The following is a 116384-nucleotide window of genomic DNA, read 5'->3' on the forward strand; positions in this document are numbered from 1 at the left end:
GGTTTGTCAAGTCTGGAAAAACCACCCCCATGATGTCGTAAGAGAGAGATATAAATGAAGTTTGATTGCACAGTTGAATGAAGAAATCTGCTGTACTGATTTCTTTTTTTCAAGTTGTCACTTACAAGGTTTTCAAGTTTATTGAACTGCAAGACTAAACTGTTGAATAGACCCTTTAAAGGCGTGTGCATGATGCTCTTCATGTGTAACGAATCATGTATTTTCATCCTGCCTCTTGTTTTAATGTGTTTGTGCTCATATCTGGAAAAGAGTTCAAGTAAATCAAACAAAACTGAAAATAATCGAAGCCCAGTCCAAAAAACTAGTAACAACATGTGATACAAAGATAGAAATGTGTTGTTTTCTGGAGCGTCTTCTACTCACAGTCTCATCTTGACCAGGATCGCCTCGTGAGTTGTATGATTTTCCATTCTTCTATCGCCATCTAGTGGAGTGAAATTGTAAGTACATGCCCGGCCATGAGGAAGCTGTTAGAACTACAGGAAGGAATTCTTATTAATTATGGTTGTATATATATATATATATATATATATATATATATATATATATATATATATTCCAAGCAAATAATGCAAATACACATTTTTTTCAGAGCATTGTTAACATTTGAGGTGAAATATTTTATGCTTTATATGTTATAGGCTATGCATGAATATAGGTTATCATAGAATAATTCATTGTTTGGAAATTATATTCCAAACTAAGAAGACCGCCACGTTATCAGATCAAGGTTATGTTTATGATTCTCATAAAATTAGGAAACTCCAGGACCCCAAACAGTTCTTTAAACTTCATCAAAACCACTTCATGATTTTCACATTTACATCTTTTTATTGTAAAGGTGGTTTCTTACAAAATAGTCACATGATACAGAGGCAAAGAAATGAAAACAGAAAAGAGTGAAGACGAGAGAAACATCTACAGAAAATCTACAGAGAACTTTGGCGACGATGTTCTTATCGAAACAGAAACAAACTGCGACATGATCAGCTAAGTAATAATAATAAAAAATAAAAAAAGAGATTTTACCCATCACTGTCATCGTGGCAACACAAGAGAAAAAAAGCGCAATAAAAAAAAAAAACCAATACATGGAAGTAACGTGTGTTTTAACCAAGGCCCCCCAGAAACAGTGTGTATGCTGAGCGGTCCTGCAGACTGAAGTGCTGCAGGCTCCATCTGTCGGTGTTTCTCAGGAACCAGCAGACACAGATACAGTCACTGATCTGTTTTAAGACAACATCTACGGCTGACAGCGCATCATGTCCAACCAAAGTGATCATTTGTACACATGCTAAAGTAAGATCGTCCGACAGACTGAGAGCTATCGCAGGTTTAATGCTACATCAGCTGAAACAACAGATAAACAGCAGTACAGTATATAAAGACTAGTTTTAACAGTATAAAACATCTCCATTTAAATGTATCTGTTTATTAGGGAAAGTGTTTTTTAGTAATTACATAGTAGTGTTGGTTAGATAGTAGGTATACAGTACATCCATAAGACTTTAGAGACATGAGCATCTATGTCTTGCAAAAAAAAAAAAAAAAAAGAAAAGAAAAGAAAAAGAAAATCTTCCAACTTCAGTTTGGTTTAGTTTCAATGAAGTTTTTTCTCAATGAAGTGACAGTTCACTCCGACTTCAAGTATTTAAAACCAGGGGTAAAAGTTTGACTTCCTGCGGATATATTACACTTTTCCAACAAGGATTGTTTTTATTCAAATTTTCTGATGTCAGCTTGTGGACTAGCAAGTCCTGTTAGAGGCAAACTGTATTTAAGGTGGAAAAAAAATACTATTAAGAATCATGTGATCCTGTGATTTTCAGCATGTTTAAATGTTATCAGCTCTAATATGTCTGAGAGGATTGAACGCTGCTCTGATTTGTGAATGGAGCTGCTGGTGTGGTGCTGTCAGGGTGAGTGGTGATGATACTTTAAATACATTTCGCCAATAATACTTTTTCACCGCGGGACTTCTACTTGTAATCGAGGTCATTTTATATTGCAGCATTGCTACTTTTACTTATATAAAGGATATTAATGAACATTATGTCCTTTTCATTGCCTCTTTTCTTCTCCCTGTAGCTTGTCACTGTCACCATTGTCCTGTTTTATTTTTTCTCCCAGCGTAATGTTTAATGTCACGTGTGCCTGCTCGCTTGTTACTGGTGTTTTAACGATACTCATCCATTTCAGTCTTCACCACGAACAACAGCGAGGAAAAGGGGAAACGTGTTCCTCGAGTCTGACCTTCACCTTAACAGTGTTTCTCCCCGGCGCTCGGTGCCGGTTTAAGGATGTGTTTTCCGCAGATGACACTTAAGATTGCAACACGATTTCCTGCGGTCCTGCTAACATGCACAATGGTACGTATCTTTTGCTGTTTTCAGGCAGGTATGTTGTAAATCCCCCCCTGCACAGAGGTGGGTGTATGTGAACACACACCGGTAACACCTCTGGGACAGCTGAAACATCTGCACAGTTTTCATTTACAGATTATTCAGCTACTCTCACACAGCAGGCTGCCATTTCTGCATGAATGTGAAAGAACCGCTGAAACGAATACGCCGATCCTGTTTTATCACGGCGAAAACGGCTTTTCAAGGTACGGCACTGACATGTTATCATTAACGGTGTTTTGGAGAAAGCATCTTACAGGTTTCTGCAAGTATTCATCTCAGAAAACAGGAGCAGATTCTGACGAGAATTCCCAGAAAAGTTTCAATGGGAAAAATACAAATTCCTGTAAAGATTTTTTTTTTTTTTTTTTTTTGCAGGACACAGATATGACTCTCTAATACTTCCATTGTGGTCTAAAGTAAAAGTCAGCCCTGTTCACTACATGTCTACAATGGCTTCACTAAACAGCGCATCATCTTCTTCTCTTTCTTTCCCTCCCTTCTTCTCCTCTTCCCCCCCTACTTACCCAGACTCTTGCTTTTTCCTCCTTATCAAACCCATCATCTCACCCTCGCCTCACCTCCCTGCACACAAAAAAAAATCAACCCCCCCCCCAGATCATCTTTATCAAATAATCCCATATTTTCATATCTCAGCTCCCCTCCCCTCCCTCCTCTGTAGCTCAGTAGTGCCCCCTAGCAAGAATGAACGTTACAGGCACGGATCTCCTTCCGGTCCTTACAGCTGGCAGCCAGAGCGCCCATTGCTCTTTTCTTCACCGTCATGAAACGCTCCTGGATCCCCCCTCCGCACGGTTTGGTACAGTCCGTCCAGCTGCTCCACGGCTGCATCCTGCAACCTGCTGGAAGAGACGAAGAGACGGCAGCATCTCAGCGGTGGCCTCATACAGCTGATGTGCTAATAATGACAATCTCACAGATTATAACCACCAACCTGGTTGTTCCTCCAGCGCTGCGTCTCTACCTTGTTTACCCCGCCTCCTCCTCTTCCCACCACCTCCACCTCCACCTCCCCCTCCCCCTCTCTCCTCCTTCGTTTTCGTCCGGCACTTCCTGATCTTGCATTTCTTCCTCTGGATGGTCTCGGGACAAGTGCTGCCTCCGAACTGCGGCTCCAGCTTGACCATGCGGGTTCGGATGGTGTGTCCTTTACCGCAGGACTTGTTGCACTCTGACCACTCCGACCACTCAGAGACCATGCAGTCGACAGCTGGGTGGAGGGAGAAGGAAGGAAGGAAGGAAGGAAGGAAGGAAGGAAGGAAGGAAGGAAGGAGCAGTAAAGAAAAAAAAAAAACAGTTAAAAACCAGAGAGAAATGGCAGATTTTTTCTGCTGGCCAATAAACTTGATGTGTATCACTGATTTCAGTTTGTGTGTTTCAGTAGTTATTTAAGTCCACACTGACTTTTCTTTAGCCCTTCGCTCTAAGTGGTTTTCCATTTTACTGAAAGCACAGATGAACTGAGATCGACTCTTTGAGGGTGAACGGAGCAGGTGAATGCTGATGTTCACTCATCTCACCTACAGAGCAATGTAATCTTTTTATTATATCCTCTGCAAAAATGTGCAGCGGAAGTTCAAGTGGCGTTCAAGTGTGAGAAAACAGAACATTGTACGGTTTTATATATATTTTTGAAACTAACCTCTTCAGTTATTTAAATGTCATTAAATTATAATTCTCAACAGTCATCAAAGGTCAGTGACCTTTCAATCCTCTGCTCCTCTCACACCCCTCGATTTGCTACCCAGCCACTAAATCAAAAAAACAATATATTCAATACATCAACTGTTGAATCAAAATGAAAACACAAATCATATCTCAGGAAAAAAAGCACTTATCAGATCATGTAGAGTGACCTGCAGTCAGATGACTGGACAGGTTGTAAATTAAAATTAAAATTCATGTGAAAGCACCAGAAATGCTCTCTTCTGTCATTAGACATGTACAGTGTATGGTAGACACTAGAAAAAAATAATAATACAAATAATAATAATAAATATTAATAAAAATAAAAATAAAAACAATAACAATAACAATAAAATAATAATAATAAAATAATAATGATAATGATAATGATAATAATAATAAAATAATAATGATAATAATAATAATAATAATAATAATAATAATAATAATAATAATGGAATTGAAAGGAAGAAGAGCCTTTACAGATTCAAACTGATATTTCTTAATCATAATTAAGACTGTTTTGCCATAGTACTGTTTAGATACTGTGGTAAAATAAAATCATTGCACAGAAGAAGAAGACTGATCATCTGAAATGTTACCGAAGAAGTTATGATTGATACCCAAAACTATTACCATCAGATCCAGGCAGTAAAAACAGAATTTGCCTTTAACAGACAGACAGTAAAGTTTTGTACTGGAGTCACTTACGGCACTCGGGCAGCATGCACTTCTCCGTCTGCTCCAGCTCCTCGCTGCACTCTGCAGGATCAGACTTCAGCATCCTCTGACGTGTTCGCACTCCACGCCCACACGTCACACTGCACTCGCTCCAGTCCGACCACGGGGACAGCATGCACGGGATGGTATCTGCAGACACACACACACACACACACACACACAAGCACGAGTTTACAAATATGTGAACAACAGATCATATAAATACCCAATAAATAAATAAATAATTGTCAACTCACGGCATTCGGGCATCATGCATTTCTCCACTTCAGCCACCTCAGTTTTACACATTGATCCGTCTATAGGAGGCATCTTCACCATGCGCTCACGTCTCCTCATGCCCATCCCACAGGTGATGCTGCAGGGGTCCCACTCCCCCCACTCAGTCACCACACAGCTGCTGGGCGCTGTGGGAGAGTCAGTGTGTCAGTTAATGCAAAAGGATCCGCTTTGACCGTCAACGTCGAGCTCGTTGTCAGATTTTTGGAGACTGATCCACAACATCATCGTCTGTCATTTTCCTTTTTACATCACAGAGTTTCTGATATCAAAAGACTCTTTTTTTTTTAACATATGAACTCTCAAACAGAACAGAGCAAATATCACAGATCAGATTTCGCAGCAATCATTTCACTGAAAACCACAAATGTCAGCGTCACAGTGGCAATAGAGGAAAGGTCAGGGGGGTCACCAAGGTCAACAGGAGTCGTCATCGATCCATCACAACAACAACAACAACTGGTGAGACATTTCTGTTTGGACCAAAGAGGCGACTGACTGACTGACTGACTGACTGACTGACTGACTGACTGACTGACTGACTACCTACTATCGCCTATATCACCGATATCGGGCTCTAGTGGAAATATGGCCAGGTGAGAACACAGGAAAATATAGTTTGAATTCTATTCTGAATAATATATAAATTCTTATTAATATATATTTACAAACTTTGACATAGTAAAGTTTGTAAATTTTCACACTTAGTTGTAAATCTTCTAAAAGCTTCTGGACCAAAAGGCTCCAGATGAAGTGAAGCTTCAATAATGTAGTTAAGAATAAATAAATAAAAATAAAATACGCCTGTAGAGGGAAACACAACTCACATGGAACTAGAAGTCATTAGACAGTTTGTTGATCCATTACACTCTATTTAACAAAATGTGTGCGTCTTTGATTGGTTGACCTTTTTCATTTTAATTTCTTAACAACAACAACAACAAACAAACAAAAAAAACCCCCCACAGGTTCACAGCTGTCCAGCGATAACAAGGACTCACAGCATTCATCGTTGACGACGCACTTCTCGGTCTCCTCGGTGTGGAGCTGGCAGAGCGAGCCGTCCTCGGGATACTGTTTGACGTATCGCTCTCTGGACCTCATGCCCATCCCACAGGACGCACTGCAGGCCGACCAACTGATCCACTCCGACATCATGCACGTCGAAGGTTCTGTCCACCAGGAGAGGGGGGAATAAAAATAGAACAACATCTACTTAGCAACAGTTAAAATTAGAAGAACATCTTGACATTTTCATATTTCATTTTTTTCCCATTTCATTTATTATTAGGAAAACGTCTGTGGTTTGTTTTTTCATAATTTGCAGGTGCAGAGGCTTTGTTGCCATTCCTCATTACAACCAACACAAAAAAAGTAGGTCCACTGCTGGAGGAGAGCATTTATTTCAATGAGTAATACCAACAAGCTAGCTTTGGTCAAATAATAATAATTCCGGCTGCCGCTGCAAAAAAAAAGTTCTGTATCAGGTTCCCTGTGAAATAAGTCAACACACCAAGACTCTACGTGACCCGGTGCTCTCGAACTCACAGAGTTAAGTGTCTAAAACTTGAACTTTCACTTCAGCCAAAGTCAGTATTGACAGACATCACATCAAGGATCATGGATTCATACATAGATTGATTTGTTTTCTTTGTTTTTTTTACTATTTCAAATGGGTAAAATCTTATTTCGTCGTTTTCCGCGTCTCTTTTACGTCTCTCTGATGTTTGATGTGAACATGAACTGAAGCTCCTGACCTGTATCTGTATGTTTTTTAATGCTGCTGTGGCTGATCGCATGAATAAGCAGGTTCCTGATGAAGTGTTGGAGGAAACCCATGTGAGGAAATGGAGGAAAATGTTCAAACTCCTAATCAGGCTGAACGGCTACAGCCTAGAAAGAACAGTACAAGCTTTTGAGGACACGTGCCCCCCCCAACCCCCAACCACGATCGAACCAGAGAACTTTAAATCTTCAGTCTGTTGCTCTCCCAGCTGAGCTGTTTCGGCTTCAGAGTCGAGCAGCGATACTTGTCGGGAAATATGTGAACCCCCAGTCCTCCGGTTACAAGACACTCTCCCCTCAAACTAAACTAGGATTCTCTCAAACGGCTGCTTGGATTTCAGTCTGTTCAGTCATCTCAAAGTGGAAGGTGCCATTTTCAAAAAGCTTTTCCTCGGAGAGAAAAGCTGCTTCCACTCTGTTTTAATAAGTCAAGTTGCCTGAGGGACGGTCCTATTCACAGCTGGGGCCTGAGGGAGTGAAAGTCAATATGAATGATCCCAGCCTGTATCAGCTGAAAACGGCAGCGTCTCTGGCTTAACAAGGTCCACTCTGGTGTGTTTTATCACTATTAACCAGCATGGCAGTTCAAGATCCCGCTATTCTTCACTTACAGCGCGTCTCTGCACGAATCTGACTTCCCTTCACTGTCGTCTCCCTGAAACACGTCTTCTGACAGCGGTCCTGGTGCGGATAGTTTATTAAAAGTGATAAAATAGTCTGTCAGGAAGAGACGATTATATGAGAACAGACTTTGTAAATATGATTTTCTAAAAAATGATGAATGAACTTTAAGCAACTTAGCATGGACTTTTCTTTGACTCACATCAGCTGACTCTCGTACGTTCCAGCGACCTGAGAACGGCACTGCTTACTGGCCGTGGCCTAATAAAGCAGAGCTAAGTGAATCATTAATAAAAGATACAGGTATCTCTGGATCGGTTGAGGTCCACAGAGAGCCAAAGTGTTTCCAGGGAATATTAATCACCCTTGGCTTCAGCCCCGGTCCAGCCTCAGCATGAACCTCGCAATTATCAATCTCCCACCGCACACTAACGGAGCGCTAAATGAAAACAAAGGAGAGGTGCTTAGGAACAAAAAGCTATCTGTGTTGCTGTCTGATAATCGATAAGAGGAGCGCCGAATGGTGCCTGTGTGTGTGTGTGTGTGTGTGTGTGTGTGTGTGTGTGTGTGTGTGTGTGTGTGTGTGTGTGTGCGTGAAGCTCCTTTGGCCTTGCACAGCCTGAGCTTCACTTGTCTGATGACTGGTAGACGTCCTGGGAGCGAGGGGAGGAAGCGTGAGGAGGGAGAAGACAGACGCCGACTGTGCTGCCTCTCAGCATTTGTTCCAAACTGACAACTTCACTGGGAATTGGACAAAAGCAAACCTCAGGGGGGGGGTGTGTATGTGTGTGTGTGTGTGTGTGTGTGTGTGTGTGTGTGTGTGTTTGTGTGTGCTTATGTATGTGTTTGTTGCAGTAAAAGAGCAACAAATTGACAACTCTGATAGAAATGAGAGACAGAAGTTTCCCCTTTGCCAAATAAACAGAGAGAAACAGGAAGAAGTCAGTGCCAATTTCCCTAAAAGACATCTGTCATCAGCTTTGATGCTTGGATTACCATGAACCGCGAACATGTTTGTGTCTTTGCATCTACACGTCTCTGAGTCCCAATTAGGATCCTTTACACACACAATCCTCCTGTTGTTCCTATTATCTTTAACACAACAATGAGAGCCTGGTGCGTTGATTACTTTAGTCAAAGATAAACACAGTCAAATCCCGGTGTAAGAATCCTGGATGCAGGAGGCCGCTCAGCATTAACGGCTAATCCACATAATCTTTTATGTTTCACTGAAGTAATTAGGGTATCCAATCACCAATGTTTACTCTGCGTAATTAGGGATTAACTGTGTTTTCTGACATACTCTGTTGATGTAACCATATCAACTTCAGATATGTGTGGGCGTCACCGTCTTTTACAGCCGGCGGCTGTTTTCACAATCAGATGCCGGTTTGCACAGTCTAATCACAGAGTTGCCACCTGTTTCCTTCCGTTTCACCTGTTCCTTTACACACACAGCGGCCTAATCCTTCACAACAATAACCCCATTTGTCATCGAATAGCTGCACAATTAAATTTCGGGTTAAAATAACACCAGTAGGCTGTGAAATATAAATGAGGTAGCAGCTTTGTGTTTTCACCAAAGATTCCATCGGTTTAAGCCAAAATGAACCACCCACAGACACTGAGTCTAAATTAGCATGAGATAAACACCTAAGATATAATCTGCTTATTATTTTGAGGGTTCACTGATCGCCCACCCCCTGTTGATAGGACACAAACGCCTCAAACTTGAAAACTCTGAAAGGATTTTGTGTAATGAGAAAGGTAAAATCCTTTGAGGAACATTGGCTAATGTCAACATTCATGTCAACGTTCATTCCCAACATATGCGCTTTAACAATGTTAGCATGGTTAGCATGGTTAGCATGTTCACCCTCTCAAGTTTAGCATGGCGTTGAACTGCGGTGACTAACGGGGATTTCAGACAGAACGCGATCTGTCCCGTGCCCGTGTTTCCAAAATGCTTTGCAGTATTTTGGAAACATCTCTGCTGTTGTCGACAGCAGCCGGGAGGCACTTCGGTAGCTGCTGGATTAACACTTAACATTTACTTCTAACAAATGACATGCTCCAGGTTTTCGTGAGTGTTGATGCTCTTTAGTGAGATAAGGCTTCCCTCTTTGGCCCCGTTCAAACGAATTAAAGACCTGTTACTTTAAATGTGATGAGGGGAAGAGCGAATTATCTGCATTTGCACTTTGGTGATGCGACTGGAAGTGCTTCCACACGACCAAATAAATGTTATTTATTGAAGGGAAACTGGCTGAGAATGCTTGTTCTTTTCCAAATGCTCCATTATTCATCCAGGTTATATGTGATACTATAAATGAACCTCTTCTCAGTACAATCACAGATAACCACTGAAGGAATACATTAATCACTGTCTGAACCTTTATTTATCCAGTAAGTGCAGGGATTGGAAAGTTGTGATCTTATAGATTCCAACCTAATAACAGTATATTAGTGTGTGTGTGTGTGTGTGTGTGTGTGTGTGTGTGTGTGTGTGTTTACCTTCCATACTGCATCCTGGGCCCATGCAGGGCTGGAAATCCTGAGTGTGGGGACACGGCACACTGAGGTCCAGCTGGGCCTTCAGCATCCTCTGCCTCATCCTGCGGCCTTTTTCACATGTAGCGCTGCTGCACGCCGACCAGGGAGACCAGCCCGAGTAGATACATGTCTCCGGTGTGTCGTCTGAGAGAGGAAAAACAGAGGGGTGGTATGTGGGTGAAGGACTGTTAGCGGTTGCATTTGCTTTTACAAAACTTACTTTTCTATTTAATTTCGCTAAAGCAGCGGAACTAATTTGTCAAACGGAGCAGGAGGGGTGAGGGATGGGGGACTAGGCTAACGTTGATTATCCAACATCGTACCCAAAGGTTATTACCGCAGGTAGAGTACCACATGTAGCCACAGAGTGACATCTGAGGGGGAGAGGTAGGAGCGGAGGGACAGAGTCGGAGGGAATGAGAAGAGTGTGATTTGTGAATGTCTTGTCCAATTATCAGTGGAAGCACAACTACAAGAAGTAGCAGGGGTACAGGCTTCAATTAATAATGCTCTCTCGGGAGTTCAGAGAGGCAGAGAAAATGAGAAGAGGGGAGGGGAGAGCAGAGGAGAGAAAGAATATACAATCAGGCCTCAGGGAGGAACCTGAGCGGGTCCAATTCTCTGGGATAACATGAAATGACAGAGGAGGAGAATGAGGGAGGAAAAGAACCTGGAGAAGCAGAGACGGAGGTAAGAGGAGCGATGGGTTGATGTGTAAATGGAAGCAGTGGCGCTCGGGGTGTGTGAGCTCACACAGCGAGGAGGGAGAAGGAGAGGACAAGAGGAGTTAAGGGAGGAAGGAAAGAAGCAAATGTTCATGACTGACTGAGGTAGACATTTATTAGGCGGCAGGAGATCCTTGTTAAGAATTCTGCTGCATGGGCAGAAAATCCTGCAACCTATCCAAGGCCATTTACAGTAAAAAAAAAAGAGGCAAGAAGCACCCATGTACAACACTGTCTGTCCGTTTAGCCTGTCCAACTCAGGCCACAGCGCTGATCCCTGCAAGGGCTGCGTTACACCAGACAATAACCAGTTTGTGCGACATGTGACATCAAAAAGTATTTATACCTGATCCGATCGTCCACACACAGTGAAAAGCTGGGCGTCGTTCAAGCATGAGGACAAACATTTGACACAACAGTCAGAGTCTTACATTCAGTAAATCACATTAAAAGTGAATGTTTGTGTCAAGCTGGAGCCAAGAGGCAGGTAGCTTAGCTTAGCTTAGCATAAAGACTGGAAACGGGGAAGTGATGAGCCTGGTTCTGTCCAAAGGTTAAAAAAAACAGCTACCAAACACGCTGGTTAGTGCAGTGGCTGGTTGTAGTGAGTTCCTGGAGTCACCACAGGAAGTCACTGCACTCAGCCAAGAAATAATTACAGCATTTTAATTAGTGGGAATTAGAGGTATTGAACGTCGATGCCCAGGCTTGTTCTTTCAGTCTTCACGCAAAGCTACTCGCCTGCTGGTTCTAGTTACACATGAGATTGGTGTTGATATTATCTTCTCACTCAGCAATAAAGAGAATAAAAACACCTTCCAAAAAAGTCAAACTACTTCTTTAACTAAGTGCTTTGAATTTCCTGAACATATCCATGAAATCATGCCTTAGTTTCCAGATGTGGATATTGTGGGGAAATGAATGAAATACAATTGACAGCGAGAACATTTTCCAGAGAGGGTTACAAACAACTTCAATCTTTAACATTTCTGCCAGAAAAAAAAACCAGAGAAAATTGAGATAGAAAGAGAAAACTAGTGGCCACGAACAGATTTCATGTGCAGTACTTGTTGTCCAGAGTGACAGGCCCGGAGATGCATCACAGAATATAAAGTACGTTTGATAAGGACGGGACTTGCTCCAGACGCAGTTGTGTTGCTCTGCAGCAGCGGGGCGCCCACCTTCTCTCAGCAGGCTGATGACAAGGCCTTGCCAGATGCGTATTCTGACTATCTGACCTCTCATCTGAGACTCAACTTAAACCAGCTGTTTCTTTAATGAGTTTAGTGTGTGTCCTTGAGCATCATTGGGCGCTGAATCTCTCCAGTCCACGAGCGACATGACTTGACAGTTTAAGTGAATGTTTAGCAAACACAGTGAACTGAGGAGCAAGTTCACAGAACATGAAGGAATGCAATATCAGGTAATGACAGGGGTTGAATAATTAGTTAAACACTGCAAAGAGCCCTGTAAGTTAATCTGTTGTATCGTGGTTGGACTCTTTCCCTGAAGGACTGTAATCAGGAAAGGATGACGTGGTTGTGTGTGTGTGTGTGTGTGTGTGTGTGTGTGTGAACTGTACCTTCCTCTTTCTCTTCTTGTCCAATATCGGCTACAATGTCATCTATGGTGTCTGGGACCACATTACATTGCTCTCCCTGCGCACACACAAAAGAAAACTGTTGTTACACACTAACATTCACTAACACACACACACACAAAAAAGTGTCCAAAGGCTTCTTACAAGACGAAGCAATCTTTGAGGGCGAGACTTCATTTTTGACCTTGAAAATTGTTGTTTGTCCTAAAAAAAAACAACCCAAACTAAAAATCAAAAAATGTTGTCAAGGTCCAGTTACTAGCTTTTTCTGGATCTTTCAACCAAATCACACAGTCTTCATTAGCAGATCTACAAATCCTTTACAACCCTTTTGAACCGAGCACCTAGCGCAGTGGCTGTTTTTTAAATTAGCAGCAGTGGATAAGGACAGGCTGTAAATGCATTTACATTGCATTATTATTTACACTCTTACATGGTAAATATTTTACCTTCCTAGCGATGCGTTCCACCACCAACCTGGCCACAGGGGTAAGTGCCCCTCCCTCTGGGTCGTAGAATGGGCTCTGGGGGTGGTCCAAACTGGTCAGTGGTCGGATCTTCTCCTGAGGGATGGTAGGCTTGTTGGGTGACTGAAAGAGGGTGAAATAATTGGGTAAGTGAGCAAAAATGTGACCACAGCAATAGAAATGATGATGTGTAACCTGTAACCTGACCTCCGTGAAGCCTTTTAGCATCTTTCAGCTTGTTGTTTTGGTTTCGTGGCCCCCGACTTCACTGTTTTGGTTCAGTTTCACTGTTTGCTAACACAGTTGTCTGACAGTTTTATGTCACTGCTGTGTTTACAACTAGTTGCATTGCCCCCAGGTAGCCAGAAAAGTCAATTAAAGCAGCTTTAAGTGTCTTACACATAAAAGAGCTGATGCCTCTGGAACATTTTTATCCCAGAGTAACCTTTCTGGAAATCAATAATATTTCTGAGCAAAGTGGGACATCAGGTGGACATGAATTTAACACCCAGCAGAAGGCACCCCTGCTGTACTGAACATCAAATCAGAATTTTATTTTATTTTTTGCACTACAAGGGCCTTTAGGTTTTCACAGTCGTTTCCCCGGGTGGATGTCTCTAAGTTGTGAACGTGAATATAAAGGTGAATTAGTTCTGACGGCACTTTAACAATCAGGGGAAATGTTTCTGAGCAAATAAGACGCTACAGGTGAAGATCGGTTCATGATTGGAAGGGGAATTATTCCCACCCTCCCACTTTGGTTGGTGTCCTCGAGGAAAACATCTGCTCTTGAATATCGGAGAGGACACAGATAGGCCTGCAAAGGATCAGATATGACCACTGGCGTTTAGTTGTGCCAGGCTTGCTAACGAAACAGAGACAGTATGCTTTCATTAGAGCAGCAGTTATTCTTCAGTCTAATGCTTTAATAATGCCATACTAAAACCAACAACCTCATCATGCTCATAATTTCTGTGTCTTATGATGCAAAATGATTCCGATTTAAAAAGCGTCCTATCGGCGCCAATGAATCGTCCAAACAGACTAATTGGTCGACCTCTAATACTGGGTATCAAATACGCCTGAGGGAAGAGAGTTTGAGTCCTCCACTGAGGAATCGTTAGAATAATCAAAGTTAAACAGCCAAAATTCAGGGCATGGGAATTATTGGTGGGACGCAGAATACTAATCCAATCTAGCAGCATATAGTGCATGCATGTCTGTGAAACAGGCTTCTAAAACAAGAACAACATAATTTCTCTTGAGACAAGGGCCAGTAGAGCAGCAGCAATTCAAAGCAGAATTAAAAAAAAAAAAAAATTACATTTCTACAATAGCTGCAGCAGTTTTATTCTCCTTTCTGACCGACACCGGTTGGGGAGGTTGGTACCTGTCATGGCCCTGAAAGAGGCATCTAAAGTGGCTGTTTCTCTCATCAGCCATCCGGTCCAGAGCCGCTTCTCTGTTTGATCTCAATATGCATTATTTATATCCGTTTAAACTCCCCTTTAATTAGATATTCATGACACTGTTTCTAGGTGTGTGTGATATCATGAGTTTCTACATATTGATAGAGCTTTAAAGAAAAAAGACAAAAACTCTAGAGAGTAAGCCAGAAAAATGTGACAAAAATGAATCATTCTCTTTCTTCTCTCAGGTTGAATCAACTTTGCTGTTAAAAGTTTTAAAGAAACTTTTGATTTAACACATGCAGCAGTTCTGAATAAGACAAAAGGAAGACATCTATTAAGGGAGTGTGAATATGAAGTTATATGCTCATCTACACTGCCGTATTCTCTTTGTAGTTTGGAGGTTTGCTTAAAGTTTTCTTCTCTGACTGTGATTGAAAATATCTTGTGTGAATCCAAACAGAAGACATCCTTAACTTTTTGGGGACAATTAGAAATTACAACTTTGTCTGCAATCAAAAAGAAACTATATGTTTTTTTTATACAGTAAAAATGTGTCAGGAAGATGTGTAATGTCATGTCTCTGCCTGTAGGTGGCAGTCATTTAATGTCTGCTGTACAGTACAATGAACACATGATCTGGTGGTGAACTTTAAAAAACTAAATGTTGTATTTTCAGGGGGACACTTTCCAGAGTAAGAGGAGTGGATACACATCATGAGCTTAGAGACAGTAGTTTAAATATCTCCCAGGACCAAGGCAACAGCAATGTGAAGGCAGTGCAGAGTTACACTGTGTTATATCCCACATTTTATACACAATTCACACACAGCACAATACACATGAAACAACATTTAGATAGGGAAAAGAAATACCACTGTCTAATCTGTGTTTCTTTTTTAAAATGCTCACTAACTGCCTTAATTATTGATCACAACATTTGATCATTTAGAATACACATTCAAAATCAAGTCAATCTGGAAGCGAGTGCAAGTGTAGGTCAGAGAGCTAAGGAGACCAAATAAAGAGACTGTTTGACATGAGGATAAAAACAGGCCAAGAACAGTCACTTCCACATCTAAGAAGTAACAGAAGCTGAAAGAGATGTGGTATTATATAAGTGAGGTTTTTGAAAGATATTTACCACCTCCCCTCAGCCGGATAAGCCCCTTGTTTATTCATGAGCTTGTAACCTATAAATAAATTGCTGTAGTCTCAAAACAGTGGGTGAATATGGATGAGCACCTTTAATTCCAAGGATGTAGAAAAAACCAAAGAAGTCGAACACAGTCGCAGTCAGGTGGAAGTCGAGTGTGCTGCGATGTGGGAGTTTAATATAAATTCGACTTCCTGCCAACAGCTAGTGAGCTATACAACTTAATATTATGATAACATGTGATCTACTTTAACTGTCAGCTGCCACTAAAGCAAAATATTAATCTTTAACAATTAAGCTCTATCACTGCAACTTTAAACAAGTGTCTTATACACAGTATAGTACAGTATCCATTGATACAACACATTTAATACTTAGCAGTGAATGTTTGTAGCTTGTTAGCTAAATATCTTAAGCTATCTTAAGCTGGTTAGCGAATTATTCTTCTCTACAAACTCATAACTTCAAATAACATTAGCTAGAGTAGACACATTAGGTACATTACTGTATCTAACTGATCTACTTTGTTGTTAGGAAACAACAACTTAACAACAATGGCTTTAAACCTAGCTAGCAAAGGCGAATTACAACTACTACAGTGGTTAACTAGGCTAACATTTTGCAAGCTAACATTTTGAGTGTCATCGTTCATTCGTCACTTCACTGACAGACACAAAATCCCCGAATACAACGAGCTAATCTTTAACAGCACATTAGCAAACTAGAGTTTAATGTTAGCATTATATATTTTCCAAATATCTTTCTTTATGTCAGCCCTGGTAATACCTGAACATTTCACTCTTTGTGTGGCTTTCTTGGATTTACACAGAAGATACTGGTACCCTTTTATTCTGAGCATTAAGGAGTTAAATGAAGCGTATAAGTAGTAGTCTGTTTGCTTTTACACCTTTTTGACACCTATTTTTGGGGCTTTTCTTACAGCCTCCATCATTTCTCCATGATCCCGCATGATGGCAGCAACTTTAGCAACCTGATGCAACTGCATTGCCATGACTAGATGTCACATGTCACACCTCCTCGGTTACAAATTAGGTGAAATAGGATACACTACCTCGTATGTGACACCACCATCAGTGCCTGCGTCCCAGGGAATGAGGTCTGTCACCAGCCTCTGCACCCAGCCACACTCCTTGGTACAGAGGTCCTCTCCTGACAGCCCCACGTTCCAATCTGGACTGGGCCCGAGCATGGTGAGGAAGGACATCAGGTGACGGGTTCGGTCCACAGAAAACTCTGCTGATGGAGCTGCTCGCCTGGCAACAGTGACGGGGAAATATAATGAAAAAAGAGCAAAAGACAAGAAGCCTGAATATTATTTTAATGAGTGAGCCCTAATTGTGTTTTTGACATAATCATCTCAGGAGAAACATGTTACAGTTCACCTCCAATGTCACGACCTCTGACCCGAGTCACACTCTGCTAATTGCAGGATAATTGAAGCTCCGAAATATCCAATTAGAGGCAGAAAATAGCTCATAATGAGATTTTGCATGTCTAAAACCCAATGAATATAATAATGTATTGTGAATATAATAAGAGGCTAATTTGAAATTTCTTTTCAGAAAACTGTCTTTGGGATCTTAATTATAATGTCTTAACCAAACCATACCGTAAATGCAAAAATAAATCTGTTAGAACAACTTGACAACTTTGCATGCAAAATTGAACAAAATGAGCAAGTATTTCATACTCACACTGTGAGTGTGTGACTGTGTGGGTGCGCACGTATGTGTGTGAATGTTCTCATTAGTAAAAATAATAGTGGCACAATATATTGCAAATGACAGACAACGCTAGGAGGGGTAATTAAACAGATGTTTGGTGAAAGATACAGTACATTAGTGTGTGTGACTGTGTGTGTGTGTGTGTGTGTGTGTGTGTGTGTCCATGCTCTGCTGAGGGCTAGAATAGTGATAAGTTTCTAATTGCTCTTGAACTAATTCCAAAGAGTGCACACGATGCCAGAGTGTGCGACTATTCAGAGAAGTATTCCTGGCTTTAAAGAGGTGTATAAATGAAGGAATCCTGAACCGATTAAGAATAAATTTATTAAAATTCATACAATACTATCAGAATTTTTAATTATAATTTGCAATTCATTTATTGGGCCAGAAATTAAACTTTTTCAAACTTTTCCTGCTAATTTAGAATTTCATACTGCGCATAATGAGGATGTAGATGTAGTGATTAATGTAGAAGTCGCATTTTGATAGATATCTCTAACAAAGTAATAAAATATTTGTCTGTTATTGTTTCGGTCGATCATCTTTAATATCCTACATTATGTAAATGTAGTGTTTTTCTTATATTACAGTTCACAGTATTTTATATTTTTGTTTATTTCACGACACACAGATTATGTTATGCTTTATAAATAAATCTAGAATAATCTTGGCTTGAAGGAAAGCTCAGGCAGCTTCTCAACAACAACAAAAAAGGCATATTGTTTTGTGGGCCTCCAAAATATCAACAAGACAGAAAATCAGCCTTGTTTTTTAGCTTGGCCACCAGATCAAAACTCTTCATAAACCCAAGGTGATGCAGTTGCCTAAACTTATTTTCTTAACTCAATGCTGCTAAAAAACATGACGAAAACAACACAGACATGGTGAATATCTCACGTGTGATTTAAAGTCAAATTGAAATTTGAATTTGCCTCTTTATTTGTGGTCAAAAATATAAAGTAATAAGATTTTGCAGCTACTTTGCATCTTTTTGTTGCATCTTTTTGCAAAAAAAGATCAAATTTGTGGAAATACACTTAAACTCCTGGTCTCTGGGTCTGTTTCCGATGGCAGCATTTGACTGACATCTGAAAACTGGCGTTGCTAGGAGACGCGCTGTCATCGTCTGTGGTGCACTAAGAGATACGAGGGGGCTTTCCATTGTACTAATTATGCGTCCTTCCTTCCTCGCTCCTCCATCCTCCGGCCTGTGACTCGGAAACTGATCTAAGTCCGCCATCATCAAGGATGTGCCAATCCCTCAAATGTGTTCTCGGAGGAGGGGCGGGGAGCCATGTCTACCGAACTGGCATTTGACGATGTGTACAGTACACGATGCTGGGCTCCACATCGTTAAGACTGTCAGCCGCTGGTGATATTATCTCGGAGGAGAGAAAGAGAGAAGAGAGGGGAGGAACCACAGGTGTATCCTATATGGAAGATTTTTTACCAGGTGGCAACATCCCTTTGATCGCAATCTGTGATTGGTCAGCTCACTTCTTTTCTTAGTCTTCAATCGAAGTGCACAAGCCCATACAAGACACAGATTTACAGTCCCATATAGATGGACTGTAGTGGTTATTATTATTACTCCTGAGCCTGAAAAGGATATCAGACTTATTGTACCTGTGGTCTTTCACAAACTAATTAAACTATAGATTTTATTTGGAATATTTACAGCTGTTTTTTTATTGCTCCCTAAAGTCCATTCTGTTTTGTCTATTTGTGTTATTTCTATCAGTCACATTATATGACAACCTGACTCAGCTTATACAGTATTTGTGTTAATATTGAAGCTGTCAGTCCCTTTACAACACACTGGGGGCTGTGGCTCAAAGGCAGAGCCGGTTGTTCACTAATCTGAAGTTCAGTGGTGCGATTCCTGGATCCTCCTGTCTGCATGTCAAAGTGTCCTTGGGCAAGATGTATCATCTGTGAGTGAGTGTGTGCATGTGGTAGAAAAAGTGTTGTATGAACGTGTGAGTGAATGGGTGAATGTAGCTTGTGGTATAAAGCGCTTTGAGTGGATGATAAGACTAGAAAAGCGCTAGTGCATTGACCTTTCATACTGTTATGTTTGTATTCGACTTGGAGAGTGCAAGCTAGTTAGCCAAGCTTGCTAATGTTAGCAATGACTCCCACTGCTAGGCGTTACTTTTGTTTCACCTGCAGCTCCTGCCCAAATGATAAGACGAAGGAGGTCTAGCAAGTGTTAGCTGTCTCCATGTCAAGGGCCAAGATGTGGTGATGGTAAATGACCAAAATTCACATAAGCACCATGAATGGAATCATGACATGGAACGACATGGTAGGTGGGTAAATGGGAATAAGGAACAGCTTTTTGGTAATTACAGTTGCAACTAAATAAATACAAACAAACACCAAGAATATATAAATACTAAAAAAATGTATTTTAATTTCAATTTGACTGCTTCTGTTTCACATTTTATTCCATTTTAATTTTCAATCATGTCTCTCACAGATGTGCCTGTTCCCTTTAGTAAAACTGACACTGAGTGATACTTACAGGTTGAGCGGCTGCCACGCTGGCCACTGAGCCTTAGTTTTAATGACAGTCAGTACCTCATCTCCCTGTGGAGAGAGAGAGAGAGAGAGAGAGAGAGAAAGAGAGAGAGCGATGTAAAAAGTAATTTGTCACTAAATGGATGACTATAAAGAGAAAAGAAAAAAAACATTGTCAGAGAAAAGACCGAAACTGACAAATTGACATGACCGAGGGTGAGTACTCTCATCCAGGGACAGCAAAGTGTATTCCACTTTTCAAAGGCTTAAGAACCTGGACAAAGTGTCTCTTATCAGGACAAATAGGCTCTGTGCTGTTTTATAATAGCCGTCTCTCATTCTGGTGAGGAGCCTCATTCTGCACGCCACACAGCACCCACCACTCTCTATAGTCTCTCTGTAGCATTACAGACACTTTATGGACTCACCAACGCATTTATCTATCATAATGCATCGGATGTAATTATTCCAGCCAAAAGCAGGAAGACAAATGATGGATTTAGTTTGGTGCAGCAGCTGATTAGAACTGAATAGGAAAGTCCAAATTTGCCCTTTCTAGTTTAATAAGAGCCTTTATTGTGTTTTCTCCACTTCTTCTTTTTGTCTCTTTCTCTTTTAAACACACACACACACACACACACACACACGCACGCACACACACACACACACACACAACCACAAACAACAGCCTCAGTTTGGGAAATGCCAGGAAAAAAATCCTTTTTTTCTGGTTGACTGAAGATTCCAGAGTCGCCTTGAAAGCCTGCTCTCTTCCCTGGGGCGGTGTGGAGAAAACAAGTGTGTGTGTGTGTGTGTGTGTTGGCGGGTGGTTGGCTGAGTGTCTGCGTGTGTATTTGTGTGTTAGTGTACGTGTGTGTGTGTGTGTGTGTGTGTGTGTGTGGATGAAAACAAGTTTACAAGTCAATGTCCATCTTCTCTTCAGACCAGCCTGGGGTTCTGTGGCCTCTCTGGCCTCAGACCTCACTCCATCCTCTCATATACACACACACACACACACACACACACACACACACACACACACACACACACACGGACAAAAAGGTGGACACACACAGACAGATTTGTATTTGAATGTAGACAGCCAGAGGGACAGAAACACACAAGCTGGCATGGATAATTTATATTGTTTCTTGATTAAAACGCTGAGAAAGAAACTGAAACAGCAGAAACTGCGACAAAAGTAACTACCAGTCAAAAATATGACAAAGAGCTACAAAGTGAAACGCAAAGAAATGTGATTTGCATCTTGCACTGCCTGTACTTAATGTATTCATGAACTACAAGTGAGACAAAAGTTGTATTGTCTTCATGGGCTCTAACTCACCCACACAGATCAATACTCTCTCACGCACACAGATCATCCAGCGGTCGAGCTGATCGGAGATCAGATAACTGCCACAGCAGTGCCTTGTATTGGATTGTATGTGTAGAAATTGCCGGAGCTGTTGTTTCCTGTTGCTTTAATGAGACATAGAAAAACGGCTCACTTCATTGTGTTTCTACTGAAACTTCAGCTGCTGTTATCACAAGTACGGAGGAGACAGAACACGGATGTGTAAAGAAAAACAGACAGTGAGAGGGTGTTTCCACAGACTGCTTACTGATATAGCTACACCGTGGGAGGTGTAAGGATTACGTACTTGTCTTGGAGATAATGATACATGCACGCCTTTTCAACATCTGGCTAGCGTGCAGCTCGAATATCCTCCCTAGGCGGTCAAGAGCGATCAGATTTCAAACCATCTCAAATGCTGCCGGATGCACGGAGGCATCTGCCCACGACACACGAAGTGACTACGTGTAAACGGGGTCGTGCCAGAGGGGGCATCAGATCAGAAAACGCACATATGGTGCAGTCTGAAAAGTTATAACAAACAACTTTTACAGATGTTAAAAGCCATGCCAAATGAACTTTATATTTAGTTCCCACTCCAGCACAAGCTTCGTCAAGAAACCCTGGGCAAGACATCTCCACACCTGAGGAAAAATAGTTAAACATCAAGATTTGAAAAGTTAATTATCAACACCAGGAGTGTTCAATATTGATTTACTCCAATAAACTAAAGAGCTGTCCACACCAAGAACAGTAACTGTAAATATATCGTTTTAAAAATCGTTTTAACTCCAAAACTATAACAGCGGTGAACGATATTGTCCTGCTGTCCGACAAGGTGAAGCATGTTCAACGTGGCAGACGACATTAGGGAGTGTCATCACTGAGGTTAAAAACAAACAAACAGTATTTATAAAGACGCTAACGAGAAGAAGGACATCGTGCTTGGCACTGCACTGTTTACAGAATGCTATTGTTCACCAGCGTGGATGTTCGCATCGTTACCGTTACGGTTGTCGTTATGGTTATTGTTCTTTGTGTGGACGGCACTTTAATCCAGTACAATCACAGTATAATGAAAGAAGTCTGTTATACATTAGTACAACAGGATCCATCAACACAACACAGTAAACTGCAAATCAGCCAGAATTGAGTCATTTTGCTATGCAGATTAAAATACTCAAGTATAGGCCACTTAATTTTGCCATTGTGATGCACTGCATCTTCAAATCGCAGTTAGACGCCACTAAACACTTTACCCACAATTGCTCATGTTTTTCCAACCTTGATAGCTCAAATGCACGAAAGCCAATTGTTACACTTTTCCAGATAAACATGTTGAAAGGACAAAAATGTTCGAGGTAATTGTCTCGATCATTCTTTCACTCCATTTGCCATCTGCCGCCACCAGCAAATCTCAATGCTTTGGTTCAATCTAGACTAAAAGAAGAGCATCTTATTCCTGTGAAACAGCCCTGCACATTTTATGGCGGCTCTCAGCCGGTATCAGATAATGCACAATGCTTCGTGGAGGCCGGTAGGAGATGCAAATCTTCCTGTAATGGGTTTGTTTGTTTATGGTAATTATTGTAATGGCACAAAATAACTGTGATTTACCAATGTTTAAAGGCACATTACATTTTCAGGAATGATTTCAAGGAGAAGAGAAAGAGCAGGAGAGAGGGAGAGGGAGGTGGAGGGATAGAAGGTGGTCAGGTAAGAACAAAAACAAGACTGTGTATGAGAATGTGCAGGGGGCGCTTTGTGTTTGTCAGTATCATGATGGCGCTACTTGGCCAAAACACTTACTTATAAACTTCAATACTTAATAGAGATTAATCTGAAAATGCAAAAGCACAACATGCTGTCAACGTAAAAAGAAATGGGTTCTTGTCACAGGAACACAAGCGCTGACAGTGAAAGTCCATTTCTGATTTATTGTTGTTTGCACAACAGACTGTTTCTGTCAGTCAAACTGGCCCATCAGGAGCACAGGGAGAAAACCTGGTGGGCCGGTTACACATTCATTGAGAGCGTGTTTCAGGACTGGGCTCACATTTTATCATCAACCGTCACCGATGCAACCCGAACAGCCACAGACAAACAGAGCATATTAGTAATAAAGACCTGCCTCTAACACAAGCCCGTCTCAAATAAAGGCATGTTATCATCTGCAGCTGAGGTGAATAAAGGCCACAGTCACTTTGGAGGAAATACAATAGTTGAAAACTGTTGTGCATCCACTGTAAACAGCTACTGATGACGCAATGGAAACTCTTGGCCCCAAATAATAATAACGGCCAATTAGAAAAGTACGACCAATAACGATATCACTCACTCACTCACTCATGGACATTTGTATAGCGCTGGCTCAAGGCCAGTCCAGCCAAAACGGAACAGGAAAGAGGAGAAGAGGAAGAAGAGAAAGAAGCGATAATACGTGAGACAGGGAAAGTGATATTTGAAATAGACAGAGGGTAGAAAGAAAAAGATGAAAAAGTTAAAATAAAGACAGAGGAAGAGACCACACAATGAGAAAGGGACTGGGGTAGATTGGTAACCGGGGGAGACACAACTGAGAGGCACAGAGGGGAAAAATGACAACAAAGCACTTAATGGAAGGAGAGAGTAACAATCTGTGAAAGGAGAGAGGTTAAAAAAGGAGCAGAGAGAAAGAGCATGGGTTAGAAGAGATGTGGGCACACACACACACACACACACGCACACGCACGCACACACACACACACACACACACTCGATGATAACGCTTCCTTCACTCTCTCCCTCCTTTTCCTTCCTTTCTGTAAGTCCTTCCAATCTTTTATTGCTGCCTTTTACTCTTTTCTTTTTTTCATTTTCTTTCTTTGAGCCTTTCAACTGCACGTAAACCAATATCCAACCTGAACCTGAATTCTAATTATTATAATTAAGGGATGACTATGTGATTAATTGATTGAACAATTCTGCTTTCAATTTATGAAGAAAAATACTGATAAAAAAATAATGATGGCTCCAGCTTTTCAAATTTGAGAATTTGCATTTTTATTTTCAGTTTTATAACACTATAAATAACAGTCTGTAAACGGGTGGTGTAATTATTTGTGGGAGAACATCGGGGTTAATTGAATTCCCAGAGTCTTGTCATCACAGAGATGTTGCCAGGGGCAGAAGTGCTGGCCCAACGAATAAAATGCTGTTTGCCAAATGTGAAGGAGTCACCACAATCATTAGAAGTCATTATGGGGGCACTGTGGATATGTGCACTGAATTTCATGACAATCCATCCAATAGCTGTTGAGCTATTTCAGTCTGGGCCAAAGAAGTGGAACAACTAACAGATCCACAAACAGACACTGTCATACATATAGAAGCACAATGTTAGCATGACTGAAAATCTGTAAATTCATCATTAATGAGAATTATTAAAGGTGCCATATTGTAAACAATGAGATTTCCATGTCTTTTCTGATCATAAAGCAGGTCTAGGTTCTATATCAATACTGTGAAAGTATCAAAGCCTCAGTCCACAGAGAAACACACACAGCCTGTATTCAGAAACTGAGCCTTAAAACCAGCCGTCAGGACTTCTGTAACTTTGTGATGTCACAACAAAGCAGCCACGAACCTTGTCCAAGGGCCTTACTGTTTCACTGATGTGGTGCTCCACACAACTGTCACGTGATGTCATGATGATGTCATTGATCAGTTCAGGTGCAGTTCTGTAACCTGAGTGCACCAGTGGGGAAAATAAAGTGTTAAACGGTTTGTGGTAAATGCTAGATGGTAGATATTCTGACAGTCCAGGTCCATTTTGGTCATATCAGTTAAGATTCTGGTCTTAAAGTCAGATTCCCATCATCCACTCTTGGTACTTGTTTTCCCAGAGTGCCTTGTCCTTCTGTCCTCCTCCTCGCTAACAAGAAGTGATGCTCTGTGTAGGAGGGAACTCTACACCAATCCTCTTATGTTTTAAGTGGTAGTTGGAGTTAAAATTGAGATATTGTTAATAACTGCTGTTGAAATCTCGTGAAAAAAGCTTTTATAATTGACCTTGTAAAACTTGCAATAGCTGATAATTGGGCAACTTGAGCAGCAGAATTAAGCTGTGAAAGTTTATATGGCGAACTTGTTAGCAAACAATTGCCAGCTTACATATCCAGTAGATACGGAGCAGCATTAGCATTCATTTGCAGACATGTTTGTGATGAATCTAACACATCTTGTGGTCAAGACATTGTTATGAGAGCAGTGAGAGTGAAGCGAAAGACTTAATTTGCGAGCTGGAAAAACAAAACATTAAGTTGAAAGACGTTATAAAGCACAGAAGGGAACAGCAGAAGTCATAATTCTCCATGGTTTCATCACTACAAGCGTCCTCTTTCACGTAACCAAATACTGATTATAGCAGATTTAAACTACTAGCTCCAAGGTCAAGAATAAGAAGATGCAAAGTACTGTATGCTTTTGTAGCATTAGCTATGCAATATAACATTTTTACGTTCTTCAGATACAAGCATGGTCAACCTGCCAATTCATGGTGCATGATGGAAACTCACCAAACTCCCGTCTTGCTTTTCGTGTGACATTTTCAGAATTTGGAGGTCACTTTTCTAAACAGCTGGACAGAAACATACTTGTGTGAACAGGACAGCGGCAGACACACTCAGCCTGTGCCACTCCTTCCCAAATCCCCTCAACGGTCTCGGTTCTGCCCACTTATCACTCGCTCACTTTGGAATGAAGTTTTGCCTGGAGGGACTCTGCGCGTGGCGGCGTGAGGCTCTGTATTGTCTTTCCAGACTCAGTCTAATAAAGGAAAATGAGCCTGGGGACTTTGGGAAAAGGTGTCTAATAAAAAATCAACACTGCACTAATGCAATTACAATTGCATTGGGGCCGTGGAACAGATGGATGACTGGGCCAATACAGTGTAACTCAGTCGGATAAAATTCACAACTTGGGTCAAACCGTGGGAACACACACACACATACACACACACATCCACTGACACATGTAAGTATTGACTTAGAAACATGCCACACAGATGAACACATACCCTCTGATCCGAAGGTGACACATAAAATAAACATCAATTTCCCTCGTCCAGCAAGATGTCTTCGATCATTTGCCAAGTACTGTATGACACACGTGCACAACAACCTCAGCTCAGCAGGTTATTTATCAACCACCTGTGACATGGATATGAAGCCAAACCACGCTACTATCATCTGTCCACTTACATTGTAATTTACTTGTCCCTCAAGCCAGCTGCTGTTATTAAGTTGTACAAAATAACAACCTGTGTTTCCTTATTGCAAAACCATCAGATCTGATATAAACAAAGCACATATCTTCTTTCCCTGAAAGGTTGCTAGTTTCAAATCAAAATGTAATATTCAATAAAGCAAATCTTCCTGAAAACTTTGGTTTGGTTTCAGTATTTCTTTATAACATTAAGTATCCATGGGTCAGGACTGGCAGGACGTGAAGGCCGAGGAGACGAGGAGGCCAAATCACTCCTCTGGGACAGTGTGCCACTAGAAGGGTGGCAGTCCAAGACCTCAATACACTCCAAAGGGAAGCCATCTGTGCAGGGACTGTCAGCACCAAACAGCTACACCCAACTGCAGCAGCATCAAAGATCATCAAGTGGGCTTCTTGCCACCACTGAAGGCCGACCAAAGACGCAGCTCAAGTTCCCAGAAACCATTGCATAGCCAACACTCAGGCTAGGCATGGTCCTGATGTCCAAAACAGCAAGGCAAGCGGTCTGGCTAGAATTGAATATCCTGCAGGAAGACCAAATGGACGACCTGTTGGCTGAATGCCGGAGCTGAGGATGGCGTACGCAGTTAGTGCCCATCCAGGAAGGAGGTTACAGAGGGTTCGCCGGCCAGTTGCTATGCAGGGCCTTCAAGCTCTTTGGCATTACATCACTGCACAGGAAGAAACCCATCTGCATAATCGCTGATGTGGCTGTGGGTGACCCATGGACAACACAATACTTGGCCAGCAAGCGGAAAAATGAAAAAAAGGCCAACTACCCCAAGCTCCCATTTTTTCCCTCTCCATTGTCATAACGTCTGTTTGGTTTTGGACTGCCCGCCTTTATTTCCAGAACTGATTCTGCTGTCCTCCCATCTCAGATGATCCTGATGTCACCCAGTCTTTTCCTCTCCAAGCCACAAATCATGTTTTACCTTTGGCAGGAAATGTGTTGATGTAGGACCCCCTCATTCCAAGTTAGAAGCTCATTGAAAAAGTTTAGTTTAAAAAATATGTTGTGAGTGTATGTTTTGTTTATGTGGTGACACACACAGGTGGTGGCGTAGCTCAGTGTTTTATGACAGTAGTGCAGCCACAATACTGTACATGTCCCATTTTTTATGCACCTTGCTACTGTATGTGTGCGTCAGTACCAAAATGATATTTTTTTTGTGTATGTGTGGGTGCATCTTTATATGTGTGCATTTTTTCCAAGACATTATAACCCGAGGGACTAGTTAATCCATCACACCAGTCTCAAGTGTAATATGTGACACGTTCACCTGAGGAAAGCATGGATCACTCTGTTTGAGCTAATCTTGGCAAACGTCTCTGTTTGTTACGTTGAACCAAACGGCGCCATGAGCTCGTATACAGTGAGTACATCGGGCAACAGAACTATGTGGTGCAGTCGTGCATATGCGTGACTATTTGTGTTTACATGAGAGAAATGTGAGCAAAAGCCTATTTTATCCTATTTCATACCCTCTTCATACCTCTTGCTGGCATAAATGGTTGGTTTGTTTATCTGTTTACCAAATCATTTAACTTTGAGGTATTTTGGGCAAATGGATGACTCCACTGAATGAGCAAAGAAGCCAATTTAATGAGTAATTTCATCAAAAAAAAAAGAAAAAAAAAGAGGAAAACATAAAAAAAATGTTATGACAGATGAAAAAACAGAAGAAAAATACTTTCAAGCTGAGATAAGAAATTACATGGTGTCATTACAATGAAAATAAATCAACCGGCATGAAAGCTCTTTTGAAAACCAAGGTTTTTCGCCATAGAAGAAATGTGGAAGCTTCGGCAGCAAGCCTTTTGAGTTTGCGTTTGAAGTGGATCTGGAAATGTAGATGATGTTTTACAGGCTTGCTATCCAGCAGACTGCAGCCACTCATCCCAGACACCTCAAAGGCTTTTGGACCAGGCGCTCGGGTTTAGAGCTGAAACATCATTATCACTGAGATCTTCCTGCGGATGTGAGAGAAGAGAAGAGAAGAGAAGAGAAGAGAAGACGGGATAATTTCACCTCATTAACCTGTGTAATTTAATGCCTCGTCTTATGTTATGAGGGTTTTGTACCATTAGGGGGCTTCTTGTCCCCTCCTGCGTTTCTGCTCTGTGCAATTCAGGTCCTGTTGTGATTCTCATTTCCTTTCATGTCTTTGCAATCGCTCAGGTCAAGTAAACCATAACTGCCTCTGTTATTTAGACATTTGGGAAAAGAAAGGTTTTGACTTCTTTTTTTTCCCGAGGTTATGAATGTAGCCTTTTCTACAGATAATTGATCAAACTGCAGTCTTGAATCTTTCCTTAGCTGTAATTTAGGAAGAAGGCAAAGGTCATTATGTGCTCAACTGAGACCTGGTTCTTTGCCTCTGGCAGCTGAGGTGATGATTTTGAAATTGCCTCTGGCAGTTTCATTTCGTATTATATTGTACTAGATAGGCTGACCTGAGAAAACCTCTGTGTGAAAAAATAAAACCCATAGAAACAGAGCTAATGGCTTTTATGTTAAAATGGCTCTTTAAGGGCGGAAGATAAAACACTAGGCTGAGTTTGGCATGGCTCCGGCGACGGTAATGTTGGTCAGTCGGCTGGTCCAGGCTTTAATATCTCAGAAGCTACTGGATAGATTGCCAGGAACTTCTGCACAGAGAGTCATGGTTCCCAGAGGATGAATTCTACGGGCTTTGGTGATCCTCTGACTTTTCATGTAGCAACACCATCAACTGAATGTATTTACATTATATCGTGTACAGACCGTCACGGTGTCCAGAGGATGTCACTGATTTTTCATCTAGCGCCACCTTCAGATCAAGATTTCACTTTGTCCAGATCTTTGGTTTATGACCAAATCCCTGCAAAACTGGCATTTCCATTCATCTCAGCTGCACTCTGTAGTTTGTGGCCTTGAAAACATATTTTACAGTTTTTATATGCCATGGGAATCCTACAGTACATAAACATGTATTCTGCCAAAGTTTGATTCGTTATGCTTATTTAACCTGAGAGATTTCTGTGTTTGTGTTTTTGCTCCTCTCACTGGTTCGAAAAAAAGCTCAGCTGGGTAAAAAAATAATGTGACATACTTCCATGCACCAGAGTTAGGCAAGATTTAAATCACAATTTGATGACAGTTGAAGGGTTGTTGTTAATGTTGCCAGGCCACTGTCAATGAAATCTGGTCCAAACACACCCACACAGTCCTGAGTGTTTGACTGGTAAACTCTCTTTTCTTAGCTCGTACTTCGATTATTGCTTATTAACTTTGTGATATTTATCACTATAGAGAAATACCTTTCAGAGACTTTACGATCGCAGCAGGAACCGGGCGTCAGTGTGACGTCAGAAAGACGTTGGACACTTAACGATTCAGATGTTAAACTTTGGTTGGAAATGACAACTGGATTTATCAAATATGAACGTCAAATGTCAAATTAATGTTGGTTATTAGACGTTGTTTTGACATTGAATTTTGGTGTCACAACATACATTCAACCAAATATCAGTGTCTGGCGACGCTGGCGGCCAGCTGCGTCCCTGCAGGGATAAATTAGGAAAATGAGAAATACTTTTCTGATCGCTGTAAACTGTCTCAGTGCGACTGGGATAATGCAGATCACCTTGTGTGATAATGTGAAATAACACTGCGAGTTATAGCGGGGGTTCTCCCCTCATCAGCAGCTGAGGGAAATAATCAGTTGCCTAAATGAGGCAAAGAGGATTCTGCCCTTAGAAAACTTACTTGAACGAGTCCCACAAAAAACTGAAATTTACAGTATGCAAAGTTAACTGTCACACCTCCAATGAAGAACAGCACACAGGGCCTAGCAGTCCATCTTCAGGGACATACTCGAGAGACTTACATCTAAGAGAAACTGAGAAGCCCAGACTGTTGTCAAGGAAAAACAATGTACCTGTGATTATTATTGTTTGGCTGTGTTCTCTCTGAAGGGCTCCTGCTTTTTATAGACCTCTTCATGTGTCTTTGTATTGTCTGTTGCCTCCCTGCTTTATGTCACATTTCCTTTTGTTGATAAAAATCAGTGTTGATCACAAAAAAAAAGAAAAAAAGAACAATGCATCGTTGCATTGGGAATCATCCAACGCTCTCTCCAATGCAGTGAGTGAAAAAGTCCTAAATGATGTGACTCTGCTTTATGCTTTACTGTCGACACTCACCAGTATGTTCCTGTCTCTGTTTGTGCCCTTTAGAAATGAATTTGTACATATGCGGTAAACCAAGTGCTTGCATCAAGGACTCAATTAATTCATCAAAGCAATGAAGTCTAATAACTTGAACAGGTGAACAAGGCAGCATCGTACAAATACAACATGAAGTAGGGATGCTGTCATATATGTTCCCTGTCAAAAGCAACACTTAAATTAACTGTTCACTTCGGACTTTAATGGTAATGACTGGTTGGATGTGAAGACAATCAGAGCTGCAGACTTCCTTCGTAACCACCACTGAGTCTGCGAGATCAGGCGACTGGAAATCCTGTACTGCAGTGACCCCCAATCGAAGCAGTCTGCTGGGCTTTATCTTATATATCAAATCAGGGATGGATTTACAACCAGGACACTGGGTCACTGCTGCTGACCCACTGCTGGGATAGAAAAGTAGTAACAAAGGGGGTCATGACTATGACTTACAAGCAATTTTAGAGAGTCTATTATTTAAAGCATGGTTCACGGTAATGGACTAACATTTAGAAATACATTGTGGAAGGAGGAAGAAAGGCAAGTTAAGTTCACAAAGTTAAGAAAAAAAGAAAGAAAAACAAAAAAGAGAGAGAGAGGCCGTGCAGGCTGGTGAGGGAGAAAGAAGTAGGGTCAGGGGGGGAGTGAGAAAAGTAGAGTTTTGTGAAGAGAAGAGCAGAGAAAAGGGAGGAGAGGGAGGTCAGGATGGGAGTGAAAGTCCAGTAATTGCTTTGACCTTGAGCTGAGCCGAGGTGTAACTCAGTCAAAGCGAGTGATGAATTCCCTGCCCCCGGCCCTGTCGCAGGAATAAAGTCACCGCTCGCAGGGATTTTTGTTTATGACCATTTGGGAAAAAAAAAACATGGAGGCTGGACAGAAGATTGGCGAAAGGAGAGTGCGGGACAGGCAGGTTTCACAGCCTCCCAGGGAAACTGTTAAATGGAAAAGGTGGACTGGAGGGGATCCTTAAAGGCCGCGGGAACAAAAGAGAGAGACTGCAGCAGAAATATTTGTAGCACAGCTGAGGCGGATGGATTCTGGTCTGTGTGACCTGTCAGCCGGATGATATTTATGACCGCAGATAGACCGAACAGTGGAGACGGACCCGGACAGAGAAGCACTCACACTGCCTTTCTTTGTGTTCCTCTCTATTAGGTTGCAGCAGCTCCGGAGTTTTCCAGCTAAGAATACATTAACAGGTTTTTCCTGCTCATTAAACTTTCATAAGGCTTGTAGCAGCTACAGGAAAATATGTCATATTCTGAAATGGCTTTCACAATGTAACGCACTCTATAGGAAATGATCTTTTATGAGCTCTGTATTTTATTTTTGTCATGCTGTTTCGGGGAACCCAAAACATGTCACCCATTCTTCAGTGGCAGAGGAAGTCTTCAGATCCTTCACTCCAAGTTGAACTTAAATTAAAACGTCATTTGTTCAGTTATAATTATTGTATCTGCCAAAGCACAACGACGAGCACCAAGCAGTGGATCCTGCACGCACAGACTGTGTGGGCGTCTCCGAGCGCAACTGCTATTTTGGTTCATGTAGGTGCAGTCGTGCAAAGTGCAAAAGTGGGTGAGGGTGAGGTGATTAATGAGTTTACTATTATCCAGCAACATCACTGGTCTGCAGCGACACATGACAACAACAGCTCAACAAAAAGGAAATGATGCTGTTGTCTGGATGGCGGAGCGGCACGAGCTGAACACACAGCACCTCGTATCTGCAACCACAGGTGTCGGTTTTTATTTGACTTGTACAAAGATGATAAAAATTTTATGACTATTTTTTATTTCTACTAGTTTCATTTCTACTATATCTTCCATCATAAATGGTCACAAGATATTATCAGCAATTGAACCACAATGCATTTCAAGAATAAAACATGAAATACAGCTTTTTCTAAAAACAAATTTGGAAAGGAGGAGATGACACACGGGATTAATGAGCTGCTGCAATCGAACACCTCCCACTTAAGCGACAGAATATTGAGTCATAACAGATCTGATGTGTGTTGTATTATAAAGTGTTATCTCTTATCTGCACATGATTTAATAGAGGTAAACACTGTGAATGGTCGTTCGTAATGGCACTGCACTCTGACGCGGCACTTCAACATACGTGTCCTTCCTTCAGACGGCTGCAGGGTTATAATGAACTGATTTGTCCAGATTCAAACCGAGCTGCTCATAATAAAGGTTACATTGTGCTTATGCTGCTCGTCACCCCGAGGTCAAGGTTTGTAACCAAGGGCAACTGCTCTTTTGCTATTAGAGTCCCCAACACTCTGGAGCTCTCTCTCGGCTGAAAACAGACACTCGTTAACTTCTTTTAAATCTCTTCTTAAAATGCATTTCTTTGCCTCAGCCTTTGGTAATGTTTGATATATGTTTTATTTATATTGTTGTTTCCCTAATTCTTGTTCTTACATATTTTATTGCCTCTCTTTAACTATTGTCAGATCCTTTTGATAAGTTTTTACTCATGCTGTTCTACTCTTTTTACTCGTTGGCCTTCTCTTTTATCTGCTTTTAATTTTCTGCAAAGTGCTTTGTGACTTTGTTAAGAAAAGTGCCATATACATAAATGTATTATTATTATTGTTATTATTAAATAATTAATTAAATTTCAATCAATTTATTATCAAACTAACTTGGGGCCCTTATCTTACGTTGCGTGTAGCAACTAAAATCCAACCCTGATTGTTGGGTGTTTAATCTATAGTGATGCATCATACTTCATCAACATAATCGAATCACAGGTTTCATTCGTAAAATATTAATCTCTTATGTGAATATTAACTGTAGCCGTCAGACAAAGTATTTCAAATGTGTGTATTCAAGCAGAGTACATCTTAGACTGATTGTTTTCGAGCACTGCTGCAGGTTACAAAGCACGCCACAGTCTTTGCATGCACGCCCACGTTTCTAAAAACAGCCACCGAAAACCCCTGATTAAACTGACGGAAATGATACACCGTGTCCTGATGGTGCAACTGCAGCCACAACTTTTTACTTGAGTGCTGTGGTGCTCCCCGCTACACGTCTCCCTCGGGAACCCATGGTAATTATCTTGTCATGGGGCTAGATTGGTGTGTTGAACACAACTGATTACACCAAGGCTGATTGGCGCAAAATATAACTGGCTCCAGCGTCCCTGATGAAGAGGGATGTGAACTGGTGTCAAGCTGCTGTCGCGCAGTAAATGCCAACCCACATGTCAGAGCTGACACAAGCACTGAGGTTGAGTTGGGGGCTCTGATTACGCCTTATCATCCAATATCCGGCTGGTAAGTGTTAAACAGCAGCGGAGTGACAAGAATAACGGAGAGCAGCGGGAACCGAGGAGGGAGTGGAGGCAGAAAGAAAGGACAGCGGAGACAAAGGCCAGAGTGGAGAGATAATGACAAAATGTTTGTGTGTGAAGAAGGAGAGAAACACAAGTAAACAAAATTCAATTTCAATTCAATTCTGAGACTGTGTATGGAGCACTGAAGCAAATACCACTCATGTCAACCCCAGGTCTCTTAATGGATTCTACATCATATTATGGAGCTTCCCACAGTGAAGACTGCTGGCTACATTATCCATTTTTACCCACTCCAGTCGAGGATGTCAGTGTCATTTAGTTGGCCCGCATCCAACATCGCAACAGCTATTGGATGGGTTGCCAAAAGAAATGTAGCACAGACATTCATGGTCCACAAATGATGAATCCTGCTGATCTCGGTGATCCACTGATTCCTCTGGTGCCATATGACATTCGTGAGACACTTTTCTATTGGTGAAATGTTTCAAAGACAATGTAGACGGAGCAAAATGGTCCCCAGAGGATGAACCCTGATGGTACAATGATGACTTTGGTTAAGGATTGTCCCGGTTTCTGGCGTTTTCACCATTGTTAAAACGATACATATAATATACTTGTTTTCAGCGCTTACAGAGACATTTATCATGAAGTCCTGAAGTCTGAATTCAACACTGATTGGTCTGTATCTCTGTCAATCAATCACTTTGTCGTTGTCAGGTCTGTTGCTAACCAATGAGTCATAGGCATCTTTCTCTGACAGAAGCTGTCAGCATGCCAACACTTTTCTAAAGAGCTCCAGGAGGTTTACTCCAGACAATGAAAATGCAGTTTTCATGGCGTCCACGGTGTTGAAAGGTGCGCTTGGTAGACGTGCTATGGGCTAAAATAATTGTCCCCCATCCTGAGGAAATGTCCTATGCTGAGTGCATACATGTGCGCACGCATGATTGTGCAGTACACTTAATGCAGTGACCAAAACAATGATTTACAAGTGGATTTCTGCCATTCTTCTCTGCAGATTAGCTCATTTCGAGATCACCATTTTCAGGTTTCTCCAGGGTTGGGGGTTCGATTGGGTTTAAGTCAGGACAATATCCTCGACTGGACAAGACATTCACCTGATCACAATCCAAGTGAGAACGTACTCCACTTGCTAAATACCAGACAAAGGCAGAGAGACCCCACAACAGGCGAGAGCTGGAGGGGAATGCAGTGAAGACCGTGGGAGAGCATCAGCAGGGAAGGTAAAAGCGTGTGGTGAAGTCAACGGGTAGAAGACTTCAGGCGCTCATTTTCCACAAAACATTAAATATGATGTGTATCTGTAAAATTAAATTTGATCACCTAAACTTTGAGCACTATGTGTTTAAAGGACTTTATCTCCCACACAAACTCTTTCTATGTTGATGTAAACCCTAATCAAATTAAAGCTGACACTTTAGTGCTTTAGTGCAGCATCCATTATCTTACTTCAGGTTGAATGGGCTGAAGCACAAAAAGTGTGTCCAAATACTTACAGTCTGGACTGTATCTCATCTGGATTGGTAATTCCTCAGGATCCCCCACGAGGAGGAGCTGGAAAACATTACCGGGGATTGAAACATCTGCACTGCCTTGCTAAACCACGACCCAGCCCCAGACGACTGGCAGAAACTGGACGGATGGCTCTCCTGTGCCTCACAGAGCTGCTCAAGAGCTGTAGCCTCCACGAACATGATGCAGCGCATTGTGGTTCTCATTGACTTTGAAATTGCAATCTACATGTATTTAGCTCCTGATTTACCAAGACAGCAGCTCATTATGCAGTCAGCTTTTGGCCTGCGCCTGGGACGCACTGTGGCAGTGAAGGAGAGCCCAAAGGCGCAGTTCAATAGTGGAATTTCTCTAACAAGCACGTAAAAAAACAATATATATATATATATATTGATCTTGATGCAAAATATTCACTTCAGCCATATTTTTATCTCCACCTGAGAAACAGTTCTGCTATTACTCCAAATCTTACTCATGAAAGTAAAATGTGCAGTAGGAGGCAATGAACATGTTCATGGCAAACAAAAGGAGACGGAGTGATATAAAAAGAATCATTACAGATTCATAAAATGCACAAGATAACCGCCCACAAGGCAGCGATGGAGAGAGAGAGAGAGAGAGAGAGAGAGAGAGAGAGAGAGAGAGAAGCATGCAGCAGCAGGTCGGGCAGCTTAGAGAGGAGATGGTCATACTAATGTTAATAATAACATTAACACACATATTAACACATAACGTTAATATCTTATCAAGAGAAGGAAATGTGCAGTTGTTGTAATAACTTAATGAAAACAAACTCTGCCCCCTGTTCAATTACTGCCACAGTAATGAAATATTGTTTTAATTAATCTTCATTGATCTTTTTTTCCCCCTAAGAATCTGTAGTTAAATACAGGCCTAAGTTAAATTCGCTATTATTTCCCTACAACAATCTTCCCTGTGACTTGTTAACAGTGAATTTATAATAAATGTATTTATGGAGCACTTTTAAAAACACAGGCACAAAGGGGTTTACAATGAAAACAGAACATTGGACTAAATTAATTCCGTCAATGCTGCGTTCACATGTGTCATATTAAGAAGTGGAGAACTGTCCCTGCAAAACTGACAGTCACAAATTGTGTGACCTTTGTAAGAAAAAAAAATGGTGGAATCCCGTGAGTGTGTGAGCGATAAGGACAGAGAAGCACCTCTTAATCACTCGAGCAACTAACACACAAACTGCGTCTCCAGTCGAGTGCACCTGACATCCGCAGCCTGAAAAACAGGCACAAAAGCCTCCGTAAATCTGTTCCTGTCGTTAGCTTGTGAGTTAGACACAAACATGGGCGCTTGCTGAGCGACGGGATGACACTCATTTACACTGAAACAACTCTGAAAAGAAAAGCAAACTGTTGGTAGACGAGGACGTTCACGAGGGCGATGAACAAGGCTGGGAGAAAATGTTGACGAGTTCTGCTGAGCTGCCCACACAGCAGCAGCAAATCGAAGCTAAACGCAGCTCTTCACACACTTCATTTGGAGTTTATTTCTGAACCAAGGAAAGAAAGAGCAGAAAAGGTTGAACAATGACGAAGGCTGTGTTAGATGGAAATAAAAAAAGAAAAAAGTGAAGCAAGGAAAATGGAGGGAAGGAAAGAGAGAAGAAAGGATCTTGAGGAAAGTGAAGAGAATAACAAGGACAAAAAGGAAGGTGTGTAAGCGACGAACGAAGCCCTGTTACCACGTCCCACGGCTCATGTGTTGGGGATTAAAGGTCCGGTCCACATGAAAGAAGCAGCCTCATTATAAAGCTCCCAACACGATGCTACCTGGTGGGCATGTGAAGCTAACAAGCTACCGCACATCCCCGATTCTCAGTCACGCATCGCTGTGTCGTTACCATCAACAGCTAATCTCGCCATCTCTGTCTCTCTCATGCACGTGCAAGCCCGAACACACCCCTTCAGATCAACACTTAATCTCTCCTCTCCGTTCTAATGAGAGACAAAGGAAAAGAATAATTAGGATGAAAATCTATGGCGGGAACCGAAAATATGACTTTTCATTATTTTGAAACTGGGAGTCGGAGTCGGATCTGGCCCCGAGGGCAGCAGTTCGGGAGATAATTGGGGATTCATGATGTGATTGTGATTATGGATGAAAGAGGAGAGGGGACGGTTGACCGCGGTTAATCCTGGCCCCGCCTCCGACTGAGGCGGGCGCTGACATAAACAACAGGTGTGGACTCGCATCTTAGTGCTCATCCAGGGCTTTTAATGAATACAAATTCCCAATTAGGAGAGGAAGGACTGATACAAACACACACACACACACACACACACACACGCACACACACACAGATGGAGAATTGCACTAGCGCTCCTTGTGGAAAAAGAACAGTGAGTGATGTGCTGGAGCAACAACAGGGGGGGGGGGTGAAGGTATGCAATCATTTCTCTACACATTCCCACGGGATCAATATTGACTAAGGGAAAATGTAGATAAGATTTCACAAGTGGACGCGAAGAGACGATATGAGTGTTTCATTCTTGACCTTGGAAAGACGTTGTTCACAAAACATTCCCACCTCAGGGAGCAGCTGTCCTGGAGCTGTCAGTGGTATTATCCAGTCATATGCACAGTTTGTCACGGAGTTGGAGATATACATGTTTCCACTTTTCTAAATACTTTAAGGGACTTCTCATCTATTCTGACTTAAAAGGTGAGGCTTTATTTTATGATTATCCAGTAGTTTATTCATCCTTTGTAAGTGCACTGTAGTTACGCTGAGTAGCATTAAATCTGGGTGACAGATAGCTGATGCTTCATGATTTTTTCAGCATATTTCTAGGAGAGTATTATATAGCCTAGACTAGTGCTACTACCACTGCTGCCAGCTACCACAACATACACACAGTACGTATATTTTTCTACCCGCATGCAGAGGAGGTCACACTTTTCTTCCATCGTGAAATTGTATTTGCAGATCCTTCCTTTAAAAGACACATTAAGACTGAGTGCACTTCCATACTGTGACGACCCCCGGGCTCCACACTAAACTGTCTCTGTCTGTCAGGTTGCTGATTGGTAGATCTGGAACACCTGTGGGTTCCAGGATGTATACGTCCTGGATGAAAACTAACCTCTCTCTCTCTCTCTCTCTCTCTCTCTCTCTGACTTTATTGATTGTGAGCTGTGTGATTGCATTGAGCTGTTAACATTTAATTTGGCATCTTGATTTGGTTACTACAGATATCCTTTATTAACTGCCTATATTAACTATGGTGTGTCTCCCTTGTGTTGTGGCCGCCTGAGGCCGGGTCATAACACAGACACAGACAAACATTTGGAGGAAGCGTCAAAGCCACAAAGAGACACGAATCCAGCCAGGACTTTCAAAATAAAGATTGTCATATGATCTGTTGGGCAGACCATCCAACCCTAATGGTCATGGTCATGGTCATGGTCGTGGTCATGGTCGTGGTCGTGGTCGTGGTCGTGGTCACACATGTAGACCGCATGGTGCAGTATCCTTGCACAGGTAAACTGCTCTACTGCTCCACGACCGAGACAGAATCTGCATCAATATCTGACCGGCATAAAGAGGCAGAGCAATCTGATTCTATGGTACTTATACCAATTAAGATTCCTTAACTAACTAATTAGCTAAGTTCATAAACTGATTAACCTTGTAACGCTAACCCTTCAGTCTGAAGACACCTCCATGCTGTGTAACTGAAAGAGGATCCAGATAGGTGTATTCACCTTTAAGAAACTCGGATTAATACATCTTGGTAATGAAAGCTGGACTAGACGAAGACATACAGAAATAAACCAAGTAAATCAAGCAGAAATTGTAAAAGAGACAAAACAATGCTTTTGAAAAATGAGAGGGATATGCCAGTGAAAACGAAGCCTTGTGTCCAGTCAGTGTCCTTTGGGAATTAGGAGAAAGCTCCGTTTTAGGTTTACACTCCTGTCAAGCAGGATTGTGCTCACTTCATTATCAAGCTGGCAACTTCTCTAAAATTCAGTGTCCTTTGTTCTGCTTCTGTCTCGTCTTCAACTTTTTCCCTTTTCAGTCGGGCTTAGGCAAGATCCTCTTACCACCCTTCCCTCCAAAGCAGGAAAAAGGAAATCCTGACAGAGAAGTAAAATGACCAAAGAAATAAAACAAAGTAAGACATGCCAAGGACAAGACAGGCCCCGCGGTGCCAGCCAGCCAAACAAACTGTCTCGCTACAGCTTCAATCTCCCCCATTGATTTGCTGACAGGGGATCTTTAGCTCCGAGTAAAAACGATCCATTCTTGACGCCACTTTCTGTCAGCGCTGTGCATTTTGAAATACCTTATTAAACATTTATGACTGGGCGAGAGTTATTACAACCACAATTTTATTAATCTGATTCATCACTTATACTGGTTTATCCGTTTAGCTCTGCTATCACTTTCTCTTTAGAGACAGAATTACACTGTGGCCTTTAAAAAGAAAACACACTCATAAGACCAGACAGATCACATGTAGTCAAAGACAACATGATAATATTTGACAGCAGATAATTCGACAGACAGCATTTCGCCACATGTCATTAAGGAATTAAAAATAGGGGGAAATTATGGAATAAAACTCACTTCAGAGGCAGCAGTCATCTCCATTGTAAAGAGGATGTGATACAACTTGTGAGTATCGAGCTTAAATGAAGCTCCGCTACAAAGTGAAGGGAAGCTCAAGTCTTTGAGCACAACATGAAAGATAGACAGAGGCATGAGAGATGTCATCATCCTGTTTAACACCAGAATATAACGGAGTTGTAAACCCTGTTAGTCCCCTGCTAAAAAACTGGACTACACAGTAATCTGCCTAAAAAAAATAAATAAATGTGTCTGAGGTCGTCTCAGGATTCTGCACTGAAAGTATTTTAAAGCTTTACTGACAACTTTTCATGTCGGAGGCTTTTACGTGGCAGTAAAGGCAAACTGATAACTAGCAAGTTTGAATTTCAGCACCCAGAAACCCCTGAGTGGTGATATCCATATGCTGCACATGAATGTTTGCCAACCTAGCTGATGCGCTGCTTTGTACATAAGGAGGATAAAGGAAAGAAATATCTCATGTTGGCGAGACCAGCTGCTCGCCGCTGTTCGTGACAGTTTGCATTTCACTTTTCAAGTTTGGATTTGTCCCCTTCTTCTGGAGGCAGAAACATCCCAGACACCAGGATTCAATTTGGGCTAACAGAGCATTATTTTTGGAGGAGTACAGAATCGGCAGGTGAAGTCGGGGGGAACTTCATAATGACCGATCACATGAGAGGAGCTCTCATCCTCTTTAAAAGCAGCAGGGACACTGGCTGAGGTCTGTGACGGAGAGAAAATGAATCTCCCTGAACGACCAAATATGAAGTTCCAAAGTTCAAAAAAAAAAAAAACTCTATACATGCCTCCATTATGGGAGAATTAACAGGCAGCTGATGTATGTTGGAGCAGCAGCTGCTGGAATATTGCAGAGGCTGGTTATAGAACAAGCAATTACGTTACAGGCAAATTAATTTAGACTGTGCTGCTCTTTTTATTCTCTGCGTATGTGAAAACAGTCAAACGCACGAGTCCTTATCTGTGGAAGAGGAAAGAACGAAAAATGATTTCCAGTCCTTCCATCTTTAAACGCATTAGTGAGGGTTTGGAGATTTGCTATTTAGTGATTAGAAAAATGCATAAGGTCAGTTAATAATAAATCCTGATGTCTCATTAAAAAAATAGAGAGTTGTGAGTTGTGAGTTGTGCACCTGAGCCACTGAGTTGGATCTGAGCAGTGGGAGAAACAAGTTAATCTCCTGAACAATCTACTGAAATCACTGAGGGTGTGTCTGCCTCCTCGGCCTGTGTTATCAGTGCTTTTTTTTATCTATATTTATCATTTATTTGCGTCTTGCCATTGTGCGTCCTTTTGCCTCGACTGTCCAGCGGCACAGCTGCACCTGTGAGTCAGGTCAGGTCTTATATGAGCGGGTTGAGGCAGGTCCGGCTGATTTAGAGATAACTGCGGGTCACAAAACAGAATAAAAATACTTTTCTCTCTCACGACTCTCGAGTCTGAACTGTTGCTTTTAACAGAAACGTCCTGACAGATTTGATGGAGCCCAGGCTTCATCTTGACGACAGCTGTGTTAGTCGGGATGAGTTTACTGTGGAGTAACAGCTTTCTAATCTGATATTTATAAAAACGTGGAACATTATCGTCTGTTAGATCCTGACTGATCTTGTCGTGGCGTCCGCAGATTTAAATACAATAAACACAGCTGTGCCGTCACGTGCAAAACTACACACAGTCCCTTCGAACAGTGTAGATGAACACCACGTATCATTCTTTGTTTAATCTACTACACAGAATAAAACCCCCTGCCTTTCTACAGCTTGCTGTGAGCAGCTCACTCATCACCTACAGCAAATCAATTTTTTCAATTTTCTGTGCGAAAAACAACTTTATTTATTTCTTCAAGAGCAAGAAAAAGCTTTTTAGAGTCTCATTCAGACTTGCAATCTCTATGACTCCAGCTATCATTCATTAAGATGGCTCTATAAAACTGTCATTTTAATTATCCCCTTTTTTTTTTCCCACTGCACTTCAAACAACACTCCCTTCCTCACCTCCCTCCCCCAGCTCATCACATTCGCTCCGTGCTGTTGCTGTAACCGATGGCATCCTTTCATTCATTCCATCCAATTGTTTTTTTTGCATTCATTTTCTGATTCTGCTCTCATTTCAGACCCTGCCACTTTCCCCTTTACTGCTCCTCCTCCCCACGCACCTGCTGACCTGTTCTCCATTCCCTCATTAGCGAAGGCCTACCAGTCCGTTTCTTGTCTTTGTGTCATGTGCCTTAGCTTTCCAGCGCTCTGCTCTTCGTGCTTTTGACCTTGGATTTTGCCTCAGCCCGACCCCTTGTACTTTGTTGACCTGCTTGGTTCTTTGTATGCTTGTGTTTTTTTAGTTTTCTAGTAAAGACTCTTTAACTCTCTTCTTTTAACATCTGCCTCCTGAGTCGTGCTCTTGAGCCCCTTTTTCTGAGAACCACGACACAAACATCGTCAGCAGCAGACAACATTAATTACCAACAGCAGAATAAAGGCCAAATATTGTTGGGAAATCTTTCTGCTTGAGAGAGAAGCTACATTCAGGAGAGTGCAGCTTGCTGTCATCAATGTCAAGCTAATAACACACCTACACATTTACCGGAGCCAACATGTTGCCGTTGAAAGGGAGGAATTAAATGAAAACATACTTTCTTTCTAAGAAATTCTCATGGCCGTGCGATGTTTATGTTCTCAGTCTTATTCTCATAAGGCCACTCGATAATAATGAAAACTGCACTGATAACATTTTGTCTATTTTGAACCTTCCTTCATGCTGCTTTCACACAAACAACAAACAGCACATGATTGAAATGACATTTTCCTGATCAGCCAATCTCACAGTGATTATAACTGCTAAAATATAAAAAAAATATATATATATATATTAATATGTGAAGATATTATAATGTTTTTAAAACAGATGCAGTGTGGACTTTGTAAGTGTTAAACTCTGGCTGCTAAAAGCGAAGCTAAGGGAAACATTCAAAATTCCAGTTTAGTTCTTATGATCACTATAAATATGCCTACACAAAATAAACCACATGATGTAAGCTCTTATATCCTTGAACGCATTTTACAATGACTATTACAAATCTATTCATGATACCCTGTAATTTACCCCAAGTGTATTATTGAGAAGAAAATGAAGGGAGAGATTTCAAGGGAAAACCTCAGTTCCCAGTGTTTCCCCATGGTGCTGATAGACTTAGATATCGCCATTCAAAGATCTCATGGCTATAATTCCCATACTCAGGCAGTACATCACATATATAATTATTGCTTCCAGGTCTGTCTTTAAAAAACATTCAGAGAAAGTTTTGATAAATGTCTCTCACAGAACTGTTTTAGCTCTGAACCTATTGAGAATTATCCAACTCCACAGCTTAGTACCATTTTTAATCGTTCTTAGCAGATGGCTTTATTTTCTCACTAAAACCCCCTTAATAAACATTTTCATCATTTTCATCTAAAAAGCTCTGAAAAACCTTTCTGTACACTTCCTGCTCGACACAACATGCTACACAGACAAAGCTAATGTTAGCTGTTAGCCGTTAGCTGTAAGCTGCCGAAGAAAGTCTAAGTACCAGCTAAAGGCTATTTTTTCTCAGGAGGATGATAATTGAGTCTTTATGTGCCTCTGTGGTAAAAAAAAAAAAAAAGTTACATACAGAGTGTTCAAAATAAAAAATAAAATCAAAATAATTCACTATAAGCAGCCGATCCGCTAATATTCCAGACATTAGCTGTAGCTAGCTAACAACGATGTAAACACTGTGTGGTTCAGGACAGTTTTGAGGGGCACGATGAACAAAGCAGCACTGTAGGCACAGATACATACAAAAAGTAAAAATGAATGACGTGGTTTCCTCCTCCTGGTGTAATGACGCAGGTGTGGAGGCTAACAGCTAGCCCTCTTGCAGCTCCGTAGCTCAATATCTCTTTTCAGCTCCAAATCACGGCGCCGTTGGCGTTTGCTAAGTCACGCCTGCTCTTCAGAAATCCAATCACATCTAAAATATTTGGTTTAAATCTCTCTACTTAACTCCACCCATATATTCCGTTCATTCGAAAATATTTCACATTACTGAAGATAAACACTCGAACCTCTGCTGCACTTTGACTCCAGCAAAAAAAAAAAAGTGAAAAATTAAAAATAAACTCTGGGAGCTTCAAAAAAGGAAAAGGTAAAGGAACAAAAACAGTAGCAGATAAATCATGTAGCCTCATGGCAAGCTGCCACCCACTCTCCTACAACTGACCAGTGAGTGGCATTTTACCCTCTCAGAGTCACCCAACAGGAACCAGCCTCATCGCCATGTACACACAGGCTGAGCCAGACGTTCAGTGAAAACACAATAACAAACAGCATTAATTTCCGTTTTCTCAGTCACTGACATCACATTTTACGCATCACCACCACCCCTTGAGCGCACCACCTACAACAGAATTTAATTTACTACGGAACAACTTCACCCCGTCATAACAACTTCACCCCTTCTTCGACAGCCTCATCACACACACCTGTTCCCACTCTCGCTCTAACGAACTCATCTGCATCGCAGATAGAACAATAAAAAAAAATCTCATGAGACATCACCATGATACACAAGTATTACATCTTCACCGCACTTCACATCAGTGATGGGTCAGGCAGTAATTAGTGTAATCAGCATGTACACTATCAGAGAAGTTGTAATTAATTTGTACAAGAGGACTGAAATCCCTTTTAGATCTTAACCATGCGCAGCACAAATTAAACTACACAACCTCAACAAGCTGAAATAATGGAGTAATATTACTCATGTTAACACTATAAATCTGCAAATGTTGGTAAACAGGGCCGTGTGAAAAGTGAGGCAGCTTTTTTGCACCATAATTCCACGGTGTTAATATCAAATTCAGTTTGCGCTTTAACAGCTTTGGGAGAAGTGATATTTATTCCCTCACACCGACACATTCTGCACTCGCACTAATGTGTCTTCACTTAAATGTATGCAACCTACACCAAATGCACTTTTGTTCCCACCCACTAGCATCTTTCCATTGAATGCATATGCAGTCATGCAGCCTCGCGACTTGAGACCTTAGTACCTCTACAATATCTTTAATGTTACAATACAGAAGGTCTGCATTCAATGATCACCAGATTGTTTTTTTCCAAGCGATTTTGTGTTTTTTTTTTCACATTAAAAGGAGATGCAGTCGTTTATTGGTATTAGAAAGCTGAGGTGTGAGGGAGAATGAAATGAAATAAACGTTAGGGAGGTAGGGAGGATGTATCTCAGCTGTCACTGTCTTTATCCTCTGCTTCATTCGCCCAGTTGTCTCCGTCCTGAAACTCTCAGCCAATTAGAGTCAGTTGTGAGACACTGTCCGTCTGTCAGCCGCCAAAAGCTTTCCAAAAACCCCCCAGGACCCTGTGTGTGTGTGTGTGTGTGTGTGTGTGTGTGTGTCCCATTGTCATCGGCTGCTGCCTGACTTAACTACCTCTCACTCTATCACGGCGAGAACTCAAGATAGCGCTACATAATACTACTCCTACGTGTGCACAAATCACAAAGTACACAAAGAGAAAAAGAAACAAACACACACACACACACACACACACACACACACACAGTGCTGGTCTGAGTTGTCTCTCTCATTTTCCGCCCACCTCTTGCTCTCGGAGACAAGTGAAGTCCAAATATAGTGTGGCAGACAACACCCTCATATTAACTTAATGTATGACCAGCTTGACAAATACTGTCAAATCGCACCAAGGCCTGACAAAGTGTATGCACAGCACAGACATGCATGGGTGTGAAATGCATAACTTGTACAAAATAACATATGTGAACTATGGTTGGAAACAACAGCAGCAGAGGGGTTACAAGGGTAATATATTCTATTCAGTGTTTATCGAAGATGACATGTATCTGATTAAAACGTAGATGCCTGGAGGCAGAGAAGTGCAAGGTGTCAGGCTGATGTAAGGCAGCAGTGTGAATTCATCAAGACACCTCCAACCAATAAGTATCAAGATATGATGAATAACAGAAACAGTGAAAATAAAATCATTCCCCATGTTTCCATCAAGAAAACGCTGCTGGCGTCAGTGCGTCATTATTTATGAAGCCTTGACAAAGTTCCACCTCCTGTTCCCCAAAGGGACAATGTGATGTGACACAGTTATCATGTAGTCGCACCAAGTAATTATGTCCACCTGTGAGTGTGTTCATCTACATTGTATTACTGCAGCTTGACACCCACCCCCACCTTTCTATTTTCTTCTCATTTCTTTTGAAAGTGAGAACTGCCGGGGATGTTTGTGCGTCTCTGTGTTTGTGTGTTCGGTTAATGACAGAAACTATTTGTTGATAATGTTTTTTTCCGTGACAAATAAAAACGGAATAAAAAGTCATTTATGACGAAATGCATTACAGTTTTCAACAAAGAGTCGTTATTAAATGCCCTGTGCTCGTTTATTTACCTTAGTTAAAATCTTACATAACTGCTACAGTTAATGCAGATTTGTCTTAGAATATGGGAAATATATGTTTGTTTTTTTTGAGACAGACAAATGACAAAAATGCTAAATGAGAGATTGTTTTAAGTTAAAGAAGCTAGTGGAACAGAGGCTAGCCTGGACGTGACGCCATGACTTCGCCTCTCGAATGTATCCTCCGGCCCAGATTATGTCTTTCAGCAACATTTAAGCATCCAATGTAATTTAAGCTAATATTACTAATCTTGGAAGAATTAAAAAATAACATGTTTAGACTGAAAGCGTTCAACAAGACGCAAAAACAAAGTAGGCAGGACAAACAACAATTCTTGAAACTCAGCCAACGTTAACATATCATTAGCAAAGGATGCATGTGTTAGCGTTGTAATTAGGCTAGTTAGCGGTTTTATGTTTCTGGGCTATGCGTAGGTTAGCAGCTTGTCTCAAGCTAAAGTGAGAACACAGGCAGCTCCAATTATATCGTGTCAAGTCCATTTTTATTGTAAAGTGTCAATTCACAACAGAAGTTATGTCAAGACACTTTTCAAATAAAGCAAGTCTAGACCTTCTCTTTATAGTGATATTTACAGAGACCCAACAATTTCCCCGTGTGTGTGTGTGTGTGTGTGTGTGTGTGTGAACTACAGCCCGATATAAACAGGTAAACACTGCCTTGTCTGCTAACTTGAATAGTGTAAGCAACTGTTTACGTGTTAGCTAAAAGCTAATGTCAGTGTGCTAACAGTAAACATCAAAGACGACAACTGTAGCTTCAGAAAGCAGGACATACAAAACTTTAAAAACAAAAAACATGACAATACAATGACTTTTAGTTTTGGTTAAAACTAAACAACTAAATGATGTTTCACTTAAACTGAATCAGATTTACGATATATTTCACTGTTTGCGGACGTTTTGAAGGTAAAACAAAAACTATAAAGATTCTCTGTAGTCAAAAGCAGTTGCGGAGTCTGGAGCTGATACTGCTCCCCTTCACTGCACGCATGTCGAACAGCGATTCTGGCTAACTACCAAACCGACGGAGAGAAATTCCCTGCTGAGGCGTTCTGAGCAGCAGCACAAGAACATTTCTCTCAGTAGAGAGGAGATGCTGTGACGGCTTGACAAAACATCTCGGAGAGCGGTGACGGTTTGTGAACATGCACACAGAGATACACTCGGCGAGAGAAAGTACATCACTTAGCATTACTTCCTTCGCTCTTAATCTGACAGGTGTCAGCCATAAGAAAGGAATCGGAGGGAAACTTTGGAGTGCTCTCGGTGCACCTTGTGCTCTTCCTCTGTTCAGTGGTGCAATCCGGACGTCTGCGAGGAGCAATAAAGATGTAGGGAGTGGATTGTGTGTGTGTGTGTGTGTGTGTGTGTGTGTGTGTGTGTGTGTGTGTGTGTGTGTGTGTGCCTGTTGGCCTTTATGTCTATCTGTGGCATGTCTGCAGCAATTTCCTGTGAGGTATTTTGAGCAGACAGATGAAAGTGAAGGAGGGTTCTCTTGGTCCTCTTCTCCCACCCTGTCTTTTCTCCTTCATCTCACCCTTCTCTGACAATCTATTTAAAATAAGGCCTTTCAAAACAGAGAGAAAATTGTAAAAAATAAAAATAAAAAATAAAAAAAGCCTGAGAAAACAGAGAAAGAAAGGATAGAGAGAGTAAGATAGCGGAAAAATGAGACAGTCGAGAAAAGAGGGAAACTGATACGCTCATAAGAGCACGAGGAGAAAAAAGGCATTCTGGGGGATGTTCATGAAGGGATGTCAGTCAGTTAGTCAGTGAGGTGTTTGGAGAAAATGCAGTGATAGGAGAGAAATAAAGGATGGATGGAAGAGTAAGAATAATGCAAATATGGAAGAAAGGAGTAAGGAAAAGAAATATGCAGGCGACGGAAAGACAGCTGGAATTGTGGAAACAAGAATGGAAGAAAGGTTCCTGTAGCTAAAAATATATTTTTTCCATTCAAATTCATGGATTCCCATGGAAGGAAATAAATAGACTGAAGTAAGACTGGTTAGAAAGAAAGGAAGGAGCCATGAGGCAAGTGTGGAACAGACAGGAAAGGAAGGAAGAGAGGGAGAGAATTATGCATAAGAAAACAACAATCGAGAAGGAAGGCGTTAAAAAAAAAAAAAAAAAGGACAACAAAAAAAAAAATCTGAAAGAGGAAAGACAGAGGACACCGATAAAAAACTTTAATAAAAATATGCGAGTAAGTATGAAATGACTTGAACAGCATCTGCGGAGGAGAAGGTTGTGCAGGTGAAGCAGCGTCAGACCAGCAGTGGAAACCTGCAGATGCACTTCCCTCCCCATGACTGATCTCTCCCGGCACAGAGCGAGTCACCGTGACACATTCCACATTTCTAAGAGTCAAACTTTTTGTCAGGCGGAGACTTTGTAATGTAAAGAAGTCTCACTTTGTACAGAGGAAATATCAGCTGCAGCTTTCCCCAAGGAGGCCTGATAGGTACAAGCCCAGGGCGGTATACGGCCAGGCCTTTGGCTCACGGTACCGTTTGGAGGGAAAATCCAGACCTGTGTGTCCTCCTGTCTTTATACTCCTGCCTCCTTTTTTTTTTTGTCTCGCTGCTTTGAAAGGAAAAGGCGAGATACTGACTGCTCCCTACAGTGCGGAGGGCTGAGCCAGGTTTTTAAAAAACATGTTAAGCTTCCACCTAAAAGAAATCGCACGTCACATGGCTTTTCACAACAGATGTAGGCATGACAAGCGATGCCCCGAGGCGCCTGCTGAGCAATGCATGCAGAGGGAGGGAGAACCCAACTGACAAATCCTTTTAGAGGTGAGCAGGAGTACACCGTGGAGCGAGCCAGCTGCGGTAGATTTTTTTTCGGATGTGGGAATCACTTAGGAGGCGGAGGATTGTATTAACTTCATTAAAATGTAATTGACTCGGCGTGTGATCACACTTCTCCTCTTTAGATTTGATACAAATGGCTCATTGGCCAGCAGCTCTTGACATTTTGCTGCCCGATCTTAGTGTGATCACACCTGGCAGAGAGCATGTGGCATTTCACAGCGAGCAATAATTAGGTAGCTTCTTTTTCTTTTCTTTTTTTTGGTCCCATGTTTGGCGCACCGTGGCATTGAAAAGGTTGAGGATTTACTCCTTGGCCAGTAGCTTTTCACATTTTACCACCTCCATTTGTGTGATCGTTACACACTCTCAGCTGCATCTGACATTTCAAAGCAATCACTAATTAGATGTGCCGTGTAATTTTGTTTCTGGAGTATGAGAGCAGTGACATTAAAAGGATGCTTTTAGTTCGTATGTGTCTTACCTTACTGACAGCAGTACCTTCAGTACAAAATCACTCAGCTTTAACTCACCTAATGAAGACTACAAGGACTGTGTGTGTGGTGTGAATATTAAAAATTTAGAAATCACAGAAGTCAGATGAGAAAATTGATACCATTCTCATGACTGTAGGCTAAATATGGAGCCACAACCACTGTCTGGTTAGCTTAGCTTAGCTTAGCTTAGTTTAGCTTAGCAGAGAGATTAGACACAGGGGGAAGCAGCTAAAACCCATTCATACATATATACATATACATGTAGACATATTCGTCCCTATATCAAGAGTGGTGTTGCCATATATGTCACCTGTAAGGGGATATATTATCACATATATATGTCCTCTGGATATATGAAGATATAAGTTTATAACATATCTGAAATATATAATATAGTAGAATAGTAAGTAGTAGTAGTTTGTATATGTACGTGTATAAAAAATATCTATGATTGATTTTCATTTGGTATAACATGTTGCAAGCACATATGTTAATATGTTTTTAATTCACATATGCAAGTTTACTTTAAAAAAAAAAAAAACATAAAAATTCTATAAGCTTATATATGTTTTTTATATTAATTTCTCATTAATTTTAAACATGTCTATCTTCCCATTTTGGGATGTGCTTGAGCTTTTGCTTTAAAAGTTTTTTTAGGTCCCCAAATACTACGACATCTGTCATCTGTTCCTCTGCTGATTTTCAAAAATTGTGCTCGTCTTAAGCACTCTTAAATCTTGGGTGAAATATTTGACAATAAAACTTGCTCATAACCTGGGAGACTTTCATAATGCTAATGATCACTGTTATGACTGACGTGTACCTAGTAGTGTACAGATGAGCTGACACCAAGTTTAAAAAAGCAATTTACAACTAGTTCTGTGCAGGGAAGAGGAAATGCAAAATCCGCCTTGAAACACTTGTATGCAAGTATGTAATGTGAAAAAAGTGAGACAGATTTAGGATAAAAATACAGAACTTTGTTTGTGTTAAGTCGAGTGAATCTTTTCCCTCCATGCAGCTCTGTTTGTTTACAAAGGATGCGTACCTTAGTCTGACAGCTTCAGTGAAGTGACAAATTTGCTTTAGGACCTTGGCACGTTTTAACCTGTAGCTGAATGCTGTTAAGTCAGCGGTGCCGGCATTTAAGGAGACCCATTTTGAGAAAGTAGCTAGGACTCTCAGCTGGTGTGTAGCAATGTGTTGTTGGTGCTGCGGTGTGAGCTTATATGTGCCTGAAGCTTTTCAAAATGAGCTTTATCACACATATTTTCCACAGCCTCATGCATGTCAGGTCCTGTCAAGTGAGTCTTTGTGCTCACATGCTTAGCAGGGAGCATCTGATGGAGGGCCAATGATGGCCAAGGTCAACTTCAACAAACAAGCAGGAGAGAGATTAAATTTAGGTCATGATTGTGTAATCTATGCAGCAGCAATTCTCAACTTTGACTTAGACAGTTTACAGTAGTAAGACAGAGCAGGCTGTTGTGTCAACATCTATTCTAAATATTTGCTTGCAGAACAAACACGTCTGTAATTTCTGACTGGTTATTAAATGCTGCCTCATGACTTTCTGAACAACATGATGTCTTCCTGCAGTGCACAAGTTCTGACAGAGATGTTCTGGCTTGTACTAAAATCATCACAGCGAGAGCTCTCCGGTCTCATCTTCCCTGCCTGTCTGTCTGCGTCTCTGTCTGCCCGTCTTGTGTGCGTTAGTTAGGGGAGCGTGGGTCGGCACTGGGCTGGAGAGGTTGGTCTTAAGTCTTTGTCCACACATCACCACAGCTGATTGCTCCTCTGGATGGTTGGGATTCTCAGCTAAGACAGGGATTACTGACCCATGTCGGCTTCCCACCTTTACAGCCGCCACTTCGATGTTCACCCAGTCCGAACTTAGATGCCCCACAGAATTGAAAACAGCGTGTGTGTGTATGTGTGTGCTTTAGTTTGTATCTAAAACCAAAAAACATATTTTTTATTTTTTTTCAACAACTACAGAAACTGTTTTATCTACAAGGTGGAGTGTGTTTATGTGCATGAGGACCCACAAAAACTGAAATGAACCTGAAGGAAAATATAGTGTCATCAGTCACTCCAGTGTGCTGATGAATACACTTAGCTTGGATCCATTTATGTGACTGGCTGCTGATGATGATATGAAGATGACTTGACTCTCACAGCCCATCTGGCAGAGTGTCAGAGTCAGACTGTCAACTGCAGTATTTAACATAAATTCAAAGTTCTCATGAGACTAAAGAATGAGAACTTTTCCAGCTGTAGTCCACTATTTACTCCTCTGTCTGTAATCTGCTTCCCTGCGGAATACTTCAGTACTTTATTGCTTATGCTCATTTGCTTTATAACTCACACATAACAGTTTGCATCCCTAGAGAACCACAAACTGTCATTTTTACACTTTTTTGAGTTATAACTTGTTAGTTAGTGAGTTTTAGAGATGCTTTTGGGCAGATTTTGTTTCCTTTGGACAGAGCATTTCCATTGCATTTCCAGTCTCTACAATGAGCAAAGCTAACCACCTGCAGCTTCATATGTCACGCACAGATGTGAGAATGGTATCAATCCTTGCACAATGCACAATAGTTACACTATTATATTTTTAAAAAACTATGTTAGTGAGGAAATTGCTGGCTGATTTTCACACTGTTTCTATCAGTTCAGTGATTACAGCACATCAGGGCAACACAGGAAAGTTTAGCAATTTCAATGAATGTCCTCGAGGGCAAAAACTATTCGTAGGTTGATCAGTTTTAGTAAAAAAATTAATTGTTTAAGTCAATTTCTTAAAGATTTGCCTGTTCCAGCTTCTAAGATGGGATAATTTGCTGATGATGTGCTGATTTATATCATTTAACACTTTATACTGTTGGTCTGACATAACTACAATTCTACAATATTTTTAGACATTTCTTGGATTATGAAGACTCTAAACAATTAATCAATTAATCAAAGAATAACTAATTTCACTCACACATTGATTCTTGCCTATTCTCTTGAATAACTGGTAAATCTGTTCAAGACTTTGAACCATTGTTAGTATGTGTAATGTGTTACAATGGATTTTTATATTTATTTTAGTAGATATGATTTTATATTACTTGTTTTTGTACTTGTGGGTCGATACTGCCCCTCAAATTGAAAATACAGCCTACTACAATTTTTAAGTGAAAATCGTAGTTTTCATTTAATGGTTGGGACACCGTGCAGGCCACCAAAAAGTTTTTTGATTCATGGATTAGAAAAAGTTTGAAGACTCCCTGTTACAAAGTCCAAGAAAAACTCAATAGCTGACATTCCAGTGTACAGTGTACAATCAAGCTGTTTCATTCTACAGCTCAATAGCTAACATTCCAGTCTACAGTACACAATCAAGCCATCTCATTCCGCTATGAAACGGGCTGAAGTTTCCATTGTGTCAGGGTAGTTATTAGCCCCAGAGACAGACAGAGCCAGCCAAGAGAGGAGTTAGGGCTGTCCGTCAGCCTCTAATGTCTCCACACAACAGCCCAAACCTAAACTGACAGGCACACACCACACTGACAGCCCACTAACAACACACTATTGTTCCCCCGCAAATGGCCAGGACACACCTTTCAGTACCCACAGAGAGAGAGAGAGAGAGAGAGAGTGGCAGAAAGAGGATGCACAGAGACAGCTGTATTCTGGAGGCCCGAGTCGAACCAGCACTCACGAGCGACATATATGCAACATGTAGATTAGGGCTGGTCCATATGGATAAAATCTTACATCTTTTCACACTGTGACCCTGAAATTCTCTTTCTTGTAAAATGTTAGCTAGTTCCTCGAGTGAGGCAGTAAAGGCACCACGAATGAACAGAGTAATGTTGAGTCTATAGTGCAATGTTTTTCAGAGCTAGGCAACGTAGGTTGGTTGTGTTTGAATTAATTGAAAAGAATCATATGTTAATTTTCATTTCTTTAAACTTAGTTGTGAGGGGGTGGAAATGTAAGTGGGCGTAGGGTGAAGGTGAAGGAGGTTCGTTCAAGCTGAAGCAGTATAAAGTTGCCGTTTAAAGGGATAGCCACGTAGAACAGTCGGCCAATTTCTTTCCCATTTCACATTACCCAGCCCGATACGGGTTCCGGTTTAAATAGCCATGCAAGCATTTGACTCACCTACAAACACAAGTATGCTCAAGCACACCTCTCAGCTGTGTCCAGTCATGCTCTCCTCCCTGTCTGTGCTATGTTTCAATTCACACACACACACACACACACACAAACACACACACACACAACATATTCTGATGCAACGGCCTGTCCTCTTGGGGTGCTGTCCAATGGATGCCTTCCAAAAATATCTGATCCCCTAAAGGCATAGTTCACTCAATAGACGTGCGCTGATGTTTTCCACAGGAATCTGAATTCACGCAGAGTCCAGCATAATGAGATGGTGAGCGCAGTGTTGCTATGTAAATGCTTTGTCTGATGTGGAAATGGGGATTTCACTGTATTGCACATTCATCAGCCGCCATTTTATCAGAGGAAAATTAGTTTAGTGTGTGTCATTTCAGATTGTTGTTGCCTCAGCCCGTCATTAACCTCACAGTATGTTGTAAATGCGAGCGTGAATCTGCACTCTACTGTATTTGCTCTGATGAGTGTTGCAGTTTGAGTGAACTTGGATTTTTTTTGGACTCTTGGATATTCTTGTACAGATCCCATTTCTTGGCACTAGCACATAGGTTTGGTCCAACATGAGGGTCAGAGAACAAATGGAAAGACACGAACATAGTGCTGTTACATCAGAAATGGACTGACAAGAGACCCACACAGCCCTCATCTCATGTCAGTTCTACCTTCTGTCGAATCTGTTCTTCCATCTTTATCGGGGAACCGAACTCAGCAACCTGACGGACTCCCTCACTGGCGTAGCCTCCGTACTCCCACAGCACGTACCCTCTGGAGTGGGACGCACCAATCAGAGCCGACCAGTGGTTGGCTCGTCCTGGAAGACGGGAGCAGGAGGAAAGAAAAAGAAAGAGAGAAGAGTTTGAGTGGCTTAAATAAACACTAGCTGACAGTAGTAGTAATTTATTTATTGATAAAAAAAAGTTATATTTATCGATAAAGTAAAATAATAAGAGCTTGAGCTAACTCTCGACAAGAAAGCAAATAAGCAAAATATCAAACTATTTCTTCAAGAGCTGTTTTCAGTGAGTTGACTCTAAAGCTGTGCAGCTGTGTTGATCTTATCCACACTCATCATAATTTTTGTGCCATTTTCTTCTCATACTTTTTTGTCTCATTTTCTGGGTAATTTTCCACCCAAGAGCCAAAACCCCTACCACGCTGGAGAAACACATGCTTGAGTGATGATGAATTTTCCTGCAGATCTGCAGTGCGTTCTCTAATGTGCACGGTGTACATGCGTGCTGTCCAACTCACTCGGATAGTCTTTGGGATGCACTTTCTCCGACCAGTTGCCGTAGAAGGTGAGTCTGTACTTGGCTGTTCCACAGGCGCAGCACTCCAAGGCAGGAGCTCCCGTAGCTTCACCAAACACACGCTCTGCAGGGAGACAGGACGTGATGCACATACACTCCCCTCCGTCAAGATTGTAAGGCTAGAGACGAGATGCTCAAACCAAATAAATTATACACAGCTGAGGATTTAACAGACAAACAGAGACAAGTCGGTGTGTAAGCTTTAACACAAGTGCACACCTGCATAAATTACCAGATGAATGACTACAATTTGAACAGGGAGAATGTCACAAAATTACATCCATGGAATAAACTGGTATTTAAATAACACATTAGCCTTGACAGAGATTCATAAATATTCAGATATTGCACTGGACCAATGTTTTGCAAAGATAGGTCAAGGGGAGTACTTGAATATTTATGACTTGCCAAATTATTCGGAAGAAATCCTCACTTGACATCTAAGTTATAGCGGGATGAGTCAAACACCAAAGACGCCTAACTTATGTCAGCAAATTGAAACGGTGTGGCTTGATTGGCTTGCATAATAGCCTGGAAAATTAGATTTTCTTGAGGATGGGAAGATTTCATGAAAGTGAAATTCCCCTGAGATAAAGTTTGAGAGACCATTTGTTCAGACTCTGATTTTTATTGCACAATAAACGTGTGCATCAGAGCTAAGAGAGTCCTGTCTTCTCACTGTCTCACAAGGGTTTAGTGTTTGTTTGGGGTGCTGACAGATTTCCAAAACTGGCTCGCCATTTTTTCTCTGCAGTGAAATGACAGGTAACATAAAAGCTATGGCGCTTCTCTGTGGTGACATACAAAGGAATATTTAAATTCCACACAGACTCCCATGAGATCTATAAATCACTGTCCTCACAGTTTTCCCTGCTGCCTCTGCTGGCTTTATATTTTTTTTAACACGGTATAAAAGACTGGGAGTTGTTCTGCTCCGAAAGGGGGAGAGAAAAAAAACAAAAAAACCGACAGATAAAACAAGGGATAATGGCACCATGATGAGTGGTAGGGGATGAAAAGATGAGGAGCCGACAAGGGAGAGGTAGAGATGATGGGCAGCTGTCATTACCTTTCTCACAAAGCCGAATGGTGAGAGAGCCCTCTTCCTGGAAATAGATGATTTTCTTCTGGACAATACTGGCCCTGCAAACACAAAGAGAGAGGGAGACGTGAGAGAGGGAGAGAGGAGAAAAACTGAGAGATGAGAGAAGGAAAAAGGGAGAGAAAGTGGGATAGTAAAAGGGGTGCAAAAAGGGGCATTAGATGAATAACACTGTAGTGTGTTTTTTCCCAGCATCTGATCTATGTAATCCTCAGTGAGAGGGGAAGGTAATGGGTACCCTGAGGTTTCATAATGGGCACAGAGTACACATCTTTTCACAGAAACAGCGCTGCACTCTCCAAACATCACAACACAATCACATCGCTGCAATGTGAGATTTAACAGAGCAATCATGCCCACGGACGTGAGGAAGAGAGAGCTGGAATTACAGTCGGAAAGCAAGAATATAGATCTCTCTTCACACAGGCTGTGGACGTCGTGGACAGAGCCAGATTCTGACTTATGAGTTAATATTGACTGAAAATGAAACTGTCCCAATGAAAATAAGTTGTTTTAACAGAGCCATTCAAATCCCCCTTCAGTCCAAAGGAACTGCATTCCTCATATCGCACATTTAAAGCTGTCAAGCTTTATGCAAGGCACCTTTTTTATGGAAATCCTGTGAAAAATGTCACAGATACAATGAGGTCTATTGGCCTTTCAACACTTAGAAATAGGATTTGCAGCGGTTTTACATTCCATTGCAAAAGAGTTGCATACATTCCCAATACGTTTACGTTCCCTTTGAATATTTCTGTAGGTTTGCGGCTAAATTCTCTGAGATAAAACACTTTCCTTTCACTGTCATAAAATGTTGGATGATTTAAATCTTGCTACAGAACTAGAGGATTATGTGATTTTTAGCTTTTAATACACAAAAACACATAGACACCGAGCAGTTTACACCAATGTGGCTGATAGAAAGGGATTCTTTTTTTTCTTTTCTTTTTTAACTAAGGACCCAAAACTGAAAATTAGTGTACAACAGGGACCCAGGCTCATGAATGCATAATGTCTATTAAGCCTAGAAATATTCACTGAAATGCTGTAATCCACAGAACTAGAGTAAATCATTTCACATCATATCTTTCTTATTTACATTCTGACATAACTTCAAAACATTAAACTGCCTGTACAATGCTTGTTTCTGACACATGTCGGCTACTGTGATGTGATGCAGTGCAGCAAAAAAAAAAAGAAAAAAAGATCCGCACAAGCTTTAGATCGTGCACGCCTGAGTGGCATGTCTGGTCCTGGACCATTCGTACAGACGGGAAGTTGACAGGATGAACACTGGTCTGTCCTGGCTGAGGGTGGCGGAGAGGCTGACGTGTAGTTTTCTAGCCTTCTTCTGAGAAATATGTCATTAAACGGCAAAACTGTGTTTTCTGAGGAGTAACCTTTACATGCAGTAAGCATTACTAAAGAAATAGACAGAGACAGGTAGCTGTTAAGGACAGCCGTTAACTGGAATAATTTACCATAATTTATCTGAAAATCCCTGAATAAGATTTCTTTTAAGACACAGCTCAAGAGATTTTCAGTCATATATAGATTTATATAGATATAGATGTAAATATGGATGTAAATCTATTCAGACTGATACAGGATTTATTTAGTTTGTTATAAGAACATGAAGGTGTAGACTTCTTTATTGTGTAGTTATGGGCATTTGATTGCAGAGTGTGTGCTTCAGTACTGCTGATTACATCACAGGCAATTACTGCCCCTTGTTTTATTTATGATATTTATGTATGTATGTGAATATGTATATGATCGTGGTAGACTAATCTTTTATTCCTGTGGACGGCAGGGAGAGAAACTGTTGCGTTGGTAAAAGAATATGAACAAACCTGAACATTTGGACGTTTGAATGTAATTGTTTTACACCTGTTTTTTTGCCTGTATTTGTTTATTCACATTCACATTCGGGAAAACTAGCACCATTAACAGTTCACTGAATTAGCTATTAGAAGTTCTCCTTTGCAATGTATCCAAGGCAAATGATTATCACTGGATTAATGTGATATTAAAGAAAACTACAATTTCTAAGCAGATTTAAGGCCAGTTATTTGTGATGAACGAGGTGCTAACGATATCCTCCGGAAGTGTGAGACACAAATATCCAGATTTGACTGAGTTATGACTCAGAGGAAAATGCTTTTGACGCAAATTGCTGCAACACGGCACTAAGGGTCTTAAAGTACTTTAACTGATTCCATGAGCTGCGTGTCCCAGCTGCTGCTGTTAGACTGGCGGTAAGCAAGAGATATCAGCAGGCCAAACTACAATCCTTTACTTCTCGTTGTTTTTAGAACACCTGTACACACCTGCACTTTTCACCTCACATTGTACCTTTACCTTGCAGTTTGAAAACCTCTGCAGCGGCTCCACCATTAGAGCTGAACGATATATAGTCACGATATAGTTGCGATTTCAGTTGGAAAGTCTTTTTTGCATTTTATTTTCTCTTCTTGGTGTGATTTTTGTTGGGGCTTGTACCAAACAATCGTGTTCCTTTCCGTGTGGTGAATATGATTTGTGGCCCGGAGCATCTCTGTTTAGTCACATTTCACTTTTATAAAAAAAACAAATTGCAGCTCCTGCGATTTGAACATTGCACTTGTCCATATTGCGATTTCGATAATATTTCGATTAATTGTTAACCATATCCGCTTATCTTGCATTGGCTTCAGATAAATCTTCATTTTCACTGTATCGTTTTCAAATCGGTTAATGACCTGAACCCCGTATTACATTTTTAGACAGCAAACGACCTAAATGACTGTTGCAAATCCTAAAGGTAATGTTTGCAGTCACAATGCGTAAACTTTAAAAGACAAAAATTGCTACATAATTATATTATATAATTGGAAATATATCACAAATATATAACTATCACTTTTTGAAAAGCCTCATCTCATACAGAGACACATAAAACCGAGATAATGAAGTGAATTGAATGACACCGGGTGTGGAGACAGAGGAGGGACTGGTGACATTAAGTAGGAGTTAGTGGTTATATTGCTCCTATAAATCTTACACAGACTGAATGGTGCAATATACCCTGCAACATGGGTTGACTGCTTGGGCATGAAATTGAAAAACAAAAGTGAAATATACAGACTATTACTGAACTGTCCTTCATACGTTTCAAGTAAATTCTCTAATAGCTTCAATGATGCTAATGGTTATTTGTATTTATTGATCAAATCATCAATCAATCCAGTGATAAATCTGGTCATTTGGTTTTTACATCTTTCAGCAATAAGGACTCAAAGTTACACTTGCTCCCATCTTCCTTAAAGACATCCCCTCTTTGCTGGATGTATCTGTTCCATCTGTGCATCAGTTTGCAAGTTTACTCATCTCTATTTTGAAGATTTGTCAATTTCAGGCCACTGCACCTCAGAGAAAGCAGAGCGCACTGGAGATATGTGTATGAGGAAACAAGTTCTAACACTGTTGCTGTATTTCCCTCTGGTCTGAAGAGAGCGCTTAAAATATCATTTCCGGTAGTGAATAAGTGGAGGTGTGAAGAAAAGTATCTACTGTACATTTACCTTGAACTTCAGCCCTGAACTCACATCATTTACAAATAACCATAACCAAAAAGTTGTTTTAACCTATAACTTAAACTTCAGCATTAACTTTCTCATTGGTAACATTTGCAATAAGTTACAAAAACTCCTGAATAACTTCAACAAGAAAGGAACAACTCAGGAACTAATTTCTAATTAATGACCAGTTACTAAGTAGTTTCTGAATATCTAAATGCAACTAGTAACTGAGCAGCAAATCATTAAGAAGAATGGTCAGTATGCATATTTAAATATCAGTCAATCTGAGGGGTTGTGGGATAAGGGATGGGATCGCCATCTAATCTACAACATTCCCCCATTACATCCCCTGAAACACTGAGATTTGATTTGCTACATCCACTCTGACTGTGGGATTCATCGCTGAGCTTCCCCCTTTAGATCTGGCCTCTCACATTGGCTACGCACACCCAGCGTAGCGTGTCCCTGGAGATATCCTCTCTCTTTGGCTCGTCTGTCAAACAGCACACCCATTTAGCTGCTGTGGCTACAAACTGTACCTCTGACACTTTCTGGCAGAAAAAATGTAAAGTAGGTGCCTGTAAGGAAACATAGAAAAACTAAACAACAACACCACTTATGCGCTGCAATCAAATAATATGAATGATTACAAATCTAGATTTTCCATCCCTACTATACTGCCACTGACTACTGACTACTTTCTCCTATTCCCTCTACTCACCCGTCCTTTTTTTGTTCGGGTTTTTTATCAATCATACTTTCAATAGCATCTCATGCCTCATGCATTATATATATATACACTCCTCATCTCAGCGACACGACTGCTGACTTCTCCTCTGTGTACCCTGGAGGCGTGGACGGCGCCTCCCTGCTGAGTCTTCAGCATGCTGTTTGGATTCATGTGGGGGAGCTCCCCAGAGAGCAGCTCCGACACATGCAACTGCGTAACTGTTCATGTAATAATGTTTCCACTCCATGACAAGCGTTCCCGCCTGCAATGATAAACATCACTTGAGTAAGAGGAATATATCCAATTCAAGGTAGCAGGAAGAGCAAATCAGTTTATGCTATTTACTTTCCTTTTGTCTGTTTATTTGCACATATATAAAAATTGAGTCTGCGGCAGCAAAACATACATAAGTCAGCAGGACTCGCCAGGAACGAAACTGAACATGTGCCGATGGATATTGATCATTACAACTGGGAGAAAGTTCATGGATTGACAAGGATGGAAAATGGGATCTACATAAAATAGTCCAGTTGTATCAAAATGAGAATTACATCAAATCCACAAGGATTTGTAGAAGGTTTGTTAGAAACCAAAAATAAACTGTCTTGGGTACAAGGCAGGAATCAATTCTGAGCAATAGAAGCGTAAATCAGTTGGTTATTAATGTTGAAAATTGAGAGCATAAATAAATAAGTGATTTGTGTTTTAAAAAATAAAGGTTAGCTTGGGGATTTGATGAGGAAATTCTGACATGTGTAAGTAACATAAGGGTTTATTCAACTATTATAAATATTAGAAGATATGTCTTACTAAGAAGAATAGCATTTCATAAATAACTCCAAAGTCAGTGGTTCTTGCTTCTGCTCTCTGAGAATTTGTTATAATTACAAAAACGTGTTTAGTGAGGTCACAATGACCTTTAACCTTTGACCACCACATCTTTAGCAGTTCATTAACTGTGTCTCAATTCAGGGGCTACATCCCTCAAATGCTGCATTTGAGGACCATCTCAAAGGCTCCTTCAAATGCTGCTGAGAAATACGTCCTTCGTTTCCCAGGCAACGAAGACCAGGTGACTCCTTTGTGTCCCAACCTATTCCAAGATACATTCTGCGCCAGGGATGAATCGCTTTGGAATCACTTTTCAAAAAGAGAACATGGCAGACTCCGCAAATAAAATAATAATAATAATAATTAGGAAATCCTTGTGGACCAGACTGCCTCATTTCGGTCCAGCCTTCACGGTCTGCGATGGCTATGGAGGCCATGTCTTCCTCGACTCTTCACAGACTCTGAATTAAGACACAGCTCTTGACTCCAAGTTGACATTTGTGCCAGATGCAATGAAATTCCCTCCAGGCGTTCTTGATATATCACATTCACAAGAATGAGATGGATGTGAGGTCACAGCGACCTTGACCTTTGACCACCAAAGTTTTATCAGTTCATCCTTCGGTCCAAGTGAACGTTTTAGCCAAATTTTAAGAAATTCCCTCAAGGAGTTCCCTCAAGGCGTTCCTGATATGTCACATTCACAAGAGTGGGGTGGAAAGACAATCTGAAAACATTGTTCCTCCGATCACAGCTGTCGCTGGTGTGGAGCTATGAAAACCAACTAACACGTGCCCTTTTAAAAACTCATATTGCAGCAGGACATGCCAACATCCACTGAGTGGTTATCTGCTGCCGCAAACTTTTGTTTGGAGACACGAGGAAAAAGCAAATGGCTAATAGCTACCATTGGTATTTGCCGAGGCGGCTGGCTACTTGGGGAGAATAAACACAGCCGAGTGGCTGCTCAACTTTGCCTTCAGTCTGAACACATGGTTCTTCATCAATAACATAGCAACAATTTTCACCAGCCAAAAGTTCAACGGCAGCAGCTGCTGCAAGAGAGGAAGGGTTAGAGTTAGGGCCAGCCTTAACCCTCACAGTGCAAAAAGACTGCACACATTGAAAAACCAGTTCTCACCCGACTGGCAGGTCGTAACATCTCATACAAATGTCAGAGCTAATTTTCCAAACAATAACAATGAACTGGCTGCATATTCCAGTTCTAAATCATTATTTATTTTCTTTCTCAAAATTTACCAAGGCTTGTGTTTGTCTGTGACCGAGTCAAGACAGAAGAGTTTAGATCCAGCTCTCAAACAGCGTCAGAGTCCTGGCGGTTGGATTTGTGTTGTCACTGAACGAGCAGACGACTAGTGGCCCCTTCCTCCTCCCAGTAACAGCACCAGAATACTGATGGGAAGACTGAGTGGGAGGTCGATGTGAGGTGAAAATGTGATGAACAGACGACCAGAGGGCAGTGATGGAGTGAGAGGAGAAATGTAAGAGTACACTTGATAACGAGATGTGAAGTGATCAAGAGGACAGCAAAACAGTCTGCCTCGCCCTCTTTCTGCTCACTCTTCTCTCATCTCTCTCTGTAACTTTTAGCTTCGGGTGGAAACATTTCCAGACGCTGAAAGACTTTTCAGGAGTTTCTGGAGATTAAAGACCAGATTTGGGCTGAGCTCATCAGAACAACCACAAGGACCTTGGTGACCTGAGGTGGAAAACACACAAACACAAAGACAGAATCTTTCACACCGACACAAACACAATCTCACATGGACGTACACGCCGTCACAGCCGAAGAGCTCGCGTATACAGGCACGTCACGCTCGCCGAACATGAAAGTCAAAACAAGGCAGAAATATAAAAAAAAGAAACTTTCTACTGAAAATCCTCCTCAAAACCGTTGAAACTGAACGATGCTTTGAAGATGGAGAAAGGAGGGAAGTTGTGTGGGTGACTCGCTATTATTAAAGCAACCATTTGACAGTTTCCCCATGAAACAGAAACGTAATCAAGCTGTTTTTCACTTTATCGTCTCCAGTTTCTAAAATCAACTGTCATCTACAGAGGTTGTCAAACCTGAGCTTGGAAGATAATTTTAAATATCTGTGTGCATGAGTGTGAGCTGTTTTCTTTTGAAACTGCGTACATTTCTACGGGTAGAATCCCATATCAGTGTTTGCATCTAAACAACTTTGATTTTTAGTTACAAAAGAAGGCTGATTGCCACTAAAAGAAGACGCAATATATTATAGAAAGCTACAGATTGTTGTTTGTAACTGGCTGACAAGCAGATCATTGATATTGTATAACAGTTTATCTCAGACATCTTTCTGCTCAACAGATTATCCACTGCTGTAAAGCAAACTAAAGCTTACATGACATTTGCTTTGTGCTACATTACCAATTCACTCTCAGTTGTAGCCACTTACATTTTACAGTTGCCAAAATACCCAAATTAATTCAATGGAGCCTCCATTATTTGAATCAAGTGTGAAAAATAAAGTGTTAGACATGAGTCTGCTACACCTGATTTATTTTTCCCTTTCAAATGTCACGCAAATCGTAAAACATAAACTGTAAACTGGTGAAGCTACGTGAGCCAGCAGTGTCGCAGAACGGTCAGTTGCATTGAAGTCCAATAACAATGCAAAACAACCATTTCGCATGGTAATGTTTGAAATTACATACAAGTTGATTTAATATTGAAAACAAAATATACAGTAGTCACTAGGCTTTGTGGTGACTCACAGAGAGTTTGAGAAACACAAACATCTAAAACATGATATATTTAAAAAATCTACTCGTTGACCACAAGGGGTCACTGGTTGTACGCAGACAACTCTTTGAGAAAAGGCCGATCGAAACCAACCTCAACCACTGGTAAAAGTAACTCTGTCATGGGTTGAACTGACTATAAACAACTCTAGAAAACTCTCAGAAGTGTCCTGATAGAAGATAAGCAAGAATGGAGAAACACAGTATCAAAAATAAATACAGCGAAGCTAAATACGTGTCAGAAGAGTTAAAAACATGGTCAACATCGGCGTGGCCTTTTTCAGTGCCTGCAGAGGCTTTACAGATGCTGTTTCCCTCAGCCTCAGGCTACATGTTGTTTCAAGGCGGTCAGCTCTACAGGGTGAATGACAAGAGTTGGGGTGAAAACTTTACTAAGTGAGGAGGAGGAGGAGGAGGAGGAGGAGGAGGAGGAGGAGGAGGAGGACAGGCCTGACAGTACGCTTCCTGCCTCGAGGAAAGAAGTTGCACATTGTATCTTGAAGTTGTTGTTAGTTCCAGTGCCAGTAACGGCTGAGACGAGCAGCGATAGCACATGTTTGAGAGTGCTATTTAAAAGCCGCTGACATGTTCTTCCTCCATGTTCTTGCCAACAAACTGATGAGTGTGTTTAACAGCTGACTTCTCTCAGGTGTTCAGCTTTCACATCATTTCAGAGAGGAAAAAAGTTTAATCCCAAGTGGATTTTTGTAGTAAATGTGATCATTAAAAAGTGGAGTCTTAAATAGGGCTACAACTAACTCCTGTTCCTTACCAATTAAATCGCAGACTACTTTATCAATTCAATTTTATTCATTCAGTTTGTTTTATAAAATGTCAGGAAATAGGGGTAATGCCTATAAAAGTCTCTAAGCCCATGAGGACTTACTCAAACTGGATGTTTTATCCAACCAACAACAAAAAACCCAGATTCCAGATGTACTATCCTAGACTAAAACACATCAACTATGCACATCTGACCAGCTGGAACTAGTGAATTTTGGTATTTTTGTTATTAAAGAATTATTTAAATGATCAATTGCTGTTTTCAATTGGGGACCAATGACCATGATGGCTGCCTCAAAAGAGTATAATGTCAAATAACCTATTACCCTTATCTATGCTACCTACTAGTTGTCTAACAGGACTTGTGGAAGATAGCAACATCAAATTCAACAACAAGCACAGCAAGGCAGGCTGCTACTAATGCTAGCATGGCTAGCAGCAACAAGTTAGGCAGCTTCACTGAGACTCCAGACTCCATGGCAACGAACATCCTGACAGAACTACCCGTCACTTCGGAGAAGGCTATGCAGGAAATAGATCGGGTTAGCAGCATTCTGCAGGATTTACAAACGTATATCTAAATGATGGAAATATCAAAACGACAGGTCTGAATAAGCTATGGTCATACCCAAAGCACTGGGCAGAAACGCAGCAAAACAATTTGGTCAGACACTCTCTCCCAGCTAGTGAGTGCGACAGCTGACTAGCAACAGTCCTGTCTTTTGTGCTCCGGTAGCCCAAACTCGGAAGGTTTATTACCCTGCTAGCAAGGCAGAGCTAGCTGCTTATCCCTGTTTCCAGTCTTTATGATAAGCTAAGCTAACTAGCTGCTGGTTGTAGCCTTTTCCACAGAGTTATAAGAGCGGTATCAATCTCATCTAATTCTCAGCAACAAAGTCAATATATGTAATTAGAGTATTTACAAATAAAACAAAAAATATTAAAACCAAAAAAATCTCCAGCTAATGTTGTAATTAAAAACTTGTCCCTCTGTTTAGGCACTACAGCTGTCACAGAGAGCTTTATCACCCCTCCTCCAAAAATATAATTGCACTGATTTTGAAATAGCAGGTGTTGAAGTTGGCATCAAATTGAAAAAAACAATCCTGGAGGCCTGCTCCGCTAGTGAAAGGACCAGTGAGACTCGCATGAAGCAGGGAAGCTACTGGAACACTCCCAACTGTAAGGAGGTGATTTTGAAGCTTCTTGGAATGAGCTGAGAGACATGTGCTTGACATCCTGGACTGGCAGCATAGTCTATAACAGAGCGCCGGGCAGTCGAGAGAAAACAGACTGCAAGATTAATAAGAGAGGAGAAGAAGAAGAAGAGTATTCCCACGGTGCAGGATGATGTGGGATGTGAAGTGAAAATGTGCAATTTGGTGTGAAGATTCATTGTTAAAGTTAATTTTCTTTCTTTTATCTCTGTCACTGGCCGGTACAATGAGACATGATTCACCGGAGACTGCCGCTAACGTTGTCCACTATAGTGATGTTTCTATGGCACAGACCTACTGCTAAGTACCTCGCTGACTGATATGAAATTGCTTCTGTAGCACAATTGGGGGGAAAAGCTGCAAATCGGTCTGAACAAAGACAAAGTGAGGAGCAAGTCACAACAGCAAAGAGCGGGCAGTTATGGGTGAAACAGAAAGGCATACGTGTTAGATGAGGTAATGCTAAATCTCTTTCACACTGCTGACAGACAAAAGTGACATTAATATGAGGTGAATTTGCATAGCAGATGTTCCCCTACGCAGGGCTAGATTTATTGAACTAGCAAACACTGGGATGGCTACGTGCCATCTGTCATACAGCAGCGGCAGATAAATTAAAAGTAACAGCTGTGAGTATACTGTGGAGGTAAGGGCAAGTTATAGCATCTTGCTCAGAGGAGGAAGAGATGCATGTCAGGGAGGAGATGGAGACGAGAGAGAGAAAGAGAGAGAGAGAGGGAAAAGGCAGAACTGTTGCAAAACAGACAGAAGGAGAAACAATTTCAGACTCACATTCACTCTGAGTTATCGGCTGTTTATCATTTGTATTCTCCATTTGTCAAAAAGTGGCTCGCTGCTACATATTGCCATAACTCAGTGTAGCTGTACGAGCCCACGTAAGATTTGTTTGTGCTCACACAGGCGGCGTGAATTACACTTTACACTTCATCATGTATTAATTGTAAGAGCTATTTGTCCTCATACAACTCTTGCAGAGGCATAAATCACAGTCGTGAGAAAAATGATTCCCATCTTTCTTTCTCCTTAAGTCAGTCTTTTTGTCTTCTTGCTCTCTCTATACCTAGCCGTAATTCACACAGCAACCCACAGCTTTTGTAAGAACAACATTAAGAATTAATTTGTTCATCATGACACGAGCGTCAAAGTGTTTTAGTCCGAGGGCTAAACACAGACTTTGCTCCACTCCACTACATTCAGTGAAATTCAAACTGTTTTAAACCGCAGCATGAGCTGAGGTGACGGTACAAACACAAACTGTGGATGACATTAAAGCTGCTGTTAATATGATACACTGAAAGTCTGCTAGAGGTGTAGCAGCACAAAGAACATCTAATCATGATTCATTGTGAAAGTGCCTTTTTGATTAAAAAAAAAAAAAAAAAATGTTTTCCCTTGTTTAAAGTTTCTTACTGGAGGGAGATTCAACTTTTCAAAGTCTTTCAGTCTGTGAGGGTTAGTTAGAGATGAAGCAAAACATCATTAAAGTCACAAGATAATCATCAAGCTCGTCTCGCACCGACTCCAGAATAGCTTCACATCACTTCTGGTTGACTGTATGTCGTGCATTAGACTTATAGAAGTGATAATTAGCACATCTGCCTCAGAGGCCTGATGTACTTTTCTACATCCCTGGTGGTAACGTGTTGTATTTATTCTCACTGCATATGATGAATGTGTGTCTAAAATGTGTTTTCATACATTTATATTTTTTTCTGGTGCATCTTGTACTCGGGGCCATTTGGTCTCCCCTTCCCTTTTAACCAATCTCAGGAACGTGGGTTGTTGAGTGAGTATTTGAGTGTCGGTTTGCAACAACATTACCAACACCAAAAGACAAATTTACACATGCTCTGATGTCTAGGAAAAAAAATAAAATCATCTTCGTATAAGAAAAGAGTGATAGCTATAGTCAATGTCAACCTACATTTGAAAAGAGCCCAACCAGGAGGCAGATACTGATATTGATATTTGAGACTTAAAGCTGCACTAATCAATCTTTTTTTATCCACAGTGGGTCGAAAGAATACAACACGCCCAACATTTGAGTTCCCCTCAGCTCTCATCAACTGTTCTCGGTTAGAAATGACACTAACCTGCCCACAGCTAGTTAGCAGCTAGCTGGTGAACATAGTGGCTCATTGATCAGATAAATAGCCAGATATTTTTCTCATTAGTTGGCGGAGACCAAAACAAAAGTAACAGGTGAACGGAAACACGACTCTAAATGAATGCTGTGTCTACTGAATGTAGCCACTGTTTGCTAACACGTTAGCCATATCAGCTTTATAGGGTGTTATAAGGTGTCCATGTTGTGTTTACAACACGCCAGATTTCACAGTTAAAAAATAAATGTCAGTTCTATTAGGTGGACGCACTATGTAGTAATGGCACTTTCTAAATTACCTTAAACATGTCTTTCAATTCCTGTACTGCATTTTCTTATTTATAATTGTCCAACTAGTCGGCTACTACTGGTATATGTGCGACAAGCCGACTTCAGCTGATGTATCGGCCAGGCTCTAAGTTTGAACACTGAACTCATGGCCTTCGTGTTATTAATATTTATGCCTTACATATATCCTCAGTCACCACTCCACCACTACTATCACCCCAGCATCTTTTCTTTATGAGGAAACGCTGAAATCGCTGAGAAGCAGGTAATGCCTTTCAAATGTGTTCGAATTAAATAATACAGCCCACTAATCTGATTCAGTCTAATTCAGAGTTTCAGAGTAGTCTTGGAGTTGTTGCTGCTATTTAACACAGTGACAAAAAACTAAGGTCAGACACACACACACACAGCTACACACACACACACACACACATCAATCATGAAATAACAGTGCAGGTTTTTGAGTCACACCTGCTTCAAACCACAAATTGCCCCCTGTAATCATCATCTGTCTCTTTGTTGTAGCGCCGGTCCCTTCACACCAGCCACACAGTGTGTCAGAGCTTCTCGAGGAACACCTGGCAGTAGCTTACTTATTGTGTTCCCTATAACCAATAATGACTATCTGTAAAAACAACAATGACCGTGGCAGGATGCAGTTTTCATGGGTGGTGTAAAAGTCCAGCACTCAGGTTTTTTAACTTGTAGATCAAGTGTTTGTGCTGTGGGAAAAAGAAAACTGCATATAACTTCACAGACTATACCTGTAGTTTTTAATGTTATCAAGTAGTTAAAGCACAGCATATGGTTTTTGAATGTGTTTCCTTTCTTTTAGGCAGCTACTTATTTCCCCGCTGTTTGTGAATGCAGCACATTAATGTCAGCATTTTTAGTAAGTGACTTTAAAAGCTTTTGAAGCTGTTTACTTTTCAAAACTGCCCCTGCTTGCAACTGTATTACCATGTGAGGTGACTTCGTTTAACACCAAATGGGTTAAATCGTCACTGTGATGTACGAAGGTTTAATCCTATTTAAATGTAGGCGCATAATTAAGACAAAAAAATGAAACCCACTTCAGTATAACACAGCCAGTCCCGGTCGGCGGTGCCGTCCAGAACACCTGTATCCTGGTGCGTCTGCGAGGCGTGCTCTCCGTCACTGCGGGGGGACAGTTGGTCATGAACTGCGTGTCCTCCTCATCGATGATCTAGAAAAACAAAAGAATGGAATATTTCGTTTTAACATGTGAAAAAACTGCTCGTTAAAGAGAATCCAAATCATCCCAAGCAGTGGATTACATAACCATTGCCACAGGGAGCAGTTAGCCTTGCAATGCAAACCCAAAACTGCACTTCTCTAAAGGGGCTCAACCCTGAGACAGATGTTATTTCAAGTAGCATATGCAATACGTGATAGATCTGGTCTTTGCTTACAAGTTTGAAAAGGTGGAGGTGGATGTAATGTCCGGGGATCGTCATGACGAGTCTCATCTTATTGCGAACTGTGAACGCCTGTACAAAGTTTGGTGCATATCCATAAAGAAAGATCTTCACTTCTACGTTCTCTTCTAGTTTCAATGCATAAAACTTCAATCTGCTGGTGGCGCTGAAGACTGAAGTCATTAGAATTCATCCACTAGGGATCATGAATTTACGGTATGTAGCATCTTTTCGTGGCAACTCAATTAATATTTTCGAAGATATGTTACTCCAAACTGTAATTGTAAAACTGCTGTTGGCACTAGAGGAGAAATCAGGGGATCACAAATGTAATTGAGACTCATCCACTGGGAACCTGGAATGCCGACGGCAATCCATTAAATAGTAATTCAGACGGTTCGGTCTGGACTAAAAGGGAGGAGAGACTGAGAGGTAAGACTAGGAAACAACAGGATTTATGCAATTTTGTATATTACTACTACAAGACCGCTGTCATAACAGTTCTCCCCGCGGCCCTGTCCAGACCAGGCATTAACATGCGTCTCGGGGGATCCAATCACATCTGGATAGCCCTCAGTACAGATGTGAACGCAGCCGAGATGCATCGACGGTTCTGGGCCACATATGGCCACATTCTTTTAGGAGTTTGAAGGACTGTCTACTTAACTGAAGTCCTCCGCCACAGTCTGATTTATATACATATTTTTATGGTGTTTCCCACACATATATATTGTGGCAGCCCGCCACAATATCAGCATTGACCTCCACATATTGACTTTCTATTTTCTTTTACTATTTCAAAATGGTAAAATCTTATTTCACTGTAGAGCAGTGTGCAGCACATTGATTCACTCAGTCCCTCCTTGTCCTGCCCCCCCCCTCTCTCTCTCTCTCCCTCCCTCCCTCTCTCTCTCTCCCTCTCTCTCTCTCTCTCTCACACACAAACACATTGACAGCAGACCTGTCTGTCATAGTCGAACTGACTGAAAACAATAACACATTTGGTCTTTGCAAACAGAAATGAAGTGCGTGTCTATTTTCATATGGAGCGGAGAAGTGAGATACGATCACAAGTGGTCACTCGAGACTCGAGAACGATTTTAACTCACTGTGAAGTGACGTACTGAAGAGTTGTCCACTTGTGATCAGATCACCTGAGACGCATGTTTGCACAGGGACTAACTGTGCATTTAATATTCATTTATTATGTTGAAAACACCTTTGGTAATCCAGTTTTTATTTAAAATGACTGATCGTTAAACTAAAAATAAAGACTGTGAAGGTTTATCATAACAAATAAAGGAAACGTCCTGTTTTCTGCCAATGAAGTGAACAGTTCCCAGGCTAACAGAAAGCAGCATTAAAACAACGTCGCTTTTCTAAGGCCAGTATAACCAAAACTAATACTTGTAAGATTTTATCAGAGGAGCTCTTCCTCATAAATGTGTCGTGGGTGAACAGAGGGAGTAGTCTTCATCAGTGTTCAGTGTTTTATCTTCTGTGCTATAGTGGGAGTTGCAGATTGCAGAGATGAGTGCACTGTGCATGTCTGTTACAATATGGTATCAGTTTGTAAAATAACCCAGAAATAAACTGTGTTTAATATCAAGAGCAGCAGTAAGAGTAACATGATTGATCTTTGATCCAGATTTAATTGTTTTTTCGGGGGTTTTTTTTAACACAGCTTGAGTCGACAACAAAGTTGCGTGAAAGAGGACAACTCTCAAAGTCCCGAAGAGGCTTTGGATAATAACAGTCTTGTGTTTTCAAGATGCGTCTAGGCCATTCCCCTCAGTACTTGGCCCTCGTCAGACATTTTTAAAGACTAAACACACACAGTGACAGAAACACACACATGCACCCACGGCCTATGACCTTAGCTAGTGTTCTCCAGCTGCGTCGGCTCAACATTAACAATGATTCCCAAACTGTTGATAGGACATTAAGATGGGTACAAAAGTCACAGACAGCTCTTTCCTTTCTTTCTTTCTTTTCTTTCTTTCCTTTCTTTCTCTCTCTTTCTTTCTTCCTCTTTTTTTTTTTCAAGAAATTCTTTCCGTGTTTCTGTCTTTTTCACAGTTTGGTTTACTTTGTGTCACCAAGACTGAAGTTCTGTCAGTCAAAAGCAGACACAAACAACCGGCTAAAAGACAGGGAGAGAAAGGGAGACAGAGAGCGGGGAGGGAGGAGGGAGGCGTGAAACAGATAAAGGGGGGAAAAAGAAGAGAGAGAAACATAAGAGAAGAGGAAAGCGAAGAGAGTTTTGTGAGAGAGGGGAATAGTGAGATAGAAAGATAAATTGAAACAAATTGCACAAGAATAATACTTAAACACAAAGCTGCTGTCTAGACATGAAAAAAACAGCTTATTTTCTCTCCCTGACGCTGTCGACTCAGATCTTCACATCACTGTGTTCAGGCTCAGGCTTCATTTGACTACTGGGCAGTTCTGCAGTCCTTTTAATTACAATAATACTAATACAATCAAGTCCTAATCAAGACCAGACTCGGGACAGTCCAGTACAAAGACAGCCAATCCGCTCGGGCCGCATGACGTACTGTGTTTTATTTCACATTATTTGAACTGTATTGTGACTCTTGCATTAATGTCTTTGTTTATTGACAGAAAACCGCACACATACTCCTTTTGAATACAATCATCCATCGACCCGTCCTTTGAGTCCTCCTCTTATTCTCCGTGCCCGAGCTTGTGCTACAGAGAGTTCATCCCGGCCGTCCGTGGTGTTCTGGCCGACACTCGGGGTTGAGAGCAGTGATAAATACAACTGGTGCCTTACAGTCCTGCAACCCAGCAGTTATCTCACTTACATGTGCAAAAAGTCGAGCCCTACAACAATAAAGATAAGTCCCGAGTCCTAAACTTTCTCCCTGTTTTTCTTCCTTTTTTATTATTTATTATTTTTACACGTCCGGACAGGTGAGTCCAAAAGTCTGAAAACTGGGTTTAAAGTCACGACAGCCAAGTCTAATCTGAAGACAGGCAAGTCTCAAGTTATGATTTCTATTTAAACAAGCAAACTAGGAACAAGGTGAGCACATTAAAGTTTAAAGGCATCACTTGTATCGGGGGAATGTGCGAGAGATGGAAGGACAGACAGACAGAGAGAGAGAGACAGACAGACAGAGAGAGGAAGAGAGCGAGTGTGGGAAGACTGGCAAAGGAGCGTTTGTTTTCATTGCAGAGGCTGGCATGTCTGTGTGTGTCCACGTTTTGTCTATCTCAATCTCTCTCTCTCTCTATCCCTCGCTCTCTGTTGAGACGGTAAACACAGATGCTTCAGAGTGCCTGCACAAGCAAACGCAGAGCCCTGTTCAAACACACACGCACAGACACACACACACATACACATAAAACACACACGCACACACACACACACACACACACACACACACACACATCATCACACACACAAAGAGACAGAGCGGGAGACGGACAAGGTAAACCAAGGATTTAACAAACACCCAGACTCCCTGGAGAAAACTGACAATAAGAGTGATATTAGTGTGAGTCTGTGTGTTTGTTGGTCACTGTGCACACACACACACACACACACACACACACACACACACACACACACACACACACACACACACACACACACACATTGCAGGTTTGTAATTAAATGCAAAGCAGTTACAAAAGAGTGTATACAGTTAAAAACCTTTGGGACTTGAGTGCAGAGATGAAACTTTTTCGGAGGAAAATCGCGGCCAGACAGACGGATAGATTGAAGTGTCACGTCAGCTCTTGAAGATGAGCTTATTTCAGAGAGTAACAAAGTTCTCTTGTCTCGATGAAGACCTCGGAGGCGCCGACATTTTGCCTTGAGCTTTCCATCAATCAAAGCCGTACTATTACTGCAGAATACCGCTGAGATCTTGGGGCTATCACCGGCATTGCATCATATTACATTTTGTGTCTGAGCCACCCAAGCAAAGCAGCAGTGTCACATATCCAAACAGCTACTCTGTAAAAAAAAAAAAAAAAAAAACGGACTCTGTGTGTGTGTGTAGGTTATTTCCTAGCAAATGGAGCCGATTCTGTGGCTTTTGGCGTTCAATTACACAAAACAACATCGGAGAAGAGGGGGCGTATCGTTCATTGGGTCTGTTTAATCTAAAAATGACCCCCAAAGCTTTTTAAAATCCCCTGTTTTTCGGTTATATCTACATATTTAGTGTTGCATTGCTTTGTCGAGGTCAATTTAAGGGAAATTTACAAAGTTTCCATAAGCTGTTTTGCTGTCATGACTGTCAAACCGAGGACTGTGTGTGTGTTGTTTGTGCTCATGCAGACTAAATACGTAAATGGACGGTCTGTCCGACTTGTAAAGGGAGCTCAGATGATTTCTTTCCTGCCCTTCTTTAAGTCTGTCATCCCCTTTTCTCATCTCTGTTTTTCGTTGTGCGAAAGCTCTGACGTTATCGGGGCTTTGGTGTGAAAAGCTCTGACAACAACAGGCAAGTCTGTCACCTTGACTGAAGAGCACACTCAGGGAACAGACTACACGGGGAAATACAGATGCAATGTGTAAAAGAGAAAGACTTTCTGTGACACCTGCTAGCCATTTACAAGCACCAAGCATTCAGCTTTTGACCTGAAGTGTTGTTTTTACCTGACCCGACTCATCCACTTATCATGCAGAGGTTACTCTTTTCACTTCTGCTGTGTGCAAATAAAATAAATCAAGTATTATTTCCGACTGCTATCAGACACTGTCCTACCATAACAGATGACCCCGGGTCAGTTGTGCAAGCAGCTCATTATGACCCAGTAGTGGTCGTGTGAGAGGACACCAGTCTTTTCAGCAAATGCCACAATTAATTAATTATCAATTAAGTAATTATGATGGGAACAAAGGAGGAAGTCCGGTGACGTTGTTATGTAGCGACAAAGTCAGTGGGAGGAAGCCGGGTAGATGGGTCAACAAAACAAAAGTCCTCTAACCTTATTAAAGTACTTACTTTAACTCAAACCGAGATCCTTAAAGGAATCATTGTCTTTATAATACTCTTGGTGAGGAGAGGAATAAAGTTTGATGCTGAATTCGTATCGTTTCTCTAAGTAAACAGCTGTTGATGCTAACGCTAGCTAGCCAAACCAAGATGTTTTTGTGCTTAACCCTAACCAAACCTTTACCATAGCTTGGTCATATCATAAAAAGGTTCCCCCAGACCCCAAGTTTTGTACAAAAGTTATTTTGTTTAAATTAGTTGCCCCTGTCAGTTACTGGGTGGTTGACCTCGTTTGACTCCCTTGTGTGCCTAACCACAAAGAAAGGGGGCGGTTTCAAGCCAAACAGTTTCATACATTTTTGAGGGAGTATCCTCATAGCAACAGGGAGCCTGACTCAGAGGGTATCATGGGTTCATGTTCAGTTTAACCTTTACCAAAGTGTGCGGCCAATATTGTTCTGAACAAATAAACATGGCCATTGTGCATGTGGGCACATGAGAGCATGAAAATGGTTGACTCTGTGTGCGCCTACTTGTGTGTGCGTGTGTGTCTGTTTTCCACACTCTTTTGCCTACTCAGTTTGTTTAGGCTATTGTCAATGAGAAACAGCATGAATAAACTAGACAGGCTCCAGCTCAGACCGAAGCTGAGTCACAGAGCTGTTGCGGCTGCAGCAGTCGCCCTCAATCACTTTTGGCTTTGAAACATTAAAACATAAGTGGTGACATTTTCTATGATACCAACGGTAATTACTTTTCTTTTGTAAGTAGTTTTGCTTGACCTATTATTCCAGTGGTGCATATCCCGCCATGATTTTACACAACACGGTACAATTAAGCATTTGTTTATCATGCTTCATGATGATGTTTGTATTCAGATGGAAATGGTGGGATATCCCCGTTCATACCAATTATCTCAAACTAACACTGTTTGCTGTTGTTGAAAATGTAAAATTATGGTGTTTATGCACCATGACTCCCCACAGATCAGCTGTCAATCAAACAGCGTGAGTAGTAATGTAGGCTATATGAGTGGCGTATTTTGTCCATTACAGAAACCCAGAATTCAATTACTGATAGAGCTATCTTGGCTCTTCTATGTTTGTGGACTGAAAATTAAAGGTCCTATATTGTATTGAGTGAGATTTCCATGTCGTCTTTGATTATAAAGCAGGTCTAGGTTCTATATTAACACTGTTAAAGTATCAAAGCGCTCAGTCCAGAGACAAACACACACAGCCTGTATTCAGAAACTGAGCCTTCAAACGAGCCGTCAGGACTTCCGTAACTTGTGATGTCACAACGAACAGTGACTGCCATCAGCCATGTCCCAAGCCCCGCCCACTTTGACCCAGCATCCAACAGGATGCAGGATTTGGTTTCTCTGAGTGTCTTACCTGAAAGCTGCTATATTTTTATTCGTCACTCAGAAAACAGCTCAGAGCCTCTCTTCTGATGGGCAGATTGACAGATTAGCATAATGAGAAAGAAAATGTTTTTGGATGAATGTAAACATCCGCTTTGCTCATATCTCTTACATCAGTTCACAATACTCCCAAAATGACTCTTGAAGAATCACAACTGAATCCCTATAGAATCATAGATTGCATTAAAGAAGTAAGAAGTACCAGATTTTTACCTCACACTCATAGTCTTGATGCATTATGTATTTAATATGCTGTAATCAGTGCAGAGTACAACATTATTTATGCAAACCTCAAGCATCTGAACGAACCAGCTTGTCAGGCATAATAAATAAAAAAAAGTTGTGTAAACTATTCTCTGGCACCACTGGAAGTAAACAAGTAGACAGTTGTCCTTGCAAACTCCTGTTAATCAGAAAACAGGGAGGGGTGCGACACTCAGGGCTCCTGCAGCGTGTATCTATCTTTTGGTACTTAGAGAGGCAATAATTACTTTAGGATCACATTTCGGGGTGATTACGCTGCCTATCAGGTCACCATCATTACAGCCCTGCACACATCCTATATGTCCTTTTCTTTAAAGCCCTCTAAGCTCTGCTTGGCTTACATAATTGCCTCTATCTAAAACCTATGACTTAGCTATGGCACTTTAAACTGATTGGGTTTGTTTATCCCCGGCTAAACTCAGAACCCTTGATAATCTCTGCAGAAAAAAAGAAGATAATATCTCATGTCTGCTCATCTCTCCCCTTATCCAAACAAGCTCCGTTTGTCTCCCTGAGCAATAACACATTGCTGGCCTAGATAAATATGACCCACGTCCCACACTAACGCAAGGAGGGCTGGGAAAAACACACACGCAGACCCACATGTATACCCACATGCCCATTTGGTGCATATATAAGCACAAAGACACACATTTCCAAGCAGACAATGGCTGCAGACACAGTGGGATACTGAGCCTCTCACATTCACACAGATGCACGCTCACAGATAGACTCTCCAAGGTCTGACACATTAAGACAGAAGTCCTTTAATGGCGGTGACAGGGACAAACAGCAGATTATTGCTTAAGGAAAAAAGCAATGAGCAGCGACTCTCCGTTGTGGTGTTTTAGTAAAGCAGCAGGCGGGCACATTCCAGGACAGCTGCCAGAAACAACCCAGTACCAGAGAGCAAGGAGAGAGACCGGCCGCACGGGGAACCACAACTGTGTTCATTTGGCTCCTCTTCCACTGCCACAATAACAATGGTGACATTGCAAAACTAGCCACATAATTAACTTGTGGAAAGTAAACTGTCAGGAATATGAATCGTTGTCTTCAACTTAATTTTAAATAAGCATTATACTGTAAACCCCCCCCCCCCCCGATAAAGAGAAGCTGGGTTTGATGGATTGAGGTCATTTAGATAAAAAGCCAGAATCGCTGTCATGCTGCATCTTCTCTCATCAACCCACTAATATAATATGGGACACAAAGGGTTGGCGTATTTAATAAATGAAATCATTCTAAAGCTCATTTCTGATACTAAATGACTCCAAAATAAAGTTTTCATTGAGATAACGCTGCGGTTCACCAGTCTGGAAACACAACGAGAATGTGTTCCCAGATGTTCAGACTTTAAAGTCAACTTTTAAGAACTTTTCAGATATATTCTTTCAACACTTCACAGTGTTTTCACATGTCAATGAGGATGAAAGTGTCAATTACATCCGTAAATTAAAGAACAAAAAAATGCTTGATGGATTTGTCGATACGTGTTAACACATTTCAGAGCCGGATTGTCAAATTTAATTTTGTTTCGAGCTCAGCACACACTGTTCCGGTTTCTGCTCCCTGGTCTCAGCCTCTCTCCAGACTCTGCCGGGACACTGAGCTGGAGACCGCGAGGTGTTTATTGTGCAGGGAGCAGAATCGAATAGGGGAGAACGAGCCGAGACGTTTGCGTTTGAACTGTTAAAACCAAAAGCAAGTTAGCCGCGCTGCGTGAGTGCCCATCAGATGTCTCAAAATTTCCTTGATCCGGAAAACCAAAGTCCTACTGTGAGCCACAAAACAATGTGGTCACTCTGGTATCTTTGTTTTCATGCAACACACCTGCTGTGAGAACCTTTTCTATCTTCAGGCAGGATCACGCTCTTTGCACTAAACTCCAAGTAAAAATAAAAACTTCAACTTTCTTTATCCTGTTTGAAGATCTCATTCAAAATCACTCTCAACTTGTCAAAATGAATTTTCACAGACGGATACGCAATTTGTTTTGATTGTTGGTGTTTATTCTCCTGTGTCATTATTGCTTATTGATGCCTCACTTTTTTATTCTTTATCACATGCTTGTTATTTGTTTCATCATGAAGCTCGGTGTAAACACGCAAAAGTTGCTCATTATAATTTAGTGGTTGGAAAAGCTAAGAGAGTCGACCCAGAGGCAGCGCTGCTGTGAGATGCAGAGGTCAAGCAAGACTTTTACACCGTATCAAAGGATACACCCCCAAGAGGAGCAAAATGACTGAATAAATTAATGACCGAACACTTTAACAAATTAACTTCACTTGAGACAAGACGAGGGAATACTCCTGGTTACGTCTGTCATTAGGAGACACTGACATCAGGTACCATCTGATAGTTACTAGACTGACAGTGAATAAATAAATGATCTCAAACACACTCAAAGAGCCAATAGCTCTGCCAAGACTACCCAATCCTCTCTGTGATTTTTTCATGAAAGAAAATCTCATTTTCGGGGGCAACCTGATGTTGAGTGTGCGCACCACATGGGCTCAAATGCCCTGAACAGCGAGTCCCCGGTTCGACTCCCGGCCAGCTGGACCATTTGCTTCGTATCATTCCCCTACACTCTCTCCCTGCATTTCCTGTCTGTCTCCACTGTTGCCATCAAATAAAAGCATAAAATGCCCCCAAAAAAGTCTCTTAAGAAAAAAAAGAAAGAGAATCTGGAAACATTGAACGGAGAGAGACGATCATGGGAAACGCATGGCTGGTTTTTCCATTGTAATAAGTGAAGTAGTTTATAAGAAAACTACAACAACAAAAAAAACTGCAAAAATTGCTCATGTTGCAGTTAAAAAAAATGAATTTTTCCACCAAACTTTATTGAAACTTTTTTCTTTTTTTTTAATGTGGTCACTCACTGACTAACAAACATCTGCAGCTGAACACATCCCTGGTGGAGGATTTAGTGACTTTCAGGATCCAGGACTAGATACGGACACACTTTCTGTGCACTTCACCTGATTTCCTTGCGCTTATTGAATAGATTACACCAAGGTCTCCTACTGCACTGAAGCTCTAGTGATGTCCCTCACTTTGGATAAAAACTCTGCCAAATGAAATGAGCGCTCCTGTGCACAACTGGTTTTCATGCTCTCGGCCCCATAGTTCCAATTAAGGGACAGAATGAGATTTTAGACAATAGTGTGTTTCCACCTTTGAGGTAACAGTTTGTTTCAACATGGCAGACCCTCCCTGCACAAAGCCACGTCCACAAAGAACTAGTACCCCCAGTTCACTGTGAAGGAAACGACTGGCCTTTAGGATGGAAATAGCAACTTGCAACGCGGGGCTTCATCACCCAGGATCAGTGGCCGATGGAACTAATGCTCCTGTGGATGAATGAGGAGTGGAGGTTGTCATAGCAGCAGGTTAACACCCATGGTTTTGGAGTGGGTGTAAAAAAGTGTCCAAATACTTTTGTTAAGCTGTCCACATACTTTTGGACATATAGTGTCGACTACACTCCAACTAATCCAGTCAAATACATGTCATAAATCTTGAGTCCATGAAGTCCATGACGCGAGACTGCGAGCAGCTCATCACCACCTTTAGGTTGGCGTTTTTGCTGAGCAACGTCTAGCCGTCGTGTGAGACAGCATCACTGTTTATAAAGCAAATGTTGTTAAATAGCAATAATGTCACACAATCGTTATCTGATTCGGTCGCTGTAGTTTCCGTCAGCGCTTTCATCAAGTCACGATACTACAACACTGTCTGACTGAAGAGTGTCAGCTAAAGACCGACGTTGCCAACGTGAAACAAGGAGGATCATATTAAAGATAAAGAGTCGGGTAAATGCCTCACACTCACTGTTCAGGCTGCAGCAGTATTACTACAAGATCTCTGCGATCGTTATCATTTGTTTCAAAGTCAGAGGTTCTGCTGGAAACCTGGTGAATCCTCTCGTCAAACTGTTGGCTACAATAAATCAGCCTCCCGCTCTGTTTAGCGAGAGCCTGGTGAGGATGAGCATGCGGAAACACAGCTACAGATGTGTGTTCCTGTTTACACTGAGCGGGAGGTAATTGAGGAAGTCTGGCTCTCTCTTCAGGAGCTCTCTGTTGCTCAGTAGGAGTTGTGTTACCACTGAACTTAACATCTCACATCTCTCTCCTGTGTCCTCTCACTCTCTCTTTATCTCTTGTCTCTCTGTCCTTCCCCTTCTTCCCTCTCTCCTTCATCCATGAGAGAAAATATCTGCTACTTAGCGGGAAGGATGCCATGTCAGCCTCCCCCCTGGAAGAGCTGCACCAAAGAGGCAACTAGATTCTCTCTTCTTCTCCACCACAACAGGAGAGCTCAGTTTCCTATAGCTTCATCCAGGGGAACTGTGTTGCATCTGTCAGCAACACCTCCTTTAACCTCCATATCAGAAGACGGCGGGGGAGCAGCTAAGTCGACTCCCATGTGCATTAAAGCATGCAAATGAGTTCATCTTCTGCAAACTCTCCCAGAAAGCTCAGAGCACATTCAGTATGCAGAGAATTTTTTTTTTTTTTTCTTCCTCTCCACACCTGCTTATCCTTACCTGGAACTGGCCGGCGTAGTCATCGTCTGTGGTGCCCTCTCTGCCCTCCTTCAGCGCGATGAGGGTGAATCCTCTGAAATAAGCAGGGCTGGTTGCCAGGAGGACCACTGTGGAGAAGGAGAGAGAGAGAGTGTATGTGTGTGTGTTCAGTTCACAGAGACAATGAAAGGTAAAGAGACTTTACACTGACACAGGGGTCACCCCAGATGATGTGAAGAGACATACGTATGAAAGCCACAAGCCTGTTCAGCATCGGCGTGATGTGGAAGAGTGAGGGGCTGTAAACAAAGGCTTAGCATCTAACAGTAGAATTGAAAAGAGGCTATAAATCTCACGCAGGGAGTTTAGTGCAGAGGGAACAGGCCAGGAATGGGAGCCATATAATGAGATGTGGGAAGGATTTTATTCGACTCACCTTCATGCCCTAACCTTGCATTTTCATACCAGCCCATTTATCTTAAAACTTGCCCCCAGCACTGAGAAGACAGATGTCAATATTTTCAATCTCATCCGGTTTTTGAAAAACTTAAGTTATGCGTCACATAAAGGCTACGAAGGCTTGGGAAATAACTTCCTTTTCTTTCCTGTGGTGGTGTCCTTCACAGGTCCCTGGTAGCTGATTAGAATTTAGCCCTGGATTGATAAAATGTGGTGTCGCGGCCAAAAAAATTGCAAGATCAGGAGTATGATCTCAGTGGGGAGACTTTAAGACAAGGTGACCTTTGATTTTCATCCTTGTTCTTGATGTCTGTATCAAAACTGTAGCTTGCCAGGTCTTATCATTGTATTATTGAAAAATCCCACCATCCTCCCACTGGATTATGAATATACTTTGGGTTTAAGATGAAGAGAGGGTAAAAGTTTTGTATTTTGAGTTGGAAACCACTTGTGCTCACTTCTAAACTCATCAAGAATCTCCACGAGGAGGCCGAAAGTGTTTTTTTATGAGGCCAAATCTACCAGACAGGATAGGGACTAAATTTGTAGGGGTCAGCTTAATTGGAGCCATATCGCTGTGTGTGTGTGTGTGTGTGTGTGTGTGTGTGTGTGTGTGTGTGTGTGTGTGTGTGTGTGTGTTGTCCACTTGCTTGCAGGAAGAGGAGAGGAAGTGAATATAGGTCAGACATTATAACACTAAGTAGCCTTATCAAACCGCTACTCTCCCTGCAGAGTTGGCAGGCTGGATAGTTAATATAGTCTAATAAAAATTAGGATTATTGTGGTTATTACTCATAATGTTTGTGAGTACATGATGCCTGGATATGCTCAAGCTCTCTGGAAATTAAAATAAAGACAGAGGGAAGAAATTTCAGGGTGCACTTTTCTTTTTTCTCCAACTAAAATAAACAGTCCACTTGTTAAATTTTGCGCAGGTTTACGCGCGGATCGGGCAAATGGAGAAAACAAACTCTACCTCTGTAGGTCCTGCCAGGTTGGTAGGTTTCCGGGTCCCCCTCCACTCTGAGCCTGAACTCATGGTGTCCATCCTTCCGGGTCCCATGGGTCGGCGCCCGGAGGATCCGCCCGCAGTACCCGTCCGACCTGCCTCCGGAGGGCTCCTCCACGAAGGCGACGGCGTTGCATACAAAACTCGTGACGAAATAGTACTGCAAGAGCAGCAGATGCAAATACATTCCCATCTCGGAACTGCAGCCCGGAGATGAGAGTACAGTGGCAGTCCAATCAAAAAGGGAAAAAAAAGCCAGTAGTGGAAAGGCGAAACAGCGGAGAGAGGATCTGCTCCTTCCGCACAAACTCCCACCAAACTACAGCAGCGTCACGGTCAGTGCGAAAGGTGAAGGCAAGGAGACGGAGACGAGCCCATCCTGAACTAGAAAGAGCGCGTCTGGGGCGCACCACGGTGAAGCGGAGAGAGGCACTGCTGCTGCTGTTTCCGGATCAGTCTGTGGTGTTGACAGAGCCTGGAAGCAGCGGGGGGCCGCCAAATAACCGAGCGCGGGTGCACGCGGCTGTCTCCTTGACTTGAGGCGAGGGAAGGTCCAGACTGGAGCTCCGCACTTTAATAAGAGCCAGCCCTCCACTAATACACACACACACACACACACACACACACACACACACACACACACACACACACACACACACACACACACACACACACACTGTCTATGGGAATCTCACACATGGAGCTGCCCCTTGGGGTAAAAATCCAAATGTTGAGCCTGCTGCTCAAATACGACAACACATTTAAATTCTCTATAAACTGCCGGCTGCACGGGAGCTGAAAGACATCAGGGAGTAAGATCTGTTCATTACAAATTCATAAGTGAGTCGCATATTTACATTAAAAATAAGCAACAGAATTTGTGTTTATTCATCCTCATCTCCTGTGCGCATTTACGCATTTTTGTTCCAAGATTAAATCACCGCATTTTCATGAACGAATCAACAAAGACTAACATTTCATTTCACTGAAAGACACGATGAAGTTAAATAACGTCAGTAGAAACTCCACAGTGCCCACATAGTTTGACCAATTGGTCCTGTCCTGTGCGTATCCAGGCACTTTCTGGTGCGACGTTGTTCCACGAAAAAATGCAGAAGCACAAGAAATGTATGTGAGGAATATGAAACAACTTGTGCGCTTTCTATACAACACAGAGGCAGCACACAGTCTGCTACCTGCACCTCTAATGAGGACAACAGACAACCTTAGATGTTGATTAAATGTTGATCAATTGAATTGCTTTCTTAATAATAAATAATTTCAATCTTAATAAACCTTATACAAAGTAAATTGTATCAACATGCGCTATAATTTCATTAGATAGTTTCCTTATTAAATGCAGACTTCTCTATATGGAGATCTGTTGTATGTGAAGCGCCCTCAGTTTTCCTCACATCTCCTCACACAGACTATAATCCATTGTAAACACTTTTGCAACATAGTCATGCACTTACACTAAAAGACAGTGTTTCTTTGCCAGCAGGTGTCGCCAGAGTGTGTTTGCACCTTCAGGTCCTCTACAGCTACTTAGTAAATTTGTCACTCTCCTTATCACTGCTCGCCTTTACTCCTCCATCTCCTCAAGTTTTATTATAGTGTAGAGAAAAAGTACGATGGATTATGGAAATGCAGAGGTTTAAGTTCTCATATTGAATGTGTAGTTCGGACTCAGCTGAAGCAATAAGTTGAAGTTTGATGATATGTTGATCCATTTCCTTTTTTTTTTAAATGTATCTTGTTCCTCTACAGCATTTTGTAATCTTCTTGTTATTCTGGATGCATTACAAAGAAACTTGCACAACTTTGATGAACTAGCCTTTCCTTGTTTATCTAAAACATTACAATTATGATTTACTTGTGCTTTTAGGTAACAAATGTGTGTTTATGTTGAAACCTCACTGAAATGAGCTTCATCAAATAAGTTTTCAGCAAACTGATTTGTTCAAGTTTTTGCGTCCACATGCCAAATGTGTGTGTGTGTGTGTGTGTGTGTGTGTGTTTGTGTGTGTCTAAGTTGGGGAGTGTTACCTTCGTAGCTGAGAACACTTCTCAGAGCAGGAGATGGTTAAACTAAACAACATCAGCCCGGATGTCACAGCGTGATAGATCCCATCTGGAGTGACTCTGCACTATAAACTGTCTGACGGATGGCTGACGTCTGGAGCGTACCCTTGACCGAGACATGGAGTCAGAAACAACCCGCTGACCTTTCAAAATGAAAACAACCTGTTTGCACACCAGCCAGTAACATTCCTGCATTAAAACATCCAACTTTTTTCCTCCAGCTTGAGGAAATCAGTGTTGGTGTGAAATCTTCAAGTCTGTCCTCCTGAACTTCATGTGCTGATTTTTCTTTTTTTTTTTCATTCAGCTTGCTGGCTCTGTGTAGCTTTCTCTTATTAACTATTTCCTCTTGCACATACATCTTAAAAGAATTAACTAGAATACCAGTATGAAATTAATGTCTCACTAGATCCTGTTTCTTTGTATAAAATCCTTGCTTTTTCCGAGTCCTGCAGCCACTCTAATAATATATGCATTTGTCTTTAGTCAACATGCCTGTTTAACTAAGACTTTCATGAGGGTAATAAGGTTCTGATGCAGGAAGCATGGGCCAAAAGGGTGTATTAAATATGAAAATTGCTCCGATCTTCGCGTGTGGAAGTCATTTCCTCTAATGGGCTATAAGGATTCTAAAAAAGTCCTAGATATTGTGCTCAAGTGTGTAATAGAATTTTTAATCATTTTACAAGGCTTTTTTTTATTCTGTTCACAGAAGGCATTTGTTTCATTTAGGTCCTTTTTTTCCTTTCTCAAGTAATGAAGATGGATTAAATGTATTGAATTGTGTAGGCTAAGTGCTCATTGTTGAAAGGACAGAGTCTTCATTTTGTCTTGCAGTTCCACAAACGGTGAAGGAGGGATATTTCACTGAAGTAGAAGTGCCACCACTACATACTGTTACAGTTTTACTCAAGTATTATAAGCACAACAGGAGAGGCTTCAAATACAGCTAAGTGCTTTGAGGCCAATTGTTCACTTGTGAGACAAGGCGCCTCATGTTCAGTGTCCATGCTAACTCTGTAGCGAGAAGTGTAAGGGGTTTATAATTGGGAGACTGGGGATGGTTGTAACACGGGTCAGTTGTAGCACTTCCAATTTCTCCAATCAGGAACAAGTTAGGCATCACCTGATTCACTCTATACATGCTCAATGTGTTCCTTATTTCACATGTGAGAAAGTAGCACCCTGTGACAGACACAGGTGATTTTAGAGAGAAAAAACTAATTTAGAAGTGAAATAAGTTTTTTTTGTTTTGTTTTGTACAATAGCACTACCTGCTTTGTAGTTAAATTCTTCAAACTTATGCTGTCTTTATTGTGAATCTATGTAGATATTTTCCATGCTAGTTGTCAGTGCTAGTGTTTTAGCTATTAGCTGTAAGTTAAGCTAGTTCATGGCTACCAGGGTCTGGTTTAGTTCTAACAACGAGGGTCTGGTTTAGTTCTAACAACGAGGGTCTGGGTTAGTTCTAACAACCAGGGTCTGGGTTAGTTCTAACAACCAGGGTCTGGGTTAGTTCTAACAACCAGGGTTTGGGTTGGTTCTAACAACCAGGGTTTGGGTTGGTTCTAACAACCAGGGTCTGGGTTAGTTCTAACAACGAGGGTCTGGGTTAGTTCTAACAACCAGGGTCTGGGTTAGTTCTAACAACCAGGGTCTGGGTTAGTTCTAACAACGAGGGTCTGGGTTAGTTCTAACAACCAGGGTCTGGGTTAGTTCTAACAACCAGGGTCTGGGTTAGTTCTAACAACCAGGGTCTGGGTTAGTTCTAACAACCAGGGTCTGGGTTGGTTCTAACAACCAGGGTCTGGGTTAGTTCTAACAACCAGGGTCTGGGTTAGTTCTAACAACCAGGGTCTGGGTTGGTTCTAACAACCAGGGTTTGGGTTAGTTGTAACAATAATACACATACGGAGAGAGACACACACATATCTCATAAATGTTCAATTGTTGAAGCTGGTGAATATTTGCACATTTCTAGTTCTGACAAAATTGTTACAACTATCTCCGGTCTCCCCTTCTAATGTTACAAATACAGAGCTGGTTTGTTGTCCTGCCAGGTGTTGGGTGTTGGATGGGCTGATGTCAAGTCTATACACGTTCAGTGCAGAGGCTAGCCCACTACACGTTAGCTTATTGGCGCAGGGGGCCAGAGTCTCCACCAACAGAGGAGAAATATGTCCACTGACTTCAGAGTTGGGATATTTATCCAGCTTACCTCCTGTCGTTTGCCAAGCTGCTCACATAGACCTGCTTTTTGGGCTCATTTCACAACATCTCTTCAAAATCTTCCCCTTTTGCCAAAACTACCAGGACCACTCTTTCATGCCATCGCCCTCTAATGAATATCTACAAACTTGCCAAGTAAGCCTAGCTGCATACAATTAGCACTAATCTTGGAACACCGACTGCCCACAGTGAGGACCTAAACATGAGAAAATGGGAGATTTGGCAGGTCTAAGGCTGGATGATAGTGAATTTTAATCACCAACATCTAAAATTGACAGACTTGACAATGGGTTCCTGACAGAATGATTGCAGCTCTCACATGCAAGACCTTGGCATAATAGACGATTCTCATGGCAGATATTTTGACTTGTTAAAAACAGGTGTATGAAATAGCTTTTATAATTAATGCATCCCATTCAGGTGTGCCAGTACTCCTGCCATTTTGCATACTGGCTCACTGACAAGGCTTACTGGCACATCTAAATGTAACAGAACCGTCATTAATATAACTAGGTACACCTGTGCCTTTCCTGCCACAGTAAGGCCAAATGGTCTGCTTGTTATGCTTTCACAGGAAGTGAACAGAATTTTCATGTAGCCACACTGTTCTGTTGATGGTCTGTAAAAGAACCTCAGACGATGCTGGACGCTTCATTATTGATCGGTTGACTATTAATGATTGCTGTATGTATTGTATTTTAGTTTTAGCATGTGCACAAGACAGCAAGGAAGTGATTCTGACATTAATCTCTCTAATCAGGCGTCGTTGGTGATATCATGGGTAATTCTCATAATGACAACGGTGACTTTTAGAGCTGAAAATGCTCTTTAAGGGTCCTTCATTGAAAAACTCCTCTAAGATCTCATTAAAATTGTCTAATTGAATACACTGTCACAAAGTCTATATCAAAGCTATTTTTGTTATTTCATTAAAAGTTGACATTGTGGAGATACTGTAAATGACGTTCACATGGCAGCAATGCAGGATCTTAAAGTTATAATATGTAATTTTTGTAACACATTAAAATGTCTAAAAATGCTAAAAAATATGAACGATATGTTTCATTTGGTCGACTGTCACACAGTTTTAAGCCACATAAACGTTTTACACCTTGGTCGTTTCCAACTATATATTTTAACCAGATAAAGGATTTTAGTCATCGAACATCTGGATCTGAAGTAATCAGAGAAAAAAAGCAGAGTAAACGTTAAGACAGCTCAGCTCCCAGCCGCAGGAGAAGTCCTGTCCCGATATCATGACGTCACCCAACACGGTCTTTGGTTGTTGTTGCTGTTATCTCACTAAATTGCTGAAATGAGTGCACTGTCACAAAGCATATATCAAGGCTATTTTTTCCATTTCATTAAAAGCTGACATTGTGGACATACTGTAAATGACTTCCATCTGGCAGCAATGCAGGATCTTAAGTGCTTGAACCGTAATGTCTAAAAATAAAATCTAGTCATATGCATAAGCATTCATATCACAGTAGGTGGGTTTTAAAGTATAGTGTAGGAAGGTTGCTATTTGAACTAGGGTTTTTTTTAATTACTTTCCCCCACTGTAATATAGGATATAGGCTTTCTACGTTATCCATTTACCACAGGAGGGCTCAGAGCCAGGTGGCCACCAGAGACAAATGAGATCTATATATCAAATGAAAGCATTTGATAAGATCCACTGTATGTAACACTGAACGCAAATTGGTTAAAGTTGAATTAAGTTAGAAAAAAAAAAAGCACACGTAAAAATGCACACACATACACACTCACAACACCACCATGCTTGCAAAGAATCGCTGATAAGAGAACATTTAACAGGTGCAATCAGCACTGATCACCAAACATAATTGCAACAGACTGTGTGTGTGTAAAACACGTGTTTCTTGTGGCGCATGTGTATTTTTGTATGTGAGCTTGTGCAGCTGTGCTGTAATTATGCAGCACTCTACAGTCATAGAGTAGCTTTGTTGTATGATATACAGCATGTGAAGGTATCTAAACACCTCATGAAAAAGAACTTAAAGCCACACTAACCAATATTTTTGTAACAGAAGTGGAAAAAGTCAGACAGAACTTCTGGTGGGTGCTGTTGAACTGTGGGAGCTGGTGGAGACCAAACCAGAATGCATTCAGAAAGTATTCTGTTTTCACATTTTGTTTTTTTTGTGGAAGCTTTGTGTTAAAATAAAAATGAGGCTGCAACATAACAAAATGTGAAAAAGTGAAGGGGTCTGAATACTTTCTGAATGCACTGTTCATGGAGAATGAATACTGGACTATATTAAGGGTCTGTCACTGCTTATTCCACTGTCCCCAAACTAAGTCTGTGGAAGTCGGAAGATACTGCTAATTGGCATGCAACCTAACGTGACTCACTTTTGAAGCATATTTTACCTTCGTTATTTAGTTCATGTATATCTCCAGGGGCTGCACAAACTGTTATGTAACAGGTTTCATAAATAACATTGGAAGAAAAATAAAATGGAAATGATTTGGGGTTGACTGTTTGTGGTATCGTGGAAGATGATAGCATGCTAATGACTTACAAGTCTGTTCCACTGAACAGACCAGATGCACGCAGTCCCACAGTCCCACGGTCCCACACACAGTCGGCTTCTCTTCTATTCGCTGCCTCCTCTCACTGCAGTTCGAGCCCGGTGGAAATCACCACCCCGAACAGCTGATGGCCATGCAACAGTGTGTCTGCCAACAAATTATAGGGTCTAAACATCTATTCCAAAGTGTCAGTCTGCCACACTTATCCAAAATAATTTCAATGTACGAGGCATAATTTGCATGCACTCATACCTCCTGAAGCTAAATAAATCATTCATGACAAATTGGTGAGGATATAATAATGTGAAAGCACGTATATGGATATTACTTTCATGCTGTCCCCATGCAGGGACATCTCTGTTCCATTTCCAAACCCTCACTGCCCTGACACTCACCACAAATATCTGGTCTGTCAATCAAATTTAACAAGCTATAGATGGGGGGGGCTGTGTTGGGGGGGGGGGGGGGGGGGGGTTGACAGGAAACTGAATTTAAGTAACCACAGACAGAGCAGTGTATATTGACACGAGGCTCTGTTCATCGTTTGCCGCCGTCACGGAGCCAACTGTTTCACTTCAGGTTGCCCAATCCCTCTGATCACCAATTAAGGACAGCCAGGAGCAAAACACAACATAAGTGAGTCACTTAATAGTATTGTGATAATAGTTGTATAATAATAATCACACAGCTCACAGCTCTACAGGAAAAAAAAAGTAGTTCAATCTCATCAAATCCTCAAACAGTATCAGGGCTGTATATCCACAGCACAGGATGGAATAATTGAACTGACATTTGGAGGCGGAAGGAGGCGATCAGCTCGGCTCTGTTCTATCCGCTGTGTCTTACCTCCGACTGATCTACACATCTACTTAATGTAGTCTGGCTGCGTGTGACTTTTCTTTTGTTCCTCACCTCACACACGCGAGCGGTGCGGCTATATGGATAGGAATGTTGGGCGGTTGGGTCGATCTGTACGTCCACTATTTTGTTCCAGACTAAAATATCTCAACACCTATTGAATGGATTGTCATGACATTTTGTACTGACATTCATGGCTTTGGAGGATGAAGCCTAATGACTTTTCCTCTAACTTCTTCCTGTAGTGCCACCATGAGGTTGACACCTGTGGTTTAATTTATTTGGCCCAATTATTTGGTTTATGACTGAATACCTGAAAAACGAATGACATTCTCGTCAGGCTAAAGGTTCTTGGTGTTTGGTGCTAATCGACAAATGTTTGCATGCTAACAACACACACGAACGTTTGGAGCACTACAGCACTGGAGCTGCCAGCGTAATCAAAAACTCTGAAGTTAAAGAGAGCTGAGGTGAAACTGGAACATCCATGTTCCTGAAAAAAAACCTAATTAAATTCCCACTTTTGTGTTTGTAACTCCACTATCCATCCATCATCTGTACCGTCTATCCTCACAGGGACACAGAACCTTTCTCCAAAGCACGTTCTGTGGCTTCCTTAATAAAGATAGAAGTTATTTGAAAAACAATCTAATATTGTTTAGTAATATTTATGTGTTTTAGTGATCTTTAACAAACACCATTTCCCATAAGCCCTAAATATATGCGGGCTAAACGTCAAAGATCGTTACGGGATCATCGGAGTTGTTGCAATTCACCCTGAGGGGAACATGAATGTCTTTCTCAAATTTCACAGCAATCCATCAAGTAGTGGTTGCGACATTTAACTCAAAACCACTCGTGGTTTCACCTCATAATGGCCCTGAAGGAAAAGTCAGGGATCACTTAAGTCAGTAGGGACCATGATGTCTGTACAAAATTATATGCCAATCCATCCAATAGTCGCTGAGATATTTCAGTTTGGACTAATCCTGCTTGTGTTTAAGACCAGAGCTAATCTCAGTGCACATAATCGTAGATAAGATGACATTTTGGAGAAGCGACACTCACAAGTATTTTTGGCCTATTAACACATTGATTAGTCTTTGACTCTAGCAAAGGCACTGAGAGAAAAAACTCTCTGCCTGGCTGACCATCTTTCTACAAACACTGCATCAACTAATTGACAAATGTCTTTATCGTTAGTTGCTCCACTGTGTCAGTTTCTTTAGGACTGAGTATCAGTGACCTCACTGCTGCTAAACTTTTGAATGCAACTTTGAATATAGCACAGCCATGTCTGGAACATTGCTTAGACTTTTTCATTCAGTGGTTGTGGTGAGACTTTACATCATAACAGAGAGCCAGCCGAATGAATCAGAGCCCATGAAAATGTTTTTCTGCTTCTTTTGATCCTTTTTTTCTTCCTTATTTTCCACTTTTCTTTCTCATTTTTCACTTTTTGAGCCTCCCTTCCCTTCTTTTCTCTTCATTCTCACCCTTCTTTAAGGACATGATAAAGTTTAAAAAAAGGATGTTTTTCGCTTTGTAAGTTAGATCTAATGAGATCTTCTGAGATCTATTCAACGCTGTGTTCTTCCAAAAATATACATGCAGGCAAGTAGGGAAAAGCACAACTCTGGATAAATGCTGAAACACACCAATGTGACACTGCAGAATTTGAGATGCTTGGTGTTGTCATGAGTTTGAAATGCACAGGAAGGCATGAAGCAAAAAACCCTGCCTCTTCCAAGTGGAACTCTGTGCTGTTACACCTACATGAGCATGATGAGATGCTATAATCAGCTGGACGACTGAGCCAGTGACTGAGTCAGTTATTGTGAAACACGAGTGAACACAGATAATGGAAATCAGCTGCATGTTCAACATTAGTGCTCTGCCTGAGTTAATGCTGCTTTATTTGTTAGGCTGGACTTTCCACAGTCACCACACTCACTACGTCTTGACGGGTTGGTAGCAACTAAATATGAAAGTTCCAAAAACAAAATGCCTGCACCTCAGTTTTCTCGGTGTCAGCAGGCTGTTCATTCATGACTTGTGTCTTTACAGACCCCTAAAATAAAGCTGAGACAATGACAAAAGGAGAAAATCCTTTTTTGCCATTAACACAAATGACCTGCAGCTCATGAGCAAAGTGAGGTTTTCAGATTTGTCGTCAGCTTGCTTCAGAATACCGGATGGACTTTTGATCTTTGTGCCTCATGAAGTGATATAATGAATGATTGAAAACGGTCAGAGGGGGGGGTGAAGCTGTTCAACAGGTGGGTCGTGTCTCTTGAGTACTTTTCACTGTGGGTTTGTCTGTGTAGGAAAGTGCAGCTGAGTCCATCCAGTGGGAACTGATATGAATATCAAAATTGAGAAGTTCACAACCTCATATTCTGAGTCCAGAGCAATTGATGTGTCTCTTATCAGCAGACCAATACACACACATCCAGATCTGGACATGTGGACACACACATTTGTAGCAAATTTTCTCTCTCACACACTGACACAAACACACACACCCGCATTTAGATTTACAATCCCTGTTCCACGTCTCACTTAAAAATCGAATGCCAAGTTGCATTTCTTTCTGCGCCGTCATGACTTTATAATTTACATTTCCTGCAAGAGTGCATGTAAAGATTTTGCTACTAACAGCACATAATTGGTTTATGGGATTCAAGGTCATGTTTGTCGCAGTTCAGTTAAAGGTTTCACAATCCATTGTTGCAGGAATGGCAGAAATCTCTTCGGCTGGGCCAGGATCACTGCATGATGAATGGAGGGAAAAATTACCTCTTACAAAAACAAGAAGTTGCTAACGTACAGAAGTAGAAACTTCAAAAGTAAACATTGTTGGGGGTGTGTGAAGAACATATTGCAAATATGCAGCAATTGCATTTTGTGCTAAAACTGTGGAAATCATCTGCAGAAATATGCAAGTTTGCAAGCCGATGTTTCAGGCTGTCAGGAGTCGATGAGAGTCACTTATAAAACAATAAACTTTTCTTGTCTCATCGTGAATTATTATGTGTTATCGATAAAAACAAGCTTCTAAGGAAACCGCTGTATGTTTCCTTTAATATCTCTTGATTTGTTAGCCAGGCTGAGAACTCTATCGGACAAATGTTGCAGCAGCAACATCCCGAGGGGGACAGATTCTGGAGAGCGATGCTTGAAAATAATTCAGAAAAGGACTGGGTCAGCAATCTGTAAGAAGAAGGAAACTTTCCCCAAGTTGCCTTATTCTCCCTTATCTCCTGTTTGAGAAAAAGACTAACTGTAAGGTGGCAGAAAGTACTGTTGGGTCAATGGGTCAGAAGATGCCCTCTATTTCACATTAAATTCTTCTGTGCATAAATGGGATATATTATGACAGTCAGATAACATGGACTGGCCTGTACAGTAAGTTGACAGTGTGTAATTCGTTGTTTTGTTAAATAGATAACAACCCAACATGACGATGATACTTGTATATGTCACAGAAATCGTGCTCTCAAATTCAAGATGACACTCACAACATTAATATCTCCTGATATTCTTTGAAAAATAATATGGGTGTGATTTAAAAAAAAAAAAAAAAATTTAAACTTACATTATTACCTGGTTAAATGTTGTTAAAATTACATCCATTAATTCTCCCTCATTCCCAAAGTCCAGAATATATGAACATGCAAATATTTTTTGCTTCAAAAGTTCATTACCTGCTGGACATGGAGGATCCCATCAACTTGTTTTGAACACCCTGTGGATGCTCACAGAGTCATGGCTAGGATTTTAGAAATATTGAGATAGCTTCCAAGTTTCAGTTGTCTTTAGGACGTCATTACTCCGCGACCGTTTGAGCTAGAGACGTGCCGTTTTCTGTCCTTAAACCGGAGAAACGGCGCTTTCTAACAAGCCCCTGTCCGTGCGTCCTTTCGTACGATACACTGATATTAAAAGTTTGGAAAGTTTTGGAGTAGTCTTACCGTTTGTCTGTTGCATTGTTGCTTTTTTTCTCCGTGTGTTTATTGATCGATTCTCATCCGCGTTCTTTGCTAGTGACGTCTAGAGATACGTCACTCAATTCGACATTCCTATTGGCTCCAGTGCTAGCTGTGGCAGCCAATCAGAGTGTCTGATTGACGTGACCTTGTCCTGTATACCCAAATGAAACGGGAATAGGGTCAGTACCGTTTCTTCTGACCTCAGGATGACGAGAAGTTGTTCTGAGTTTATTGTAGTGACAGAAAACAGACAGAAGTCACAGAAGAACAATTAGACATTTAATGCAGCAGAGGCTTTGGAGCTGATTTTTCAAGGAGCGGACAAAAAACGCCCATAAATACTGCTCATAAGAATACTGCTCATAAGAATGAGCACAACTCATGAATAGATGAAGATAGAAACTTCAAAGCACAACTCAAACAAATATGTACAACTTTCTGTGTTGATATTTTTCTTCTTTATTATGGTTTACAGCGCTTTTATCTATTAAGTAAATGATTATTAGGAAAAACACAAAGGTATGAAAAAACGAAAATTCTTGTTGTGAGCCTAAACCAAGTTCCCTGGTACATGGTAGCACTAGATATTCATCGTCCTCAGAAAAGCATTTCTAATTCTTGACCTTTTGTCATCGGGTCAAAAGTACCTCATCACCAACACCTTGATACAAACAATGTTGGTATTGAAATTAAATTTACTGTAGAGTTTCCTGGTCTCCGGATGATAAATCCCATCCCATGATGTGTTGGGTGTTCTCCTGGTCTTTCTTGGAGTTTTCCAAGTTTTTCAAGTTTTTGACTTGCACTCAAGAAATATCTAAATAAAATGAACAGATTATATGACATTTACTTCTCTTTTTTGACACTCCATGAACTGTCACCACCATCAAAACACCATCTTTGCACATAAGATATCTCATAACCCTTGTGGTTTTAGTGATCCCATAACTTCATGAATGAAAAATATCATCAATATGTTGTTTTTTCACTTTCTTGCTGATTTCTGTAATGAATGTGGCTCATAGGAGAAGATAGCAGGGGTTTAGCCTTGTCTTGCTGTTACACCAGCTGTTGCCCCTCTTGCTCTCGGCCATTATAGTCTCACAAGGCTATTAATTGGCAGTGCTTCACCTTGATTAAAGGACAAGTGTTAGCCACTGACAGCCCTGCATTGCCTACAGGTGATGTGCTTGTGGTTGCAGCAGATGGTTGCTTGTGCTGTTGTCTTGGCTAATGAATTGGGTGGGTCAACTTATTGTGAACATAAACCAAACTTGCACTATACTGCATTCATTAACTCCACTACAAGCCTGGTATAAATACTCTGTAAAATCAACTTTGTTGCTTTCATTTTGGACTTTTCCCCCAAATTTACACATTTTCTTTTATTAGCTAATTTCAAAAGCTTTGTTTTGTTAACAAAATCCTGACTGGTCAATTGATATGTCCCCATGAGCACCCAACTGATTTGCTTGCGGTTTGAGCGATATGTTCCCCTCAAGACAAATTTTTATAATGTCAAAAAATATCACTTTGTCCAGTGGCCTACTTTATCAGAAACTAATGAAATTTCCATCAGTGTCAGATGTACTTTACTCCTAATTAGCAAATGGTAGCATGCTAACATGGTAACGTAAGATGGTAAACATGTATAACTGCTAAACATCAACATATTAACATTGTCATTGTGAGTATGTTCGTGTTCCGTCATTAGCATTTAGCTCAAAGAACTGTGTTGGTATTGGAGGCTACAGTGACTCGCTATCGGAAAGTGACGAGATGGCCTGGGGCTAGCTGGTTAGCGTGCTAACTTCAGTTGAAGAAAAGGGGTAAAGAGTTAACGTTGGTGTTGCTTTCCACCTCTGGAGACAGCTTTTTGTGAGTAAAGGAATGTAGTGTGATGCTGAACTCTTGACGTTTCTTCTAGACTGCTGAGTAAACAGCTGTTAATGCTAATGCCAATTTTATAGCAATAGCTTAAATTTACAAACTGTTCAAATTTCCTTAGCATTTTTTTTTTTTTGCATATCATAACTTTTCACATCAACAACATTAATTTATCAACATGTATATGACATTTTTCACAGAGCATTTTTTAGAAGCTAATTTCACATCATCACATTTATCACATTGATGTGATTATGTGTGATGACATAACAGTTTTTAAAAATTGCCATTAGGTGCTGTTTATTCACATCATTCTTCATGTGTAAAGATAGTAGTACGGTCAGATACCATTGTTTTTAAAGTATTGTGGGAACATTGAAATCCCATTTAAATCCTGTACCTGCAGTTGCAATAGTTGTTCAGCCTTAAATTGCCTGGCGTCGTCCCTGAGCAAACTCATCCATTTTGCTGCATGCATTATCATATTTCTAAATCCACCTGATACGCTTTTGGAACTAATTGCCCACTTTCTGTGGAAATGAAGTATCAAGGACAAACAGGGACCCCCCTCATCTAATTCCTGTGAACACTGTCAGTATGGCCTCAAAAACACATACACGCATGCGCATCCACATAAGCACACACCACAGACCTGCTAAAGCCTTATAGAGTTTTAAAGTCAAATCTTCTAAATTCTCTGGTGAGCAGATATCCCTCATATGTATGTAAATGAATCACTGTCTCAGCAAAACCTCAGCAGTAGGGGAGTTTAAAGACCAGAGGCTTTGAATGAACCTCACTGTCCCGAGAGATTCCCCCTCCAAGACATGTTTCCCCTTTCTGTACCGTTCTGATGTTGCTGTTTTTCTTAAGACAGACAGTTTCATTCCTCAAGTCAGCATTTGCAACAACAGGCTTTGTCCGCAGCAACAGCCCAAGGCAATGTGTGGTGGGTTTTTTTTTTTTTTTTTTTTTTGTGACTGTGGCTGAATGGATGCAGATTATCATATGCTTGTTGATGTGTGAGCTTTGTCTCCAAAGTGACTGACACCTGACACCGTGAGCGGCAGATTCTGCATAATGCTGGCTAAGCACATTGTCATCTTATCATTCAGTAAAGAAAAGTTTTCGGGGGAAACTTGTTATCGGGCAGAAATAAAGTGGCGCCGTTGTCATTTCACACATTCATATGGATGCAGACAGTAAGGCATTATGTGACACTTTTGAATAATAAATAATAAATTGAAATTAAATAATATATCCTCTGGCTACCAAATGCAGCGTCCTGGCCTTTCTCTGTATATTTCTCACACCTGGAATTGAGTCAGGGACTGCAGACGCAAATTAACTTAAAGGTCTGGTGCAATTGCTCGAAATTGAACAGGTTTCATGTGTCATAGGTTGACAAGTGAGTGCATTAAAGCTGCACTAATCAATATTATATATTAACAGTGGTTCAAATGACCATGTGTAATTTAAAATGGGCTGCTCATTGTGACAAGCCCACAGAGAATTATCACCTGACTGCAGTGTCCCTCAGTTCTGTGGAGTGTTTCATGATCTTTCAGCTCTTTGGTTTGGTTTGAATTAAATTTAAACCAACATCTCAGATGTGGAGCTTCTGTACTTTAGCAGATGCATTTTATATTATATATAGTTTAGAGTTGTTTTTTGTGTTTCACAAGCATAAATATACAATTGCAGCTCATTTAGATGGTAACAGATGCTGTTTGGATATACTGTCTATGACAACCTTTGGTGGCTTCATTAGGTATTGATCCCCTAATTGCCCCTGATGTATCACTAGTGTGTGAATGTGCGTCTATAGTAGAAAAGTTCTGTATGTGTAGGGAAATGCTGTATTAATGTATGTGTGGATTGGTGAATGTGACTTCCATTGTAAAGCACTTAGAGTGGTCAATAAGACTAGAAAGATGCTATATGAATACAGTCCATTTAACATATAATAATGATGTTTATCAATGTCTCAGTAATGACTTCTGGTCAATGTAAAAGTCTCCATAACTATGAAATGTGATCAAATTTCATTGTCCTTCAGTTGTGTGACAACAGAATCAGAAAAATATGTAAATGAGAACAACAGTAATGTGAATTCTGCTGCACTAAAACACATTGTAGGTGAGAGCACGACGCCGATAACTAACCACAAACACAAAAAATGGTATATCTGTGCAGGTGTTAAAACAGTATGGGAAAGAAATGAAGTGCACTAAAAATTTATTAACTTTAAGGCAATTGCCAGTAAATATAGGCTTTCATATACATTCACAAGTGAATCTGAGAGATGCAAAAACAGACCCACAAAGAGCCACATACCAGAAGTGGACGCAGCTGCATACACACCAACAACCGGCTGGACTAGCAGCAGATTGTCTCCAGCACGATGGCGCCGTGTTCTGTGTCCATTGGCTGAATTTCTACTCACTAAAAACTAGAACACCAGGGTTCAAACAATCATGCAGGTTTTCGACAAACCCAAAAACGGTTTTGGCAGAGAAAGCCCAGACAAATGGTACAAAGAATCCACACAAACATTTTTCCTGTGAAATGAAAGATTTTTACTGACATAGCAGGTGCATTTACGTCTGGTATTACCTCAGAGTAAAGTGGTTTAAATAATCTGGCTTGTCTTGCCCCGGCCACATTGTGGTGACATATCCGTATTCCCAGTCCTAATAAACAACTAATCCTTTAAGATTGATTCCTTTGATCCCTTCAAGGAAATGGATAAAGTTTGGGACTTTTACTTTTAAATGCAGGAGCTTCGTACGACTGATTTCTTTTTAATTAGTGACAAACACAGCAGGAAAAAAACAACGAATAAAGAAGAGGGCAAGAGAAAAGGAGCACCAGGCAGGAAATTACTTCAGCTTGATTAAGTGATTGTTTATGAGCAACCACAACCACTGAATAGAATGTTATCTTCCCACAATCCCTTTTAAATAGCCCTTGTCTTTACACATTGCTTCATATCCTGCATTACAGCTGTTGGTTGTCACACATTCAAAAGCATCAGATTAAGTGAGTGTCTGACTAAGATTTGGGTATACATTGATAAAGACGGATATGTGCATTTTCCATCCAACGACAAAAGACTTGATTCGAGCATTGCATCCTGATGATGCTCATGTTTGTCTTGTGCACAACATTCATCATCCAATGGAAGAAAATCAGTATCAAGACTTTTGTTAATGGTGATGAAAAACAAGCCGACAAAGGACTACTTCTGTTCTCCCACGGTCCACCACCGCGCAATCTAGGGAGCGATTGTTAATGGCCCTCGTCTGTCGGTCTGTTACGTCATCCATTCATCACATGCAATATAATTACAGAGAAATCTGATTGGATATTTGCATTTTTGCATCAGGGAATGAGAGAATGCCAGAGCTGCTTTATGGAGTTTTTAAATATTTCTCATGAAGGTAGGGGTTTTATCGTTATTTTTCCACTTGGATGGGAAGCAGCTTACTTTTTGCGATGTGTGTTACATTTTATATGACTTGTATGCAAACATGACCAGGGCTTTAAGATCAAGAGCATCATTACATTGTGGGTGAGTCCCAATTTGCAGGAAATGACAAATTTTCAGTGCCTCATCGTCATTATGGTCATTACATTACATAGTGAATGAGAAGTGGGGAAACAATTGTGATATTGTATGTTTATGAAGGGAATGTAGTGGCCAGAAGTATTTTAAAGTGCAAGACAGAGAGAGAGAAACAGTGAAATAAACTGAGGCAGACATGATGTCAGAGAGTCACATGGTGTCTGCTGTAACTGTGAGGTGGAGGTAAACCTGGCTTGTCAGTAATAAAGATCCCCCCCAAGGTTTTGTGGTGAAAGTGATGGATGTTCAGCCAATACCTTGACTCTCGTCTGTAAACATCTGCAGGGCAAAACTCAATAACACCACGGGAAAAAAAGAAAAGAAAAAGAAAAAGAATCAGTGGCGATATGAAGAAGGGTTTAACCACTATACTGTGTGTGTAACATGTGTATCACATACTCCCATACAGAAATGTAATATTTGAACTATATGTTCCTATGAAGCGTGATGTTGCCATATATGCCACCTATAAATGGATATATATAAATGTATATAGATACTCTGGATATACAGTACCAGTCAAAAGTTTTAACACACACAGGTTGGGTCCAAACTTTTAAGTGGTACTGTATGAAGATGTGAGTTTATAACATATATGAAATACCCATAGTAAAATTTGACAAATTTTTATTTTGTATAACATGTTGCGATCATATATGTTAATAATATATATTTAGTTTGCTAGTTTATTAAAAACAATATATAAATTCCCTTTGCTTCTTTATGTTTTTCACAATCAATTTTAATCATGTCTGTCTTCCCATTCTCTGTATAATATCAACATATATTGACAGGCTTCAGGATGGATATGATATGATATAATAAATAAGAGAAGACAGCAAGAGCTTCCATATGTGTTTGTCTCAAAGTACAAGCATATGGCTAATTCCTGAAAGTACAGACCCGGCACAGACCAGAGGCTCAATAAAGAAGATTTCTTTTTGTTCATTTTTTGCCATCACTGCCTAAATAGCTTTTATAAACCGATTGTACCTCAGCACTGAACAGCAAGCAGACAAATATAGCAACTGGCTGGCGAAGAAAGTTGAAGTAGAATGTTTTTCTGTTGGTGGAGACCGAAAATAAATTTAAGGTAAGTTACCTTTTTCAGAATTTGAGGGGAAAATGCAACTTCACAAAAGCTTAAAATGTCCCTTGTTCTGACAAGCTGGAATGAAAGCCGAGCACGTACTGTACTGAGATGACAAGAACACACTGTCAGTGTTACCTCAACTTTCCTAAAGGCTGGGCAAATGAGAACTGTTAACTCACTAGGGAGCATTCGCCATTACTGCAGAGAGAGATATAGAGCCACAAGAAAGGAGGCAGAGAATATGAGAAACAGATTACAGAGAAATGAAATGTGAGGGTTATACAGCCCCATTGTGCCATGTTTTCCAATTTCTTTACCTTGGATGATGTGAGGAGTCATATTTCAAATTAGCTCCATTGCCATCCAGTAAGTTATTAACGCCACATAGCTACATATATGGAAGTCACAGCGGGTCACTCCAATTAGCTCAATATCAAATGCAGAAAAAGTCCCTGCAGTTTGTAGAACCTCAGCACCTGACATTTGAGGGCGAAAATGTGTGTGGTTTTGCATCTGGACGTGTGCGTTTGAGTGAGTAAATTAGGTGACTTAGTTGCCCTAGAATCACTATGACAATCTTTAATTCAGTTCTCTCAAAGGACTATTCATGGTTTTTTTTGTAGAGGCTGCTGTTTGTAATTGTCTCTTATCTGACCCAACGTGGCCATGTATTCCTATCAAAGTAAAGCAAAAAACCAATTACACACACACACACACACACACACACACACACACACACACACACACACACTCACATACACACACACAGAGAGAGGAAATCAACATCAACCTAATCCCCAATCAGCGGTCTGTCAGTGGAATAATAAGACACACTGACACACAGTACACGTGTATACGCCTCCTCGCTGTTATTTTTGCCAGTCTGTAATGATGATTCTTAGGCTGCAGCAGCAACACAATAAACGGGCTGCAAGAAATTGGGCTTGGCTTGTTAATCCAGTGTTATTATGTTAGGAAGAGGCAGTGTTTTATTGCTATATTTTAGTATGTTTGTTAAAGTCGCACTTCGGAAGTAAGATTCTTATGTTTCTGCAGTACAATATGTGCTGCTCCTGTACTGGTGTCTCTGTAGCAGTTGGCTTCCTTTTTTTTTTTTTTATAGAAGTTGGTGTCAAACCAGTCACTCAATTCCTGGACACTTGACAAAGTGGTAGCGTAACTTGAATGTCTTTTTGACTGCGGGATAATGTCAGCTATCATCCAACTGTTCTCAGTCTCACTCTCGGTGAAGCTCTCTCTGAGCACTCTTGCGAAAACTCGAATGGACATTTTGGCAAAGTTTCACAGCACTCCAAAATTCTCACTGAATGGCATTCGATCAAGCGAGGTGTTGCTAGGTTACAGCTCTGAGACGCTGGGAGTTAAGTGGACATCCAGTGGTCACTTCCTGTAAAGTGTCTGTCAAGTCAAAATTCTTTAACCGTAGAAATATGCTGACAGGACAGAAACATATGCCAGGAAAAGCGCACATGGTTGCTATAACTACTGTGAGCTAAAGAATTAGATCCATCATCATTTGGCATCACTTGGCAACTGGTGTTAATGATGAGCGTGAATTTCCACATCAGATATTGATGCCTGAAAAAACTGCTAGAGCATATTTTTCTCTTTCCTTTCATTTCTCTTTTCCTCTCGATTTATGTCACAACAATTTCCTGTTGAGATTATTTAAACCTGGCATTATAAACCTGACAGTGTAGCTGTGGTTAGCTCATGTCACATGCAGTATCCAGAACTATGAACTATGATTTCACCCCTGTTGAGCCAAAAACCAACAGTTACAACCAACAGTTGTAAGAGCATTTTAGCATCTTTCAGCTTATTGTTTTGGTTTACGCTCTCATCAGCATTGTTTCCAGCTGTTTTCACTGAAGAAGCTCAGATTAACCCACTTTGCACTACTCCCACTAAATGTTTCCCTTACTTGTATTATGCGCTCACAGACTGCTTTCTTTCACTTTCAGGAAGTAATCACAGCACTAAAACTAGAAAGGTCCTGTTTTAAAAGCATTTTCATGCTTAGTTACAGCCTCCGTTAACAAGTCTGTGCGCTTTGTCTGTGTCTCTGCGCTCTTCCAGGCCTCATGTAGTGTATCTGTCCCGCTTCATCCACATTAATGAGCTCCTCCTGCTGTAAGCTCTGATTTACACACCGTGTTGCAGAGAGCTGAGGCAGCACAATTCTTGCCCAACTCCACCGTTTCTGCTCAATAAAACAAGAATAACACTACAAATACTCATCCCCACCGTATTTTATCCATTACGGAAAAAGGGGGAGAGAGAAAGAAGGGCAGAAGATGGTCGTGGGACAGTGAAAGAGAGATAAATGGGAAGGTTCATTATCCATTATGAATGACTACCTCTGTGCTCTCTTCTATTCAAAACGATTTTTATAGCATCACAGAATGCTGACACGGTAAAAGTGTATTGTGTTCCTCGAATCATCAGGGCCTTTTGAGGTGCTGATGTCCTCTGTGTGTGCGCGCTGTAAGTCCACTGAGCAGGCGTTTCCATTAGGTGCTGCGGGAGCAAACAGCACCTCGAGAAACAAAAGAGGCGTTCAAGAGCGACTTGTTTCTGCCTGGCGAACACAGGTTTTGAATGAGAGGTCTGATGAATCACATTGAAATTACAAAACCTGCTCCTCACACATGGGCACAGAAACACACTTGTGTTAACACATGCACACACTCCACATCTGCTGAGGTGTGCAGCCTGTACGGTAACCACAGGGAGAGGAATGATGATCTTTCAAGATAATGAACCATGTATGACAGTAGCCAGCGGCCTCACCGGGAACTCTGTGTGTATGTGTGTGTGTGTGTGTGTCTTTCCTTGTGAAGATTTCCTTAAGGATACAGAGATGTATGAGTATGACTAGAATTCATATGTAAATTTAAAAATTTAACCCTCTTCGTCATATCATCACCCCGCGGCATGAGAAAGTCTCTTTGACCATCACACCTTCCCATTTATAAATATTTGAATGTGCACAGGTTGTACTGTTATATATACATATGTGTGTGTGTGTGTGTGTGTGTGTGTGTGTGTGTGTGTGTGTGTGTTGTGTGTGTGTGTGTTTCTGATGATCCAGCTGAGGAGCTGAGGTGGGTGTAAAGTTACACTTTGGGTTGAGAAGCAAAGCCACATGTGGCACAGAGCCAGAATTTCATAACCCACGATTTTCTATTAGTTCCTTCAAGCTAACTTTGCTCAGTGATGGAGATGCAATATTATGTAAAATGTTTCTGTAGTGAAAAGAGAATGTAATCTTGTCTTTTCTGTTGATAGTGAGGAAAGTAGTAGTGAGGGAGAATGGATCCCACAATTCGGTCGGAGAGGTTTCACCTCTCTACAACCAACACAAAGAAGACGCGCATATTTGTTCCTTTTAAAATGAGATATTTATTAAACCAAGAAAGATCCATATTTGACATTCACCTTATCACAGTACAAACTGTTCTTGGTGAAGTGCAAGATGGAGCAGACTGGAAGTGAGGAAACAGAAAATCACATGTAGCCACACAAACAAAATATCTTGCATTTCTTAGGCAAAAGCAAAGAACAGAAAGTGTGATGCCCATCTCTGTTTCAGAATGAAAAGCAACTGTTTTCTCACATTCTGATAAAAGTAAACATGAAGACTGAGTCCCTGCAGTTGTCATTCCTACAACCTCCGAAGGCCGTTGGTCATTTGAACGCAAACATTGCTGTTTTCAGGCTTTTGCAGAAAGTAATGCACATGATACTTTCAGTATTTTCATTTAATAATTATTGCATTGTTGTACCGTTGCCCCAACAAGAAATATGTAGTAGAGGTGTAGTGGGGTCTTGGTATGTGGCTGAGGATCTGGTACTTCCTCCTCCCTTGATCAATACAGCGCAGTGCTGCGATTCCTGGTGTAACATCTTTGACTAACATAACATGCATCTCATCATCTCCCTCTGACGGTGCTCCTCCTCCTCATAACGGTTGTCAGTGTCATCCCTGACAAGTGATTTTTATTCATGACATTTTTCAAACATCCAACTCAAGCTGTATTATTACCCAGCTCGAGCATGTCAAATTGAATGTTTTCTTTAGCATAACAAGCCAGAAACTCTGTCTGAGTGGCCAGTTTATTACCTGCAGTGTACTCATCAGTGATACAAGTTTAAGGAAAGCTGCATATGGTCCACTGATTACAAGAGCTTTCCAAAAGACTGATGAAAGTAAAAGTCTGCTATGCTCGAAGTAGTTATTTGCATTTGCTGAGGAAGAGCAATCTGATTTCATGGTGGTTGATGGTGATGCATGTTAATGCCAGGTATAAATAACATACAGGTGATGCCTGTCTGGAACAAATCAGGGCACAGGACTCATGTTAATGCAACACTCAGTCCTTCATAAACCCTTCAGTTTCATGTTGTTGTCTTACCGTGTTGTATTGGTGTGAAATTCCCTTTCTATAAGAACATAATGTCACATATAGTAAACCCATTCACACAGAGGACAAGAGACAAAGTGGAAACTTTGTGCATCTTCTATTTGTCAGCAGGTTGTTATTCTCACCTTCCAGGGCTCCAACTAATATGTTGACAATACGTTGACTGACACTTAATTTTATTATTAGGAAAAAGTTTCAATGCAGAAACTTTTGTGGTGTCACTTTATTGAAGGTGTTTGATCATAATGAATTAGGAGAAATCTGTAAAATAAGAGTTTTTCGCTGTAGAAATATAAATGAAACTTTCCATACATTTTTATTTGAATTAGGATATTTTACCTTAATTTTACGTTTTTTGTTTGGCAGCCGCTGCTGCCAGTCATTTGACAGTTTTTTTACGATTTATTTTTTACAGTGTAGTTACATTTCCTACAATCACAACACAATACATGCAAAGTCTGCAGTGCATCAGCATAAATATATGAGAATTCAATTTGCATGCCACAGTTTTACTTTCAAAAAACGTCATGCAGTATTGTTCAGTGAAAAGCCAGTTTGCTTTATGTCTTTCACTAATCCCAGACGGTAAGTTCAGAAACCAATAGGCCAATTAAACTCTTTTTTTTTTTATCAAAAGCTTTTCTCTGAGCTGAGGATCAATGACATGAAAATTCCACAGGTTCAAAGGAAGTTACATCCTAAATGTTTAACCCAATCCTGCTGGGTGTGTGTGTGTGTGTGTGTGTGTGTGTGTGTGTGTGTGTGTGTGCCAGAGGGTTTGGTTACACACACACACACACACACACACACACACACATACAAACCACACTCTGTGACTCCTGAGAGAAAAAAAGGGGCAGAAAACTGAACTGATAATGAATATCATGCTATGTGAATGTATTAAGTCAGAGATTTGAAGGAGACTTGTTGACAGAACATGTCTTGGTCCTAATCCATCCGTCAGCTCTCTCCTTTTGATTTCCCCACAGAGAACATGCTGATTGATTTAAATCTCTCGCAGCCTGTCTCTTAGCCTCAGAACTGCTTTAACTCAATCACTCTCTCCTGCTCCTCTTCTTCCTCACTGTCCTGTGACTTTCCACAAGCATGCACTGAATACATTTGTAAATGAATCTCACACTACAGTATGATCCCATGTAGAGTGCAGCGCGTATCCCTCCCTTTAATGCCGCGTAGAGTTTTCAGTCGATGTACAATGCTTCCTTAAAGCCTCATCAGCTCTGGAAACTACAGACTTAAGAGCATCCCTCAGCAGTAATTATGAAAGTTGTTGCCTTTTTCAGAATAGTTAGAAGCTCATTAAATAACTTTTATTCTTTTTTCAGCAGAGAAATAAAAAGGCATCTCCAGGTAAAAGTGTGATCAAAACAAATACGAGGCAAAAACTTTTGTTCTGGTTAAAGGCTTTGATCTACAACATAAGGCTTAGAGCTTGGGAAGTCTCATTAAGCAGATCTCAGCATTTTATCTGACAGGTGCAGGGGAAATGATGAGGTTCAGTACTTACAGCAGAGGTGCACTGTTGAGATGTGTGGACAGAAAGGCTAAAACACTTCTGCTTCAAGGTTTTTTGGGTGTATAAACACATTAATTCCCTTTAAAGGTCCCATATTTCACACTTTTTCTATGTTTTATTTGAAGTGTCGATCGATGAGAAGATACATTTGTAGTTTTAAGAATCAAAAACCATCTCAATGTAGCTTTACATCTCCTCTCTCTGGCTTCTCTCTGGAGCTCTAGTAACAGCAGGTGAGTGAGCCAATCAGAGGAGAGGAGGCTCTGAACCTCTCTGCTGTTTGGCTGACTGATCTAATAAAAATACAGCAGATTTCAGGTAAAGATTTCAAGGTTGGATGGTGGGTCCAGGTGGGCGGGGCTTGGGGCATGGCTGAGGGCAGTGACTGCTTTGTTGTGACATCACAAAGTTACAGAAGTCCAGACGGCTCATTTTAAGGCTCAGTTACTGAATACAGGCTGTGTGCATTTCTCTGTGGACTGAGGCTTTGATACTTTCACAGTATTAATATAGAACATGGACCTGTTTTATGATCAAACAACACATGGACATCTTTTACAGTGCTAAACTGGTCATAATATATTAAATAGTGCACACAAACAAGCTAGCCTTTACGCATTGGTAGTTTCAAAGCCCAGGATGCTGAAATGGCTTTTTTATTGCTAATACTCTGCATATTTTAATGACACTTGCAGAATCATTATAATTAATACACTCTCCAGGCAACAAACCTTACTTTACTAAATGTTGGCCTGAGCAGCGAGTGATGTTCACCAACTCAGTTTGTTTTGACTGACAGCTGAGATTATTTCAAACTGTAAAGCTGAACTCATTATCAAATGGTGTCTTGCAAATCATAGTAAATTCACAAACATACATTTTGCCCTCCTCCCCCTCAGAGCATGAGTTGTCAGATGATGAGGCAAACCACAAACAACAAAGTAAACTTATTTAAAAATAAAAGGGATCCAATATAAATACACAAAGCACTCCATTTTAATGTGTTCCACTTTGTTGCAAACTACTGTGGGAAAAGCAATTTTGAGTCCAGCACGCATAAGCTCGTTGTAGCAGATCAATACAAATTATGGAGCAGGGTATCGCCTTGTAGTAGTTCTTTTTTTAATGACCTAATTAACTGGGTACAGTGCTGCCAGGAGTTTACAGGAAACAGTCAGCAGATTGTTACAGGGATGATTTCTTGCTCAGCATCCATCTATGACATTAGTTTTCCATTCCGACCTGCTACGCATGTCATTACCAGGCTGCTCCTGTGTGGCTGGTTTTATTGTTTGGTGCATATTACACACACATATGCACCCACGTGGACACACGTTGACACACACAACACAGACTCGGTGCACTTACTCACTCGTTCACTTTAGGGTCGATTTATAATCTCCAAGATGACTTTCCCATAGTCCAGTGCTCCGGTTATTGCCCTTCCATGTAATTTGATTTCAGGGAAATTAAAAACTGATTGCACTGGGGTTTTGATCCAGCCTACCAATACTGCAACACACACACACACACACACACACACACATAAGAGCAAGTACACACACACACACACACACACACACACACACACACACACACACACACACTTAGTGAAATGTAATCAGTTCAGGAGATGATACAAAGGTATATTTCTGTTCCCATCTCATCATTTGGTGATGCCATGTTGTTGATTAAAAAGCTGTGAAGCACTTATGGAAATCAGTTTGTGGTTGAAGGTGCCATGTTTGATCAGTTCGCTGGTGTCATATTTTTGTATATTGATAACATGCAAAGTACTTTCCCCACCCACAGATTTCCTAAATGACTCCTGTCTAATGCTCAGCCACACCGCGACACTCGAGCTTCTACATGAGGAAATAATAAAACATGGAGGTAAAATAATTCTTAACACGATTTTATCAAAGTTCAATTTCCTGTGAATCTCAGCTTTCTGTGTTGTGCAGCAGATGAACTTAACCGATGGCAGACAGGATAAATTATTATGAGAGTATAATTTAATGGATGCTAATCCATACCTGAATAATACATCTGTACCGTCATACAGTCTCACCTGTTATTAACAGTCACACACAAAATGAACAACAAAAAAAAAGAAAAACAGTCGTCTGCTGACATTTGAACAAATGTCAGTTTTCCCTCTTTTCTTCCTTCTAAGCAGATGTGCTGCTGACTTCAAAAGCCTCTGATTCTAAACAAGGTGTCAATGTGTGCGTCGGATTTACAGGTTAAACAGAAGAAAAAAAGATCTATTTTTGCAGATTGTTATTCATCTAACAAATAACCTGTTGATTTTTGTCCCTGAAATACCTGTACACTATGTTTCCAGACAATTCATGCTCATGTGTTCAGAAACTTCTCTTTTTGGGAATTATGTGAAAATGAATTTACCCCCCAAAGAACTGGAAATGATTCATCTTTTGTTTTCTGGGTTCGTCATGTTTGTAATGATAGGGGGTAATGGTGCAATCACAATAAGTACTTCATTCTGGGTAAACTGCGCTAATGTGTGTGCTTGTTAACGTTACGCTCCGACACAAAACAAAGCAGTTAAAGGGCTTTAAAGGTTCAATCTGACACTGCTGTCCAGCATCCTCTCAGCTGCAGCTGTCACATGTTGTGGTTGATGCAGGGCCATGTACAAGGATGAGGTTAATGTACATAAATTAAATTACTTCTCTATTTTTGTCACTTTTGCATTGTTTTTTTTTTTCAATAAATCAATTACTACACAGCCATTTGACATGTTGAGCTGAATCCAATTTTCTTATAAAGTTAAACAGCCAAAACCCTCTGGCTGTACAAGCTGATAGTTAATTTGCACTGTTTCACTACGCAGTCTGTTTTAATGTTATGTCACAAGCAATGTCACTCAGTGCTACACTAAAACACTAAGAAATAGTCACTGAGCAGAAAACCTATTGGGAGCAGGTCAGGTTGCAAATAAAAACTATGTGGATTGTTGCGTGTGACAGACAAATTCACAGCTTACTATACAAGATTCTTAGAACCAATACTTTAATTAAAAAGTAAACAAATTAAAATTAACAGTGCCCATCATCAAGTTTACAACCAGAATAGTAAAAGCTTGTAAGAAGTAAAAGAAGTGTGGTTGAACCTGTATTTTTCCAGTGCCAGCCCAAAGAGTTGCCAAACATCTATTACATGCTGGAGCACTTATACTCAGACAAGACTGATTAAAAAGTAATATACAGCTGGACAGTGCCATTTCCAAGCTGCTGCTAAAATCCTGATTTTATAACCTCCAGGTTGTCTGACAAAATCACCAAACACATAAGTTAAAGACAAAGCCTGTGCTGGGATTTCAGCTATATTCACTGGTGTATGTACTAAAATGATCAGTCGGAGAGAAAGTTAGAAGCAACTGAATATCTTTCTTATTTAGTCACACATCACGCAGCTTTCATCTGGGCGACAAGATTTGTCTGAAAAGTCACTAGATTTGTAGCAAGGTGCTTCTTAGAAAAAAAAGTCTTTAAATCTGGCGACAAATATGTCGAGTTGGCATCAGTGCAGACTGTAAACGCCCCCATGAAACTGTTTGTGCCAATTCATTTTGAGAAAGCAACGGCCAACGGGGAAACTTCATGAATCAGTCACGTGGCATTCGGTTGACCAGTGGTCTCGCTTGATCACTCAACTCTTTCACTCACTCACTCAGTCGCAGACATTTGCGTTCATGGAGCTGGCCCTGCTGCTGAGGTCCAGCCAAAAACACACAGCAAAGGCAGGTGAGTGGGAAGGCCATACTTGTTCATCAGGCACATAGTGAGATTGAACACCAGTGTCCCATTAAAAAATAAAAAAAGCTGCTGCATTAAACTTCCCATCTATTAATATGATAAAAACAATTAAGGCAAATTATCAAGTAACAAGATGATAACATGGTTTGTTTAATATTCTGAAAGATTGAAGATTATGGAGGTGTAATTGTCTCAGGTGTTTGTGATATGACAGCTTCTTGGATGGACGTTGCCATGGATCCCCCCCAACAAGGGCAGATGTCAGGTTTAGGGTTGAGATTTTGGAGAGAAACCAGCCATAAAACCACAACCGAAAGCTGGAAAGAACAACATAAGTCTGACAATTCTTTACAATCCATCCTCCATCGTCTCATCCAAACTTTCATTACCTCGGAGTTCGCCCGGCTCTGACCTTTTTGACTGGTTTCTGTCACGAAGGCTCGGCTGTGGTATTTGACTGAACGTCAGCATCAGATAAAATCAGTGTGATGTTCCAATGAAAACAGTGACAGCGATAAAATATCAGCTGTTTCTGATCCCCTTTTTCTGTTTGTTTACCTCCCCCACTTAATAAAGGTGAGTCTTATCTTTCTGTTGCAGCCTAAGGAGGAAGTTTATCACATAATGAAGAGATCACATCTGTCAGCATGGAGAAATACAACTTTGTATCTATGATACTGTGCAAGTGTTGCTGTATAACTTAAGTGCACAATAACGACTACATGGCTTTAGTATGTCAAAGTCCTCTACACATTATCGCAAGTTGATCATGTGATCGTACAGTCCAGCTATCGCTGGTTTGACACCTTAACCTCTCGAATGTTGTAAATTGAGCTGATGTATTTAACAGAACAGGAAGCAGCAACGTTGAATGAGAACATCAGGATCGTACGGACAGATTCACCTTCAGCGGACTCTGGATCTGACTATAGGCCAAGCTACTCCTCTCTCAACATGACGGTTGGGTCAACAGTGATCCCCTGTGATTGTGTTTCCTGTACTTTAAGGTTTTCTTTTAACTTAAAAATTGTACTAATGGTTTGACTGAAACCTTTTTCCTGCAGAAAAATAACCCACATTGTCACGACCATGTGTGCGAGGGGGTTAAACAAATCTCTTGCCTCCAGTTTAGAGGCTTTTTAAACCCCAAGAGAATGATTGCGCAACTTTGGGAAGTTAATCACAGCTCAGCAGTAATATTCTCGTCCATCTTGTTGCTGACGATGTAAGCAGCAATATGCTACGAGGTATTTAACATGACATACAGTGTGCTTTCTGGTGCTGCATTGCACCACAGCCATAACCTACAGTTCTGACAATGTAACGAGGAGGAGTCCCATTTAGTCTTCAATAGCTTTTCAGAAACTTCATTAAAGTCTAGAAAAAAAGGAGCGATAAAAGCAACATTATTTGTGTTTCTGGTGACCTGCAGAGTCAATATTCACTCTTCTTTTAGCTCTGGTTTTGGTCTTCGCTGACTCCCGGGGGAAATATCTGTCTCATTAACTGTTAGATGACGGATCTTTCGTTGAGACAACCACAGAGTAAACTCAAGCACTTGAAGAAGATAACGGTTGAAATCTTCAAATGCAGGCAAAAGCAATCTGTGATCACTTGTATGTAGGAGCGGGAACAAAGTTGAAATTACCATAAAAAATTACACCGCTCGTTTATCACATGTAATAAAAACAACAACACCATTTTCAGGGTTCAAAACAAAGGAAAATACATCATCTGGGTGATGGTTTTTAACAAGCTTCTGACTTGTTCTTGATTAATGAAAACATTCTTGGACAAATGCTTTTTCATCTTGTGTCAGTCCAAGAAGTTCATATGAATGTCTCTGTCCGTCCCTCTGGCCCCAGGTCAGAAAGAAAGAACCCTCAAAATAAAAGTAGTGCTATTCCATTATTCCTATTCCTGTGGTATTCAACCGGTCCTTGTGAAAAATGGACTCATTGCAATTACAGCCTTCAAAGAGTTCTTGTTTCCACAAGTCAGAAGTGGGTAATTTGTGCTATTTGAATAGATTTTACACCGGTAATTTTTCTCTCCTGATTGACCAGACTCTGAAACACGGCCTCTGCCATGTTCTTAGCCAGCAGGCCAAGGTGAAGGAAACGGTCCCCAGCTGAGAAATCACAGTGGACTGTCCACCTGGAATTAATTGGTTTCGCATTACATGAGCACACACCACCGGAGCAGTGGATCTTTTGACATGTCAGGACAGTGAGAGCACATCTGTAACAACTAACGCTGATGATGACTCAGTTCCATTTAGGTGTGCCAGGAAGCCAGCATGCACGATAGCAGAGCCCTGGCACAAAGCACCTAAATGGAATTAATCCACGATTAATGTAATTGGATACACCTGTGTTTGAAAAGACAAAAATGTGGTCTGAGAAAGGTCGGCATGTTTTGACGCATAAATGCCAGCGAAGCCCACCAGCAAATACAGAAGGTATACAGATGTGCAGGTTGGCAGATGTGCGTGTGGCGTATCTCAACGTACAACCAAAAAGGCCTGCACAGCTGTTGCAACATCCGGGGTATGGATCTAATTGGAAACATAAGTTAGGGCCTGATAGTGTAGGAAGGTGTGTTTTGAAGCTAAGACACATGTGCACACTCGCACCCACATACACCAGTCTCTTACAGACATACACGTGCATTATGTAGGACAGTGATGAGGTCACTTGACTGTAACAGGCAAACTGTAAATTCAGTTATTTGCTAAACTGCAGAGCGGTTTTTAACCTCACTGTGGAATGTAGAGGAGAGCCTTTTACTTTAGCATACAAGTGGGAACATGAGTCTCATACACTGCATGTTGAAAACCAGCCCGGCTCTGCCAAATACAGCCTGTGTTGATTTAATTTAGCACCATGTAATTGATTGTTTATTGTATTGTAAGTGACCATCTTTTTATTAGTGTCACTCTTCGATACATAAAGCTGCTTGCGAGAGGGAAAAACTTTCTGGGTGATAAAAAAGAAGGAGAAAAAAAAAAAGTGCTTCCCAAAGCCTTTTGGGAAAATGGCAGAACATCTCCAAAAAGTAGTCAGCTACAGTGTGAATCATTGTGCATAAATATAACCCACTGGTGTGAAACTTTGGAGTCTGTCATTGTGGTACATTTCATGGCCTTTTGGGAGACATTGGAACTTCTCCAAACAGCAGTCAGTGAGCAGATCTTTGAATCATGAGGCATAAAATATAACCTGTGAGCATTAATATAACTTGCAAAGAGGGGGGAGACGAGCACAGGTGTCGTGCAGAGAAACTCGGAGAAGGATGGAAGAGGAGAAACAAGATGACTATAGAGAGGAATGGGTGTCCACGCTGTGTGTTTGGAGAAGGAGAAGGCTTTTTCTTCAGGGCGGCAGCATGTATGCAAGTTGGATTTATTTGGCATTACGTCCGCGCTGCCTTTCTCGTAACAGCGAAGACAGTTTCCTCACAGTGATGAATCACATGTTTTGTCAGTTGCGGAGAGTTATGCTCCTTTAATCTCATTTTTTAAGCTATTTGTCTCCCGTTTCAACCCCTCGAGAGATTCAAAGGCTGTGATTCATTTTTAAGGGCTGGATTTTACTGTCAGTCGAGCATCAAACAGAAGAAACTTTGCATAGAAAGTAGCAATTGTTCTTTATTAAAACAGTGTAGATGTTTTGATCACAATATCTGATTGTGTAAACAAATCTTTGAGTGAGTGTAATGTAGATGTGTGTGTGCTGCACTGTATGTGTGAGTTGAAGGGATTTATCATCCTGATCTAATGCTGGGAAAAATGATTTCCACATGGAGTCCTGCTCCCCTAAAAGAACATTGGCACTCAAACAATCATGTCACAAATTGTTCAACCTCAAAAGGAGAGCTACAGTATAAAGACTGTCACAGTTCTGCATCTCGGGTCACCTGCCTCACTCGAGCGTTTCCTGTCATCCGTTCACCCTGTTCTCCCGCGCCTCCCTGCATTAGCCACTCCCACCTCATCAAGCCAAAATCCATTCACCTGGTCACACAGCTGCTCCTGATTACACTCACCCAGGATACTAACCCCGACCTTCCAGTCTTTCTTTGCCGGATTGTTCTTCGCTTTTCTCCGTGCAAGAGTCTCCAGCGTTTCTTGGACTGATTCCCCGTTGCCAAACCTGTTTGTCCCTGACTTGCCCTTCTCATCTGAACCCTGGTAATCACTTCAGCCTTCTGTCCCTGAAACTCCAAAAACTGCTTTTGTGACTTTGGCCTTTGTATGATCCTGTGCTGGTTAATTCAGCCAGAGCCTCCAGGTCTGCCAGGAAGATTTCATCACAGTTTGTTTTTTTGATTTACCTGCAAGCTCCAGCTTCTGCCTTGGTAAGAATAAAGGTCACTAAAAGCTACTTTTGTTGAACTCTGCTGTATTTTGGTCCTATAAACACCTGTCACAGCTAAAATAGGTCCAAGGAAGAAAGAAACACAAGCACTCAAACAATCATGCAGGTTGTAAACAAGCTTAGCCACATTATCTAAACCACTTTATTTGGATGTAAACCTGAAAGTAAGAACATCTGCAATGTTGTAAATGTTTCTGAATTGCACAAGGAAGCCCAAGTCGACTACAATAAGTATGGTATAAGTAAAGGTTGAACCAGGAAGTTGATGTTACAACTGCATGAATGTACAGCGAGGAGAAGTGGGAGGAGCTATCTCGGACGCCCCTGGTTCCGCATGTTACAGTCCTGGTCATTTTCTCCACAGACAACGTTATGTGACTCACAGGTGGAGTTCTTCAGTAGCTTGGATCAGTATGAAACTGCTGGTTTCATCATCAGATGAACAACTGTGTTCGAAAATATGTAGTTTGATGAGAAGTTGAAGGTAAAAGCCTGTGTAAATAACACGAGGAGAGAATATAACTCCAATTCCCAAGGTGCATTGCGATCAACCATCACAGAGCTTAAGTTATGCAGCTTAAATCATTTAAATGTTGGGTTTCATTTTGGTTTTGAATTCGCAACAACTCTGTTTTGCACACCTCTAAGTGGCTTCTTTTCCGCTGCAACAACAGCCAGGGCTCATGGGTATTGTAGTTTCTATTTCCCATGCCAAACTGAATTTAAAAAAAAACATAGACCTACCGTCCTGCATTGGTCTTACTTTCTCGTAGTTTCCAGCAACTCAGAGCCCACCCCTTCCTCCTGTTGCTTGTTGCCACATTCCTTCGTGAACACGTCCATTCAAGCACCATTCATTGAATTGCAGTGTCACCAACAAATGTGTGTTTCTTTATTGAAGCAGTGGTTGTTTTTTGTTGTTTACAGATTTCCAGATTAATGTAGCTGCTGGAACGTACATAACTTTAGCAGCCCATCTTGTTATCACAATCCCATTTCATAATCTGCTTAGGTGCCATTTTATAATCAAGTGTCTGTGGTCGGTCGAGAG

General features: G+C 41.1%; 1 protein-coding gene and 1 long non-coding RNA gene across 2 annotated transcripts; one reads left to right on the plus strand and one right to left on the minus strand.

Moving 5' to 3' along the window:
* Positions 1-829: 829 nt before the first annotated feature.
* spon1b (spondin 1b) lies at positions 830-85536 on the minus strand. Its single transcript, XM_056387424.1, has 17 exons — positions 84906-85536; positions 82824-83450; positions 81410-81516; positions 69820-69953; positions 56390-56463; positions 55262-55384; positions 54673-54821; positions 19736-19800; positions 16536-16737; positions 12881-13021; positions 12414-12489; positions 10068-10250; positions 6149-6319; positions 5108-5275; positions 4842-5000; positions 3379-3654; positions 830-3286 (listed from the first exon to the last, which is right to left on the minus strand). The coding sequence occupies exons 2-17, from the start codon at positions 83047-83049 to the stop codon at positions 3120-3122; spliced, it is 2421 nt and encodes an 806-aa protein (XP_056243399.1). The 5' UTR covers positions 83050-83450; positions 84906-85536; the 3' UTR covers positions 830-3119.
* Positions 83449-85526, plus strand: LOC130176381 (uncharacterized). Its single transcript, XR_008828855.1, has 2 exons — positions 83449-83696; positions 84892-85526. It is a non-coding gene; the product is annotated as an uncharacterized LOC130176381 (long non-coding RNA).
* Positions 85537-116384: the final 30848 nt, after the last annotated feature.

The sequence above is a fragment of the Seriola aureovittata genome, chromosome 10 (assembly GCF_021018895.1).
Source record: "Seriola aureovittata isolate HTS-2021-v1 ecotype China chromosome 10, ASM2101889v1, whole genome shotgun sequence".
Lineage (NCBI taxonomy): Eukaryota > Metazoa > Chordata > Actinopteri > Carangiformes > Carangidae > Seriola > Seriola aureovittata.

Excerpts from the sequence above, each read along its gene's own strand:
- spon1b (XM_056387424.1), bottom strand. The coding sequence starts at position 83,049 with ATGGGAATGTATTTGCATCTGCTGCTCTTGCAGTACTATTTCGTCACG. Across the intron at positions 13,022-16,535 it reads ATGGTGGTGTCACATACGAG|TCACCCAACAAGCCTACCAT; the intron begins GTAGTGTATCCT and ends ACCCTCTTTCAG. Across the intron at positions 3,287-3,378 it reads AGCGCTGGAGGAACAACCAG|CAGGTTGCAGGATGCAGCCG; the intron begins GTTGGTGGTTAT and ends CGTCTCTTCCAG.